Below are 121,896 nucleotides of genomic sequence, written 5' to 3'. Positions count from 1 at the left end.
GACTTCAATATTAGTAAAAACAATCACAAATGGAAATTAGAAAGTAATTGGGAAAAAAAACCCATCTTATTTCTGCTGAACTATCTGAAAAAAAAAAAAAAAAAAAGTTGACGGTGAACAACCCCTTTAATGAAACTCAGGGATTGTGCTCAGCAGGGACAAACAAGAAATCTATCAATTTAGTAGTTTACAGGGTCGGCGACCCCCACAGCCAGAGCTGCTTTAGAAGGTGAAAAATGACACTTTAGACTTCTATATTAGTAAAATGGTCACACACATCGAAAATAGTTGGAAAAAGTATTTCTTTTGAACTGTATACAGTCAAGAGCTACTTACCAGGAAATTAAAATATAGGTGTATGTGCCTTTAAAACATTTGATGCTCATTCAGTAAAAACTTCCCCAAAACCTTGATAGCTCGAGTCATCCATTCAACTCTTCACACTGCGGGTCTGACCCCTTTAGTTGGCCTGAAGGAAGAGACACTAAAGGGGGAATCATTTGTTGCCCCACATATTCTCTGAACTAACAGTTGAATGACTGATACAACAGTTCAAGTATAAAATGCTCCAAATAATGAACATGTTACTTCTGGGTTCCACACAAGTCTCACACAAAGACCAATTGCAACACACACTTAGCTACGTTGGAGAGGGAACCCAGTTACACAGCAACAGCAAAAAAATTAATCTTAAAAAAGCAGGGGGTGAAATAAAAATTTATTGCTGGCAAAAACATATCCCTACAGTATATAAAAGAAGAAGTCACATGACAAGCTAAGAACAAAAAACAGCAACTTGGTGGCATTTGGTCCAGAAAGACCCAATATGTTGTGCCCCGGGGGCGACAGAGGGACAATCCAGAACAAGTGAAATCTGAAAGAGAGAACAAAGTGGTGAGTAGCTGCAATTTAAAGGAAGACAGACCCTCAGGTGACTCTACACAACTGTAATATTCAGTGTATACAGTGAGAGGGTGGGGGGTAGTAATCCACATTATAGCTGTTTGGTGGCTACAGGGTGGAGCACGATCACAAAACACTAGAAACTGCAGCAGCTTCTTGTCCTGTTAAAAACAGCACAGGCAATTGGCTTCCCAATTATTAGTGCAGGCTCTGCCGTCAAGTCTCACGTTCATGTGTGGGCCATTCTTATTCCCTGGGCACCTTCCATCCAGTGACATATGCTTTTAGTATGTTATAGAATGGCCAATTCTAAGATACTTTTCAATTGGTCTTCATTATTTATTTAGTTTTTGAATTATTTGCCTTCTTTTAAATCTTTCCTGCTTTCAAATGGGGGTCACCGACCCCATCTAAAAACAAATGCTCTGTAAGGCTACAAATGTATTGTTATTGCTACTTTCTATCCCCCATTTTTGCATTCAGTCTCTCTCCTATTCATATTTCAGTTTCTTATTCAAATCAATGCATGGATGTTGGGGTAATTTGGATCCTAGCAACCAGACTGATGACATTGCAAACTGGAGAGCTGCTGAATAAAAAGCTAAATAAACCACAAATAATGAAAAATGAAATCCAATTGCAAATAGTCTCAGAATATCACTCTACATCATACTAACAGTACATTTGAAGATGAACAAGATCTTTAAAGGGGTTCACCTTTGAGAACACACACTAGGCTTCTATCTTTAACTTTGTATCACTCTTGTGTCTCCATACTCTCCTCCTCTTCTGCCCCCTCAGCAATTTCCTGGTTATCATCCTCCTCTCCTTCTTTCCTTTCAGGGGGCTTCTCATAGGCCTTCTCTGAAGGGGTCACAATGACACCATCCCAGGTGGACATTTCTGTGGCAAGAGCTGAAGGGAACAAAGAGATTGGTCACCAACAAGGATCATAATCATTCAGGAAGCCAATTACACCAACAGAGTCACATGTGTCCTTACCACTGGCATCTCCCTCCAGGCCCAAAATCTTCCTGTAGCCTCCGTGTGAGAGAATTCGGACCAACGTCTGGGCAGTGTAACAAACCATGTCCTGTGAAGTGAAAGGAATTGGTTTAGAAATATTTCTCAAACATGGACGTTCACTTGCTGGGAGTTCTTCCCAATGACTTTACTTGTCTCTTCTACTGCAATGTAATAGCTTGGAACAAAGGTTTTGATTTTAAAAATAAAAGCTGGGTAAATAGATAGAAACATTTTTAATTTTTCACAGCCTAACAGTTAGTTAGGCAAAAATGTAATGTATAAAGGCTGGAGTGAGTGGATGTGTAACATAATAGCCAGAACACTACTTCCTGCTTTTCAGCTCTCTAACTCTGAGTTAGTCAGTGACTATAAGGGGAGCCACATGGTACATATCTGTTCAGTGAGTTTGTAATTGATCCTCAGCATTCAGCTCAGACTCAAAAGCAACAGATATGATCCATGTGGTAGAGTCCTGCAGCAGGTTGGTTACTGCCTGGTAAACAATCAGTGGAAAGCAACAGAGCTGAAAAGCAGGAAGTAGTGTTCTGGCTATTATGTTACACATCCACTCACTCCAGCCTTTATACATTACATTTTTGCCTAACTAACTATATTAGATACATTATTTATTTTGCACAGACTATTTACCCAGCTTTACACTATTCAATTCAACAATTAAAGCGGGTGCTACAAGAGATGTGATTGCATTCTGTCTGGGCATGATTTTTTAACGATGTTACCCTAAATATCACCCATGTTTCAGAAGGGGGTTAGGACAAAACTCATTAGGATTACACCTGTGTGTAGAGGACAGAGTCAAGGTGTTATTCCTAGAACACTGGATTATCTGTAGGCCCCCCCCCCCCCCAAAAAAAAAAAAAAAAAACACAAACATTCATAAGAGTCAATGAAAAGGGCAAGACCGTGAATGAAACACTAAACTTGAGCTCAGTGATCAGACCTCGTAATCTGAAATGCACATATAGGAATTAAGAATAGAGGTCTGGCCCTTTACCTGCTGCTCCAGAGTCATGACAGTGTGAACCCTGAAATTTCCACTTTCACAGGGGTCTGTAATGCCAACTGAGCCAGGGAGGAAGAGGCCGGCAGCGAGAATCTGTAGGCAGCGTCTGAAGAAATTTTTTTTAAAAATTAATAAAGACTAAAATTTAGCAAGCATAGCATTTGGATATGATGTGCTACGGGAGAGCACTTACTTGTAGGCCACATTAAGTGCCAGTGGCTGCCTGGTTGGGTTGTTCATCACTGCATAGTGACCCTACAGAAGAAAACATGGAATTTACTTAGAAAAACGAACAAGAACAACCCCTAAATCAAATCTTGAGCCAGCGACTTACCAAGAGGTCCAGGATCCAGGGAGTTAGAGGTTCGAATCCAGGAAACCGACTCCTCAAGTCTTTCAACAACCGGATTAAAACCTTCACTCTATATATAAAAAAAATCCCAACATCAGCACAGGCAAAGTACAGGCTCTAAAAACATAATGAGATGAGGCTTAGGAAATCCTTACGTAGAATGGGAGGCATTCTCCTCAAACCAGCGTGCGTGCCTGATGGCTGCCAGTGCGCTCTGTAGAACTTTGATGTCCACTGTAACGAGGAAGAGGTTTGTACTGAGCATGGGGACAGTAATAGGGATACAAAGCAACAGAGGATGGTGTAGGGGCACTTACAGTGTAATTCTGGGTCCAGCTTGCGGAGATTTGGTGGTACAGTTGTGATAAGGATCTTAATGGTGGCGTCTGCTGAGCTGATTTCAAAGCCAGTCTCATTTGTCAGCATCGTGAGAACTAGAAGAGAGAGAAAGCATTCAGTATGGCTATATAGCTATGACTCGACAGTCCATATGAAATTCAGATCAGGTTTTGGTACTCCATGACAGAACCGCCCCCCCCCCCCAACAAGACTGCTGCAATCACAGCACTGGGTGTAGCATCACATTAGTTGTGTGCGATACATCACTGCCTGTGAAAGAATGCACTCTTAGGGAGTTATTCAAATTTGATTTGAGTTTTTCAAAAACAGTCTAATTCGATTTTGAGATTTATCATACACTGGCCCTTTAAGAACTCAAATTAGACTATTCCCATCTAAAACCTGCCGAATTGCTGTTTAAATCAACAGGGGGACGTCCAGGAACCAATTTGGAGTTGTTTGCAGCATTCCTGAAATTCAAGTTTTTCTTCGGAGAAAAATTGAGATTTTAAAATTCTTATCAAATTCTATTAGAGTTTTCGGTTGGTCGATCCTATTCACCAGAGTTTAAAGTTATAGATATTGTATGTTTTTTTTTTAGATTGGTTGAATTTCAAGTTCATGGAAGTTTGGAGAGTTAAAAAAAACCAAAAAAAAAAACCACCTCACATGTTTTCGAAATGCGACCATTAATTAATGTTAGGGATTTACCGAATCCACTATTTTGGAATGGGCTGAACCCCCGAACCCTTCGTGAAATAATAGAGGAGTAAGAAGACATTTACTTCCTTGTTTTGTGACAAAAAGTCACGCGATTTCCCTCTCCGACTATATGCAAATTAGGGTTCAGTCAGGCAGAAGGATTCGGCAGAATCCCAAACCGAATCCTGGATTTGGAGCATCCCTTATAAAATGTGCCTCTTAATCTCTATACTCACTGCTTATATACACTATGCTTAATCTTGGGAGTACAGACTGGACCACAAAAACTATACTATATTACTTGATAACAAGAGAAGTTAGCAACAAAGAATCTGCTACAACTGGATGCCTAGGAGTCCAGGTGCTTACTTCTCCCACCTCCAAAAAAAAAAAAAAAAAAAAAAAAAAAAAAAAAAGCATTCTGCTTGCAAATGACCCGATAAGAGAACATTAAAAAAAAAAAATGCCTTGGGTGGTGGTAGGTTTATTATATATATGGTGCTTTGTATTGTTTATACCATAAGATAGTAGTACTGCAATAACAATCACACAGTAAAGATTATGGGGCATGTGAGACGAATGAAAGAGGAGGCCCATGTCCTGCAGAGCTTACAGTTCAAATCCATGTTTAAAGGAGAAGGAAAGGCTAAAACCAAGTAAGCTTTATCAGAAAGGTCTATATACACCAGTAATCTCAAAGTAATGCTGCTCTGAGTCCTCTGTCAAAAGAAACAGCACATTTCTTTCCTTCTATTGTGTACTCATGGGCTTCTGTATCAGACTAACTGTTTTCATCTTAAACCTCCAGGGCTAGGGCTTGAGCATGCTCAGTTTGCTCCTCTCTCCCTACCTGCTGTAATCTGAGCCCAGAGCTATGAGTGAGCAGGGAGAGAATCAGGCAGGAAGTGATGTCATAACAAGCTAATATGGCAGCTGCTATCCTAAACAAACAGCTTCTAGAGCTTTTTACTCAGGTATGGGAAAGCATTCTACAGAATAAATAGTGTTATAGCTTGCATTATTATGGCTAATCTATTGGCAATAAACTGCTTCAGTAGCTCTCCTTTAAGTGGACGTTGCACGTGCACTTATAAACAGGTTCTCACCTTCTGCGGGTTCTTGTGTCCTCAGGGTCTCCACTACCTTATTGCCCAAAGCAGAAACGGCTTCCACTGGAAAAGAAGGAACAGCCGATAAGTAACAGCAAAAGGGAAGTGATCAGTGACAACACAGCAAGAGGAAAACAAACTCACAAGTGGGAAGGATCTTTAGGATGACAACCAAGTCTGCAACATTATGGCCACTGGTCATGGTCCCTTTCTTGTAGGAGCCCACCTGTCGCACCTCTTCAATTTGCTAGAAAAGCCAGAGAAATAGTTACTGCATATTTACAATGCACCAGCACTGTACAACAAGAGGGTGTATATACAAATAGTAATGGTTATGTAAGGAACAGGTGACCCTGTGCAACAGAGCGGATGATCTACAAATGGCTAAATGCAGACGTCTATCCAAATAAACAGAGTTCAGGCCTTGTGCAAAGCTAGCTCCAGTTTGCTGTATCATGGATATGCAAGACATTATCTGTACAACTAGCAGTACTACAATCCTCTAAAACTACAGAAATCATAACTTAAAAGGCGGACTAGCACAGGCCCCAAGTCTTTCAGTATTAGTATAAAGTGCTGCATAGTCTGCTGGACTCACTATAAAGAATGAGGACGCGATTAACTAAATGTACCAAAGACACAAGAACTTACCACTTCAAAGGTTCCAGGGGCTACAATCAAATTGTCAATAACGTTGTTGATTTTGGTTACCAAAGAAAGGATTGAGGCCTAGGAGAGAGAGAGCGAGAGAAGGATTAATGAATAGGGATTGGGTAGAGGTAACAATGATAGGTGGCGGGAAGCGTATTATTACCTGCTCAGTTGTTGTAGGGGCCAGATCTTGGTTTCGTTTGAGCAGCGCCTCGCTCAGTGTGCCATCATCTGGGGCCGGTTTCACTCGAGGGAAGGCCATTTCACACTGTAAAAGGATGAAGACTCCGTGAGTAAGCACAAATAATATACGTTTCTATACACAACCACGCTGCAAGGAAGAGCCACTTACCACGTGGAAGTCAAAGGGAATGTGAGGGACGAAGGGTCTGAAACTGGAAAGAAAATAAATGTGTTACATTTGCTGCAGCACATTTCCATTCTGTGTATAGAACAGGTTTATGTGCTGTACGATGAGAGAGAGCGAGAAGAAAAAAAAAAAAAAAAGAGCAGCCTAGGGGGTGCCCCTTATGGTGGTGCATCAATAGGAGAAGTATAGAGCAGATACAAGGGCATTATTAGAGTTGACCAGGTATAGTAGTGCGTCTTCAACATTCATCTATATGGGCCAAGGAACAGACCCTAGACAGCCTGGGAGGATTGGAGTCTGCATGATATAAGCTTCATTGCCCGTCTAGTTCTCCTGGTTGTAGGGAAGATATTGATTCTTACTACTGGGCAACTGTATAGTTCCTCAACCCACAGATATGCCCAAATATCTGAAAACCTTATATAGTGCTGCCACAACTCTACTCATTTGGTTAATAGCGGTAAAGGAAACATTAGTATAACGTCTATAAAGTTTTTGTATTGGTCGATCTGCCGAGTATGAAGCCGATTTGACCAGTGGAAATTATGTGCAAGAGGCGACTCTGCATCAGTGTTGAGGTTTCTATAGAAAGCATTCCATAGCGTATTTACCTGGCTTGGGGATCAGGACTATTAATGTCTCCCTCATGGATTATGGTAATCCAACACCCCATTAAAAAGTTTGGTTAGTATGTCTGCTCCCCCCCCCTCGTGATTTGGGGGATCACAATTTTTTGTGGGTGGATAGTGGCCCCCAAAGTCACACCATTATTCCAGTCACATCTCTTGAGCAATGAGCAAATGTTGGGCAATATTAGTTACATTAGGCAACTCACCCTGCGTTAGGTCCCATTCTGGAGCCAAAGCGGCCACGGCCACGTCCTCGTTCACCCCTAAAAAAAAAAAAAGGAATTAGAATATTGCAAATTGGTGCACGTGAGGGGGCCCTTCATGAAAAGTGGCAGGGTTCACCTTATGTTCATGTTTAGTATGTTATAGAAGGGACAGACCTTTGATTTATTTGCCTATTTCGGACTCTTTCCAGCTTTCAAATGGGGGTCAGACCCCATCTAAAAAACAAATGCTCTGCAAGGCTACAAGTTAATGGTTATTGCTACGTTGTATTACTCATTTTTATATCCAGTCCTTTTTGATTCCTATTGCAGTCTCTTATTCAAATCAATGCATGGTTGCTAGGGTAACTTGGAACCTAGAAACCAAATTGCAGACATTGCAACTGGAGAGCTGCTGAATAACAACCCACAAATAAATAAAAACATACAAATTGCATCAGAATATGCCCCTCTACATCATACTAAAGGTGGCCATAGACGCCAAACGAGCGGATCTTTTCCCGATATGCCATTAACGAGCATGGCTATATCGGGGGTAATCTGATTGTTTACATCCGATTACGATGTGCAATGGGCTCCGGCGGGATCGGTCAGGTCAAAATCAACCCCGACCGATCTCCACCGGACAAAAGATGTCGGCACACACCACCCAAAAATCGTATGAATCCTTGATTCATACAATAGGATGAGTGTGTCTATGGCCACCTTAAGAGTTAACTGAAAGGTGAACAGTCCCTTTAATGATAAAGCTTTAAACAAGGGATGTGTTGAAAATGAGTGAGGTGCATTGTATCGATCATGATCAGCCCATGTACTAATATTTGCCTTTGATCCTCCTGTACTTCTACTTATTGGGATAAAGTCCGACATTCCTAGCATTGTCCTAGGGTTCCCATTACTGAAGTCACTGGATATTATATGGAAGCTGTAGAAAAGCCCAAAATTGTGATGAGATTTTCATGTGTTGCCCAACAGCTGCCCTCGCCCTTATTAATCCAGTGGAATACAGTGCAGAATCTCATAGGATACATTGTGTTGGGCATATCCCAGCATGCTTAGCAATCTTGCCTACAAACCAGCGCTGATCCAAAACAAACAAAACGATATGTATGGAGAATAACCTTGTCTGTAATGTAACCAGTACCTGTCCCAATTCTACATCACTCACACACAGAACCTCATGGCCAGGCTAATGTGAGGAGCCTTGTGTGTGGGGTACAGTATAATCTGGGAGCCCACCCATGTAATCACTAGATCCCTATATCTTACACTATCTTACAGGGCCCCAACTCTTCCATATGTATAACTACAGCATCTTATACAGCCCTGACCCACACCTATATGTTGGGCACAGAAACCCAGCCTTTCCTCATCCCTATATGTGGGGTACAGTATCCCAGATGGGCCCTAAGCCTTCCCTATATGTGCGGTACAGTAAGTTACAGGGCCCCTAAGCCTTCCCTATATGTGGGGTAGAGTAAGTTAAAGGGAAACAAAAGCCTATGAGTGTATATTAGTCCCAGAGTATGTGTAGGCCCAAGAGCTGCCCCTCTATTTTTGTCCCACACAAATCCCTCAGTCAGGCCGTACAGAAGCCCCAGTAGAAATGATTCCACCCATGGCTCACACACTCCCCACAGAACAATGGAATTCTCTATCCTGTCACCCCCATCTCCCAATCACCCCGCACCTCCCAATCAGCCCCATCTCCCAATCAGCCCCATCTCCCAATCAGCCCCATCTCCCAATCAGCCCGCACCTCATGTTTCGGATCTTCGTTCCTCACACTCCCGCACAATGGACAACCTCTCGGCCCTCGAGACGAGCACACTAGAACAACAATCCCTCTTACTATTGGCTATAAACGCAGGTCCCCGAGCCAATCAGCGTGACGAACAGTCAACTCCCGCCCGCTTTGGCGTCTAACGACCTATCCGATCCAGATTAGCAAACGCATCACTGTGAGGGACAGGAAATGCACCAATCGCGGAAAGCAGAGTAAACCCGCCTACACATAACGCTGCTTTTTATAATGGCGGCAGATTTCCCCCTTTTTCAAGCTTTATTTATAAACAAACACACACAGCCAGAACAAAATGGCCGCGTCATTCTCACTTTTAGCGACAGATTTTGATGTTCCGTTTGATGATTTAGCGATATAAGTGGCTGCTAAAAACCCTCACACGTGTCTTTATTAAATGTCTCCAGTTTGGGTCGGTTTATTGTAGAGATAGTGGCACAGGCCCCTCACACACAGCCTCATTGTATTTACCTCATGATAATCAGGAGAATGGCTCCTACTGTTGTTCAACTACAGACCCTACAGTGTTACAGCTACTAGAGGAGTGTGTGACTGTTATAGTTCAGCAAATAAATGTCTGTATGTTGGACATGGAATATTATATTGTATGGGGGGCACTTTGCTCTTATATAAAGGCCCAGTCATTGATATGTAATCAGCTCCAAAGGCCCAGTCACTGTTATATTCCAGTTCCAGCTCCAATATAAAGGCCCAGTCATTGTTATATAACCACTAGGGTTGCCACCTTTTCTGGAAAAAAACCACTGGCTTTCCTATATATTTATGTATTTTCCCTATTAATAACATTGGGCTCAACTATCATTTTTACCAGCCAGGCCTGTAAAATACCAGCCAGATGGCAACCAAATAACCAGCTCCAATATAAAGGCCCAGGCATTGTTATATAACCAGTTCCAATGTCCTCTCAGAATGGGTGTAAATAGGGTTACCACCTTTTCTGGAAAAAAATACAGGCTTTCCTATATATTTTTTCCCTATTAATAACATTGGGATCAACCATCATTTTTCCCGGCCAGGCCTGTAAAATACCGGCTAGGTTGCAACCCTAGGTGTAAATGAAGGCTGTGTTTCTCTTGTGTTGGTGCATCATATGCCCCAGGCTAAAATCACAAGATCAATGGCTTGACCAAACACTGGGACTGGCCATAAAGAGCTCACAATGTGGTGGAACAAATGGGCCAGTGAGTTGCTGGAGAGATGAGAGCACGGGGGGGGGGGGGGGTAGATAATTCACTAGGGACTGCCATATGGTACCACTCAGCCTCTGGGGGGAAATAGGAGATATACAGGGATTTTTCGTCCAACGGAGATCATTCGTTTGGTCGATTAGACAGGTTTGATTTTGTCCCAACCGTCCTGCCGGAGCCCATTGCGCTCTCATTGTGATCCGATCGTTTGGCCATAGGGCTGAACGTTCAGATTACCCCCGATATAGCCATGGCCGTTATTGGGATATTGGTGAAAGATCAGCTTGTTTGGCAATGTCGCCAAACGAGCGGATCTTTGCATCTATGGCCACCTTTATTCTGACTCTTGAAACAGCGCAGCCAAAGTCAGCTTCTCCTCCTGCTCTTTGAATCAGCTGGCTACTGCTACATTCTTTCAGGAGCCACAACAGCTGGCTTTCACTTGCAGTTACAGGGGAATACTGTATATTCCAGTGATACCCAAAGAAAGGAATGGAAACACATCACTAGCTATTGTCAGTGTTTCTACTACAGGTATGGGACCTGTTATCCAGAAAGCTCGGGACCTGGGGTTTCCCAGATAACAGCTATTTCGTTAATTTGGAGCTTCATATCTAAAAGGGGTTGTTCACCTTTACGTTTTTAAATTCAGGTAAGTTTTATTTATTAATACATTTTTTTTTGTTATTTAGCTTTTTATTCAGCAGCTCTCCAGTTTGCAATTTCAGCAATCTGGTTGCTAGGGCCCAAATCACCCTAGCAACCATGCATTGATTTGAATAAGAGACTGGAATATGAATAGGAGAGGCCTGAATAGAAAGATGAGGAATAAAAAGTAGCAATAACAATACATCTGTAGCCTTACAGAGCATTATTTTTTTTATTTTTTTTTAGAAGGCTTCATTTGAAAGCTGGAAAAAGGCAATTAAAAAAAACAATAAAAAAAATTATGAAGACCAATTAAAAAGTTGCTTAGAATTGGCCATTCTATAACACACTAAAATCTCACTTAAAGGGATTGTTCACCTTCAAACACTTTTTTCAGTTCAGTTAGTTTCAGACACTTCACCAGAAATAAAGACTTTTTCCACTTCATTTCTATTTGTGACCGTTTTTATTATATTAAAGTGTAAAGTTTAATTTTTCCTTCTAAAGCAGCTCTCGGAAGGGGGGGAGGTCGCCGACTCTTTAACTGTTCTAAATTGATACATTTAGTTGATACATTAGTTATCTTTGTCCCTGCTGAGCAGAATATCTGCATTTCATTACAGGCAGCTGTTAGACTTGATACAATAGTTGCACTTACTGTATATTCCCAATAGATCCTACTGAGAAATGTAGCAACTATTTGTATCAACTAATTAAAGCAAATTGTAACAGTTCAGGTACTTCTGGATCACTGATCTGCCCGACTGAAACCCCAGGGACACAAACATTAAAATTTAAACTTCAGTATTGGGAAAATGGTAAAAAATAAAAGATGGATAGTAATTGAAAATAGTCTTTGTTTATCTGAAACCAACTCAACTGGAAAAAGTATTTGGAAGGGGTTGTTCACCTTCCAAACACCTTTTTTCAGTTCTGTTGTTTACACTTCAATATTAGAAAAAATGGTGACACATAGAAAATAGAAAGTACTTGGAAAAATCATTATTTCTGGTGATCTATCTGAAACAAACTAGTTGTTTGAAGGTGGACAACCCCTTTAAGTCTACTAGAAAATCATATAAACATGAAATAAACCCAATAGGCTGGTTTTGCCTCCAATAAGGATTAATTGTATCTTAGTTGGGATCAAGTACAAGCTACTGTTTTATTATTACACAGAAAAAGGAAATCATTTACAAAATGTGGATTGTTTGGATAAAATGGAGTCTATGGGAGACGGCCTTTCTGTAATTTGGAGCTTTCTGGATAAAGGATCCCATGCCTGTACTTTAGACCTTTCCTGTGAAATGATGCTCCTTATGTGCCAGAAGCCTTTACGGCAAGACTTACTAAATGAAGAGGGCATGTAGTACAGTGTGAAGGAATAAATGGCTTTCCTCTCGGGGCAGAGACTGGGATACTTTCAGTTTGGGCTGATACCTGTGACTGCTCCTCCAGGTGAAGCAATCTGTATATTAACCACCATATATTTATATTGAAACCTGCCCAAACACAACTCCTGCTTGTGTTATTGTAATGCACAGACACCTATGACAGGTACACACACTAGCACAGCAGGTGAGGCATGGCAGCTCCCGCCCCAAGTTCTATTGATATTTAGTGAGAGGCAGGATTGCCCCGGGCAGCAACATCCAGGAGAAATGAGCTGATGCCCATGAAATACACAGAGAATATTGAGGGCTTCTCACTGCTGAGACCCTGCACCCCTATCCTGACATAATGTAGAGATGAATAAGAAGCTAAGAAGAGTTATTATCTCTGCTGGGTATATATAGCCAAACCCCAATGTGTGCATTTGAGCTCAGCAGTGTAATCAGCGGCATACAGACCAATATAAAGAATGGAACTTTTATGAATATTAAGCAGTGACATTGACGTAGGCACAAGAGCAGTCTGTAGGGAGGCAGCCGTGTGGAACGGACATTCATTTGCACAGAATAAGGAAAGTCTTCAACCGAATGGGACCGGCGCCGAGCCCAGCGTCACTGATAATTGTGTGTCTGACAATAGAGGGGCCTCGCACAGACTGGGGATAGATCAGGCCATGAGGCGAGGGAATCAAAATGGGTTCAGCTAAAGAATAAAAACCTCCGTTTAATTCCTGGGACTTATAGACAGATATAATATTATAATAATAATGAAGTGGAAGACAAGCTGAACGGTTTCCAATGCTCATCTGAATACTCAAGTGTCTGCCAAATAATTCCACTTAAGTGTCTTCCCCTAACATTAAAGAGCTCAATTAGGTTTAACATAACTCCATTCCCTTTATCAGCTTAGTTGCTCTTCTCTGTACTTTCTCTATTTCATTACTGTCCCCCTTATATATTTATATATAGTGATCATATCCCCCTTATATATTTATATATAGTGATCATATCCCCCTTATATATTTATATATAGTGATCATATCCCCCTTATATATTTATATATAGTGATCATATCCCCTTATATATTTATATATAGTGATCATATCCCCTTATATATTTATATATAGTGATCATATCCCCTTATATATTTATATATAGTGATCATATCCCCCTTATATATTTATATATAGTGATCATATCCCCCTTATATATTTATATATAGTGATCATATCCCCCTTATATATTTATATATAGTGATCATATCCCCCTTATATATTTATATATAGTGATCATATCCCCCCTTATATATTTATATATAGTGATCATATCCCCCCTTATATATTTATATATAGTGATCATATCCCCTTATATATTTATATATAGTGATCATATCCCCTTATATATTTATATATAGTGATCATATCCCCCTTATATATTTATATATAGTGATCATATCCCCCCTTATATATTTATATATAGTGATCATATCCCCCCTTATATATTTATATATAGTGATCATATTCCCCTTATATATTTATATATAGTGATCATATCCCCCTTATATATTTATATATAGTGATCATATCCCCCCTTATATATTTATATATAGTGATCATATCCCCTTATATATTTATATATAGTGATCATATCCCCCTTATATATTTATATATACTGATCATATCCCCTTATATATTTATATATAGTGATCATATCCCCTTATATATTTATATATATAGTGATCATATCCCCCTTATATATTTATATATACTGATCATATCCCCTTATATATTTATATATAGTGATCATATCCCCTTATATATTTATATATAGTGATCATATCCCCCTTAACTGTCTCTTCTCCAGTGTAACCAATCCCAACTTGCCTTCCCCCATAACTGATCCCTTCCATTCCCTTTATCAGCTTAGTCGCTCTTCTCTGTACTTTCCGCTGTGTGAGTAAAGTCCCATTTGTGACCTGGGTTTTATTAATGCTTCTCAATGTTACATGTTGATGTGTGAATGATACCAATGACTCCTTTTCAATAAATTATGTGCACTATACTTTACATTTAAAGCAATGTTACTGAGTGCCCAATACATTGCCAGTGAAGTTACTGTTCTGCTGATATTTATTGAATACATTCGTAGAGGAGCATAAGGAAACAGAAAAGGCTACTGATATAAAAGGCAGTGCATACAAATGGTACTGGAAAATAGCAGTTATTTCACAATGCAACAGATGAAGCTCACGCTGATAATCTCATCATTCTGAGGGTCAGTCCCAAACCATAGGGGCCCATGAAGACACTAGAGGTAACATTCCAGTTTAGTGCAAACAAGCCGCCATTAACAACATAACGATATCCTTGCAAAATAAATATTGAGGGGACACAGCAGGGTGACATCGATCAAGTCAATACAAAGTTATCACTGTAGCACCAAACCTGCTCCAGAACACGGCCGGTTCCATTACTGCGGAAGCTCTACAACACATTTAGGGATCACATGACTGAACCAGGCCAGCGACCAGCAGAAAGGAATGCTGGGAAAGTAATGCATCTCCACTGGTAGAGCTGGAGGGAATGGCTTTATAGAGGAATGCTTAGTGCAGTGCATGAAACATTCCCAGTGCAGTTAAACGGGTTGAATATTGGCACTAAAGTTCCTGCACAGGGGGGCTTAGTTTTGCCTCTGGGCCCCAGAAAATATGATGTTGGGAGAGGCCAGAGCCCCATGACTGTCCCAACATCTCATTTGCCATGGGGAAGACAACCAAAACCCCCAAGCTTCAGGAAACCTAATCTCCTGTACCTCTCATTTGTTGGGAGAAGCAGGAGGGTGGTGGCTACCAGAATCCAACATGGCTCTCCTACGAGCGGTCTCCTTGGCAACGCTGTGATTGAGACGCCTCAGCCGTTCCTGGAAGAGCAAATGGGTGGCAGTTAGTGGATGCTCCGGATTCCTGCTGCTTACAATGGGGATCAGATAGGATCTGTGCAGCCACTGGGACAGAATGTTCTGTTATACAGATAGCTAGAATCTCAGCTGCCATAAAGCAGGACAGGACTGCTGCTTACAATGGGGATCAGATAGGATCTGTGCAGCCACTGGGACAGAATGTTCTGTTATACAGATAGCTAGAATCTCAGCTGCCATAAAGCAGGACAGGACTGCTGCTTTCAATGGGGATCAGATAGGATCTATGCAGCGACTGGGACAGAATGTTCTGTTATACAGATAGCTAGAATCTCAGCTGCCATAAAGCAGGACAGGACTGCTGCTTACAATGGGGATCAGATAGGATCTGTGCAGCCACTGGGACAGAATGTTTTGTTATACAGATAGCTAGAATCTCAGCTGCCATAAAGCAGGACAGGACTGCTGCTTACAATGGGGATCAGATAGGATCTGTGCAGCCACTGGGACAGAATGCTCTGTTATACAGATAACTAGAATCTCAGCTGCCATAAAGCAGGACAGGACTGCTGCTTACAATGGGGATCAGATAGGATCTGTGCAGCCACTGGGACAGAATGTTCTGTTATACAGATAGCTAGAATCTCAGCTGCCATAAAGCAGGACAGGACTGCTGCTTACAATGGGGATCAGATAGGATCTGTGCAGCCACTGGGACAGAATGCTCTGTTATACAGATAGCTAGAATCTCAGCTGCCATAAAGCAGGCCAGAAATACAGTGCTCCATGTGTTTTCATGGGAGCTCAGATGGGAAGTGCACATATGAGGGTTACCTGTGCATTCTGCAGAATGTTGTTTACAAGGACAACCCTCCGGCGAGCATTCAGCAGCTTCTTCACATATGGATCCAGGTCAAGCGCCACCTTCTGATCCTCATTTATTTTGCAGAGCTCTGGAGATTAAAGGAGACATATTATGTAAAAAAAAAAAAATGTACCAGTGCATTTAGATATAGAAGGGATGTGCTTTAAAATGTTTTGCTTCTGATTACTTTAATGAAAATTTCTGCCAAAACCAACAACCCCTGCCAATCTGTTCCACTTGCTGCTGCCTCCTTTCCCAGGCTGTGCAGGAGAGCAGGTGGTTCTCAGCTCACTGCACTGTAGGACAGGAACCAATTAGCAGCTAGCAGGACCTGATAGGGAACTGAAGCCTGTCTTTACTTGTGTGACTGCAGGGCTGTGATTGGCTGTCCCCCTCCTACTGTGCTTCTGGCCGGACACGCCCACCCCTCATTTGAAACACAGACAGGGACTAGTGAACACCTATAGGGAGCTCCAGTAAAGGGATTGTTCACCTTCTAACACTTCAGTTCTGTTCACCAGAAATAAAGACTTTTTCAAATTAGTTTCTATTTTCTGTTTGAGTGTTTTTCTGATATTGACGTGTAAAGCATAATTTTTCAACTCCCGGAAGGGGGAGGTCGCTGACCCTGTAAACTGTTCTAAATTGATACATTTAGTTGATACATTTGTTATCTTTGTCCCTGCTGAGCTGAATCCCTGAGTTGCAGCTGTTAGACTTGATAAAATAATTGCAGATATTCCAGAGATGCTGCTGAGAACTATATCAACTACATGTGTCAACTACATGTGTCAACTACATGTGTCAACTACATGTGTCAGAATTGTACCTAGCAGCAAGTAGCATTGAGGCGATGGAGAACACTGTAGGCACAAGAGATTCAGCTGTAGAACATTCATATGATTCAGGTACAAGCAGAAGGATGCCTACATGAACATATTATGGGTTTCCCTGACTGTAGTACACTGTAATATACTGACTGGGGCTGCTATTAAAACTATACCAGCAATTAAAAGGGGTTGTTCACCTTCAAATGAACTGTTATTGTGATGCAGAGAGGGATAATCTGAGACAATTTGTTATTGGTTTTCATTTTTTATTATTTGTGGTTTTTTAGTTATTTAGCTTTCTATTCAGCAGCTCTCCAGTTTCAGCAATCTGGTTGCTAGGGTCCAAATTCCCCTAGCGACCATGCACTGATTTGAATGAGAGACTGGAATATGAATAGGAGAGGCCTGGATAGAAAGATGAGGAATAAAAAATAACAATAACAATACATTTGTAGCCTTTACAGAGCATTTGTTTTTTAGATGGGGTCAGTAAACCCCATTTGAAAGCTGGAAAGAAGAAGAAGAAGAAGAAGGCAAATAACTCAAAAACTATAAAATATATATAATGAAGGCTGATGAAAAAATTGCTTAGAATTAGCCATTCTATAATATACTAAACATTAACTTAAAGGTGAACCCCCTCTTTAAATATAGTTTAAAGGTTAATACTCCCACAGCCTGCCCAGCTTTATCCCAAACTGCCAACTTATACCCCCCTGACAACATACCTACATCATATCTGTCTGTTAGTCCCCATATGTCCAGTCCATCCTCTCTAATTATGTTACTTTTATGTTCTAATGGAACAGTCGCCAGTGTCACAGGCATAATCTCCAGCAGTCAAAGGGGAAACGGGTTGGGTCAAAGGGGCAACGGGTGGGAGTAGAAGGGCAACGGGTGCATACCTCCCAACTGTCCCTTTTTCGGAGGGACAGTCCCTCTTTTTACAGCTCAACCCGCTGTCCCTCATTTGTACTGGATAGTCCCTCTTTTCTCTGCACTGAACAGCCAGAAAAAGAAACAAAGTTTCTCACTTAATTGGCTTTTAGCAGAGAGCCCAGAACAGCTAACAGGTGCAAATAAGATACTTTGTAACAATTTTGAGACACAAAAACACAGTTTAGATAAGGAGAAATATTTTCAAACTTTCATAACCTGCCAAATTTTGTAAAACAAACATGGTAATTAGGGGGTGTGGCCACAGAAAGGGGTGTGGTCAAAAAAATTGCTGCGCTACGTGCGGGAAAAAAATTTTTGTCCCTCTTTTTAATTCCAAAATGTTGGGAGGTATGCGGGTGGGGGACAGGATACACACACGCTGGGAATAGCGACATTGGCCCCTGGGGGGAGGGAGGAGTGGGGACAATGGGGAGAGAGGATTAAGAGCTCACCTGACGCAAGGTTGTCAATGTGCTCCCGAAGGTCCACTTGGCTCTCCCTAAAAGAAAACAAACAATAAAAGCCAATGACTGAATGCAGGGGATAGAGAGAGAGTTCTATTTAGTCATGTGACCTGAATGTAACCAGTGGTTGGACAAGGCCCCACTCATTCTCAATACAGCCACGCCCACACGGAGCTTGTAATTATGACATTCTGGGGACTCCTCCCTCCACAAGTGAAACTGGACATAACCCACAAGTCTGCACTGAGAGGAGGGGCCACTAGAGTAATAATAATATTCTGGGACATACCAAATCAGGGGGGACTCACTGCTGCTTTCCTGGCGTTTAGTCCCCCCCCCCCCACATAATATTGCCCAAAACTGCACAGGGGCTGTATAAGAGCTTGAGAGGGGGGCCCTTAGCTCCTGATAGTAATGTCTGAGGGCCCCTAGTGCTCCCACTGTTATACAAGACTGGGGTCCTTATAGTGAGGCGCTGAGCCGTGTGAGGGCCCCGTATTCTCACACAACACTGCTGGGGGTCCCTCTCCTCAGACAGTCACACAGGGGCCGCTAATGTGAGGGAAGAGGGAGGCCAGACCTGACGGCATGTACGTGGGAGTCGAGCTGTTGCACCGCAGGCTTTAGCAGCTCCAGCAGCCCCTCAGCAAACACGTCCCGCCCGGGAGACACCGCCATCCTATAATAACCGGCACCGCAAGCAGTCTGTCACACGGGAGAGAAACAGCAGCGGATGACGTAGACTCGCGGGGCACTGTGGGAAATGTAGTTCCGGCGGAGTGACGCGCAATAGCCAGCAGACACTGATTGGCTGACATAGAGCACGTGCGGAAAACCCAGCGTTGGGCAGGGCTATGGGAATAGGCGGGGCTGTGTGAGAGTTTCGCTTGTAAGGACTGGACCAAAGTGTCTCTAGTGCTGGCCAATCCCTTATAGGGGCCCCAGTACGGCACGCATTGTAGGACATGTTTAGGAGAATGCACGCTCTTGCGTTAGCTCGGCGCTTTCATAAGAAAATAGACGTATGCTGGCTGAAGAGCGCGCGTCTTACTAAAAATGTCCTACAAAGCGTGCCGTATCCCAGACAACTCTCTCTCCAGCAAATACAGGTATTACAGTTCAGTGAGACTAAGATGTGAGTGTGGAGTTGTGTTCTGCTTCTGTTTAACTTTCACTATACACAGTCACACTCTAGCTTTTCTTTTAGCTTTTTATTCAGCAGCTCTCCAGTTTCAGCCTTTTGGTTGCTAGGGTCCAAATTCCCCTAGCAACCATGCACTGATGTGAACAAGAGACTGGAATATGAATAGGAGAGGTCTGAATAGAAAGATGAGGAATAAAAAGTAACAATAACAATACATTTGTAACCTTACAGAGCATTTGTTTTTTAGATGGGGTCAGTGACCCCTCCACTTGAAAGCTGGAAAGAGACTAAAAAAAAATGCAAATAAAAATAAATAAATAAATACTGAAGACCAATTAAATGTTGCGTAGAATTATCTACTATATTACATACGAAGAGTTAACTTAAAGGTGAAGTCCCCCTTTTTAATGGTATTTTTTTATTTTTTCTTTATGAATTTGGGGCAGAATATTCTGACTAGTGTTTCACTGCTGCCGCCACAAGGTGGTGCTAGAGGAACACTACAATATTAGGGCACGGGATCTATTATCCACAATCCTATCCATGAATGTCCAAAATACAGCAAATCCACTACCCACAACTTCCTGGTTAATGATCTCATTTAAATTAACTTTGTAATGGTTTTAAGGAAGCCTCGCTTTTACTATGTTATATAATGAGCAATTCTTAGCAACTATTCAGTTGGTCAGCTCTTCTTTCAACCCTTCAAAAGGGAGGCAGATGACAAAACAAATAACTGCTCTGTGAGGCTACAATTTCATCGTCGCTACATTTTATGTTTATATTCAGTCTCTCACCACTGCTTGGTTGCTAGGGTAATTAGGACCCTAGCAATCAGACATCTGCTGAAATTGCAAATAAGACCCGCCGTACAAAAATCTAAATAATTCAAAGACCACTTAAAGACTAATTTCAAATTGCAAAAAATACCTCTTAGCTTGGGAAAATCCTTTTTTATAAAAGAGAGACAAGTAAAGTTTTAGGAGAGACATGTGAGGATTAGGGAGCTCTGTGCCCATGAAGGAGAGACCTGTGAGGGTTGAGGAACTCTGTGCCCATGAAGGAGAGACATATGAGGGTTGGGGAGCTCTGTGTCCATGAAGGAGAGACCTGTGAGGGTTGAGGAACTCTGTGCCCATGAAGGAGAGACATATGAGGGTTGGGGAGCTCTGTGTCCATGAAGGAGAGACCTGTGAGGGTTGAGGAACTCTGTGCCCATGAAGGAGAGACCTGTGAGGGTTGAGGAGCTCTGTGTCCACGAAGGAGAGACATGTGAGGGTTGGGGAGCTCTGTGTCCATGAAGGAGAGACCTGTGAGGGTTGGGGAGCTCTGTGCCCATGATGGAGAGACATGTGAGGGTTGAGGAGTTCTGTGCCCATGAAGGAGAGACCTGTGAGGGTTGGGGAGCTCTGTGTCCACGAAGGAGAGACCTGTGAGGGTTGGGGAGCTCTGTGCCCATGAAGGAGAGACATGTGAGGGTTGAGGAGTTCTGTGCCCATGAAGGAGAGACCTGTGAGGGTTGGGGAGCTCTGTGTCCATGAAGGAGAGACCTGTGAGGGTTGGGGAGCTCTGTGCCCATGAAGGAGAGACATGTGAGGGTTGAGGAGTTCTGTGCCCATGAAGGAGAGACCTGTGAGGGTTGGGGAGCTCTGTGTCCATGAAGGAGAGACCTGTGAGGGGTGGGGAGCTCTGTGTCCATGAAGGAGAGACCTGTGAGGGTTGGGGAGCTCTGTGTCCATGAAGGAGAGACATGTGAGGGTTGGCGAGCTCTGTGCCCATGAAGGAGAGACCTGTGAGTATAGAGAGCTCTGTACTCATGAAGGAGAGACATGTGAGGATTAGGGAGCTCTGTGTCCATGCAGGAGAGACCTGTGAGGGTTGGGGAGCTCTGTGCCCATGAAGGAGAGACCTGTGAGTATGAGGAGCTCTGTACCCATGAAGGAGAGACATGTGAGGATTGGGGAGCTCTGTACCCATGAAGGAGAGACATGTGAGGGTTGGGGGTCTCTGTGCCCATGAAGGAGAGACCTGTGAGTATAGAGAGCTCTGTACTCATGAAGGAGAGACATTTGAGGGTTGACGAGCTCTGTACCCATGAAGGAGAGACATGTGACAGTTGAGTAGCTCTGTACCCTTGAAGGAGAGACCTGTGAGTATGGGGAGCTATGTACCCATGAATGAGAGACATGTGAGGGTTGAGGAGTTCTGTACCCATGAAGGAGAGACATGTGAGGATTAGGGAGCTCTGTGTCCATGAAGGAGAGACATGTGAGTGTTGGGGAGCTCTGTGCCCATGAAGGAGAGACATGTGAGGGTTGGGGAGCTCTGTGCCCATGAAGGAGAGACATGTGAGTGTTGGGGAGCTCTGTACCCATGAAGGAGAGACATGTGAGTGTTGGGGAGCTCTGTGCCCATGAAGGAGAGACATGTGAGGGTTGGGGAGCTCTGTGTCCATGAAGTAGAGACATGTGAGGGTTGGGGAGCTCTGTGCCCATGAAGTAGAGACGTGTGAGGGTTGGGGATCTCTGTGCCCATGAAGTAGAGACATGCGAGGGTTGGCGATCTCTGTACCCATGAAGGAGAGACGTGTGAGTGTTGGGGAGATTAAAACCCTAATGAACAGAGGACATATAGTGAGTAAGTGAAGACACAAAGGAAAGTGTTTGTATTATCAGTAGGTATACGACTGCAGAGTTATAGGCAACAGTACATAAATATTTTATTTAGAATACATCAGAAGCCATTTGACAGGTTCTTAATATGTGAAAAGAAACCTTTGCACACACGGCTGTGGTTTTTGGTTTTATCTGTACACATTTGGCCTAGAAGTGATACCACAACAAAAAATAAAAATGCGCTCGCCGAAAACAGACATCAAAATACACCAAATATCTCCCCAGGCTTTGGAAAGCAGCGTAGAACATGTGTGTGCCGTGTAAACCAGCAGATCCTGCTTGTCTGTTAGACGTGTTAGTACCAATGGAGGGGGAAGGGAGGGGGAATGGGGGGCTAAAGGAACTGAGGTAGCCACATCATTTTAACTGGCACATACAAAAAGCATTTATATATCTGCATTTATTTAGCCTTTGAACGTCAGGGAAATGTTGGGAGTCCATCCCGGCACTAAAAAGCCAAATATCAGACCAAAAATAATCTTCTGACCAAAAAAATAAGGAACATTTAATGCATTTCAGCTATAAAAACACAGTTCATCTACTTCACCCAAAGTCACATGTCCTGTGTAGCTCCACTCGGGGGAGTTCTGTGCCTCCATCCTACTGGTTCCACCAATCAGCAGGAAGATCCAAGGGGGCGTCAGGTATCCGTGTGCCCAATGTATTGGCCGGGTCTCCAAAGGACTGGAAGGTCTATGGCAAACATTTGTCTTTGCTTAACATATGATTGGATGAATCCTGATTGGCTCACTTTGGACTGGATGAGTCTTAATTAGGAGTCTTGTCTCATCCTGGCTTTGGTAGTTGACAGTTAGTCTGCCACTGGCAATCTGACAGACCTCGGGGTCTTGGTTAGTTGACAGAACTGGGGTCTGCCATTGGCAAAGTATGGAGAACTTCATCAAGAAGCTGCAGCGCACGGTGAAGATGGACCTCGATCCAGCAGGGAGTCTGCTTGATGCTCTGCCGAGGGTAATCAGGGCCCCAGCCCTTCACAAAACTAAGGCGCAAGATACAGAGGCGCCGTAGGTCGTCCACCCCGATACCGGCCGCAGCAGAAAGACCTAGGGGAGGAGTCAATCATGGAGACTGCTCAGGGTAGGTAGATATAGGCAGGAATGCAGAGATAAGGGCAGAAGACCCTCAGGCTGCAGGGGGACTACAAATATAGAGGACCCAGAAGTTTCGGGCCCCAAAAGTAAACCGAGAATGACTATCTAGCCCCTCCTCAGAGGCAGAAATAAATAAAGCATGGTACTCTCTCGTCGTAACCCCGCAATTTTATCCCAGCTCACCAGCCCCATAATTTGGGAACCTCTCCCTGCTGTGTCTAAGTCAATGGGAAGCAATACTGCTGCAGAAATTGCCTTGGTGATGTCAGTCTTAAAGGAACAGTTCAGTATAAAAATAAAAACTGGGTAAATAAATAGGCTGTGCAAAATAAATAATGTATCTAATATAGTTAGTTAGGCAAAAATGTAATGTATAAAGGCTGGAGTGACTGGATGTGTAACATAATAGCCAGAACACTACTTCCTGCTTTTCAGCTCTCTTGGCTTCCACTGATTGGTTACCAGGCAGTAACCAGAGACTTGAGGGGCCACATGGGACATATCTGTTGCTTTTGAATCTGAGCTGAATGCTGAGGATCAATTACAAACTCACTGAACAGTTATGTCCCATGTGGCCCCCCTTAGAGTCACTGACTAACTCAGAGTTAGAGCGCTGAAAAGCAGGAAGTAGTGTTCTGGCTATTATGTTACACATCCACTCACTCCAGCCTTTATACATTACATTTTTGCCTAACTAACTATATTAAAAACATGTTTTATTTTGCACAGCCTGTCTATTTACCCAGTTTTTATTTTTATACTGAACTGTTCCTTTAAAGCTCATTGGTAGAAATGAGTTGTGGCTCCATGCGGAGCAAGAGTCTGCTATGATGCTGGCCAGTTTAGGAAAGAATAGTTTGAAGCTAGAGCTATCACCATGGAGCAGTGGGATAACCATAGTGAGAAGCTGGGAGAGTAGGGAGGCTGGAGCCATGCAAATAAATGGTTCTCCCCATACAATCAGTTCTCCTGTGGCTCATTACTTACTGACAGCAGGAGCGATGCCCCCCACCGACCCGGGACCAGGGATTGCGCCGGCCACAGCCGCTGCTTGGGCTGCAGCCGCTGCTTGAGCCGTAGCCGCCTGCTGCTGCATCTGCCGGTGACACTGTCGCAAGTCAAACACCTGCACAAATAAAATGATATAGTGAATATGTAACTCTTGTAAAATACACCGGAACCTTCATTTTCTATCCCCTGATTTTAAGTTTCCCCTCATTTTACATTGTTGTTTTGTGCTCCCACCTATATAACACATTTCCCTGATTTTACATTTTCCTGGATTTTACAACATTTGTTCTGGTCCCCTGAAAAACATGAAATGGGGGTTCTACTGTATAAGGATATTAGAAGTCACCGAGGAGTTCCATGACCATATAAAAGTACGAGGCCAAAGGATGTGTTTTTCTACAGCTCATGGAACTTCAAGGTGACTTCTAATATTCCCATATTTTGCACCAGGGGGTACTTTATTATAATACACAAGTGTGAGTCATGTGACAGAAATCACTAAGCTCCAATTAGAACTGATGACATCACTAAGCACTTAAGGATATAATATATATATAAGGATATCATGTACAGGATATTCATGGCTCTTGTGTATTATATATGTATACAGGATTTACATATATATATATGTATATAAAATAGGGATTCACTGAATCCAGGATTCGGTTCGGGACTCAGCAGGATTCGGAATCAGCCGAATCCTTCTGCCCGGCCGAATCCGAATTTGCATATGCGAATTAGGGGCAGGGAGGGAAATTGCATGACTTTCTGTCACACAACAAGGAAGTAAAACCATTTCCTCCCTTCCACCCCTAATTTGCATATGCAAATTAGGATTTGGTTCGGTATTCGGACATTCAGGGGTTCGGCCGAATCCAAAATAGTGTATTTGTGCATCCCTAATATAAAAGGAGATCTTCTGAATCCAGTTATCATGGGCAAATATCCCACAAGGCTTTGAATCTTCTTTCTTCACTTAAAGGAAAACTATAGCCCCAAAATGAATACTTAAGCAACAGATAGTTTATATCAAATTACGTGGCATACTAAAAAATCTTACCAAACTGGAATATATATTTAAGAAACTATTGCCCTTTTACATCTCTTGCCTTGAACCCCCATTTTGTGCTGGTCTGTGTGCTGCCTCAGAGATCACCTGACCAGAAATACTGCAGCTCTAACTGTAACAGGGAGAGATCACCTGACCAGAAATACTGCAGCTAACAGGAAGAGATCACCTGACCAGAAATACTACAGCTCTAACTGTAACAGGCAGAGATCACCTGACCAGAAATACTGCAGCTCTAACTGTAACAGGAAGAGATCACCTGACCAGAAATACTGAAGCTCTAACTGTAACAGGAAGAGATCACCTGACCAGAAATACTGCAGCTCTAACTGTAACAGGAAGAGATCAGCTGACCAGAAATACTACAACTCTAACTGTAACAGGAAGAGATCACCTGACCAGAAATACTGCAGCTCTAACTGTAACAGGCAGAGATCACCTGACCAGAAATACTGCAGCTCTAACAGGAAGAGATCACCTGACCAGAAATACTACAGCTCTAACTGTAACAGGCAGAGATCACCTGACCAGAAATACTGCAGCTCTAACTGTAACAGGCAGAGATCACCTGACCAGAAATACTGCAGCTCTAACTGTAACAGGAAGAGATCACCTGACCAGAAATACTGCAGCTCTAACAGGAAGAGATCACCTGACCAGAAATACTACAGCTCTAACTGTAACAGGCAGAGATCACCTGACCAGAAATACTGCAGCTCTAACTGTAACAGGCAGAGATCACCTGACCAGAAATACTACAGCTCTAACTGTAACAGGCAGAGATCACCTGACCAGAAATACTGCAGCTCTAACTGTAACAAGCAGAGATCACCTGACCAGAAATACTGCAGCTCTAACTGTAACAGGAAGAGATCACCTGACCAGAAATACTGCAGCTCTAACTAACAGGAAGAGATCACCTGACCAGAAATACTGCAGCTCTAACTGTAACAGGAAGAGATCACCTGACCAGAAATACTGCAGCTCTAACTGTAACAGGAAGAGATCACCTGACCAGAAATACTACAGCTCTAACTGTAACAGGAAGAGATCACCTGACCAGAAATACTGCAGCTCCAACTGTAACAGGAAGAGGCGTGGAAGCAAAAGACAAAAGTCTGTCTGTTAATTGGCTCATGTGACCTAACATGTATGGTTTGTTTGTGTGCACAGTGAATCGTACGATCCCAGGGGGCGGCCCTTATTTTTTAAAATGTCAATTTTCTATTTATGATTACCCAATGGCACATACTAATAGAAAAGTATATTATTATGAAAATGATTTACATGAAGCAGCGTTTTAAATATGAACGGTTTTATGCAATATCTTTTAATAGAGACCTACATTGTTCAGGGGTTATAGTTTTCCATTAAGACAAGATATAACCCCCCCACAATAAAATGGACATGCAGTTCTTTCACACTTCCTGTAAAGGGAGCGTCAGCTCTTTACCTTAATGTAGGCGCCCGGATAAATCTTGTGGACTGCATCTCCCGGCGCTCGCCCTGCTTCCCTGTCCAAGTAATAACTCTGAACAAACACGGCGTGATCACTGAGGCACCTCATCCATACGTCTCCCTCGCCCCGACACTCAAGCTGCACTCCCTTCCCGATGTGAAGCCTGAAAGATGCCACTAGTATTAAGCCTGCCTGTGTCCTTACATCAACCAACGGAATCCAAATCCCAGTACCAGCAGACTGGATTCTGGAACACTATTCTGGATCACTTACCTTGCACGCTCACTAGTGTCTGTGCGATGCACGTTAGAAAGCTGACCAAGGCAAAACCGATCCCCACCAGAGGGGTCCACATATCCATCCACCGTGACCACGGGACAGTTAGATGGGACTTTAAATATCTCCCCAACCTGAACATCCATCTCGAAATAGGCAACGGAGCACCAGAACTCTGGGCCTGATAGAGATAGTAATGGGTTAGAGAGAAGGTTCCTATATAGTTTCAGACAATCACTTAAAGGAGAACTAAACCCTTAATTAAAATAACCCCTACATAGACCCCTCCTCCCCCCAGCCTAGCTGTTACCCCTGGTAAATGCCCCTAAGTCTTTACTTATCCCTTGGTGCAGATTCAGGGCATCAGAGTTCACGGGCGCCATCTTCTTCTCTTTGGCAATCTTCAAGTCTTCTTCCGGTGCTTCAGCAATTTCCGTAAATTTTGGCAAATGCGCAATTGTAAAAAAAAACCCAAAAGATCGAAGAGAAGAAGATGGCGCCCGTGAATTCCGATTCCCTGAATATGCACCGAAGGGTAAATAAAGAGTTAGGGGCATTTACCAGGAGTAACAGCTGGGCAGGGGAGCAGGGTTTGTAGGGTAGGGGGGTAGGGTTTTTTAATTAAGAGGTTTAGTTCTCTTTTAAGGGGATTCTGTAATGATTTTTATGGTGTAGTTTTTATTACTAAATTACACTGCAAATAATTGACTGTACAATATAAAATGTCATTCCTGAACCAGCAAGTGTATTTAGTTGTAATATTGGTGTGTAGGTGCATCTCAGCTCATTTTGCCTGGTCATGTGATTTCAGAAAGAGCCAGCACTTTAGGATGGAACTGCTTTCTGGCAGCCTGTTGTTTCTCCTACTTAATGTAACTGAATGTGTCTCAGTGGGACCTGGATTTTACTATTGAGTGTTGTTCTTAGATCTACCAGGCAGCTGTTATCTTGTGTTAAGCTCCCCATAGACGCGACGATTCTTCTTGCCGAACGACCGATTTTAGGGAAGCCCGACCAATCCTTCGAAATTATCGTGCGGTTAGTGGTATTCAAACGATCGTACATCTTACGATTTTTCGGCCGACATCTGTCGGGAAATTGATCGGCCAGGTCAAAAAATCTTTGTCGGTCCCAGTACAATCTATCTATGCTTGCAGGGCCAAGCAGGCAGCTCCCCTTTGTTTTCCTGGTAAATTGCTCTTTTAAGTTGATGGTAAATTCGTACGATCGTTCTGAGAAGATCGTGGTCTCACGATCAGGATCTGATCTTTTAAAAATCTCAACATCTATGGCCAGCTTTAGGGAGCTGCTATCTGGTTACCTTCCCATTGTTCTGTTCTTAGGCTGCTGGGGGGGAAAAGGGAGGGGGTGACATCACTCCAACTTGCAGTACAACAGTAAAGAGTGACTGATGTTTATCAGAGCACAAGTCACATGACTGGGGGCAACTGGGAAACTGACAATATGTCTAGCCCCATGTCAGATTTCAAAATTAAATATAAAAAAATCTGTTTGCTCTTTTGAGAAACGTATTCAGTGTAGAATTCTGCTGGAACAGCACTATTAACTGATGTCTTTTGAAAAATTTTTTTTTCCCATGACAGTATCGCTTTAAACAGTCCTCACCTGGGTGGTTTGACACGGGGTGCTGATACTGAGGGGAGCTCTGGTGAAGGGGCCCTGCAGGAAGGAAAGATGATATTTAAAGACACATGGTAGGCAGATGGAGCAGTAGACAAAACAGAAGGAGAAGTCGTACAGTAGTTGTTTGGGTGGTGAAGTGGAGGTTGCTGGTTTCCTCTTCCGTTCTGCTGTACCCCAGGGTTCGGGGTATATACAGCTGTGCTGCTCCCTGTCCAAGAAGCTAAGAAAGAATAGGGATTGAGAGTATAATATATGGAATAAACACCTGTAACACTGCAACTAGGCAAGATTACTAAACATCACAAATGTACTAGTTACTGCAATGCATATACTCACCATGGAAAGGCTGCTTTGGGGGGGAAGAATAACCATTCTGCTGGGAGTTCTGGCTCGGTGTGGAAGGCGGAGATATGGACAACATTTGCTGGGGATGGGATGGAGCTATCTGTAGTAACCCCTCACCATGCATAGGTATGAGAGGGCAACCAGGAGCCACTGTAAGAGTGAAAATTAGGTCATCTATAAAGGGGTATCACTGTCTCTCTCTGTCCCCTGGGGATCGGGTCTGTAGAACTGAACCCAGAGCTCTAGGTGAGACCTTACCAGGGATCTATAAAGTGGTATCACTGTCTCTCTGTCCCCTGGGGATCGGGTCTGTAGTACTGAACCCAGAGCTATAGGTGAGACCTTACCAGGGATCTATAAAGTGGTATCACTGTCTCTCTCTGTCCCCTGGGGATCGGGTCTGTAGAACTGAACCCAGAGCTCTAGGTGAGACCTTACCAGGGATCTATAAAGTGGTATCACTGTCTCTCTCTGTCCCTTTAGGGGATCGGGTCTGTAGAACTTAACCCAGAGCTCTAGGTGAGACCTTACCAGGGATCTATAAAGTGGTATCACTGTCTCTCTCTGTCCCCTGGGGATCGGGTCTGTAGAACTGAACCCAGCGCTCTAGGTGAGACCTTACCAGGGATCTATAAAGTGGTATCACTGTCTCTCTCTGTCCCCTGGGGATCGGGTCTCTAGAACTGAACCCAGAGCTCTAGGTGCGACCTTACCAGGGATCTATAAAGTGGTATCACTGTCTCTGTCTGTCCCCTGGGGATCGGGTCTGTAGAACTGAACCCAGAGCTCTAGGTGAGACCTTACCAGGGATCTATAAAGTGGTATCACTGTCTCTGTCTGTCCCCTGGGGATCGGGTCTGTAGAACTGAACCCAGAGCTCTAGGTGAGACCTTACCAGGGATCTATAAAGTGGTATCACTGTCTCTCTCTGTCCCCTGGGGATCGGGTCTGTAGAACTGAACCCAGAGCTCTAGGTGAGACCTTACCAGGGATCTATAAAGTGGTATCACTGTCTCTCTCTGTCCCTTTAGGGGATCGGGTCTGTAGAACTTAACCCAGAGCTCTAGGTGAGACCTTACCAGGGATCTATAAAGTGGTATCACTGTCTCTCTCTGTCCCCTGGGGATCGGGTCTGTAGAACTGAACCCAGAGCTCTAGGTGAGACCTTACCAGGGATCTATAAAGTGGTATCACTGTCTCTCTCTGTCCCCTGGGGATCGGGTCTGTAGAACTGAACCCAGAGCTCTAGGTGAGACCTTACCAGGGATCTATAAAGTGGTATCACTGTCTCTCTCTATCCCCTGGGGATCGGGTCTGTAGAACTGAACCCAGAGCTCTAGGTGAGACCTTACCAGGGATCTATAAAGTGGTATCACTGTCTCTCTCTGTCCCTTTAGGGCAGGGGTCCCCAACCTTTTTTACTCGTGAGCCACATTTAAATGTAAAAAAGACTTGGAGAGCAACACAAGCATGAAAAAGTCCATGGGTATGCCAAATAAGGCCTGTGATTGGCTATGTGGTCACCCCTAGGTGTACTGGCAGCCTAAAGGAGGGTCCGTTTGGCAGTACACCTGGTTTTTATACAACCAAAACTTGCCTCCAAGACAGAAATTCAAAAATAAGCAACTGCATTGAGGCCACTGGGAGCAACATCCAAGGGGTTGGTGAGCAACATGTTGCTCGCGAGCTACTGGTTGGGGATCACTGCTTTAGGGGATCGGGTCTGTAGAACTTAACCCAGAGCCTTACCCTCCTAGCTGCAATACCTCTAATGGTTTATATTGTACAGAGAAACATTGTACGTACCAGAGGGAGAGAGGGGCATGTTGGGATACATGCTGATAGCAGTCTGGGGGCTCTTGGGTAGGGTGAGTGGGGGCAGTGGCTGCCTGTAGGACTCTGTAGGTGGCATTGGTGGAAGGGAGGCATGTTTGATGGCTGGCGGAAGTTCCTGGGATGCTGGGAGACATGAAGATGCATCCATTTCACACTCATGGACATACTCCTCTTTTACTGACCGGCATGGGGTGGTCACTAAACACAAGCAAAAAAAAAAACAAAAAAAAAAAAACATACTAGAGTCAATGAGAATAAACAGAATGAAAATGTGAGCAAGAGTGAGAGGTCTTGGGTATCAGAGAAATACTGTACGGTGTAATGTACGGTGTAATGTACGGTGTAATGTACGGTGTAATGCAGGAACTCACCAGTGCTAGGGATACTCAGACCTGTAACATAAAGAAAACCAATTTTAATATGAAATGAGGGGAATCCAATTCTTCCTGCTCTTGTAGGTACAAAGGGAACCTTTACAATTGGAATTTACAATTACTGACCCTAAACTATTGCAGTGCAATTGAAGAAATTGGCAAGAACTCATTTTTATTAAGGTAAAAGGTCATCAACGAAAAAGATACACGTCAAGTGAAATACCCATTTTTATAACATCGTATAGTAGGCAATATCGGAAGGTGAGACAACACATACCTCCCGCTTTTATATGGTGGCGATAGTCTACAAAACATTCTGAAGGATGGGTGTCAATTTGTTACACGTCAATACCTTGGATAATCTAACAGCACAGAGTGTGTATAACCTGTGAAAGGATCTTGGTGTCTACTGAATTTGTGAGTAGTAGCACAGGAGGATCTTTTAAAATGAAAAGTTTTTGTAAATTGCAATACCCAATTTGTGGTCTATTTGCTCACTTGTTCGAAGTGCAATATACAGTATGTCGGGTGTACTTCAAGGAACCTAAAATGCAGCATGAGGGAGCATATGAATTTTATTTTATGAAAAATAACTAGCAACCCTAGTTATGTCCCTTCAAGTCACTGATTGGTTACTGCATGGTAACCAATCAGTGGAAAGCAAAAGAGCTGAAAAGCAGGAAGTAGTGTTCTGGCTATTATGTTACACATCCACTCACTCCAGCCTTTATACATTACATTTTTGCCTAACTAACTATATTAGATACATTTTTTATTTTGCACAACCTATTTGCCGAGTTTTTGTTTTTAAACTGAACTGTTCCTTTAAGATACAATGTCTGGAAAGAATTGAGCCCTTGCACAGAGGTGGAAATCTGATGGCTCGGCTTCTTCATAGAGAGGCATATTGTATTTTTACCTTGGGGACACGTCAGCCAACAGGTTTGAATTTGAGGTGTGATATAGCCTGTTGCGTTTTGGACACACATAATGAGAGACTTGTTCCGGGTTTCATTCATAATACAAATGTACATATAGTTAATTCACAACATTTTTGTTTTTGTATATACATGTTAGATAATCATTTGATAATTCATTTGTTCGGAAATTATAAATGGGGGTTATGCCTGTAAAATGAATTGCTTCGTTATAAATTTCGTTAAGATTATAAAAGAATAATCTCTGCTTGTTTAGGATAGCAGCTGCCATATTAGCTTGGTGTGACATCACTTCCTGCCTGAGTCTCCCCCTGCTCACTCATAGCTCTGGGCTCAGATTACAGCAGGGAGGGGAGAGAGGAGCAAACTGAGCATGCTCAAGCCCTAGCCCTGGAGGTTTAAGCTGAAAACAGGAAGTCTGATACAGAAGCCCATGAGTACACAATAGAAGGAAAGAAATGTGCTGTTTCTTTTGACAGGGGACTCAGAGCAGCATTACTTTGAGGGATTACTGATGTATTTATATAGACCTTTCTGATAAAGCTTACTTACTTTTAGCCTTTCCTTCTCCTTTAAGGAGTTTGCAAACCCAGGAGCGTGGGGTATATACACCCAGGTGAGAGAATTTCTAGGGTGAGCGCTTTAAGTTTAGGTGGTTCATCGCTACTTAAGTTTAGAGATAAAAAAGTAAACGTTTGAGTTTAGTATTGATTATAAGTAGCGACCCATTTTTCATGAATATATTTATGCACTGAGCTGCACTGATCGATATACAGTTGCTGCAGATAAAGTGTTGGGGCCACAGTCTGGACACCCCTTCTCCCGGCAGATCAGCCCATCACTCACCAATGCCGGGAGAAACCACCCGCTCGTAGTGATAGGGGTTCACGCACACGCTGTCGTACTTCAGGTCGAAGGCGAACTGGCAGAACTTAACGTGTTTCAGCTCATTCTTGTGCAGGTCCGGCCAGCGCCACAAACGAGCGTAGATCACATGTGGGAAACCTTTACGGCCGGCTACCTGCGAGCAAAGGCAACAGTGAGGTCACAGAAAGACTTGCCTAAAGGAACATTATGGGGATCATAATAGTAATGGGGAAAAAAAACAAAATTGTAATCATTCAAAAAAAAAAAAAAACCCCAAAATTGTAATCATTCAAAAAAACCTTTGTGTAACGGCAGTATCATTATTCTTTACATTTTATCAATATATTTCCCATCATACCCTGCCCTAGTGGAGTCCATTACATGGCTGACAGGGAATGCTGGGAAACCGCCAGGAGGGACAAACATCTAGGTAAAAAGGATTAATAGGAGCCAAACTGAGGCCAAGTCCTGGGACCCTTGCTGAAAATTATAGCACTGTACAGTAGAGTCCTGCAGGGGGTCGGGTACCCACAAAAACCTGCAGTACCCTGTGGGTTACAGGTATAAGTTTCGGGAGTGGGTATAGATGTGGGTCCGCAGTTCTCCCGGTCGTGGATCTTCTCAATAGCGAGTTTTACCCCTTTTTTTCTGATCACGCCTAATTCGAATGATGTCACTTCCGGGTTTACAATGACACCACTTCCTGTTTCTTGATGGTCAGCAGGTCAGGTTGCAGATAAGGTACTTGTGGTTTGGGTTGTGGGTCCAAGCAGGCAGGTTGGGTTTAACAAATTGGTTCCACGCAGGACTCTACTGTACAGCCCATGGGGCATATTTACTAAAGAGCGAAGTGGGCTTTTCTAGCGAAAATGCGCCCAAATGATAATTTGCAGGGACATCTCCAATTTACTAAAAGGCGAAGAGGAGAATTCGCTAGCGAAAAATCTCAGCACTAGAGAAGTTTCACGCTGTTTCACCAGGCGAAATTTGTGAAGACGAATGATCATCTATCAAAGTGCGAACTTTCCAATAAGTTACCCTTTTTGTCCAGAGTCTGTTCCGCCAGCCTATACCTGGCAAATTGATATCCTCAAAATGATGACATCATATCCTGTATGCCAAAAAAGTCATAAAAAAGACAAAACACTGGCGTTTTTTCATATTTTAATGTGGGATTATGTTTACAGGTTGTAACTGTTAAATTTATGTAAAAAAGTATTGTTTTTTTAACCATTTGAGGGGCATGTCACATTTGTTTTAGGGTGGGCTCATGTCTAGGACATTAGAGTATTTCTTTTGTCTTTATTCAGCTTCCTTGGACATGTGTAATAATAAGTGGCCACTTCCTGCATTTACACCAAGATCTCTAATAAAGACGTATATATATATATATATATATATATATATATATATATATATATATATATATATATATATATATATATATATATATATATATATATATATATGTGACCTATATGTGCCCATCCAATTAAACTTGACGTAAGTTTTGTTTGGAAGAATGTAACACAAGCCAAAATTCGCTTAGAAATGTTCCCGCTGACGAAGTTCATCTGCCGAGACAAAACGTCGCATTTTGATTAATACGCGTATTCGAATGTTCGCCCTTTAGTAAATTTGCCCCCAAGTGTAAGAGGATGCTGGGAGATGTAGTTGTATAAATTGAGAATCCACACCCCCTGCTGCTCCCCCCAGTTCTGCAGTTATGTAAGAATACAGGCAGTGTTGGTGGGAGAGACTCACAGAGAGATGTATGAGCTGCACCTCCTCCCTCTTGTTTATATTAAGCATCTCGTCCCCTCTCACACTCCTTCCCCTGGAGGCTTCGGAGCAGACAAAACAACACCCCCCCCCGCCCCAGTACTTGCCAGACACTGACTCATCAGTACAGGCAGCGGGCCGGCTACTAATTGCTCAGGAGAGAGAAGCTCAGGGTGAGAGCTCTGATAATAACAGGGAGACGGCCCAACCTGCAGCTCTTGTTAAAGTGCCTGGGAGTTATAGTTTAATAACAGCAGGATATTGCAAGTCAGATGTTCCAGTTGCAGGGAATAAAGCTAATATATATATATATATATATATATATATATATATATATATATATATATATATATATATATATACATATATACACATATACACACACACATACACAGGGGTTAGTATAGGGAGTTCCTATCCTGCCTGTTAAATACGCAGCTTTGTCTCATAACATTATAAAGCAGTGCTCTAATGCGGCAGGGTCTGTGCTGCTAGAGTGCACCTAACATTGGGGTAACAGTCACCCTGCTATAGTTCCAGGGGTACCCAGGGTAAAAATAAGCACTCACCCCAAATCTCCCCCTAACTGGCCTTCAGACTGGGCCCCCTTAGCTCATAACAAGGTTACAGATATATAGAAACATTGGGGTGTCACCCTGCTATAGTACCAGGGGTACCCAGGGCACAAATAAACACTCACCCCAAATCTCCCCCTAACTGACCTTCAGACTGGGCCCCCTTAGCTCATAACAAGGTTACAGATATATAGAAACATTGGGGTGTCACCCTGCTATAGTTCCAGGGGTACCCAGGGCACAAATAACTAGTCACCCCAAATCTTCCCCTAACTGACCTTCAGGCTGGGCCCCCCTTAGCTCATAACAAGGTTACAGATATATAGATACATTGGGGTGTCACCCTGCTATAGTTCCAGGGGTACCCAGGGTACAAATAATCACTCACCCCAAATCTCCCCCTAACCGGCCTTCAGGCTGGGCCCCCTTAGCTCATAACAAGGTTACAGATATATAGAAACATTGGGGTGTCACCCTGCTATAGTTCCAGGGGTACCCAGGGTACAAATAAGCACTCACCCCAAATCTCCCCCTAACTGACCTTCAGACTGGGCCCCCTTAGCTCATAACAAGGTTACAGATATATAGAAACATTGGGGTAACAGTCTGTAGTTCCAGGGGTACCCAGGGCGGGTGCCTCTCCCTGGTGGACTGTGTGACCATGATGTTGGGGTACATGAGTGCTTGTTGTGTAGATTTGGGGGTGTGGGTGGGGTGGAATAAATGAAGGGTGGGAGCAGAGAATGAATCAGCAAAGACATGTAGAAGTGTAGCAAAGAAATAAAGGGATAGAGGGTCAGACAGTAAAGGGAACAGAGGAAGGTGGGTGGGGTGGGTGTCAAACACAAGCACATTCCTTTAATACCTGTAATGTGACAAAACCCTTGGCCTGGTGCCTGGCACAGACAGACAGACACACACACAGACAGACACACACAGTCAGACAGACACACACATACCTGAAGCCTCCCGTCCAAGGTTCGCTGGATGGTAACGCACTTGCTGGGGTGCACTCCATTAGTAGTAATGGCAGTGATGAGGGAGTCCAGCTCGTCTTTCTTCTCCTTCAGTTTCTTGACGAGACTCTCAATGGCTCTCTTGGCAAAGCCCTCGTTCTCCCCCCCCTGCCGGTGGCACATGAGACTGTGTACGATGCTGAGACAGGCATCACTGCTGTTAGGAGGGGTCAGAGACATGGCCGGGATCTCCTGCAGTGACAACATGGGAAAGAGTGGGGTGAAACATGACAGTCACTACACACATGACTCCATATTAACTGATGGCACCAAGTCACTCACTAGGGTTTGTCCAATCACTTCCCATTCACTCACACTGTCTCATTACATTCAAACACAAGAGCTAGCAATCTACAACATATATGAAGAGGAAAAAAAGTGCCTCTTAAGAGGGACCTCACCCCCAACTTGAGAGAGAGAAGAGACAGGACACGGAGAGTGAGCAGCGGAAAAGCATGGGAGGGAGGGGAGACAGACTGACTCAGGCTGCAACAAAATAACCAGCGGGCAGACATAACAAACTGATCCTGTACTCGTCTCATTGGGGGGAACCAGCTGTGCAGCACTGGGGAGAAGCCTCGGTCTATAGAGGGGCAGCAGCTTCCACTCACTGGGGAGAAACAAGAGCACTTAATAGCAACATACCAGCTGCAGGACAGGAACAGGTTAATAGACAGGCGAATCATATGGGGGAGGGGAGAATGTATTTAAAGGCAAACTATACCTAAACTGCAAACTATTACTACAGGGAAGTATTTACTAAAAACTGAGTGAGACCAAAAGGCACCTATAGTAACCGTGGGATAATAGTCTCTGGGAAGGGAGTGTGACTGTGGGATAGCAGGTATAGTAGGGAGAGATGGTGTCTATAGTAACAGTGGATAATAGTCTCTGGGAAGGGAGTGTGACTGTGGGATAGCAGGTATAGTAGGGAGAGATGGTGCCTATAGTAACAGTGGATAATAGTCTCTGGGAAGGGAGTGTGACTGTGGGATAGCAGGTATAGTAGGGAGAGATGGAGCCTATAGTAACAGTGGATAATAGTCTCTGGGAAGGGAGTGTGACTGTGGGATAGCAGGTATAGTAGGGAGAGATGGTGTCTATAGTAACAGTGGGATAATAGTCTCTGGGAAGGGAGTGTGACTGTGGGATAGCAGGTATAGTAGGGAGAGATGGTGTCTATAGTAACAGTGGATAATAGTCTCTGGGAAGGGAGTGTGACTGTGGGATAGCAGGTATAGTAGGGAGAGATGGTGTCTATAGTAACAGTGGATAATAGTCTCTGGGAAGGGAGTGTGACTGTGGGATAGCAGGTATAGTAGGGAGAGATGGTGTCTATAGTAACAGTGGATAATAGTCTCTGGGAAGGGAGTGTGACTGTGGGATAGCAGGTATAGTAGGGAGAGATGGTGTCTATAGTAACAGTGGGTAATAGTCTCTGGGAAGGGAGTGTGACTGTGGGATAGCAGGTATAGTAGGGAGAGATGGTGCCTATAGTAACAGTGGGATAATAGTCTCTGGGAAGGGAGTGTGACTGTGGGATAGCAGGTATAGTAGGGAGAGATGGTGCCTATAGTAACAGTCCCCAAGTGACTTACAATCTAGCAGTAACAGTTCAGTGATATAAAGGGAATCCCTGTCCCAGCAGTATAAATGGAAACTGTGCACCAAGGAGCTTACAATCTAGTAACATAATGTGCTAGTGGGGGAATATGATGTAACAAGCACTCATGCCCAATAAAAGGGTGATAAGGTTCCTGCTAGTCAGGGGGGTGGGGAGAAGGAATTTTGTGTTGGTAAAAAAAAGGAGGGGGTGTCACAGACCACTGAGATAGGCAGCACAAGCTCTGCACTGAGTGAGAGGCACATATGTAGGTACATGAGTACCCCCCATATATTGCCTGCATTAAAGGATACAATGGCACTGCAGGGGTTAAGTGCATGTAGGCATTAACAAAGCAACATGAGCAGATCTGTTCCATATTTGGCTTTACTTGCCCTTTGTCTATTTCTTTTTGTAGTTTAGCATCTCCTGCGCTACAGAAGGGGGGACGCAAATGGGGGTGCGTGGTCGGCCCAAACCCAACCGACCTGCGGGTATCGGCCCAACCCGCACATCACTAATATACACCACTATACCTATTTACCACTATATCTATATATCATTACATCTATATACCACTACACTTATATACACTACTATACCTATTTACCACTATATCATTATACCTATATACCACTACACTTATATACACTACTATACCTATATACCACTATACCTATATACACTACTATATCTATATATCATTATACCTATATACCACTATACCTATACACCACTATACCTATATACCCTACTATACCTATATACTCAACTATACCTATATACTCAACTATACCTATATACTCAACTATACCTATATACTCAACTATACCTATATACTCAACTATACCTATATACTCAACTATACCTATATACCACACTATACCTATATACCACACTATACCTATATACCACTATACCTATATACCCTACTATACCTATATACTCAACTATACCTATATACTCAACTATACCTATATACTCAACTATACCTATATACTCAACTATACCTATATACCACACTATACCTATATACCACACTATACCTATATACCACACTATACCTATATACCACACTATACCTATATACCACACTATACCTATATACCACACTATACCTATATACCACACTATACCTATATACCACACTATACCTATATACCACTATACCTATATACCACTATACCTATATACTCAACTATACCTATATACCACACTATACCTATATACCACACTATACCTATATACCACACTATACCTATATACCACACTATACCTATATACCACTATACCTATATACCCTACTATACCTATATACCCTACTATACCTATATACCCTACTATACCTATATACTCAACTATACCTATATACTCAACTATACCTATATACTCAACTATACCTATATACTCAACTATACCTATATACCACACTATACCTATATACCACTATACCTATATACCACTATACCTATATACCCTACTATACCTATATACCCAACTATACCTATATACTCAACTATACCTATATACTCAACTATACCTATATACCACACTATACCTATATACCACACTATACCTATATACCACACTATACCTATATACCACACTATACCTATATACCACTATACCTATATACCACACTATACCTATATACCACTATACCTATATACCACTATACCTATATACCACTATACATCTATATACTCTACTATACCTATATACTCTACTATACCTATATACCACACTATACCTATATACCGCTGTCATGATACAGGCCTGTAATAGTTAATAACACAGGCCAAGGTATCATGAGAAATATTTCTACCAGTATCTAAATCAGACACATAACAGGCCTCTTCTCACTATGGTCAGAGGGGTCAGAGCTGTAATGCCCTCCTGTAAGTCCTGGCTGATAAGAGCCATTCCATGGGGAGGGGAAGCCCAAGGAGGGAGAACTCACAGGTGAAGTGAAGGTCACATATAAGGTATACTCAAATATATTTATCCTCACAGAACCCAGACCTGTTGTACCAACAGTATAAACAACTGCTGATGGGTTCAAGGCAATTTCATCTTTCAGATGAGTCCAAACATGACTGGGTTTGTTACTCTGTGTATTAGATGTGAATATCTGGGCAGGGGCAGGTCACACAGTATTGATGTTTAGTATCTATGGAATCCCTGAGAGAATTAATAACCAATGAATATAAAATCATCTCTCTCCTATGTTCCTATAAGGAGTTATGGTCATTATATTCTTGGTCCAGTTCCTACTCACAGGAGCTCATACTCACTCAATCTGTGTCCTGCTAGGCCACACCCCTTACATTCCTGAGGGAGGGGGAGTGTGCAGTTACCTGATGCCCTGAAATCACTAATAAATAGTCAGCTCTTCTGACTAAACTTTGGATTTACTTTGGAGGACCAATTGCGATTGGAAGTTATCCCGTTTGTTTCCCCATGCCTCCAGGACTTATCTTTGGAGTTAAGTTTAGGTTTTCCATGTTTTCCCTTTTATTTTACAACTGTTTGTAATTGTATTATTGAATGTCTGTCTCTTTTTGTAACATCTTTTTGTATATTGCACTGTTATACCTTTTATAATATTAAAGAGAATTTAATAAGATTGTCTTTGGTGCTCTAAACGAGCCTAGCCTGAAAGAGTTAACTGTGAGCCTTAACCCTCTGCATGCTGAAGTACTGGTTGAATCAGTAGGAACTAACTGACTATAGTGAGTGTTTAATGCATTGGTGTATTGTGAGTTATTATCTGTTAGAGAGAACAGGGGAATAGTCCCATTAGGTTTCTATCGCCTGTGAATGATAGATGGTGGCAGCCAATGAGTTTTGTGGGTGTTGGTTGGTGTTTGGGGGGCTTTTGTGTTAGTCTAACCTGTGTACAAGGTGGGTGAGAGACTGAGGGACCCCTGATAGTCCCACCTAAAGTCACGTCTGGTTGGAAGTACCGTGTTCATGACAACCACTATACATATAAACACTACTATATCTATATACACTACTATACCTATACACACTACTATACCAATGTACTATAGTATACCACTATACCTATATACTCTACTATACCTATATACTATTATACATAACTATACATATATACTACTATACATATACTAATATATAATATACTATATATAACTATACATAAATACTACTATACATAAACATAACTATACATAAATACTACTATACATATACATAACGATACATAAATACTACTATACATATACATAACGATACATAAATACTACTATACATAACGATACATAAATACTACTATAGCATGTCAACTGACGGCCTTTGCTGCACTCAGTAGGACAGTTATTTGTTAGTACATTACAGTGATGGTCCTCTGCACAGAGCATTGGCTGATTGGGGGAATAGCTGCTAAACTAGAACTCCCAGCATGCCCTTCAGCCAGCACAGCTAGAGCCTCTGAGAGGATGCTGGGAAGTGTAGTACAAGAGCCAGACATCCCTTTCAGAGTGTGAGCTCTTGTGAGCAAGGGCTGCTCCTTACCCCCTCAGACAAGCCTTCCCCGTAGACCTCCTCATCTCCACACCGGGCGGGGGGCACTCGGTGCAGGGCGAGCTCTAGGCTGGCAAACGCCATCTTTTGCCCTTGTTGTTACACCTCCATGGGGTTTATTGGACTGAACCAATTAGTGGTACAAAAAGCCAGAGCATGCTCAGTGGCACAGCTCAATTCTCAGCGTGGATCCAGGTGCAGCCCATCTCCCCTCCCCCACCAGACTAACATTACTAATAGGAGTAATTCATGCTAATTTAGATCCAGCTACATTACAACTTTAGCCCTTCCTTCTGTTAAACAATGATATGCTGCTAAGTGATTCATTTAAATGCATGCTGCCTGGCTGCCCAGTAATCCATGTAGTCTGCAGCATGTATATGAAGCAACTGCTAATTGGCCATGCAGGCGGGTCTGACTGTCTCTAAGTCCAGCTGGAAATTTGTGCTCAAGCTCCGCCCCATAGGAATGAGAGGGCCCAAGCTCCACCCCCTGCTTAACCATGAGAATGAGAGGGCCCAAGCTCCACCCCCTGCTTAACCATGGGAGTGAGAGCAGCTCAGAAGGGAGAAAGTAAAAAGAATCTGAGCTCAGGGATAAACTCCCCCACACACATCATATCTAAAGCAAAAGAGAAATTGTACGGTAGCCCCTAGATGTCATTATGTTGATCTTAACCAACAGTCTCATAAGCTCATAGACCTGGCCACTGACAGAGCACAGAGATGACAGGGAGGGTCAGAGAGAGATGACAGTGAGGGTCAAAGAGCAGAGAGAGATGACAGGGAGGGTCAGAGAGCACAGAGATGACAGGGAGGGTCAGAGAGATGGCAGGGAGGGTCAGAGAGCAGAGAGATGACAGGGAGGGTCAGAGAGGAGAGAGAGATGACAGGGAGGGTCAGAGAGCACAGAGATGATAGGGAGGGTCAGAGAGATGACAGTGAGGGTCAGAGAGCAGAGTGATGACAGGGAGGGTCAGAGAGCAGAGAGATGACAGGGAGGGTCAGAGAGAGATGACAGGGAGGGTCAGAGAGAGATGACAGTGAGGGTCAGAGAGCAGAGAGATGACAGGGAGGGTCAGAGAGGAGAGAGAGATGACAGGGAGGGTCAGAGAGCACAGAGATGACAGGGAGGGTCAGAGAGATGACAGTGAGGATCAGAGAGCAGAGAGATGACAGGGAGGGTCAGAGAGGAGAGAGAGATGACAGGGAGGGTCAGAGAGCACAGAGATGACAGGGAGGGTCAGAGAGATGACAGTGAGGGTCAGAGAGCAGAGAGATGACAGGGAGGGTCAGAGAGCAGAGAGAGATGACAGGGAGGGTCAGAGAGAGATGACAGTGAGGGTCAGAGAGCAGAGAGATGACAGGGAGGGTCAGAGAGCAGAGAGAGATGACAGTGAGGGTCAGAGAGCAGAGAGATGACAGGGAGGGTCAGAGAGCAGAGAGAGATGACAGGGAGGGTCAGAGAGCAGAGAGATGACAGTGAGGGTCAGAGAGCAGAGAGAGATGACAGGGAGGGTCAGAGAGCAGAGAGAGATGACAGTGAGGGTCAGAGAGCAGAGAGATGACAGGGAGGGTCAGAGAGCAGAGAGAAATGACAGGGAGGGTCAGAGAGCAGAGAGATGACAGGGAGGGTCAGAGAGCAGAGAGATGACAGGGAGGGTCAGAGAGCAGAGAGAGATGACAGGGAGGGTCAGAGAGCAGAGAGAGATGACAGGGAGGGTCAGAGAGCACAGAGATGACAGGGAGGGTCAGAGAGCACAGAGATGACAGGGAGGGTCAGAGAGCAGAGAGATGACAGGGAGGGTCAGAGAGCAGAGAGAGATGACAGGGAGGGTCAGAGAGAGATGACAGGGGAGGGTCAGAGAGAGATGACAGGGGAGGGTCAGAGAGAGATGACAGGGAGGGTCAGAGAGATGACAGTGAGGATCAGAGAGCAGAGAGATGACAGGGAGGGTCAGAGAGGAGAGAGAGATGACAGGGAGGGTCAGAGAGCACAGAGATGACAGGGAGGGTCAGAGAGATGACAGTGAGGGTCAGAGAGCAGAGAGATGACAGGGAGGGTCAGAGAGCAGAGAGAGATGACAGGGAGGGTCAGAGAGAGATGACAGTGAGGGTCAGAGAGCAGAGAGATGACAGGGAGGGTCAGAGAGCAGAGAGAGATGACAGTGAGGGTCAGAGAGCAGAGAGATGACAGGGAGGGTCAGAGAGCAGAGAGAGATGACAGGGAGGGTCAGAGAGCAGAGAGATGACAGTGAGGGTCAGAGAGCAGAGAGAGATGACAGGGAGGGTCAGAGAGCAGAGAGAGATGACAGTGAGGGTCAGAGAGCAGAGAGATGACAGGGAGGGTCAGAGAGCAGAGAGAAATGACAGGGAGGGTCAGAGAGCAGAGAGATGACAGGGAGGGTCAGAGAGCAGAGAGATGACAGGGAGGGTCAGAGAGCAGAGAGAGATGACAGGGAGGGTCAGAGAGCAGAGAGAGATGACAGGGAGGGTCAGAGAGCACAGAGATGACAGGGAGGGTCAGAGAGCACAGAGATGACAGGGAGGGTCAGAGAGCAGAGAGATGACAGGGAGGGTCAGAGAGCAGAGAGAGATGACAGGGAGGGTCAGAGAGAGATGACAGGGAGGGTCAGGAGAGAGATGACAGGGAGGGTCAGAGAGAGATGACAGGGAGGGGTCAGAGAGAGATGACAGGGAGGGTCAGAGAGAGATGACAGTGAGGGTCAGAGAGCAGAGAGATGACAGGGAGGGTCAGCGAGCAGAGAGAGATTACAGGGAGGGTCAGAGAGCAGAGAGAGATGACAGTGAGGGTCAGAGAGCAGAGAGAGATGACAGGGAGGGTCAGAGAGCAGAGAGATGACAGGGAGGGGTCAGAGAGCAGAGAGAGATGACAGGGAGGGTCAGAGAGCAGAGAGATGACAGGGAGGGTCAGAGAGCAGAGAGAGATGACAGTGAGGGTCAGAGAGCAGAGAAGAGATGACAGGGAAGGTCAGAGAGAGATGACAGGGAGGGTCAGAGAGCAGAGAGAGATGACAGTGAGGGTCCAGAGAGCAGAGAAGAGATGACAGGGAGGGTCAGAGAGCAGAGAGAGATGAAGGGAGGGTCAGAGAGCAGAGAGATATGACAGGGAGGGTCAGAGAGCAGAGAGATGACAGGGAGGGTCAGAGAGCAGAGAGATGACAGGGAGGGTCAGACAGTAGAGAGATGACAGGGAGGGTCAGAGAGAGATGACAGGGAGGGTCAGAGAGCAGAGAGATGACAGGGAGGGTCAGAGAGGAGAGAGAGATGACAGGGAGGGTCAGAGAGCACAGAGATGATAGGGAGGGTCAGAGAGATGACAGTGAGGGTCAGAGAGCAGAGAGATGACAGGGAGGGTCAGAGAGCAGAGAGATGACAGGGAGGGTCAGAGAGAGATGACAGGGAGGGTCAGAGAGAGATGACAGTGAGGGTCAGAGAGCAGAGAGATGACAGGGAGGGTCAGAGAGCAGAGAGAGATGACAGTGAGGGTCAGAGAGCAGAGAGAGATGTCAGTGAGGGTCAGAGAGCAGAGAGATGACAGGGAGGGTCAGAGAGCAGAGAGATGACAGGGAGGGTCAGAGAGCAGAGAGATGACAGGGAGGGTCAGAGAGCAGAGAGAGATGACAGTGAGGGTCAGAGAGCAGAGAGAGATGTCAGGGAAGGTCAGAGAGCAGAGAGAGATCACAGGGAGGGTCAGAGAGCAGAGAGAGATGACAGTGAGGGTCAGAGAGCAGAGAGAGATGACAGGGAGGGTCAGAGAGCAGAGAGAGATGACAGGGAGGGTCAGAGAGCAGAGAGAGATGACAGGGAGGGTCAGAGAGCAGAGAGATGACAGGGAGGGTCAGAGAGCAGAGAGATGACAGGGAGGGTCAGACAGTAGAGAGATGACAGGGAGGGTCAGAGAGAGATGACAGGGAGGGTCAGAGAGCAGAGAGATAACAGGGAGGGTCAGAGAGGAGAGAGAGATGACAGGGAGGGTCAGAGAGCACAGAGATGATAGGGAGGGTCAGAGAGATGACAGTGAGGGTCAGAGAGCAGAGAGATGACAGGGAGGGTCAGAGAGCAGAGAGATGGGTCAGAGAGAGATGACAGGGAGGGTCAGAGAGAGATGACAGGGAGGGTCAGAGAGAGATGACAGGGAGGGTCAGAGAGAGTCAGAGAGCAGAGAGAGATGACAGTGAGGGTCAGAGAGCAGAGAGAGATGACAGTGAGGGTCAGAGAGCAGAGAGATGACAGGGAGGGTCAGAGAGCAGAGAGACGACAGGGAGGGTCAGAGAGCAGAGAGAGATGACAGGGAGGGTCAGAGAGCAGAGAGATGACAGGGAGGGTCAGAGAGCAGAGAGAGATGACAGGGAGGGTCAGAGAGCAGAGAGAGATGACAGGGAGGGTCAGAGAGCAGAGAGAGATGACAGGGAGGGTCAGAGAGCACAGAGATGACAGGGAGGGTCAGAGAGCACAGAGATGACAGGGAGGGTCAGAGAGCACAGAGATGACAGGGAGGGTCCAGAGAGCACAGAGATGACAGGGAGGGTCAGAGAGCACAGAGATGACAGGGAGGGTCAGAGAGCACAGAGATGACAGGGAGGGTCAGAGAGATAACAGTGAGGGTCAGAGAGCCGAGAGCAGAGAGAGATGACAGTGAGGGTCAGAGAGCAGAGAGAGATGTCAGGGAAGGTCAGAGAGCAGAGAGAGATCACAGGGAGGGTCAGAGAGCAGAGAGAGATGACAGTGAGGGTCAGAGAGCAGAGAGAGATGACAGTGAGGGTCAGAGAGCAGAGAGAGATGACAGGGAGGGTCAGAGAGCAGAGAGATGACAGGGAGGGTCAGAGAGGAGAGAGAGATGACAGGGAGGGTCAGAGAGCACAGAGATGACAGGGAGGGTCAGAGAGATGACAGTGAGGATCAGAGAGCAGAGAGATGACAGGGAGGGTCAGAGAGGAGAGAGAGATGACAGGGAGGGTCAGAGAGCACAGAGATGACAGGGAGGGTCAGAGAGATGACAGTGAGGGTCAGAGAGCAGAGAGATGACAGGGAGGGTCAGAGAGCAGAGAGAGATGACAGGGAGGGTCAGAGAGAGATGACAGTGAGGGTCAGAAGAGCAGAGAGATGACAGGGAGGGTCCAGAGAGCAGAGAGAGATGACAGTGAGGGTCAGAGAGCAGAGAGATGACAGGGAGGGTCAGAGAGCAGAGAGAGATGACAGGGAGGGTCAGAGAGCAGAGAGATGACAGTGAGGGTCAGAGAGCAGAGAGAGATGACAGGGAGGGTCAGAGAGCAGAGAGAGATGACAGTGAGGGTCAGAGAGCAGAGAGATGACAGGGAGGGTCAGAGAGCAGAGAGAAATGACAGGGAGGGTCAGAGAGCAGAGAGATGACAGGGAGGGTCAGAGAGCAGAGAGATGACAGGGAGGGTCAGAGAGCAGAGAGAGATGACAGGGAGGGTCAGAGAGCAGAGAGAGATGACAGGGAGGGTCAGAGAGCACAGAGATGACAGGGAGGGTCAGAGAGCACAGAGATGACAGGGAGGGTCAGAGAGCAGAGAGATGACAGGGAGGGTCAGAGAGCAGAGAGAGATGACAGGGAGGGTCAGAGAGAGATGACAGGGAGGGTCAGAGAGAGATGACAGGGAGGGTCAGAGAGAGATGACAGGGAGGGTCAGAGAGATGACAGTGAGGATCAGAGAGCAGAGAGATGACAGGGAGGGTCAGAGAGGAGAGAGAGATGACAGGGAGGGTCAGAGAGCACAGAGATGACAGGGAGGGTCAGAGAGATGACAGTGAGGGTCAGAGAGCAGAGAGATGACAGGGAGGGTCAGAGAGCAGAGAGAGATGACAGGAGGGTCAGAGAGAGATGACAGTGAGGGTCAGAGAGCAGAGAGATGACAGGGAGGGTCAGAGAGCAGAGAGAGATGACAGTGAGGGTCAGAGAGGCAGAGAGATGACAGGGAGGGTCAGAGAGCAGAGAGAGATGACAGGGAGGGTCAGAGAGCAGAGAGATGACAGGGAGGGTCAGAGAGCAGAGAGATGACAGTGAGGGTCAGAGAGCAGAGAGAGATGACAGGGAGGGTCAGAGAGCAGAGAGAGATGACAGTGAGGGTCAGAGAGCAGAGAGATGACAGGGAGGGTCAGAGAGCAGAGAGAAATGACAGGGAGGGTCAGAGAGCAGAGAGATGACAGGGAGGGTCAGAGAGCAGAGAGATGACAGGGAGGGTCAGAGAGCAGAGAGAGATGACAGGGAGGGTCAGAGAGCAGAGAGAGATGACAGGGAGGGTCAGAGAGCACAGAGATGACAGGGAGGGTCAGAGAGCACAGAGATGACAGGGAGGGTCAGAGAGCAGAGAGATGACAGGGAGGGTCAGAGAGCAGAGAGAGATGACAGGGAGGGTCAGAGAGAGATGACAGGGAGGGTCAGAGAGAGATGACAGGGAGGGTCAGAGAGAGATGACAGGGAGGGTCAGAGAGAGATGACAGGGAGGGTCAGAGAGAGATGACAGTGAGGGTCAGAGAGCAGAGAGATGACAGGGAGGGTCAGCGAGCAGAGAGAGATTACAGGGAGGGTCAGAGAGCAGAGAGAGATGACAGTGAGGGTCAGAGAGCAGAGAGAGATGACAGGGAGGGTCAGAGAGCAGAGAGATGACAGGGAGGGTCAGAGAGCAGAGAGAGATGACAGGGAGGGTCAGAGAGCAGAGAGATGACAGGGAGGGTCAGAGAGCAGAGAGAGATGACAGTGAGGGTCAGAGAGCAGAGAGAGATGACAGGGAAGGTCAGAGAGAGATGACAGGGAGGGTCAGAGAGCAGAGAGAGATGACAGTGAGGGTCAGAGAGCAGAGAGAGATGACAGGGAGGGTCAGAGAGCAGAGAGAGATGACAGGGAGGGTCAGAGAGCAGAGAGATATGACAGGGAGGGTCAGAGAGCAGAGAGATGACAGGGAGGGTCAGAGAGCAGAGAGATGACAGGGAGGGTCAGACAGTAGAGAGATGACAGGGAGGGTCAGAGAGAGATGACAGGGAGGGTCAGAGAGCAGAGAGATGACAGGGAGGGTCAGAGAGGAGAGAGAGATGACAGGGAGGGTCAGAGAGCACAGAGATGATAGGGAGGGTCAGAGAGATGACAGTGAGGGTCAGAGAGCAGAGAGATGACAGGGAGGGTCAGAGAGCAGAGAGATGACAGGGAGGGTCAGAGAGAGATGACAGGGAGGGTCAGAGAGAGATGACAGTGAGGGTCAGAGAGCAGAGAGATGACAGGGAGGGTCAGAGAGCAGAGAGAGATGACAGTGAGGGTCAGAGAGCAGAGAGAGATGTCAGTGAGGGTCAGAGAGCAGAGAGATGACAGGGAGGGTCAGAGAGCAGAGAGATGACAGGGAGGGTCAGAGAGCAGAGAGATGACAGGGAGGGTCAGAGAGCAGAGAGAGATGACAGTGAGGGTCAGAGAGCAGAGAGAGATGTCAGGGAAGGTCAGAGAGCAGAGAGAGATCACAGGGAGGGTCAGAGAGCAGAGAGAGATGACAGTGAGGGTCAGAGAGCAGAGAGAGATGACAGGGAGGGTCAGAGAGCAGAGAGAGATGACAGGGAGGGTCAGAGAGCAGAGAGAGATGACAGGGAGGGTCAGAGAGCAGAGAGATGACAGGGAGGGTCAGAGAGCAGAGAGATGACAGGGAGGGTCAGACAGTAGAGAGATGACAGGGAGGGTCAGAGAGAGATGACAGGGAGGGTCAGAGAGCAGAGAGATAACAGGGAGGGTCAGAGAGGAGAGAGAGATGACAGGGAGGGTCAGAGAGCACAGAGATGATAGGGAGGGTCAGAGAGATGACAGTGAGGGTCAGAGAGCAGAGAGATGACAGGGAGGGTCAGAGAGCAGAGAGATGACAGGGAGGGTCAGAGAGAGATGACAGGGAGGGTCAGAGAGAGATGACAGGGAGGGTCAGAGAGAGATGACAGGGAGGGTCAGAGAGAGTCAGAGAGCAGAGAGAGATGACAGTGAGGGTCAGAGAGCAGAGAGAGATGACAGTGAGGGTCAGAGAGCAGAGAGATGACAGGGAGGGTCAGAGAGCAGAGAGACGACAGGGAGGGTCAGAGAGCAGAGAGAGATGACAGGGAGGGTCAGAGAGCAGAGAGATGACAGGGAGGGTCAGAGAGCAGAGAGAGATGACAGGGAGGGTCAGAGAGCAGAGAGAGATGACAGGGAGGGTCAGAGAGCAGAGAGAGATGACAGGGAGGGTCAGAGAGCACAGAGATGACAGGGAGGGTCAGAGAGCACAGAGATGACAGGGAGGGTCAGAGAGCACAGAGATGACAGGGAGGGTCAGAGAGCACAGAGATGACAGGGAGGGTCAGAGAGCACAGAGATGACAGGGAGGGTCAGAGAGCACAGAGATGACAGGGAGGGTCAGAGAGATAACAGTGAGGGTCAGAGAGCCGAGAGCAGAGAGAGATGACAGTGAGGGTCAGAGAGCAGAGAGAGATGTCAGGGAAGGTCAGAGAGCAGAGAGAGATCACAGGGAGGGTCAGAGAGCAGAGAGAGATGACAGTGAGGGTCAGGAGAGGCAGAGAGAGATGACAGGGAGGGTCAGAGAGCAGAGAGAGATGACAGGGAGGGTCAGAGAGCAGAGAGAGATGACAGGGAGGGTCAGAGAGCAGAGAGATGACAGGGAGGGTCAGAGAGCAGAGAGATGACAGGGAGGGTCAGACAGTAGAGAGATGACAGGGAGGGTCAGAGAGAGATGACAGGGAGGGTCAGAGAGCAGAGAGATAACAGGGAGGGTCAGAGAGGAGAGAGAGATGACAGGGAGGGTCAGAGAGCACAGAGATGATAGGGAGGGTCAGAGAGATGACAGTGAGGGTCAGAGAGCAGAGAGATGACAGGGAGGGTCAGAGAGCAGAGAGATGACAGGGAGGGTCAGAGAGAGATGACAGGGAGGGTCAGAGAGAGATGACAGGGAGGGTCAGAGAGCAGAGAGAGATGACAGGGAGGGTCAGAGAGAGATGACAGGGAGGGTCAGAGAGCAGAGAGAGATGACAGTGAGGGTCAGAGAGCAGAGAGAGATGACAGTGAGGGTCAGAGAGCAGAGAGATGACAGGGAGGGTCAGAGAGCAGAGAGACGACATGGAGGGTCAGAGAGCAGAGAGAGATGACAGGGAGGGTCAGAGAGCAGAGAGATGACAGGGAGGGTCAGAGAGCAGAGAGAGATTACAGGGAGGGTCAGAGAGCAGAGAGAGATGACAGGGAGGGTCAGAGAGCAGAGAGAGATGACAGGGAGGGTCAGAGAGCAGAGAGAGATGACAGGGAGGGTCAGAGAGCAGAGAGAGATGACAGGGAGGGTCAGAGAGCACAGAGATGACAGGGAGGGTCAGAGAGCACAGAGATGACAGGGAGGGTCAGAGAGCACAGAGATGACAGGGAGGGTCAGAGAGCACAGAGATGACAGGGAGGGTCAGAGAGCACAGAGATGACAGGGAGGGTCAGAGAGATAACAGTGAGGGTCAGAGAGCAGAGAGCAGAGAGAGATGACAGTGAGGGTCAGAGAGCACAGAGATGACAGTGAGGGTCAGAGAGCACAGAGATGACAGGGAGGGTCAGAGAGGAGAGAGAGATGACAGGGAGGGTCAGAGAGCACAGAGATGATAGGGAGGGTCAGAGAGAGATGACAGGGAGGGTCAGAGAGAGATGACAGTGAGGGTCAGAGAGCAGAGAGATGACAGGGAGGGTCAGAGAGCAGAGAGATGACAGGGAGGGTCAGAGAGCAGAGAGAGATGACAGGGAGGGTCAGAGAGCAGAGAGATGACAGGGAGGGTCAGAGAGCAGAGAGATGACAGGGAGGGTCAGAGAGAGATGACAGGGAGGGTCAGAGAGAGATGACAGTGAGGGTCAGAGAGCAGAGAGATGACAGGGAGGGTCAGAGAGCAGAGAGAGATGTCAGGGAAGGTCAGAGAGCAGAGAGAGATCACAGGGAGGGTCAGAGAGCAGAGAGAGATGACAGTGAGGGTCAGAGAGCAGAGAGAGATGACAGGGAGGGTCAGAGAGCAGAGAGAGATGACAGGGAGGGTCAGAGAGCAGAGAGAGATGACAGGGAGGGTCAGAGAGCAGAGAGATGACAGGGAGGGTCAGAGAGCAGAGAGATGACAGGGAGGGTCAGACAGTAGAGAGATGACAGGGAGGGTCAGAGAGAGATGACAGGGAGGGTCAGAGAGCAGAGAGATAACAGGGAGGGTCAGAGAGGAGAGAGAGATGACAGGGAGGGTCAGAGAGCACAGAGATGATAGGGAGGGTCAGAGAGATGACAGTGAGGGTCAGAGAGCAGAGAGATGACAGGGAGGGTCAGAGAGCAGAGAGATGACAGGGAGGGTCAGAGAGAGATGACAGGGAGGGTCAGAGAGAGATGACAGGGAGGGTCAGAGAGCAGAGAGAGATGACAGGGAGGGTCAGAGAGAGATGACAGGGAGGGTCAGAGAGCAGAGAGAGATGACAGTGAGGGTCAGAGAGCAGAGAGAGATGACAGTGAGGGTCAGAGAGCAGAGAGATGACAGGGAGGGTCAGAGAGCAGAGAGACGACATGGAGGGTCAGAGAGCAGAGAGAGATGACAGGGAGGGTCAGAGAGCAGAGAGATGACAGGGAGGGTCAGAGAGCAGAGAGAGATTACAGGGAGGGTCAGAGAGCAGAGAGAGATGACAGGGAGGGTCAGAGAGCAGAGAGAGATGACAGGGAGGGTCAGAGAGCAGAGAGAGATGACAGGGAGGGTCAGAGAGCAGAGAGAGATGACAGGGAGGGTCAGAGAGCACAGAGATGACAGGGAGGGTCAGAGAGCACAGAGATGACAGGGAGGGTCAGAGAGCACAGAGATGACAGGGAGGGTCAGAGAGCACAGAGATGACAGGGAGGGTCAGAGAGCAGAGAGATGACAGGGAGGGTCAGAGAGATAACAGTGAGGGTCAGAGAGCAGAGAGCAGAGAGAGATGACAGTGAGGGTCAGAGAGCACAGAGATGACAGTGAGGGTCAGAGAGCACAGAGATGACAGGGAGGGTCAGAGAGGAGAGAGAGATGACAGGGAGGGTCAGAGAGCACAGAGATGATAGGGAGGGTCAGAGAGAGATGACAGGGAGGGTCAGAGAGAGATGACAGTGAGGGTCAGAGAGCAGAGAGATGACAGGGAGGGTCAGAGAGCAGAGAGATGACAGGGAGGGTCAGAGAGCAGAGAGAGATGACAGGGAGGGTCAGAGAGCAGAGAGATGACAGGGAGGGTCAGAGAGCAGAGAGATGACAGGGAGGGTCAGAGAGAGATGACAGGGAGGGTCAGAGAGAGATGACAGTGAGGGTCAGAGAGCAGAGAGATGACAGGGAGGGTCAGAGAGCAGAGAGAGATGACAGTGAGGGTAAGAGAGCAGAGAGATGACAGGGAGGGTCAGAGAGCAGAGAGAGATGACAGGGAGGGTCAGAGAGCAGAGAGATGACAGGGAGGGTCAGAGAGAGATGACAGGGAGGGTCAGAGAGAGATGACAGGGAGGGTCAGAGAGAGATGACAGTGAGGGTCAGAGAGCAGAGAGATGACAGGGAGGGTCAGAGAGCAGAGAGAGATGACAGTGAGGGTCAGAGAGCAGAGAGATGACAGGGAGGGTCAGAGAGCAGAGAGATGACAGGGAGGGTCAGAGAGCACAGAGATGACAGGGAGGGTCAGAGAGCAGAGAGATGACAGGGAGGGTCAGAGAGCAGAGAGAGATGACAGTGAGGGTCAGAGAGCAGAGAGAGATGACAGGGAGGGTCAGAGAGCAGAGAGAGATGACAGGGAGGGTCAGAGAGCAGAGAGAGATGACAGTGAGGGTCAGAGAGCAGAGAGAGATGACAGGGAGGGTCAGAGAGCAGAGAGAGATGACAGGGAGGGTCAGAGAGCAGAGAGAGATGACAGGGAGGGTCAGAGAGCAGAGAGATGACAGGGAGGGTCAGAGAGCAGAGAGATGACAGGGAGGGTCAGACAGTAGAGAGATGACAGGGAGGGTCAGAGAGAGATGACAGGGAGGGTCAGAGAGCAGAGAGATGACAGGGAGGGTCAGAGAGAGATGACAGGGAGGGTCAGAGAGAGATGACAGGGAGGGTCAGAGAGAGATGACAGTGAGGGTCAGAGAGCAGAGAGATGACAGGGAGGGTCAGAGAGCAGAGAGAGATGACAGTGAGGGTCAGAGAGCAGAGAGAGATGACAGTGAGGGTCAGAGAGCAGAGAGATGACAGGGAGGGTCAGAGAGCAGAGAGATGACAGGGAGGGTCAGAGAGCACAGAGATGACAGGGAGGGTCAGAGAGCAGAGAGATGACAGGGAGGGTCAGAGAGCAGAGAGAGATGACAGTGAGGGTCAGAGAGCAGAGAGAGATGACAGGGAGGGTCAGAGAGCAGAGAGAGATGACAGGGAGGGTCAGAGAGCAGAGAGATGACAGGGAGGGTCAGAGAGAGATGACAGGGAGGGTCAGAGAGAGATGACAGGGAGGGTCAGAGAGAGATGACAGGGAGGGTCAGAGAGAGATGACAGGGAGGGTCAGAGAGCAGAGAGATGACAGGGAGGGTCAGAGAGCAGAGAGAGATGACAGTGAGGGTCAGAGAGCAGAGAGAGATGACAGTGAGGGTCAGAGAGCAGAGAGATGACAGGGAGGGTCAGAGAGCAGAGAGATGACAGGGAGGGTCAGAGAGCAGAGAGATGACAGGGAGGGTCAGACAGTAGAGAGATGACAGGGAGGGTCAGAGAGAGATGACAGGGAGGGTCAGAGAGCAGAGAGATGACAGGGAGGGTCAGAGAGGAGAGAGAGATGACAGGGAGGGTCAGAGAGCACAGAGATGATAGGGAGGGTCAGAGAGATGACAGTGAGGGTCAGAGAGCAGAGAGATGACAGGGAGGGTCAGAGAGCAGAGAGAGATGACAGGGAGGGTCAGAGAGCAGAGAGATGACAGGGAGGGTCAGAGAGAGATGACAGGGAGGGTCAGAGAGAGATGACAGTGAGGGTCAGAGAGCAGAGAGAGATGACAGGGAGGGTCAGAGAGCAGAGAGAGATGACAGTCAGGGTCAGAGAGATGACAGGGAGGGTCAGAGAGCAGAGAGAGATGACAGTGAGGGTCAGAGAGATGACAGGGAGGGTCAGAGAGCAGAGAGAGATGACAGGGAGGGTCAGAGAGCAGAGAGATGACAGGGAGGGTCAGAGAGATGACAGGGAGGTCAGAGAGAGATGACAGTGAGGTCAGAGAGATGACAGGGAGGGTCAGAGAGCAGAGAGAGATGACAGTGAGGGTCAGAGAGATGACAGGGAGGGTCAGAGAGCAGAGAGAGATGACAGTGAGGGTCAGAGAGCAGAGAGAGATGACAGGGAGGGTCAGAGAGCAGAGAGAGATGACAGGGAGGGTCAGAGAGCAGAGAGATGACAGGGAGGGTCAGAGAGAGATGACAGGGAGGGTCAGAGAGAGATGACAGGGAGGGTCAGAGAGAGATGACAGGGAGGGTCAGAGAGAGATGACAGTGAGGTCAGAGAGCAGAGAGATGACAGGGAAGGGTCAGAGAGCAGAGAGAGATGACAGTGAGGGTCAGAGAGCAGAGAGAGGATGACAGTGAGGGTCAGAGAGCAGAGAGATGACAGGGAGGGTCAGAGAGCAGAGAGATGACAGGGAGGGTCAGAGAGCAGAGAGATGACAGGGAGGGTCAGACAGTAGAGAGATGACAGGGAGGGTCAGAGAGAGATGACAGGGAGGGTCAGAGAGCAGAGAGATGACAGGGAGGGTCAGAGAGGAGAGAGAGATGACAGGGAGGGTCAGAGAGCACAGAGATGATAGGGAGGGTCAGAGAGATGACAGTGAGGGTCAGAGAGCAGAGAGATGACAGGGAGGGTCAGAGAGCAGAGAGAGATGACAGGGAGGGTCAGAGAGCAGAGAGATGACAGGGAGGGTCAGAGAGAGATGACAGGGAGGGTCAGAGAGAGATGACAGTGAGGGTCAGAGAGCAGAGAGAGATGACAGGGAGGGTCAGAGAGCAGAGAGAGATGACAGGGAGGGTCAGAGAGCAGAGAGAGATGACAGGGAGGGTCAGAGAGCAGAGAGATGACAGGGAGGGTCAGAGAGATGACAGGGAGGGTCAGAGAGAGATGACAGTGAGGGTCAGAGAGATGACAGGGAGGGTCAGAGAGCAGAGAGAGATGACAGTGAGGGTCAGAGAGATGACAGGGAGGGTCAGAGAGCAGAGAGAGATGACAGGGAGGGTCAGAGAGAGATGACAGGGAGGGTCAGAGAGATGACAGGGAGGGTCAGAGAGAGATGACAGGGAGGGTCAGAGAGAGATGACAGGGAGGGTCAGAGAGATGACAGGGAGGGTCAGAGAGAGATGACAGGGAGGGTCAGAGAGATGACAGGGAGGGTCAGAGAGCAGAGAGAGATGACAGGGAGGGTCAGAGAGAGATGACAGGGAGGGTCAGAGAGATGACAGGGAGGGTCAGAGAGAGATGACAGGGAGGGTCAGAGAGATGACAGGGAGGGTCAGAGAGAGATGACAGGGAGGGTCAGAGAGAGATGACAGGGAGGGTCAGAGAGTTATGAGAGGAGGAGTAATGAGACAGTAGATGGAGCAGTAGGTAAGTGGTACCAGAGTGTATCAGTTACTCACGTGTTTGGCAGCTCCTCTCACTCAGTCTCTATCAGGAGGAGCCATTACTGCTCAGTCAGAACTGTCCCTACCAACCTACAAGTACAGGAAGTGTCTCCTATTCCCCCAGTGCTCTCCCTCATTCCTATTATGTCTCTATGGGCCCCACTGTCTCCATCTCACTCTCCTCTCACTCTCCTCTCACTCTATCCCACTCCCTGATATCCTACTCCCTCATTCTCTCACTGCCCAAGTCTCTTCTCCCTCATACACAATCCCTGACTGTCTCCCTCTCACTCTATCCCAGTCCCCTGACTGTCTCTTCTCTCTCTCTTTCCCTCACACTCTCTCCCCGCCCCTGACTCCTCCCACACCAGTTGCCTGTGCTGCTTTATAACAATAAGTGAAACCGGGCCTCGATTTAGGCGCTTTCCTGGAGTCGTCAGCCAATCAGGGCATGACTTCCTTAGTTGTCTCCGCCCTCAGCCAATGGCAAAGCTCGTAGCTTGTGGCGAAGTTTGTGTGTGACGCGCGGTGATTTGTTTACTTTGGCTGCGCTGTGAGGAGACATTACTGACTCGCTCCTCGCCCTGACACAAGCGGGGCCCGTTACTGCCTCATATTCCCATAGCGGCGGGTGGAGCGAAAGCGATTCGTTCCTATCCAGGCACAGCCGGTGTGACCCTCATACACACACAGCGCTGTATATTCTCACACTTCTAATTAACTATTCACCTCACTACGTTTTGGAAATAGAAAGTTGTCGTGTGGCGAATTGTTTGACCACGCCTCTTTCTGTGGCCACACCCCCTAATTACCATATTCCTGTTCCAACATTTGGCGGCTTCTGAAAGTTTTGCTAATGAAGGTGAGTTGCCCTTTAAGCTGTGAGTCTAAGTTCTCCCAAGAGACCTCCTTATCTTAAATTGTTACAATTACTTATTTGCTTCTCTCTAAAATTATCTTAGGGCAGAGATGGACGAGAAGATTCTGGGAGATTTAGTTGCCCGGCAACAAACCGCCTCTTCTTCGGTCGACTAATCTCCCCACACAACGTAAATCGCCGAGCGCTTCGTTCTCCAAAGTGGCCAGAAGTTTCCTCGTCAGGTGTCTTTGGAAAACAAAGCGATCCAAGTCCAGATTTAGATTCTAGACGGCGAAGAAACGGCGATTTGTCACCGGAGACTAAATCTTCCCGAATCTGAGCGAGTGTCTCTGCCCTTAGTTGCACCTGCTGTGGCCGTTCTGAGCTCTCTGCCAAAAGCCAATTAAGTTAGAAACTTTGTATCTTTTTCTGGCTGTTCAGTGCAGACAAAGTCGGGACTTTTCAGTACAAACAAGGGACTGTCCCTATGAAAGTGGGACAGTTGGGGGGGTAAGGATTTACTGTATATGTACTCACTTTTGCTTGACGGTTCAGGGAAATGTAAACAACCAAAATGATTTAGAAAAAAAAAAAAGAGTAGCAGTAAAACCCTTGTTTAATGATGAGATTTAATTAGAGCTAAATATAAAGTGCTTAGTACTAATCTATGATCACTTGCAACAACTTCCAATCAATTCTGTGCCTGCGCGCCATTCATTAATAATGGGTCCGAAAATGAATTGTATCGGTGTATACTCAATGAATTAAGCACTTTATATTTATCTCTAATCAAGTCTGATAATAAAGGAAGAGTGCGGTTTTTACTGCTACTCTTTTTTTTCTAAATAATATTGGTATGGCGTGTCACCTAAGCTCCCAATACATGCTGGCACATTCTGAGCAACTTTTCAGTTGGTCTTGATTCTTTATTTTATTTTTTTGAAAGTTTTTGAATTATTTGCCTTCTTCTTCTGACTCTTTTTGGCTTTCAAACGGGGGTCACTGACCTCATCTTAAAGCTCTGTAAGGCTACAAATGTATTGTTATTGCTACTTTGTATTCCTCATCTTTTGATTCAGGCCTCTCCTATTCATATTCCAGTCTCTTGTTCACATCAGTGCATGGTTGCTAGGGGAATTTGGTTCCTAGCAACCGGATTGCTGAAGCCAACTGGAGAGCTGTACCCCCAGTGGGAATGAGGAATGGATATTACCCAGAATTGCATTCATTGGATTTTTGGGTGGTGTTCTCCTATTACTCTGCCCCCTTGTGGTGAAGCCGAGTGCTACAATCTGCTACTAAACTAATGCCGGTCTATTCCCTTGTCTTTCATGCTGAGACTATGCAGCAGCAGCAACTTGATGATCGATGCTGAATGAGCATGCAAAGGATTGTGGGAATGAAAGAGCCGATTTCTGCTACATTATTTCCAAACTCAGAACCGCCAGTGACTAGAGAGGGGCAGATATTGTTCTCAATAGCAACTATCTCCAACTAAAGAAATCTGGCACGGCTCAAATGTATATCCATATACCTCCCGTTTAATAACTTCTGTCTATAGGAAAAGCATCTGGGACCAAATCCCTTACAGTCAGTGTATCTCTATTCTATACTGACAACTGTGAAACCAGTTCAATGGCCACACTGGCCCCAAGCTTAGAGACTTTCTTGCAGTTGGAGCAGGCAAATCACTTCCATAAAGAAAACAACCTTACATTAGCTTTTTAAGGATATTTTAGAAGTCTACCTACAATTATTTCACAATTAGCCTATTTTCAGCCCACAACTGACCATATCATTTGGGGTCACTGACCCTCTGCTAGCAAAGACCACACCAACAGTCAATTTTATTTCTATTGCTTGTCTTTCTTTTCAGGCTCTCTAACACTGTAACCTCCAAACAGCTGCCTGTGTAATTAAAGGGATACTGTCATGGGAATAAAACATTTTTTCAAAATGAATCAGTTAATAGTGCTGATCCAGCAGAATTCTGCACTGAAATCCATTTCTCAAAAAAGCAAACAGATTTTTTTATATTCAATTTTGAAATCTGACATGGGGCTAGACATATTGTCAATTTCCCAGCTGCCCCAAGTCATGTGACTTGTGCTCTAATAAACATCAATCACTCTTTACTGCAAGTTGGAGCAGCACTATTAACTGATGCGTTTTGAAAAAAAACGTTTTCCAATGACAGGATCCATTTAAGCCCTAGCAAACACATTGTAGATGAAATTCCAAGAGTTAAAAATATAATTACAAAATAAGTAATTGCAAACGGTCTTAGAATAGTGCCGTCTTCATCATCCCATGTGTTAATTGTAAAATAAACTTTCCCTTTAATACACAGCATAGTGTTTTCTGTCTCACCACCGGAGGGCACTGTTTTATTTTGTCAATGTTAGGGTTCTTCCTTCTCCTTTGGAGGCAGGACAGAAGATTGTTGGTCCCGCCCCTTGTATATAGGCCTGGCTCCACCTCCTCACCTCCATTCTTTTGTCCTGCCTCGGAGGTGAAGGAAAGTTTCAGTAATTCTTCAGGCACTTGTTCTTTATTTTATAGGGCGAACGTCTGACACTCCTAATCCAGATAACCGGCCATACTGTGGCAATGGTCTATCCTGCCTTAAGGAGGCCATAGACGTAACAATTACAATCTTTCTTGGAAAAGATGTTTCTAATTAAGATCATTTGTTTCATTACACACGTATAGAAACAATAGAATTCTACCTGTATCTGTATTCAGCACTAACAATGGCCGACGTTTGGGTGCTTTCAAGGCCACCCGATCAAGAAAGGTGAAAGCTTAACCACTGACCTTTTTGTAAAAGCTACAGCTAAAAATACTATATTACACTAGGACTCTTTTCACCCATTACAGACACGTAAATCTTTGCCTAAATCCGTCTGGGACGACTCAAGACTGTCTGAACAGTTAGATAGCATGGAGGATAAAGTCATCCAGAGAGGGTATCAAAGACCCCTTCTTAAGAAACAACGGGCTGAAATAGAACAGAAAAGAGAGGATTCTCAATTTCCAGTTAGGGAAAAGTCAAAACGTATCCCCTTTGTCTCACAGTATACTACTCTCAGCCAAGATGTGGCAAAAATAATATGGAGACCCTGGCGATTATTGAAAGATGGGTTATCAGAAATACAATGTCTTATAAAAAGAACAAAACTATAGGTTCTATACTGGTAAGATCTGATGTGGGAGGACAGGATAAGAAGCAACATCTGTTACCTCCGAGGAAAAACAGATTATTCCCGTGTTTATCAGGTAACAGCTGTTGAAACTGCTCAAAAGGAGATACCATCTACCAACCACATAAAGGTAACCCCATCAAAATCAAAGGATATTACACCTGTATGTCTACGTTTGTAGTCTATCCTATTAAATGCCCCTGTGGCCTCATATATGTGGGACAGACCACTAGGATGCCTAAAGCTGGCCATAGATGTTGAGATTTTTAAAAGATCTGATAGTCATCGTGAGACCACGATCTTCTCAGAACGATCGTACGAATTGTCCATCAACTAAAAATATCAATTTGGCAGGAAAGCAAAGGGGAGCTGCCTGCTTGGCCCTGCAAACAGATACATTGTACTGGGACCGACAAAGGTTTTTTGACCTGGCCGATCAATTTCCGGACAGATGAAAAATCCGAAAAATTGTAAGATGATCGTTCGAATCCCACTAACCGCACAATAATTTCGAAGGATTGGTCAGACTTCCCTAAAATCGGTCGTTCGGCAAGAAGAATCGTCGCGTCTATGGGGAGCTTTAGGAGAGAATCAGGGAACACAAGTCAGCCATTAAGCGTAAAAAATTAGGCCATTTCGGCACATTATACCGAGAAAGGCCATGGGGTGCAATTGAAACTTCAAGTAATTGACCATGTCCCTTTATTTCGCAGAGGAGGCGATAGAACTAAAGATCTTATTTTAAAAAAAAAAAAAAAAAAAAAAGCTAGGTGGATTCATACCTTAGAAACATTGGAACCCCATGGCCTAAATCGAGAATATGATTTACACCCGATTTTTACATATATCTAGGTGAAAATACCAGGTTGTTTTTAATTTTTGTATATTCTATTTTATCTTCTTCAGATTGATCTGTGGGATTATCATAACATACCAGATTCAACAAGATTTAGTGACCGAGTGAATAATAGGACTTTAAATGCAGCTAAAGAAAGATAAGCGATACATTTTGTTTTATCTATTGTGGAACTGTTGGGAGAATTTATACAATGTAGCCATTAACCAGGATATTACATTACCGTCCTTTTGCCGCACCTGAGTGAGGGAACCTCTTACACACACTAGATGGTGTCTATTTAAAAAGATCATCAGTGCACCAATGCTCCAACAGCTGGTTTGTCTCCTACGCTGTTACACATAAAGGGCAAGCCATATCAAAAAGAACAATTGCCCCCTGGTTGGTAGAGAGTATAAACATTGCCCATGACTACCAACAAAAGCCCAGATCATTTTCAGTAAAGGCAGAGAGCACAACCTGAGCAATCCAGAATATGGCAATGGCAGAGCAGATCGGCAGAGCAGCCACCTGGGCCTCAGCAAATACTTTCATAAAGTTTTACAAGTTAAACGTTTTTGCTTCACAACCAGCTGTGTTTGGCCAGAAAGTTCTTCAGGCTGCCATAGAAAAGCATGCACACTATGCTACGCATCCTAGGGTCATACACACCCTGATAGGACAGCTTTTGGACATCCCCAACTTCTGCACTGCCAAGAGGACAACGAGAGAATTGGAGATTTTGGACTCACTGGAAAATCCTTCTCATAGGCCCAAACTGTCAGTACAGCATGTCCCACAAGGGAAGGGACCAGGATACAATCTTCTGTTCTGCATCCAGAGCTGAAGGATGACAAAACCCCAACATCTGCACCGACAGTTGTGGCCTACGAGAAAAGATTTTCCGGCGAGTCCAAAATCCCCTTATTGTGTCACCCAGTCACAATACCCCCTCAGTGCATTTCACCCATTGGCCTTGACCATCATGCCACTTTGTATATAGAGAAGTCATCGTTAAAGGGGACCTGTCACCCAGACATAAAAATCTGTATAAGAAGTCCTTTTAAATTAAACATTATATCCAAATTCTTTATTTATTAAAGCATTCAAAGCTGTTGTAAATGCATTTAAAATCTCTGCCGTTAATCAAATATTGTCTGTCCCTCCTCTATGCCTTAGGCAATTACTTTCACTTTCCATTCAGCACTTACTAGCTGTCACTGCTCTCCCCACATTCTCTTCACCATTTAGTAGCCAGGACATGGGGATGGACATCAGGTCCCCCATTCTGGTGCACAAACAAGATTCTGAGATGATACAAGACTTGTCTTAATAACAGTGTCCACAAAATGGCTCCTGCCTGCTTGTTATAATTATGAATTCCCAGACTGAAGGAAACAAGATTCAAATAAATTATACAGTGTAAATAAAGTTCATTTTGCATGATGCACATGATAAAATAGGATTTGGAACACTTTTGGGTGACTGGTCCCCTTACAATTATTTCTAGTATAATTTAGAGTGATATGACAATTTGCAATTGGTTTTCATTTATTATTTGTGGTTTGAGCTATTTAGCTTTTTATTCAGCAGCTCTCGAGTTTGTTATACCAGCCATCTGGTGGCCAGGGTCCAAATTCCCCTAGCAACCATGCACTGATTTGAATAAGAGACTGGAATGAATAGGAGAGGCCAGAATAGAAAGCAGCAATAACAAGACATTTGTAGCCTTACAGACCATGCATTTTTTTTTAGATGGGGTCAGTGAAAATAGTTCAAAAACTTAAGAATTTAACATATCTAGAATATAAAAGAATAAAAACTAAACCCAACTGAAAAGTTGGCCATTCTAGAACATGCTAAAAAAAAAAAAAGGGGATGGTTCATCTTCAAGTTCACTTGGAATAACTTTCTCTGCAGTTCACTTGTAATTAGGGATGCACCGAATCCACTATTTTGGATCGGCCGAACCCTTTGCAAAAAATTTGTCCGAAAACATTTTTAAATTCCTTGTTTTGTGACAAATAGTCACGCGGTTTCCCTCCCCGCCTCTAATTTGCAAGTTAGGATGCAGATTCGGTTTGGCTGGGCAGAAGGATTCGTTTGAATCCTGCCGAAAAAGGCCGAATCCCGGATTCGGTGCATCCCTACTTGTAATAACATTCTCTGCTTATGAGAAGGTTCCCACCCCGAGGGGCACAAGTTCAGTGAACGGTGCATGGGCTCTCAGAAAGGAAGCTAGCGTCTAGATATTTCTGTACAACACCCCAAATGGAAAGCCGATTTGGGAGTTGCCATCTAGCCTGCCCTCCTGACATACAAGGTTATAGCTCATGCCACCATGTAAACTGGGCTGGACTTTTAATGGACCCTAAAAAGGGTCTGAATATACACTGAACATAAAACCCACAGAAAAGACTTTTACAAACGCACAAAACTTTATAAGTGGTATACAAGTGCAGCAGCAGCATACCAAGGGGCAACGTAAACTTTGCACAAAATGACGGCAAATAGAACCTAAGGACTGGGCACAGAGCTGTGAGAACCTTTAGTGTGCCAGCTGTTGAAAGCTGACCTGTTGCTCGCCTCTGTACATTCAATGGTTAATAAAATTGAGAAAAAAAAAAAAAGTATGAAAATGTAACAGGAACAATAAAACCAGGGGGCGGTACCAAAAGGAGACGTGGCACAGGCGTGTGCATGCTGGTAACAGTCTATTCCTTATAAAAACATTCAGTCGTTGGACTCGGGGTCTGCCTGGGCCATGTAGGCGTCCAGCTCGGCATCCAGGTGCCCCTTAGTTTTAGACATGTAGGCATCAAGTTGGTTATCCAGCTGCTCCTTTGTTATAACTGGGCGGGTCAAACCCCTTCCTCTCCCTCGTCCTCTGCCTCTTCCAAAGCCTCTTCCTCTGGTCATTCCCCCGCGACCTGCACAGGGACAGGAGTGAGGGTCACAAATGTGCCACAGTAATCAATGCCAGGCAGCAGTTGTAAAGGTTAATAAGAATGGGAAGATTAAAAGGTGCAAGCAGTCCTACTTATGCACCAATCACTGTCAATATAGGCAATGGGGTATCCAGTATATAGTAAGGAGTATCACAAGGTCCACGTACTGCATAGGTTCAGAATCACATTCTAGTACTTACCTCTTGCACCCATTCCTCCTCTTCCACCCATTCCTCCTCGGCCCATGGCCCCTCTCATCATTCCCCTGCCAGGACCCCCTCGGCCCCTCATCCCTCTCCTCAGTCCCATTCTGGCTACTCCACCTCGACCTCGGAGGTTCTGCCCTGAGGGAGAAGACACAAGTCAGGATAAAATGTTCAGTAAGCAGACAATGTGTTAGGGTGCAGGGAAGCCAGCACTAACCCCTCATCGCCATGGATCCCCTGGCCATTCCTCTACCCCCACGACCAATGCGCATCATCCCTCTCTGTGCTCCGCGTAGTCCCATTCCGGCTCCTCTCATTCCTATGGCTCCACGCATAAAGCCTCCCATCGGCCTTCCTAGCCTGGCCTGGATATTGCTCTTACCGAGACGCTGCTTTAGGCTCTAGCGAGAGAAAAGGGTCAGTGTTAGGCACTAAAATTCATTGATACATGCTGTATCCACAGGGTCAGTGTATCTAAAGAGGCAAGTGAATGGCATGGAGCTTTCCCGTCAATAATACAGTGGCATTATACGGACATGCAATTACAAGGATAACTAAGCCCTAAAAATGAATGTGGCTAAAAATGGCCTATTTTATACAGTGAACTTATTGCAGGAGGCTAAAGTTTGAGCTTGTCAATAGCAGCAATGATCCAGGACTTCAAACTTGTCACAGGGGGTCACCATCTTGGAAAGTGTCTGTGACACTCACATGCTCAGTGGGCTCTGATTGGCTGTTGAGAAGCTAAGCTTAGGGCTCGTCACTAATTATCCAGCAGAAAATGAGTTTCCCTGGCTGTAATATAAGCTGATGCTACAGGTTTGCTGATTATTCAATTCTGATGCTAATTGCACTGGTTTCTGTGCTGCCATGTAGTAATTATGTGTATTAATTACTAATCAGCCTTATATTGTGACATTTCTATTCTGTGTACTGTATATTGTGAGTGGCTCCCTAAGCTCAGTAAGTGACAGCAGCACAGAGCATGTGAATCAGTGAATCAGCAGAAAAGAAGATGGGGAGCTACTGGGGCATCTTTGGAGACACATCTACTGCTAAAGGGCTGTGGTTGTCTTGGGCTGGTACAGAAGCACAAAACAAGGAGCAATTTATAGAATTAAACACCTCACTGGCTGAGTATGTAGGTCCAGCCTCACTCACCATTAAACAGATAATCACATTACACACATGCCATTAGATACTGGTACATACTATACAAGCCCTGTATACTGGCACTGCTGAAATGCAATCAATTCAACCTTCATGGCCAAATATATTTACATATCTCCTTCAGGCTTCAGGTTACAGATATATAGAAACATTGGGGTGTCACCCTGCTATAGTTCCAGGGGTACCCAGGGTACAAATAAGCACTCACCCCAAATCTCCCCCTAACTGACCTTCAGACTGGGCCCCCTTAGCGCATAACAAGGTTACAGATGTATAGAAACATTGGGGTGACGCCCTGCTATAGTTCCAGGGGTACCCAGGGTACAAATAAGCACTCACCCCAAATCTCCCCCTAACTGACCTTCAGACTGGGCCCCCTTAGCTCATAACAAGGTTACAGATGTATAGAAACATTGGGGTGTCACCCTGCTATAGTTCCAGGGGTACCCAGGGTACAAATAAGCACTCACCCCAAATCTCCCCCTAACTGACCTTCAGAGTGGGCCCCCTTAGCTCATAACAAGGTTACAGATATATAGAAACATTGGGGTGTCACCCTGCTATAGTTCCTGGGGTACCCAGGGTACAAATAAACACTCACCCCAAATCTCCCCCTAACTGACCTTCAGAGTGGGCCCCCTTAGCTCATAACAAGGTTACAGATATATAAAAACATTGGGGTGTCACCCTGCTATAGTTCCAGGGGTACCCAGGGCACAAATAAACACTCGCCCATTCCACTTAAAAATGTGAGCTGAATTTTAACGTTCTATTCTTTGCCACTTATTTAATTAGTCAGCACTATCTTTGGATGTGGAGTTTGGAAACAGGGCAGGTATAACATGTGAGTAATGAGTATGACAAGCTGTGTGAGTAGGTTTATGAATGTTTGGGCTAGTACCACAAGCAGAGACCTAATCACCCATCTCCATAAGGAGAGTACTAGTAAGTAGAGGCAATACAAAGCCTTGAATAGCACAGGCTTTAGGACAAACCTCGCTATAGAGATCAGCCTCTTACACTTATACCAGGAGTCTCACGATACAGGTCAAAGCATTTAAAGGTGGAACGATTTTATATTCACTTCAGCATACTGAAATGAGAAACTTTCTAAACACAATCAATTAAATATTCTGTAATGTTTTTGAAATAATCAAGTTTATCTTCACTATTCCTCTCTCAGCATCTGTTTCTCTTCATTCTCTCTTCATGCAGCAGTTGGGTGTCAGATATTCACTGACAGTTAGATCCAATATATCTTATAGGGGGGCTCCTTTTGCCTAGCAGATGTATTAGAGGTCACTCTATTAAACTCACCAGACATCATGTCTCTCTACATGCAGGATTTGTGCAAAAGGCAGTTATTTTGTTTGTACTGGAATCAGTTATTTGAGTGACCTCTAATACATCTGCTAGGAAAGGAGCCCCCCTATAAGATATATTGGATCTAACTGTCAGTGAATATCTGACACCCAACTGCTGCATGAAGACAGAATGAAGAGAAACAGATGCTGAGAGAGGAATAGTGAACATAAACTTGATTTAGAAACAATGCAGAATATTTTGATTGTATATAGAATGTTTCTTACTTCAGTATGAGGAAGCTTATATTAAATGTTAATTTTCTCGATAGTTCCCCTTTAAGCAGGATACCCCCCAAATGAAAATGCAACCATAGAAGTGAGGAGCCTATCCCCCAGGTGCAGCAGCCATAAAGAAAGGATTTGCCATATACAATAGGAAACAGACATTTGTCTTTGTTCTTCCCATTGGGATACAATTAAGCCTTGCCTGGATTCCACTGCTTTAAAGGAGAAGGAAAGTCTTTTTGCACTTGGGGAGTCCTGCAGCGGTTCAGGTTTTCCACAATATAAACGGGCACCCTGCGGAATGAGGGGAGGATTTTCAGGTGCAGGTAATATACGCGGGTCTATGGGTCGGATTGCGGGTCTCATCTAAATTTCTTATCTTATGTGTTATTGTCTATATTTTACTCCTTTTCCAAAAGTGGTTTGTCCCGCCCACTTTTGAGGTCACTTCCGGTTTGCAGCACCATCACTTCCTGTTTGATGGAGGTTGGCGGGTTGCGGATAAGCCAGTTGCGGCTCTGGTCTTAGAATTTGGTTCTGCGCAGAACTCTACTTGGGGGTGCCAAATGTAAGGCACCCCAAGTGATTGCAATTACTTACCTGAAACCCCGGGGTAGATGCTCCCATCAGCAGAAAACTGCAGCGGCTCGGGGTTATACCAGTCAGCACCACAGAGTCATCCTCTTCCGTCTTCCTCATTCTTCAAAATTGCGCAGTAGAACAAAATAGCGACTTTTTAGTTAAAGTTCAGCTTTACACTCTAATGTGCAGCCACAAGAAGAAAAAAAAAACACAGAATAGGACCGCTTCGTGCTCCTCACTGGTATAACCCCGGGGTTTCAGGTAAGTAAATACAATCACTTGGGGGTGCCTAACATTTGGCAACCCTAAGTGCAAAAACACTTTCCTTCTCTTTTAAGTCACCAGATAATACAAGACCCCCTCAGAAAGTTATTGGCCATTAACAGCTAGTCAACCCCCCACAGCTTGTTGTCAGGCCCCAGCATAAGGTTGAGACCATTATATGTTGGTTAGCAAGGTGGGCTTGTTGGAGTATCTAGGGGAGCACCCAGGCATTCTCCACAGTTAACTTCCTTCATGCTGGACCCCCTAATACAGTCTCAGGTCACCCGGGTAGGCAGAGGCCATATGCAGCAACTGATATAAGCCAACTTGCCATGGCTGTTTCTTTTATAAGCCAATAGCAGCACAAGCCCAGAGCCGGGGGCTAGCTTACTGTAAGTGCACACGTAATTAATAAGTGTGAGGAAGAGGATACCTCAAACAATATCATGTGTAACACAACGAGTGGGTGGATTCACTATGGGCATCTGAAAGGAGGGATTAAGCCATCTCATGTGATGAGTAGCTAAATAATTAACGCAGTTGCTTAAAGGGATACTGTCATGGGAAAAATGGTTGTTTTCAATACGCATCAGTTAATAGTTCTGCTCCAGCAGAATTGTGCAATGAAATCCATTTCTCAAAAGAGCAAAAACAGATTTTTTTAGATTTCATTTTATCTGACATGGGGCTACATATGGTCAGTTTCCCAGCTGCCACCAGTCATGTGACTTGTGCTCTGATAAACTTCAGTCACTCTTTACTGCTGTACTGCAAGTTGGAGTGATATTTACCCCCTCCCTTTCCCCCCAGCAGCCTAACAACAGAACAATGGGAAGGTAACCAGATAGCAGCTCCCTAACAAGATAACAGCTGCCTGGTAGATCTAAGAACAGCACTCAATAGTAAAATCCAAGTCCCACTGAGACACATTCAGTCACATTGAGAAGGAGAAACAGTAGCCTGCCAGAAAGCAGTTCCATCCTAAAGATGCACCTACACACCAATATTACAACTAAATACACTTGCTGGTTCAGGAATGACATTTTATATTGTACAGGGAATTATTTGCAGTTTAAACAGTGTCATTTAGAAATAAAAACCACATCATAACAGAATCCCTTTAAAGTGGTCCTGTCAACTTCACATAAAAAGCTGCAAATTAAACAAGGAACACATTTTTCTTTAAAAATTTCAAACCTGTTATAAAGTTGTTTAAACATCTGAGCTGTCAATCAAATATCTGCCTCAGGCATAGAGGTGGGGCAGTCAATTGCTTTCACTTTCCATTCAGCAATTCCCACATGTCACTGCTCTCGTCACCTTTCCCCTTCCCTCCTCACACTCTATTATTGTGTAGGGCACTGCACATGGGCATTAGGTCCCCCTTTCTGGTGCATATACAAGATTTTGGGGCGATACACAACTTGTCTTAATAACAGTGTCCACAAAATGGCCCCTGCAGGCTTGCTGTGATTGTGTAATTCTCACTGAAGCAAACATTTAAATAATAAATTTAGTGTAAGTAAAGTTAATTTTGCGCAACATGATAGAAAAGAATTTGTATTTATTAGGGTGACAGGTCCCCTTAAAGCTGGACACGAGAGACAGGCCTATGTAATATATGTGTTTAGCCCACATCCCATGATGCACAGCTCCCAGCATGGAGACTCTCACCTGTTTGAGCTTGAGGGCCGCCTGCACAGACGGTCTGTTCTCCATCTGCTGAGCAAGTCTTCTGTTCCTAGCACTGGCCGTGTGCTGCTGCTGCAAGCTGGCGCGGATATTCACCGGCATCGGCTGTTTATTCTTCAGCATGTTAGTAAAGCTTCAAGGTCGAACAGAAATTGGGGGGAGGATTTAATACGTTTTCAAAAGACACTAATCCGTACCTCAATGCCCCACCACAGGGGGATCTAGATGCCACCAACTTTGGGGGGGTTATTTGTTGGTACATATGCCTCCACCATTTCCACAGTACAAATAGAAACCCTAATAATCAGGGGCAGGGAGAGAAGTGCAGAGAAGCAGAGGGGGAAAGAGATCAGAGAAAGGAGTAGGTGGGTGTTAGCAACAGAAGACATGGAAGAGCATGGTATACAATATGTATATACAGTAGAGCCCCTATGGTATACATTATGTATATACAGTAGAGCCCCCATTTTATGTTTTTCAGGGGACCAGGGAAAAAAATTATGTAAAATCCAGGGAAATGTGTTAAAGGGGTTGTTCACCTTCCAAACACTTATTTTCAGTTCAGTTTTACGATTGTTCCCCAGAAATAAAGACTTTATTTCAATCACTTTCCATTTTTTTTTTTTTACAGTTTTTCCCAAAATCGAATGTCGGGGTCTCTGGTGCAGAATCTGAACAGTTACAATTTTGCAACATTTAATTGATCCATTTCTCAGCAGCATCTCTGGAGTATTAGTAACTATTGTATCAAGTCTAACAGCTGCCTGTAATGAAACCCAGAGATTCTGCTCAGCAGGGACAAACATAACAAATGTATCAACTAAATGTATCAATTTAGATCAGTTTACAGGGTCGGCGACCCCCACCCCTCCCAGAGCTGCTTTAGAAGTTGAAAAATGACACTTTACACTTCCAAAATTAGAAAAACTGACATGTAGAAAATAATTGGATTAAGTCTTTATTTCTGGTGAACTGTCTGAAACCAACTGAAGGTGTGAAGGTGAACAACCCCTTTAAAGTAACTTTTTCTTCAAGTACTGAAAGGATATAAGCACAGGACTAAGTTTTACTTTGAGATACAATATTTACTGTGTTAATAACAAGCAAGGGTAAGGTCACACTGGGCGATTTGGGGAGATTGCATGGTATTCCGAAGTCGCCTCGCGAGGAAACTTTGGAATACGAAGCGACACGTGTCCCATGCCGCAGGTGGTTTTTTCATATTAGCCGGCGCAAGACAGCAGTAAGGCATTTGGGGAGATTGGCCGCCACAAAGACAAGGCGATTAGTCAACTAAATCTCCCCAAATCGCCCAGTGTGCCCTTACCCGTAATGTTACACTATGGGGGGCATGTGTCAGTCACATACACAACATAAAGCTGATTGGTGCAGGACTGTAGAAGGGGCAGACTCATTGCAATTGACCATTTATAGGCAAAATATACATCTGGTCGGTATTTTACCTTTATTTCACAAATAAAAATGTTCATAGAGGGGAAGAAAAAAAAAAAGCAGTTTTTGGAACATCAGGACCAAATTTTGATGTAAAATCCGGGAAAACGTTACTTAGAATTAGGGAAATGCACCCATTGGAATTATAAACTGGTGGGACCACAAATAAAAAATGTAAAATGCGGGAAAACTTAAAATAAGGGGACTTAGAAATCGAGGGTTCACTATATAAACGGGATGCATCTGGGAACCAAGCACTGGCTCCCTAGAACTGAATGTGCAGCTTCACTAGGACACCCCAATATCTACACTGGTACAATGGGCAGCTGAAAAGCAAAGGTTCCAGCGAGATTCCTACCAGGCATAATGGGCAGTGATTTTATTAGCAACTGCGCCAGCTCATACATTATTGATAAAAAAGCGGAAAGGAAAATAAATGGGACTGCGGCAAGATGGGAGCAGTAGAGGAAGAACAGAAAGCCACGTGAAGTCGGGTGAATAATCCCCCACACAAGAACTCAGAGAGAGAAGAAACAGAGGGGTGGAATGAGCAAAGCATTGCCTCTTACAAGACCCTGGAACAAGAGCCTTGGGGCAGGGAAGAGAGACCCCCGCATCATGTCTCTTACAGGAGTGACCACACGCAGGCGTCACCCTCGGACACGGCAGCGGGCGTTAATGCAGCACAGGTAACATGCTACCAGGCTGCGGCGGGAATTGGGATTCATGTAATACGAGTGGAAGAGAAGGGAGTGAGGCCTCTATTGCTGGTGTATCACATTGCCTGTTTATACTTTACCAACTGCTACGGACAATCTCCTCTCACACAAGCCCTTGTTCTACAGTTGCCATGGCAACAGGCGCCCACTTTGTATGGGGGGGGTTGGGCACAGGGCAAATAATGCCCTTGTGAGAGTTACATTTCATATGATACCAGCTCAGGCTGTAGGGGGGGGCTTCCTCACCGCTCATTCAGGGAAAACTTTGTGGTACTCTTTAGCACAACTTTAGATGCAGACGGGGCGGCCATCTTGAAGTCTGGCGAACCTGCAAGGGACACGGCAAAGGATTAGTCACTTTATTTTTATTCCAGAAAGGGAAAGTATCACCAGAGGTAATGACCCAACCAACAGCTTGGCACCAGCCTCAAAATATACCTCATACAGAGACAAACCAGCATTATAGTCCTCACTATTATCATCAGCCTCCTGACCCCTCACTATATCAGCCCATCAGCCTCCTGACCCCTCACTATATCAGCCCATCAGCCTCCTGACCCCTCACTATATCACCCTCCTGACCCCTCACTATATCAGCCTCCTGACCCCTCACTATATCACCCCATCAGCCTCCTGACCCCTCACTATATCAGCCCATCAGCCTCCTGACCCCTCACTATATCACCCTCCTGACCCCTCACTATATCAGCCTCCTGACCCCTCACTATATCACCCCATCAGCCTCCTGACCCCTCACTATATCAGCCCATCAGCCTCCTGACCCCTCACTATATCAGCCTCCTGACCCCTCACTATATCAGCCTCCTGACCCCTCACTATATCAGCCCATCAGCCTCCTGACCCCTCACTATATCACCCCATCAGCCTCCTGACCCCTCACTATATCACCCCATCAGCCTCCTGACCCCTCACTATATCAGCCTCCTGACCCCTCACTATATCAGCCCATCAGCCTCCTGACCCCTCACTATATCACCCTCCTGACCCCTCACTATATCACCCTCCTGACCCCTCACTATATCAGCCCATCAGCCTCCTGACCCCTCACTCTAACACTTGTAGAAAGAGAACAACACCCCTCAACCCTCACACAAGGCCTTTAGTTTCCTTCCCCCAGTCACATCCCCTCAGGCCCATAAACCCCACCCCCAGACAAATCCTCCTCACACATTCCTACACCACCGAGCGCCCCACAAACATTCTATTTGTGCCCCTCACAAACGCTCAGTCCCCTCATTCACTTACCGAGCGACTCTGGAGTCTTGAACGCGTTTGGGCTTCCCCCGATAAAAGCAGGACGGCTGCGGTACCGTGAACTGTCCTCTTCCCCGCCTATCTCACTACACCCGAGTCTCAGCATAAAATGGCGACTATTCCTGACCCTACGCCGGCAAAATGGAAGCGGCTTTAATGCGTCAAGCCACGTATCTCGGTTTCCACGCCCCTTCCAGTGGATGGTTACTATGGATACCTGCCCGGGGCGGGTTGCCATCTTGGGAAGGGAAATGAGCTAGAAATCAATGCAAAGCTCGCCGCCATCTTGGTTTAGGCAGAGACCCACAATCTTATAAATATAACATTCATGTTTAGCGGTAACTCGGCTTGTTGTTAGTGTATTTGTACAACAGTCTCACATTCTGACAGACAATGGTGTGAATAAAGCCAGACACTGACAGGGGCACATCCAGGTAGAGCTTAGTTTTACCTCAGGAACCAACAATACTGAGCTTTAAGCCCTGGCCTAGGGCCTGCCTCAATGACTACTTATTACATCAGGTCAGCTCTGCATTGACTATCAAAAGAGGCCCTGGCAGTTCAGTTACACTGAGTCCCACACTCCACCAGCCAATTAAACGACTCAGTCTCTATGGAGCTTTCCCAGCAATGACAACAGAAGAGATGTGGGAGGAGAAGAGCTCAGCACAAGACTAGAACTTACACAGTTTGGTAAATACACAATGGAGATCTCATCCCACCAAAGACAGACACACAGATCTGCAGGGGTGATGGGTTTGCAGGGAAGCAAGTAAGGAGTAATGAATCCCTCTCCAGTTTCCCATTATGCAGCTCAATGTACAAGAATATAGTCAGCAATGATCTATTATAAGGGATAATGTACCCCCTACTGTAAATGATAAGGATATTAGAAGTCACTGAGGGGTTGTGACCATATAAAGGCACAAGGCTGCAGGCTGAGTTATACAGGGAACTCTGAGTATCACTCATGTATTATAAGGGATAATGTACCCCCTACTGTAAATGATAAGGATATTAGAAGTCACTGAGGGGTTGTTCTGTGACCATATAAAGACACAAGGCTGCAGGCTGAGTTATACAGGGAACTCTGAGTATCACTCATGTATTATAAGGGATAATGTACCCCCTACTGTAAATGATAAGGATATTAGAAGTCACTGAGGGGTTGTTCTGTGACCATATAAAGACACAAGGCTGCAGGCTGAGTTATACAGGGAACTCTGAGTATCACTCATGTATTATAAGGTATAATGTACCCCCTACTGTAAATGATAAGGATATTAGAAGTCACTGAGGGGTTGTTCTGTGACCATATAAAGGCACAAGGCTGCAGGCTGAGTTATACAGGGAACTCTGAGTATCACTCATGTATTATAAGGGATAATGTACCCCCTACTGTAAATGATAAGGATATTAGAAGTCACTGAGGGGTTATATGACCATATAAAGACACAAGGCTGCAGGCTGAGTTATACAGGGAACTCTGAGTATCACTCATGTATTATAAGGGATAATGTACCCCCTACTGTAAATGATAAGGATATTAGAAGTCACTGAGGGGTTGTTCTGTGACCATATAAAGGCACAAGGCTGCAGGCTGAGTTATACAGGGAACTCTGAGTATCACTCATGTATTATAAGGGATAATATACCCCCTACTGTAAATGATAAGGATATTAGAAGTCACTGAGGGGTTCTGTGATCCCCTACTGTAATCAAAAATATGTCAGCAAAATGTCAGGAATGAAACTGAAACAGGTATGGGATCTATTATATGAAAACCTGATATCCAGAAAGCTGTAAAATACATTCCCTAATAAAGCTTGGCTTCCATCTACCTGCCCCCTTGTGGGGGTAATTTCTACAACTGTGTCAGGGGTTTCCATTGTCTTTGGGGGCTATGAAGGCCGACTGTCTTGGGCCCTTGGTTCACTGGGGAATATTTAAGGCCCATCAGTCTTGTAGGGTTTGAGCTTGGGGGGAGTGAACTGTCCCACTATGGGTGGAGTTACATAAATGGTTTAATGGGCAGGGTTTTAGGCCATTCAACAGCTAGAGATTCTCACAGACAAGTGAATTTGACTAAATCTAATGATGCCATTGGCATAGATCGGCACATTGGTTTCCTGGAGTGCAGTAGTTGGCCTATCCATAGCAACTGTTGCCTAGGGCCATGCTGAGAACAACAGTGTGACTGCTGGGCTCCTGCTCCATTCTACAGACCGCACATTTCACAGAAGAAAAGAAGCCTGAGCCAACAACTTGCATTTTTTATGTTTATTTCGACACAACGGTTCTGTGGTATCCCAGCATGCATCACGTCCTGGCAGAGAGCCCCCACCCCTGAACAGGGTCAGTCTTCCTGGTTGAAGAAAGAATTACAGGCCACTGTCAGGGACGCCACAAGGATCACAAATTCTTGGAAGTCCACCTCACCATCTCCGTTCTCGTCTAACTCACTCATGATCTTGTCTACGGACATGGCATCTTTCTGGGTCTTGAGAGAAGCATCAGGAGAACCTTAGTTTTCTGACAATTTGCATTTTTTACCCTATCCCCAGACTCAAAAACTCACATACATCTTCTCCATCTCCACAAGTGCCCCCCACTTTGGCAGTCCCTGATTTGATTAACTGTAATACACAGAATTCTTCTAGAGAATTACAAAAGAACCTTCTCTCAGCACATGACCTCCTCCTCCTTTGTCATCGCCTATTACTTCTTCACATTCCCACATCCCCAACTTCTTATGTGCTCCATCTATCCTCTGAAACACCCACCCCTGTCCCATTAGATACTCCCAGCAGCTCCAGTTCTTTAAAGATTTACCTAAAACCCAACTTTTCATCCAACCCAAAAACTTGACCACTATCATAATCCCATTACTCTTCTCCTTCAACTATTCTAAACCAACTATTGGTTCACCAATGTTCACTATAAACTTGCCACTGGTACAATATCTTAACTTTCAGGTCCTTCCCAACCACACGTGCTACCTCAACATCAAGTCCTGCAATTTCCCTTGGAGCTTGATGGGACTGACCCATAAACATGTAGACATTCTTACCTCGAGATACTCTGCCAGCTCGTTCTGTATCAGGTCCCTCATTTCCCTTTTGCTCAGTTTGCACTTGTCTCCTTCCCGTCCTGAGTAGGTGTGGAAGACCGAGATGAGCGAGTCTATAGCCTGGACCAGTTTAGAACTCATGGCTGAATGGGTCGCTCAAGGCTGGTGGGCAGAGTGCCAGTAGGAGAGATCCAGGGGCTGAAAATGAATGGGAAAGCTTAGCTCTGGTTCCATGATGTATGACATAGACTTGAATGAAAAGGAAATGTAGAAAGAGTAAAAATATAATGGATAGGTAGCACACATCTAGTCAGATAACTAGAGTAAGGCAACCAGGATTAGAACTGGAATTCAGCCTTGGACATGTGTTGAATTCAACATTCCCAAGACCCCAACACACCAAATCTCTTAGAGTTGCCCTCTTCCAACGACAGCTCTTGGGGGACTCGGCATAAATACTCTCGTCTGACCATTGCTCCCTACTAGACAGCCGAGTTCTCCTCCCCATAGGGGTATCTATTACCTACAACACAAAGAGACAAGGGACTCTCCAATATCAATGCTCTATTTCCATCTCCCATTGTGGACCTCCAGATCATCGCCATGGAGATGGCCGAAACCAGACTCCTAAGTGGAAGCTTGTTAAAGAACTTTCCAGGATGTATAGGGGAGAGGCGTTGACTGTAATTTATCTAATTCCTACATCATATATGAGGGCACTTATCTCCCAGGTAATGCCCTAGGGGGAAACAAACCCTACAGATGGGGAACGGAGCTAATAATCAAAAATATATAACCTCAGCGATAGTGTTGCTCCTGTCACTAATGACTTTTCTTACACAATGAAATCTCTCTTTGGCTGTGATCCAACTGGTGTCATAACACTACAGCGTCTAGGCAAAGACACTATAATTATCCACTAGAGTGTAAGCTCCCTGGGGCAGCCTCTCCCATTATACCACTAGAGCATAAGCCCTTTGGGACAGCTTCTCCCATTATACCACTAGAGTATAAGTCTTGGGGCAGAATCTGATTACACTACTAGTGTGTAAGCTCCTTGGAACAGGGTCTCTCATAATACAACTAAAGTGCAAGCTCTGTGGGGAAGGGTCTCCCATTATACCACTAGAGTGTAAGCTCATTGGAAGAGGGTCTCTCATTATACCACTACAGTGTAAGCTCGTTGGGAAAGGGTCTCCCATTATACCACTAGAGTGTAAGCTCCTTAGTACAGAGCCTCTCATAATACCACTACAGTGTAAGCTCCTTGGGGAAGGGTCTCCCATTATACCATTAGAGTGTAAGTTCCTTGGGACAGGGTCTCCCATCATACCACTACAGCATAAGCTCCTTGGAACAGGGTCTCTCATAATACCACTACAGTGTAAGCTCCTTGGGACAGGGTCTCCCATTATACCACTAGAGTGTAAGCTCCTTGGTACAGGGTCTCTCATAATACCACTACAGTGTAAGTTCCTTGGGGAAGGGTCTCCCATTATACCACTAGAGTGTAAGTTCCTTGGGACAGGGTCTCCCATTATACCACTACAGCATAAGCTCTTTGGAACAGGGCCTCTCATAATACCACTAGAGTGTAAATTCCTTGGGGAAGGGTCTCCCATTATACCACTAGAGTGTAAGCTCCTTGGTACAGGGTCTCTCATAATACCACTGTAGTGTAAGCTCCTTGGTACAGAGTCTCTCATAATACCACTGCAGTGTAAGTTCCTTGGGGAAGGGTCTCCCATTATACCACTAGAGTGTAAGCTCCTTGGTACAGGGTCTCTCATAATACCACTGTAGTGTAAGTTCCTTGGGGAAGGGTCTCCCATTATACCACTAGAGTTTAAGCTTCTTGGGACAGGGTCTCCCATTATACCACTACAGCATAAGCTCTTTGGAACAGGGCCTCTCATAATACCACTACAGTGTAAGTTCCTTGGGGAAGGGCCTCTCATCATACAACAAGAGTGTAAGCTCCTTGAGGGAGGGTCTCCCAATATACCACTAGTTTGTAAGCACTTTGGGCTAGGATTTCTCCTAGATTATAGAGTATCTGTGGATCTTTCTGTATAACCCTGACGTAATGCAAGATACATCATATAAGATAATAATGCCTATTTAATAGTGAATTGTGAGTTGCTTAGACAAAGTCCTCCCCTTATAACACTAGCTCCTTCCTTTTAGCAGAAATTAATAGATTGTAAGCTCCTAGAACAAGGGCAAATTCTGATTGGGCACCTTTGAAGGCACCCGAATATTGTCCATCGTTAGTGCTGAATCATCAGATACAGGTAGAATTCTATTGTTTCTATCGGTACATGTGACGATTCAGCTCTACACGTGTGTATTGAAATGAAAACATTATAAATGTAACACCTATGACCACCTTAAGCCTGTCCTGGGCATTCAGACAGCAAACACTATGAGTGCCCCCCTACATATTATATATATGATATTTACTACTGATCGAAATATCAGCTGCACAACCTACTACAGACCTCAGTGATCCTGCAGTGTCTCAGGGATTAGTTACAGATATGGTGCACTGCTGCCCCCTGCTGCTCAGATTGGGGGTACCACCAATTCATGATCCCACTTCCTGGAAACTCCCAGCAATCACACCCCTCAACTCCCTGACACCACCCTCCAGCACCAAGATCCCAAACAAACGTGCCAGCAGTGCAGGGAAGATACTGGCCTCCTGGAGGATAAGGCCTCATTGATCCAGTCCAAGATCTGCAGCCCCTAAGCATTTACTATCCCTTCCTGCAAGCACAGACCTGCCTCCCAGCACTGGTGGTAAATGAGCTACTGTGTATTGGTTGGGAATGAGTATGTAATGAAGTTTGGGGGTGAATGTCTGTGGAACACACCCAGCCCTAAAGGAATCTGTATGGTTTATCTGTCCAGCCTCCTGGATAATATCACAAAATAATGGCAGCCTCCTTCCTCCAATGAGAGGCCATGCTGAAATCAGAGAGCCAGTGACATCATCAGCCCCACTGAGGGGCCACGTGAGTCTGTAAGGAACAGGGTCAGTTCTGTTTTCTCCCTTCCCAGAATGCACAGCTGGTAGGTGGGTGGCACAGGGCTTCAGAGGGCGGGGTGGGGTGGGTGAATAGGGCGAGGAATGCTGGAAATGTTCCCATAGCTTGTTACAGTAAGTACCATTGTATTCACTTACTGGCTCATTCACTGCCTCCTGACCCAGGGGAACCTATATTCCGGGCACCTCTCCCTTCCTGGTACAAATGTCCAACCTATGACGGCTGAATTATATTACACGGCTATCTGGGGATGATGGGTGTTGTAGTTCACGACAAGGGGGGACACAGAAGTACAAAGATCTTGCGAGAAAATGGGGTGCGCGACATAAAACCCGTCCCCAATTCATGTTCACTTGAATGTAGAACTGAGCTTGTAACCTAAAGTTAGTGGGCCCCCCTGCAAACTCATATTATACCCTACTGAAAGTATATTTTTCATAAACGTATAATGAAAGTCACTGACACCCCTCTATCACCTGAGCCCCCCAGCACTTGCAGTATCTGCTTGCTCTCTAGTTACACCACTTACTATTCATTTGGGGCACCTCCTAAACTTATATGATCATTTTCTGTCTAATGTAAAGGGGGGCACGGCCCCTGACCAGTGTATGTAGGAGATTTGGGGGTTCATTTTGGGGAGGGGTGCAGTCTCAGCAGTGGGAGGGAATGGGGACATGTTGCCAGGTGCTCAGGTCTCTGCTGGTGGAGACAAAAGGGGGTTCCCAAATAAAGGAGGCAGTTTGGGTTTTGGGGAAGGGGCCAGAAAAGCAGCACTGTGAGTGGTGGGCAGGAATTAGGGAGGGTCACACAGAGAACACAGAGGTGCTGTTCTACAGCCAGGCCCAAGGGGAGGGTCCCATACTCTGCTCACTATGTAAGTAGGGAGTGAGTAGTAAGGGGTCACTGCTTTCCTGGGACTCCTAACTGACAGTCATCTCCACCGAGCTGGTAAGTTACCCACCTACATTACTGAAGACTGATTCCCTAACCTGTATTGCCTCCCTCCTCTCCCTGACTTACACTACACTAACTGCCCCTCTACTTACTGCCCCTCTCCCCTCCACTTACTGCCTCTCCCCCAACCTACTGCCCCTCTACCCTTCACTTACTGCCCCTCTCCCCTCCACTTACTGCCTCTCCCCCAACCTACTGCCCCTTTACCCTCCACTTACTGCCCCTCTCCCCTGACCTACTGCCCCTCTCCCATCCACTTACTGCCCCTCTAACCTCCACTTACTGCCTCTCCCCCGACATACTGCCCCTCTACCCTCCACTAACTGCCCCTCTACCCTCCACTTACTACCCCTCTACCCTCCACTAACTGCCCCTCTACCCTCCACTTACTGCCTCCCCCCGACCTACTGCCTCTCTACCCTCCACTTACTGGCTCTCCCCAGACCTACTGCCCCTCTACCCTCCACTTACTGCCCCTCTACCCTCCACTAACTGCCCCTCTACCCTCCACTAACTGCCCCTCTACCCTCCACTAACTGCCCCTCTACCCTCCACTTACTGCCTCCCCCCGACCTACTGCCTCTCTACCCTCCACTTACTGGCTCTCCCCAGACCTACTGCCCCTCTACCCTCCACTTAATGCCTCTCCCCCGACCTACTACCTTTCTACCCTCCACCCTCCACTTACTGCCTCTCCCCAGACCTACAGCCCCTTTACCCTCCACTTACTGCCCCTCTACACTCCACTTACTGCCTCTCCCCCAACCTACTGCCCCTCTACACTCCACTTACTGCCTCTCCCCCAACCTACTGCCCCTCTACCCTCCACTTACTGCCTCTACCCCAACCTACTGTCCCTCTACCCTCCACCTACTGCCTCTCTACCCTCCACTTACTGCCTTTCCACCTGACTTACTGCCCCTCTCCCCTCCACTTACTGTCTCTCTCTCTGACTTGATGCCCCTCTCCCCTCCACTTTTGCCTCTCCCCCCTAACTTACTTTCTCTCCCATTTAACTTACTGCCTCTCCTGCAGGGAGGTCTTATTCCCCTCTTCCCCTGAGCCAATTTCTTGCCTGTAAATTTCCTAACCTGTTCTTTGCATCCTCTCCCCCTGACTTACTGCCTTTCCCATCTCCTCACTTACTGCTTCTTATGCAGGCAGGTTCCTCTCCCCTGACCCATCTCCCCAGGGCTGGTCCTATCACATGTGGGGCCCAATTGGGACCATGTTGGCGGGGCCCCTAGACAAAGTGTTGCTGGCTACTGACACACCAAGTATTTAGGAAAATAAGGGCATACAGGCACAAAATAGAAAGGAAAGGGGCAGACAAGGTAACATAATAGGGGCACACAGGGTAAGAGAGAGAGGGAGGAAATAGGAGAGTGGACTGGGCCAATTAGTCAATCAGCTTGGGAGCAGGCTTGGTTGGATTGGGGGCAGGCAGGGCCTATCAAGGTTGGAGGAAAGCTGGGCCTATGAGAGTTGGGGGCAGGCTAGACCTATGGATTTGGGGATGGGCTGGACTCTCAAAGTTGGGGGCAGGCCAGGCAGCATCATGTGCTGAGGGAAATATTATCTGTGCTGCCCTGTGGTGCGGGGCCCCCCAGGGGTACGGGGCCCAATTGGTCCAATTGGCCTAAGGCCGGCCCTGCCTCTCCCCACCCATTCCCTCACTTGTAGGCACATTCCCAAACCTTGGCCTTCTTCTTCTTCTTCTTCACTCACTCCCTCTCGTGTGATTTTCTCTTCTGTCCCTATTCTCTCTCCCATGTCTTCCCTCACTCTCTCCTGCAGGCAGGTCTCCCCCCCCCTAACCCAACTCTCTCTCGCAGTTTCTTCTGACTCACTCTTTCATATGAATTCTCTATTTCTGATCCATGTCCCCCTGTCACTTTTCTCCCCTTCATTTCTTTATCTCTCTCTTCATCTCTTTCCCCTTCTATTCTCCTCCTCGGTGGTCTGACTGATTTCCATCTGAACCCCAGGCCTAATATTGGTTTCTCTCTCTATTGCATATAAGAAATGGCCTAATATTGGTTTCTCTCTCTATTACAGATAAGAAATGGCCTAATATTGGTTTCTCTCTCTATTACAGATAAGAAATGGCCTAATATTGGTTTCTCTCTCTATTACAGATAAGAAATGGCTGAGGGACAGAGCGAGGTGGAACAGGCCATTGTGACGTTAGTTTCGTGCTTCTATAAACACGCGGGGGAAGAGGGACAACGAGAGACACTTACCTCTGAGGAGTTTAACAAACTGCTAAACGAGGAGCTTCCTCAACTCACTCAGGTAAGTGACCACAGCAGCGTAATACCCTCACACTGCCACATGGGGTGCCATAAGCACTGGCCTAATCATATATTTGTTGGTGTAGGGGACAAGCTCCCTGCAGGGGTGGTGATAATAAAGTCATGGGTGAAACAAAAAAAGTCTTTCTTTTAAAGTATTTTGGATGATACATGAACTATCAATATATTTTCAGATTCTGCAATATCACTAGGCTGGGGCCAGGGCCACATCAGTGGGGTATAGGGGGTACTGGGTCATGTGGTAGAAGGGGGGCTCTCAGACTGAAAAGTATGATTTGCAGGTCTTGAAAGGACAGGGCTTGCAGGGGATTGGGTCAGAGTTTTGGCACATTTGGGAAGTGTAGCAGGGGCCCAGTTTTAAAATCAGGACCCACCACCAAATGAGCCCCAGTGATCAGTGGACTAATCAGAGCCTCTGCTAAATTAGAGGTATGGAGTTGATTTCTGACATGAGCGCTAGGTGAGGAAGGTAAGATGACAGCAAGAGAGGTTAAATGTAAGGATTTGGGGGGCATTTCTTACTGAAGACTGAGAGGAGCCCAAAGCTTCCCAAATAAGCGCCAATTAATACCCTAGAACACAAAGCACAGTTATATACAAAAAACTGGCACTGCATGTATCCTACAATGTGTTATTATATAGTGAATAAAGTAGCCCCTCTTGTAAAATATAAGGATATTATTAGTTACCGAGGAGTTTCATGACCATATAAAAACACGAGGCCGAAGGCCGAGTGTTTTTATACAGGTCATGGAACTCCGAGGTAACTTCTAATATCCTCATATTTTACAACTGGGGGTACTTTATTTATTATAATACACAAATTTTAGTAAGTCATGTGACAGAAATTACATCACTACTCACCGTTTATAACTGATGACATCACTACTCACCGTTTATAAGGATATAATTTACAGGATATTCATGGCTTTTGTGTATTATATAGTGAATAAAGTACCCCCTCTTGTAAAATATAAGGATATTATAAGTTACCGAGGAGTTTCATGACCATATAAAAGTACGAGGCTGAATGCCGAGTGTTTTTATACAGGTCGTGGAACTCCAAGGTAACTTCTAATATCCTCATATTTTGCAACTGGGGGTACTTTATTTATTATAATACACAAATTTCTGCGAGTCATGTGACAGAAATGACATCATAACTCACCGTTTATAACTGATGACATCAGAACTCACCGTTTATAAGGATATAATTTACAGGATATTCATGGCTTTTGTGTATTATATATGGAATATTTATCCTGCTGTGGGTTCTGGGGTATTATACAAAAATAGGCCCTGTATTTATCCTGCTGTGTGTTCTGGGGTATTATACATGGAATTGGCCCTGTATTTATCTGCTGTGGGTTCTGGGGTATTATACATGGAATTGGCCCTGTATTTATCTGCTGTGTGTTCTGGTTTATTATACATGGAATTGGCTCTGTATTTATCTGCTGTGAGTTCTGGGGTATTATACATGGAATTGGCCCTGTATTTATCTGCTGTGGGTTCTGGGATATTATACATGGAATTGGCCCTGTATTTATGCTGCTGTGGGTTCTGGGTATTATACATGGAATTGGCCCTGTATTTATCCTGCTGTGGGTTCTGGGATATTATACATGGAATTGGCCCTGTATTTATCTGCTGTGGGTTCTGGGTATTATACATGGAATTGGCACTGTATTTATCCTGCTGTGGCTTCTGGGGTATATTACACATGGAATTGGCCCTGTATTTATCCTGCTGTGGGTTCTGGGGTATTATACATGGAATTGGCCCTGTATTTATCCTGCTGTGGGTTCTGGGGTATTATACATGGAATTGGCTCTGTATTTATCCTGCTGTGGGTTCTGGGGTATTATACATGGAATTGGCTCTGTATTTATCCTGCTGTGGGTTCTGGGGTATTATACATGGAATTGGCTCTGTATTTATCCTGCTGTGGGTTCTGGGGTATTATACATGGAATTGGCACTGTATTTATCTGCTGTGGGTTCTGGGGTATTATACATGGAATTGGCCCTGTATTTATCCTGCTGTGGGTTCTGGGGTATTATACATGGAATTGGCTCTGTATTTATCTGCTGTGGGTTCTGGGTATTATACATGGAATTGGCCCTGTATTTCTCTGCTGTGGGTTCTGGGTATTATACATGGAATTGGCCCTGTATTTATCTGCTGTGGGTTCTGGGGTATTATACATGGAATTGACCCTGTATTTATCCTGCTGTGGGTTCTGGGGTATTATACATGGAATTGGCACTGTATTTATCCTGCTGTGGGTTCTGGGGTATTATATATGGAATTGGTCCTGTATTTATCCTGCTGTGGATTCTGGGGTAGTATATATAGAATTGGGCCTGTATTTATCCTGCTGTGGGTTCTGGCCTATTATACATGGAATTTACCATATACGGTATTTATCCTGTTGTGTTTTCTGGAGTGTTATACATAAAGTTGGCCCTGTATTTATCTGCTGTGGGTTCTGGGGTATTATATATGTAATTGGCCCTGTATTTATCCTGCCGTGGGTTCTGGGGTATTATGGAAGTGGCCTGGGACATTGTGAAGCCTATACTATATTAGCCTCTCCATAAACAAATATCCCCTGTGCCTATGTGCTGGAGAAAAGCCCAACATTATACAGACAGATATAAAACTGTACTGTATGCTGGTTGGGGGCTGACTGGCCCTGAGAGCTATATATTGGTGCAGGGAGATGCTGAGCTGTTTGCTGGACGTGTGTATATGTATATATATATATTATATAAGTTCTTATTTTGGGTATTGTATCCCTCAGGATGTGCCTCTAGAGGACAGGCTGAAGGAGCTGGACCTGAACAAGGACAGCGAGCTGAACTTTAAGGAATACTGGAGGCTGATTGGAGAACTGGCCAAGGCAAAGCAGAAAGATCTGAAGGACAAGAAGAAGAAATGAGCTGGTTCTGGAGAGGAGACTGGGTTGGGGGTGGATGTAGGGTTGCCACCTTTTCTGGAAAAAAATACTGGCCTTCCTATATATTTTTCTTTTTTCCCTTTTAATGAAATTGGGATCAGCCATCATTTTTACCGGCCAGGGCAGTAAAATACCGGCCAGGTGGTAACCCTAGGTGGATGGGGCAAGTGACTGTTCTGTTGAATAAAAACAAAGCAAAATGACACATGGATCTTTCTTTTGGGGTGTGGATTGGCTAGAGAATCTGTAGCCTGGCACCAATATAAATACAGCGGGGGTAAGGTCTATTTATAAAGGGCTGATTACATTTGCATAGGGTAAAATACAACATGGAGTAAGTGTGTGTGAAACTGATTAAGGGATATGATTGATATTATACAATGTACAGTCCTCTGCTGCTCACATTGGGGTATGACAGTTGTTTTTGGTTTACTGGAAATTCCATGGAATCAGGGAAATATTCCATCCCTTCCCACCAACTGCCTCCATCCAGCACAAAAGTCTCCATTACACCCAGTCCTGTCTCCTTGTACCAAAGGGAGAAACGCTGGCAGCCTGCGCCTCTGTATCGACTCTGTATCGACTACACTGGTTTTTAAACAGCCATGTCCCCCTTGGTGGCCTCATGTCCCACTTATTAGCGATGCAGCATAGACATTGACTCTTATACTTTAACATTTTATTTTGCACTGACTTCCTCTTAACATTCTCCCCCCCCAGGCTAAACACATACAGAAGCCTGTGCCGTGCCCATAATTATCACTACAATGTGGTGAATGCAGGTGTGGCCCCGATATTGTCACCCAATCTGCTCAACACTTTCCAACCTGCCGGGATTGTGTAACTTCCTGGATCAGGTCCGGACTGAGAATTAAAATAGGCCCTGGCATTTCAGGTACACAGAGGCCCAAACAGCCCCCACCAGCCCACTAAATACTGACTTTCTATGGGACCTTATAGCAGCCCCTCTGGCATTTGCCAGAACCCACAGATTGCCAGTCCGGGCCTGCCCTGGATTTATGGGATTGTGTAACTCATTGCAGGGATTTATGGGACTGTGTAATGCTCGGCTCTCGCACTGCTATATTTATTTATAAAGGAGTCAGGAGTGCTGGGTGTGTCTCCTAGTAACATAGAGTGTAGTCTCACCCCTGAGAGAATCACGTTCAACCTTCCCTCACATTCCTCCTGTTCTATAGCGCTATAGATCCCCCATTGTCTCATAAAGGGGAGCAATTCATTTCTGACTTCAGTATATATAGTGATCAAATCTCCATTGACTCTCTTCTCCAGTGTAACCAATCCCAACTTGTCTTTCCCCATAACTGATCCCTTCCATTCCCTTTATCAGCTTAGTCGCTCTTCTCTGTACTTTATTTCATTACTGTCCCTTATATTTATATATAGTGATCATATCCCCCTTATATATTTATATATAGTGATCATATCCCCCTTATATATTTATATATAGTGATCATATCCCCTTATATATTTATATATAGTGATCATATCCCCCTTATATATTTATATATAGTGATCATATCCCCTTATATATTTATATATAGTCATCATATTCCCCTTATATATTTATATATAGTGATCATATCACCCTTAACTGTCTCTTCTCCAGTGTAACCAATCCAAAATAGTCTTTCCCCATAACCGATCCCTTCCATTCCCTTTATCAGCTTAGTTGCTCTTCTCTGTACTTTCTCTATTTCATTACTGTCCCTTATATATTTATATATAGTCATCATATTCCCCTTATATATTTATATATAGTGATCATATCACCCTTAACTGTCTCTTCTCCAGTGTAACCAATCCCAACTTGTCTTTCCCCATAACTGATCCCTTCCATTCCCTTTATCAGCTTAGTTGCTCTTCTCTGTACTTTCTCTATTTCATTACTGTCCCTTATATATATATTTAACTCTTTCCCTATAACTGAGCCCTTGTGAAGTGGATCAGGGTGGGGGAAGACGTTTGTGTTGCACATGTCTGTAGCCCTATGGGAAGGGGTGGGTTAGTAGGGGGGCTGGCCTATTGCGGGGGGGGGGGGGGTGACTATACAATGAGGTTGTTGATGAAGCCGTGTCACTAGGTCAGTAGGTGTTGGGGAGGGACGAATACACAGGGCTTCTGTATGTCTGGTCTGAAGTTTGTCTATGGCAGGGCAGAAATTAATATTGGGGGGTCAGGTAACTTCAATTGAATAACACCCCTACCCCCATCACACGTCCACAGCAAGTCCACTTAATTAACCCCTTCCCTACCATACACCTATGAGGACGTAGCTTGTATTTCTGAGCCATTTACACAAAGGTTACCCTCCTATTACAGTGGCACTAAACATAACTAGCTAGGTGCCCATGTCTCCCTGTAGCTAGGTGCCCATGTCTCCCTATTGCTAGGTGCCCATGTCTCCCTGTAGCTAGGTGCCCATGTCTCCCTGTAGCTAGATGCCCATGTCTCTCTGTAGCTAGGTGCCCATGTCTCCCTGTAGCTAGGTGCCCATGTCTCCCTATTGCTAGGTGCCCATGTCTCCCTGTAGCTAGGTGCCCATGTCTCCCTGTAGCTAGATGCCCATGTCTCTCTGTAGCTAGGTGCCCATGTCTCTCTGTAGCTAGGTGCCCATGTCTCCCTGTAGCTAGGTGCCCATGTCTCTCTGTAGCTAGGTGCCCATGTCTCTCTGTAGCTAGGTGCCCATGTCTCTCTGTAGCTAGGTGCCCATGTCTCCCTGTAGCTAGATGCCCATGTCTCCCTGTAGCTAGATGCCCATGTCTCCCTGTAGCTAGGTGCCCATGTCTCCCTGTAGCTAGGTGCCCATGTCTCCCTGTAGCTAGGTGCCCATGTCTCCCTGTAGCTAGGTGCCCATGTCTCTCTGTAGCTAGGTGCCCATGTCTCTCTGTAGCTAGGTGCCCATGTCTCCCTGTAGCTAGGTGCCCATGTCTCCCTGTAGCTAGATGCCCATGTCTCTCTGTAGCTAGGTGCCCATGTCTCTCTGTAGCTAGGTGCCCATGTCTCCAGTGGGCTAGGTGTACCCATTTCTCTGTGTGTAGGTGCCTATGTGTTGGTTAGTTGCCCATGTCTCCGCTGGGGCCAGCAAAGGGTTAACAGCCCGGCTCAGCAGGACAGCCCTGTGACTGGTGAATGTGGACAAGCGAGTTTGACAGAACACAGAGGAGCTGTTCTAGTGCCAGACCCAGTGGGTGGGACAGTCACACCCATGTCTATATGACTATATGACTGGGGGGCATCATGTTCAGATATCTCAGTGTGTGCCAGTCTGCTGATACTGACTGATCTGCTCTCCCGGGACTGCAAACTGGTAATAGCACTTCTGGGCAACTGTCTGGTACTGCCCCTCTTCTTTCTTACTTTCTAACCTGCCCCTCAGTGCCCCAATGGGGAGAAATTGGATTAATTCTCCTCACTAAAACTCTGTTTTTTTTTCTTTTGCATTTGCACCTCCCCAATATGTCCCCCTCCTCAGTCTACTATTATCCCTCTCATTTATTCTTCTTTCTGGTGCCCCTCTCCCTGTCTCACTTGCTCCAGCATCCTCTTTCTCCCACCTGCCCCATTATACTCCTTCTCTCTCTCCATCTCATCCTCACAACCCCTCTCCTAATATTTCACTATCTCTCACCTTCACCCCAATTCTAACCTATTGCCCCTCATTCCCCTTCCCACAAATTATATTACCCCATCACTCACCTTCCCACCAATGATTCTCGTCTATTGCCCCTCACTCACCTTCCCCCAATGCTCATCTATTACCCCTCACTCACCTTCCCCCAATGATTATGATCTATTTCCCCCCACTCATCCCCCCAATTCTCATCTATTACCTCTCACTCACCTTCCCCCAATTCTTATCTATTACCCTATCACTCACCTCCCCACTTTAGTCTCATCTATTTATCTTTACCCCTGACTCTCATTTGGGGAGGAGGGTGGGAAATGTGTTTTGGAGGTTACCATTAGATGGATTTCCATGGGAGAGCGTATGAATGTCTATTTTTGGTATATGGTAGATGGTCTGTCTTTGGGGAGTGTAAATCCCCCTAAACCATCACAATTCCCTAAATTTGCATCCAATCCCGTCTCTTTATCCCCTGTCTCCCACCCACTGCTCTAGCCCCATACCGTCTCAGTGTAAATCTTCGTGCCCTAGTTTGGAAATGGCTGGTGAAAAGACAGACGTGAAACTGACCCACGCAGAGCAATGCATCAAGGACTTAGTGGCGACGTTCTATGATTGTTCCAGAAAAGATAAAGATCAGGAGAACCTGTCGCTGGAGGAATTTAGGGAACTGGTGAAGAAGAACTTCCCAAACTACCTGAAGGTGAGACACTGCTAGTATTGGCCTTGATACAGGGAGCTACAGGTTCTTGTACATTGATATATACTATACAATAATATGGGGTCATTATTATTATTATTATGTGTTTATTCAGTGGCAACATATTCTGCAGCACTGTACAAGACATGTAATAGATACTGATCTATACAGTAGTGAGAGAGGGCCCTGCTCAGCAGAGCTTACAATCTAAGGGTGCGGTCAGTGAATATTTAGAAGGCATGACTAACGAGACTGTATCTCTCAGGGGGTGAATCTGGAGGAGAAGATCAAGGAGTTGGACACCAACAATGACAAACAAATGAAGTTCAGTGAATTCTTGAAGCTGATTGGAGAATTGGTCAAAACCGTGAAGAGATGTGAGAAGGCAAAACATACATGTTAGGGGGGTCGCTGAGCGCGTTCAACTGGCCGTGGGGCAAATATCATTATGTCTTGTGTGAAATGAGAATAAAAGATAAAGTTTAAGCCCAGTCTCTGTGATGTTCTTATGATTTGGGCAGAGGATCGTCAGCCTGGAGATAATGTGTCATTGTCTTTTCTCCCCATTCACTCACTGACTCATGTGCTCCCTCCACCCAAAGGTGGAACCTACTGACTCATAGCGTTATTATACAACGGGTGCTTCACCTTCAACTTAACTCTTAGTCTAAGTCTTAGCAACTTTCCAATTGGCCTTCATTATTTTTATAGTTCTTAAATGATTTGCCTTCTTCTTCTTATTTCTCTTTCCAGCTTTAAATTGGGGGTACAAATGTATTGTTATTATTACTTTTTATTACTCCCCTTTCTATTCAGGCCTCTCCTATTCATATTCCAGTCACGTGTTCAAATCAGTGCATGGTTGCTAGGGGAATTTGAACCCTAGCAACCAGATGGCTGAAATTACAAACTGGAGAGCTGCTGAATAAAATAACCCAAAAAAACACAAATAATAAAAAATGATAACCAATTGCAATCTAAATCATACTAACAGTTAACTCAAAGGTAAACAACCTCTTTAACTAATTATGAGAACAAACCTGGTTTCTTAAAGGGTTTGTTCACATTTTAAAGATTTAGGGGCCCATTTACTTAGTTCGAGTGAAGGAATAGAGGAAAAAAAGTTCGAGTTTCGAATGGTCGAATATGGCTACTTCAACCATCGAATGGGCTACTTCGACCTTCGACTACGAACTTTGAATCGAACAATTCGAACTAAAAATCGTTCGACTGTTCGATAGTCGAAGTACTGTCTCTTTAAAAAATTCTTTGACCCTAAAACCTTCGCCACCTAAAACCTACCGAGGCCAATGTTAGCCTATGGGGAAGGTCCATAGGCTTCCTAACAATTTCCTGCTCGAAGGAATATCCTTCGATCGATGGATTAAAATCCTTTGAATCGTTCGATTCAAAGGATTTAATCGTTCGATAGAACGATTATTCCTTCGATCGTAGGAATATCGGTAAATCCTTCGTCTTCGATATATGAAGTCAAAGGATTTTACTTCGACGGTCAAATATCAAGGGTTAATTAATCAGCATTATTATTATCAAGTATTTATAGAGCGCCAACATATTGTACAGCGCTGGTGCCAACATACAGTATACCATCCCAGAACATGATACTACTAGATCTATGGCAGGATACACACAATACATTCAGAGAATCAGCTGCCATATAGCCACGGGCAGTGTCGGACTGGCCCACAGGGATGCCAGAAAAACTCCCGGTGGGCCCAAGTGTCAGTGGGCCCTTCTGCTCACCAAACTATTTGCCTTGTATGCCTACATACCTCCCAACTGTCCTGTTTTTAGAGGGACAAAACCTGCAGTCCCTCATTTGTACTATCCCGTTTTTCTCTGCGCTTAACAGCCAGAAAAAGAAACAAAGTTTCTAACTTAATTGGCTTTTGGCAGAGAGCCCAGAACAGCCACAACAGAATATTAGATACATTTGTAACAATTCAAATGTATCTAGATAAGCAAATAAGTAATTGTAACAATATAAGATAACAGGTCCCTTGGGAAAAGTTAGACTCACATCTAAAAGGGCAATTTACCTTCATTAGCAAAACTGTAATAACTGAAAAAAAAACCACAGAAATATGTTCAAACTTTTATAACCTGCCAAATTTTGCCACGCTACGAGCGGCAACTTTTTTGTCCCTCTTTTTGTTTAGTAGGGACGCACCGAATCCACTTTTTTGGCCAAATACCGAACCGAATCCAAATTTGCATATTAAAATTAGGGGTGGGAAAGGGAAAACATTTTTTACGCGATTTACCTCCCTGCACCCAATTTGCGTATGCAAATAAGGAATCCTGGATTCGGTGCATCCCTAGTTGGGAGGTTTGTGCCTATACAACAGCAGTTGCCCCATTTCTATATAAGAATAAAGAGAAGAAATTGAGGAGGAGACTGATGATAATATTTGAGGAGAAGTGATTAAAAGAATAAAGAAAGTTATTGACAAAAAAAGGAAAAATAGTTTGGAGAGTGGGCCTGTGGCCATAGGTTTTCTGGTGGGCCCCAGGCATCCCAGTCCAACACTGGCCATGAGGGCAGCCATTCCTGCTGAAATTGGGCTATAGGGCACACCTTATACATAGCAGCTATCAGATCAGCTCTGTAGAATACAATGGGTTCAGGAAGAGAAACAGGGGCCCAACAGCAGCCATGGCTCTACACGATTATAGAGTGAATTGCCAAGTAACAGTGAATGTGAAGGCACCGGCTCCCCAAACACAAATGTTACATACAAACAAATATTTACTTTAAAGTTTTACCGGGGCCTTAGGGCCACTCTAGCGATGCCGGCGGATGATTATGAAGATCAGACTTTTCTGGATTTGTTCAGGGTCATTGGGATGTTTGTGTCCAGATAAATTAATGCTGCTCCTAAAAATACAACTTCCTGACAGGAATCTTATTCCTCATATCAATACAATAGGGAGGAAGGAAAGAGAGCGGGCAGGAAAGATAAAGGACAAATGGGAAGGGACAAGGACTGACAGGGAATGAGAAGGGACATGGGCTGACTGGGCAACAGCCATAACAACTGAGCTGAACCCGCAGACCTCGACTGGCAATTGTGGGTTCTGGCAAATGCCAGAGGGGCTGCTGTAAGATGCCATAGAAAGTGACTACTAAATGGGCTAAAGGGGCTTTTTGGGACTCTGTGTACTACAAATGCCAAAGCCTATTTGGAACCCCAGTCCAGTCCTGAACTATCGCCACTGACAGGAATGGGAAGGGACAAGGGCTGACAGGGAATAGGCAACAGCCATAAGGATTAAGCTGAAGCCACTGACAGGAATGGGAGGGACAATGTCTGACAGGATTGGGAGGGACAATGTCTGACAGGATTGGGAAAGGACAGGAGCTGACAGGGAATAGGAAGGGAGGAAGTCTGACAGGGAATGCGCAGCAGCCATAATAACTGACTTGAAGGGATATTAACAAGCAGGAAAAACGCGCCCATTGGATATTGTCAGGGAGCGGGGGTGGGGCATAAAGGTGGAGTCGGTGTGAGGGCGGGAACTGAAAGTGAGGCGAACACTGTGAGTAGGCGCGGCGAGAGGAGGGATCGGTCGGGAAGAGTTTGGAAAGTGAAAAGGAGAAGGCGGAGCCTGGCGCTGAGGGGATGGACTTTGTACGGGGAGAACGAGCCCGGGGCGTGTCCGTAGGGTGAGAATGAGAAGAGCGGCCGGGGGAGAACAGGTAGTTACGGGGGCACAAACACAACCGGGGAATGAGGTGGGGGCGGAGCATTGACATAACCGGGAATTGGGAGGGGTCGGGGCTCGGACAGAGAATGTAATGGCGTGGGGCCCAGCTGTGCTCGTTGTCTCCTAATGGCTCCTCAGTCCTGACTCACTGACAGCTGCTCCTCATATGCGGGACACACGGAGGGGCGGGGTCTGTGGCCTCAGCGGCTGCTCATTAGTCGCACATGTCCCAGCATGCACCTGTCCTCAGCTCTGGTCCTTCTTTCTTTCTTTATTCCTCCTTTATTCGTTATTCCTTCCTTATTCCTTTATTCCTCCTTTATTGTTTATTTATTCCTTCCTTATTCCTCCTTTATTCCTTCTTTATTCCTCATTTATTCCTCATTTATTCCTTCTTTATTCCCCGGGATTAGTGCAGGGAAGAGGGACCCCCAATGAAATATAAACTCAGGTCCAGCTGTATAACTGTCACTTCTTTATTCCCATTGTCTCTTTATACAGATTAAAGGAGCAGAAGCCACTGGATCCCCAGGAGATTCCCAATAACAGATCAGAACAATCACTTCTTGTTACTCCCAGACACTTACAGGTTTGTTACTGTTCTGTGTCACGCGGGGGGTTACTGGGAGTCACACGGGGGTTACTGATAGGGTTGCCACCTTTTCTGGAATAAAATACTGACCTTCCTATATATTTATCTTTATTCCCTATTAATAACATTGGGATCACTGACCTTCCTATATATTTATCTTTATTCCCTATTAATAACATTGGGATCATATCACTGGCCTTCCTATATATTTATCTTTATTCCCTATTAATAACATTGGGATCACTGACCTTCCTATATATTTATCTTTATTCCCTATTAATAACATTGGGATCACTGACCTTCCTATATATTTATCTTTATTCCCTATTAATAACATTGGGATCACTGACCTTCCTATATATTTATCTTTATTCCCTATTAATAACATTGGGATCACTGACCTTCCTATATATTTATCTTTATTCCCTATTAATAACATTGGGATCACTGACCTTCCTATATATTTATCTTTATTCCCTATTAATAACATTGGGATCACTGACCTTCCTATATATTTATCTTTATTCCCTATTAATAACATTGGGATCAGGGTTGCCAGGTTGGTGGTTTTCCAGCCAAATTGGGCTACTAATTTAAAGCCAGGTGGGTTCTAAACATACCGTGACATGCCAGTGGCCTGCACATGCACATTTAAGGGGGAATTAGCATTTGGTAGGCAGGTAGCGTAGGATTTTGGAGCTTAGAGACAGGGACACCAAGGCTTCCGACAAAAACACAGCTTTATTAAGCAATGGAAATTCCCAACAAAAAGGCAACAGAAAAATGTTCAGGTCACAGTTCAACTTCACTGTAGAACATGCAGGGTACAGTTCAGTAAATACACTGCCAAACATTCAGGGTTTCCCCCCCCTCTGGTCGATCACCATCAAGGGAAACTCTCACCCTCTTGCACCTTGAAGTATTTGGGCTTCACACTCAGCCCTGCTGGCTTCCCCTCCTGGGACTCAGACTCACCAGCCTCTGCCAGTCCTTTTCTCTTTCTTTCCCCACAAGGGATTTAGGCTCCAAGCTCTGGAACTCTCTTGCTGGCAGAAAAGCTCCTTCTGCCCAGCTCTGTCTCTCACAGCCCCTCACTTCCCTGGAGAGCCCTGAGTTGTACTCACACAGCCCTTTTACATTGCCAGGTAGATCCTCTCTCAGCTGCCACTTAATTACCTGGCTGAGAGGGAATATTAACCCTACCTGAGCCAAATATTCCTTTGCAGCACATACAATGCAGTTTAAATGCACTCTTTTGTGTGTCTTTTGCTCTAAGACAGTGGTGTTTCCCAAACACCCTGTCACAGTACAAACTAGCCAAGGTACAGATTTGGGCTACTTTTTGGGCCTTTGGCTGGTTTGTACTTTGCAAAACAGCCAATTTTTTTTTCTTGCCCTAATGTGCCAAGCCTGTGTCTCCCAATGTATGTTGGGTAATGTCGTTTTTGTTTAACAATTTTCCAAGTTGAATGTAAGACTACAATACCCAGCATGCAATGGGACTGACTTGTGTAGAAGTCGGGAGTTACCAGATTTTGGGCTCTGTACCCCAGTCTCCCATCACTCTTAAGCATTCTCACATTTTCCTGGTGACTTTCCTCAATTTCAGACAATTTGGGAGCAATAATCTGCTGCCCACCAAAATGTTTAGAGGTTGTACTGTTTTACCAATATTTATTGAAATTAGTATGAATTAGGGCCTCATGAGGCCCCTATACCTCCTGGGCTCCCCTGCAGCCGCAGGGTCTCCTTCCTCTGTAGTTACGCCCCTGCTGGCAACCCTGATTGGGATCAACCATCATTTTTATCAGCCAGGCCTGTAAAATGGCAGCCAGGTGGCAACCCTACATTGGGGTTATTGTGCTCACAGCAAAGAAAGGCTCAGATCAGATCCAACATGGGGACGTCTGACCCAGTTAGCAGCTCATTTGTAACACAAAGGCCTCTAGTACTGATATGTGAGAGGCCTCAGTCAGATACGGATCAGGGCAAATGGAAAATCTAGCGGGGAGGGGGGGGTCATAGTGAAGGTTTGTTACAGGGAGAGCTGGAAATTTGGGGGGGGTTCTTCTCCTGAAGCAGCTGTACTGGCAGATACATTAGATATCTTAGGTAGTGAAGTCACAGCACCATCCAATTTTTTTAATTATAAAAAGCCTTTATTGGAATCCTGGCTCAGCTTCTCAGACAAAAAAAACAAAGTTTCAGGCCTGCGTGGCCTTTTTTTCTTGAAAAAACAAAGTTTCAGGCCTGCATGGCCTTTTTTCAAGAAAAAAAGGCCATGCAGGCCTGAAACTTTGTTTTTCAAGAAAAAAAGCCATGCAGGCCTGAAACTTTGTTTTTTCAAGAAAAAAAGCCATGCAGGCCTGAAACTTTGTTTTTTCAAGAAAAAAAGCCATGCAGGCCTGAAACTTTGTTTTTTCAAGAAAAAAAAGCCATGCAGGCCTGAAACTTTGTTTTTTCAAGAAAAAAGGCCATGCAGGCCTGAAATTTGGATTTTTCAAGAAAAAAAGCCATGCAGGCCTGAAACTTTGTTTTTCAAGAAAAAAAGGCCATGCAGGCCGTAAACTTTGTTTTTCAAGAAAAAAAGCCATGCAGGCCTGAAATTTTGTTTTTTCAAGAAAAAAGGCCATGCAGGCCTGAAATTTTGATTTTTCAAGAAAAAAAGCCATGCAGGCCTGAAACTTTGTTTTTCAAGAAAAAAGGCCATGCAGGCCTGAAATTTGGATTTTTCAAGAAAAAAAGCCATGCAGGCCTGAAACTTTGTTTTTCAAGAAAAAAAGGCCATGCAGTCCATAAACTTTATTTTTTCAAGAATTAAAGGCCATGCAGGCCTGAAACTTTGTTTTTTCAAGAAAAAAAAGTCCACGCAGGCCTGAAACGTTGTTTTTTTGTCTGAGAAGCTTAGTCAGGATTCCAATAAAGACTTTTTATAATCAACTTTGCACGTGAACCTGCTATTTGAGAGATCCAAAGGTCTGGGTGAGTGGTGATCAATTGCACGATACATTAGATAGCTACAAGGAAGGGTCGGATGCCTTTTTAGCAAGTGAGATAATACAAGGTGATTGGCTAAGTGCTGATCCAGGGACTGGTCCGACTGACTTTTAGGGTAGTGGCAGACGGGGAAATTAGTCGCCCAGTGAAAACTCTTCTCTACTTCTCCCCGAAATAGCTTCCTGATGACAAGAATATGAATCACCAGCGGGATGGCATACATTTTCAAAGTCGCCTGAAGTTGCCGCATGAGAAAACTTCGGAAATCCGAAGCGATTTATATGCCATCCCGCTGACGATTAGTATTCTTGGGAAGGCATTTTGGGGAGATTAGTCGCCGAAAGTAGAGAAACGTTCTTGCTGGGTGACTAATCTCCCTGTCTGCCACCACCCTTAGGAATCAGGAAGGAATATTTTTACCCCTCAGGAAAATTTAAAGGGGACCTGTCACCCAGACATAAAAAGCTGTAGAATTAAAACTCCATTTCAAATTAAATATCAAAGCCAATTTTTTTTATTTTTTATTAAAACACCCATAATTGGTATAAACTTGTTTAAAAGTCTCAGCTGTCAATCATATATTGCTTGCTCCTCCTCTGTGCCTTAGGCATAGGGGCGGGGCAGGGAATTACTTTCACTTTCCATTCTGCACTTCCCAGAAGTCACTGCGCTCCCCATATTCCCCCCGCCCTCCTCACCAGATAATTGTGCAGCCACTGCTACTTGTGATGGACTTGTGACTTTTTCAACCTCATCTACTATTTTATTGTGACTTTAGTGCCCTGTACCTGTGGCCCAAGGGACTTTCCTATGAGGGGCCCATCACCAAAATACAATGTGGAAATATTCACTATTTATATAAAATATAATGCACCTTTCTTTTAGCAGTTGGGCAAATGCCGCTCTAAATAAATCTTTGCAGGAAGAATTTGGGCCATGACTGCACTGGGACGGGATCTGACAGCTTTCCTCAACTCTGTTAATATTTAACCTTTATTCTTTGGAAAACCTCTCTGGTTCTGATATGAATCTTCAGAAAAGCTGATCTCTACCAGTTTAATAATTCTATAACGCAGTGTAAACAAGAGCTGTAAAAAGCCTATAACATATTTCCTCATAAACAGTGACTAGTTATGTCATCAGTGGTTATTAAAGTCATTATGTTGTCTACTGTTATAGAAGTATTAGGGTATTAAAAGTAACCTTGGTCTTTCATTACCTATATAAAAGCACCTGCCTGTAACCTCATGCTATATTGTCATGGAGCTCTTCAGTGACTTCTAATATCCTTATCATTTACAGTAGGGGGTACATTATCCCTTATAATACATGAGTGATACTCAGAGTTTCCTGTATAACTCAGCCTGCAGCCTTGTGCCTTTATATGGTCACAGAACAACCCCTCAGTGACTTCTAATATCCTTATCATTTACAGTAGGGGGTACATTATCCCTTATAATACATGAGTGATACTCAGAGTTTCCTGTATAACTCAGCCTGTAGCCTTGTGCCTTTATATGGTCACAGAACAACCCCTCAGTGACTTCTAATATCCTTATCATTTACAGTAGGGGGTACATTATCCCTTATAATACACGAGTGATACTCAGAGTTTCCTGTATAACTCAGCCTGCAGCCTTGTGCCTTTATATGGTCACAGAACAACCCCTCAGTGACTTCTAATATCCTTATCATTTACAGTAGGGGGTACATAATCCCTTATAATACATGAGTGATACTCAGAGTTCCCTGTATAACTCAGCCTGTAGCCTTGTGCCTTTATATGGTCACAGAACAACCCCTCAGTGACTTCTAATATCCTTATCATTTACAGTAGGGGGTACATTATCCCTTATAATACATGAGTGATACTCAGAGTTCCCTGTATAACTCAGCCTGCAGCCTTGTGCCTTTATATGGTCACAGAATAACCCCTCAGTGACGTCTAATATCCTTATCATTAACAGTAGGGGGTACATTATCCCTTATAATACATGAGTGATACTCAGAGTTCCCTGTATAACTCAGCCTGCAGCCTTGTGCCTTTATATGGTCACAGAACAACCCCTCAGTGACGTCTAATATCCTTATCATTAACAGTAGGGGGTACATTATCCCTTATAATACATGAGTGATACTCAGAGTTCCCTGTATAACTCAGCCTGCAGCCTTGTGCCTTTATATGGTCACATACCAACCCCTCAGTGACTTCTAATATCCTTATCATTTACAGTAGGGGGTACATTATCCCTTATAATACATGAGTGATACTCAGAGTTCCCTGTATAACTCAGCCTGCAGCCTTGTGCCTTTATATGGTCACAGAACAACCCCTCAGTGACTTCTAATATCCTTATCATTTACAGTAGGGGGTACATTATCCCTTACAATACATGAGAGAGAGGCATATAAAGGTGTGGGATGAGAAATAGGCTCCCAGCATTGAATCCCGCCCCAGTCCCAGCAGAGGGCAGGTGTATATAATGATATCAGTGGCTCAGTACTAATAGGAATATTAGAAATAGTAAAGAGGTTCTGCAGGAAGAGGCAAGTTTAAGGGTGCGTGGGAGGAATCCAGTCTTTCTTGCTCCCTGCGGTGCAGTGAAACACTTTCATTCTGTCTCAGGACTCTCTCTCACATTCTTCTTCTTGTCACTGGGGGTGCTGCTACATTTGCTCATTGGTGGGTTGTTGCAGTGCACAAGGAAACATGCAGTTTGTCAGGTCCATACAATGTCTCTCTGGCAGCACCCAGGTCCCAACCCGGAGTCACATGGCGTCTGGGTGCAGCGAGCTGGAATCGGCCATCGAGGTGCTGGTGCGTAATTTCTACGTGTATGCGGAGAAGAAGGGCAAGCAGGACAAGATGAACAAGAAGGAATTCCGCAAGATGGTGACACAGGAGCTGCAGCACGTCCTGACGGTGAGACTAGTGACAGCAGTGCAGCCTCTCTATCTGTCTCTGAGTATCTCTATGGTTCTGCTATGTACCATGGCAACCCTAGCCTGGCCCCTATATTGTATGTATGGTTTCCCCATGTGTTCTGTGCTATTAGTGGCCTGGCACCATGTTGGTGTTTGGGGGGTGTAACCCCTAATATTATTTGCAAAGCCCCTCAGAAGTGACTTTGCTCATATTGTTTTTTGGTTCCCTGTTTCCATCAATGTGTCCCCTCTCATTCACTTTCTATCAGTCACCCTGCCTTTCTTACATTTCTTTGTCATTTTAGTATCTGCTCTCTGTTCAACCTATTATTTTGCTTTTGTTCTCTCGGCTTCCTGTTTCAGTGTTCTCTCACTCTCTGCTTCCTGTTTCAGTGTTCTCTCATTCTCTGCTTCCTGTTTCACTGATTATTTTGTTCTCTCTGCTTCCTATTTCAGTATTCTCTCTCTGCTTCCTGTTCCACTGATCATTTTGTTCTCTCGGCTTCCTGTTTCAGTGTTCTCTCACTCTCTGCTTCCTGTTTCAGTGTTCTCTCATTCTCTGCTTCCTGTTTCACTGATTATTTTGTTCTCTCTGCTTCCTATTTCAGTATTCTCTCTCTGCTTCCTGTGCCACTGATCATTTTGTTCTCTCAGCTTCCTGTTTCAGTGGTCTCTCTCTCTGCTTCCTGTTCCACTGATCATTTTGCTCTCAGATTCCTGTTTGTGTTTTCTCTCTCTCTCTCTGCTTCCTGTTTCACTGGTTATTTTGTTCTCTCGGCTTCCTATTTCAGTTTTCTCTCTCTGCTTCCTGTTACACTGATAATTTTGCTCTCTCAGCCTCCTGTTTCAGTGTTTGCTCTCTCTGCTTTCTGTTTCACTGATCATTTTGTTCTTTCTGTATAAGTGTTCTCTCTTTCTGCTTCCTGTTCCACTGATCATTTTGCTCTCTCAGCTTCCTGTTTCAGTGTTCTCTCTCTCTCTGCTTCCTGTTCCTCTGATCATTTTGCTCTCTCAGCTTCCTGTTTCAGTGTTCTCTCTCTCTCTGCTTCCTGTTCCTCTGATCATTTTGCTCTCAGTGTCCTGTTTCAGTGTTTTCACTCTCTCTGCTTCCTGTTTCACTGATTATTTTGTTATTTCAGCTTCCTGTTTCAGTACTCTCTCTCTACTTCCTGTTACACTGATAATTTTGCTCTCTCAGCTTCCTGTTTCAGTGTTCACTCTCTCTGCTTTCTGTTTCACTGATCATTTTTCTCTCTCAGTTTCCTGTTTCAGTGTTTTCACTCTCTCTGCCTCCTGTTCCACTGATCATTTTGTTCTCTCGGCTTCCTGTTTGTGTTCTCTCTCTGCTTCCTGTTCAACTGATAATTTTGCTCTCTCTGCTTCCTGTTTGTGTTTTCTCTCTCTCTCTGCTTCCTGTTTCACTGATTATTTTGTTCTCTCAGCTTCCTATTTCAGTTTTCTCTGTCTGCTTCCTGTTCCGCTGATCATTTTGCTCTCTCAGCTTCCTGTTTCAGTGTTTGCTCTCTCTGCTTTCTGTTTCACTGATCATTTTGTTCTTTCTGTATGTGTTCTCTCTTTCTGCTTCCTGTTCCACTGATCATTTTGCTCTCTCAGCTTCCTGTTTCAGTGTTCTCTCTTTCTAATTCCTGTTCCACTGACCATTTCGCTGTCTCAGCTTCCTGTTTCAGAGTTCTCTCTCTCTGCTTCCTTTTCCTCTGATCATTTAGCTCTGTGTCCTGTTTCAGTGTTTTCACTCTCTCTGCTTCCTGTTTCACTGATTATTTTGTTATTTCAGCCTCCTGTTTCAGTACTCTCTCTCTGCTTTCTGTTACACTGATAATTTTGCTCTCTCAGCTTCCTGTTTCAGTGTTCACTCTCTCTGCTTTCTGTTTCACTGATCATTTTTCTCTCTCAGTTTCCTGTTTCAGTGTTTTCACTCTCTCTGCTTCCTGTTCCACTGATCATTTTGTTCTCTTGGCTTCCTGTTTGTGTTCTCTTTCTCTGCTTCCTGTTCAACTGATCATTTTGCTCTCTCTGCTTCCTGTTTGTGTTCTCTTTCTCTGCTTCCTGTTCCACTGATAGATTTGCTCTCTCAGCTTCCTGTTTCCGTGTTCTCTCTCTCTGCTTCCTGTTCCACTGATCATTATGCTCTCTCTACTTCCTGTTTCAGTGTTCTCTCTTTCTGCTTCCTGTTCCACCAATCATTTTGTTCTCTCAGCTTTCTGTTTCAGTGCTCTCTCTCTCTCTCTCTGCTTCCTGTTTCACTGATTATTTTGTTCTCTCAGCTTACTATTTCAGTGTTCTCTCTCTCTCTGCTTCCTGTTCCACTGATCATTTTGTTCTCTCGGCTTCCTGTTTCAGTGTTCTCTCTCTCTCTGCTTCCTGTTCCGCTGATCATTTTGTTCTCCCAGCTTCCTGTTTCAGTGTTCTCTCTCTCTCTGCTTCCTGTTCCACTGATCATTTTGTTCTCTCGGCTTCCTGTTTCAGTGTTCTCTTTCTCTGCTTCCTGTTACACTGATAATTTTGCTCTCTCAGCTTCCTGTTTCAGTGTTCGCTCTCTCTGCTTCCTGTTCCACTGATAATTTTGCTCTCTCTGCTTCCTGTTTCAGTGTTCTCTCTCTGCTTCCTGTTCCACTGATCATTTTGCTCTCTCTGCTTCCTGTTTCAGTGTTCTCTCTCTGCTTCCTGTTCCACTGATCATTTTTCTCTCTCAGTTTCCTGTTTCAGTGTTTTGACTCTCTCTGCTTCCTGTTTCACTGATTATTTTGTTCTTTCAGCTTCCTGTTTCAGTGTTCTCTCTCTCTGCTTCCTGTTACACTGATAATTTTGCTCTCTCAGCCTCCTGTTTCAGTGTTCGCTCTCTCTCTGCTTTCTGTTTCACTGATCATTTTTCTCTCTCAGTTTCCTGTTTCAGTGTTTTCACTCTCTCTGCTTCCTGTTCCACTGATAATTTTGCTCTCTCTGCTTCCTGTTTCAGTGTTCTCTTTCTCTGCTTCCTGTTCCACTGATAATTTTGTTCTCTCGGCTTCCTGTTTCAGTGTTCTCTCTCTCTGCTTCCTGTTACACTGATCATTTTTCTCTCTCTCAGTTTCCTGTTTCAGTGTTTTGACTCTCTCTGCTTCCTGTTTCACTGATTATTTTGTTCTTTCAACTTCCTGTTTCAGTGTTCTCTCTCTCTCTGCTTCCTGTTCCACTGATCATTTTGCTCTCTCGGCTTCCTGTTTGTGTTCTCTCTCTGCTTCCTGTTCCACTGATTATTTTGTTCTCTCAGCTTCCTATTTCAGTTTTCTCTGTCTGCTTCCTGTTCCACTGATCATTTTGCTCTCTCAGCTTCCTGTTTCAGTGTTTGCTCTCTCTGCTTTCTGTTTCACTGATCATTTTGTTCTTTCTGTATGTGTTCTCTCTTTCTGCTTCCTGTTCCACTGATCATTTTGCTCTCTCAGCTTCCTGTTTCAGAGTTCTCTCTCTCTGCTTCCTTTTCCTCTGATCATTTAGCTCTGTGTCCTGTTTCAGTGTTTTCACTCTCTCTGCTTCCTGTTTCACTGATTATTTTGTTATTTCAGCCTCCTGTTTCAGTACTCTCTCTCTGCTTTCTGTTACACTGATAATTTTGCTCTCTCAGCTTCCTGTTTCAGTGTTCACTCTCTCTGCTTTCTGTTTCACTGATCATTTTTCTCTCTCAGTTTCCTGTTTCAGTGTTTTCACTCTCTCTGCTTCCTGTTCCACTGATCATTTTGTTCTCTTGGCTTCCTGTTTGTGTTCTCTTTCTCTGCTTCCTGTTCAACTGATCATTTTGCTCTCTCTGCTTCCTGTTTGTGTTCTCTTTCTCTGCTTCCTGTTCCACTGATAATTTTGCTCTCTCAGCTTCCTGTTTCCGTGTTCTCTCTCTCTGCTTCCTGTTCCACTGATCATTTTGCTCTCTCTACTTCCTGTTTCAGTGTTCTCTCTTTCTGCTTCCTGTTCCACCAATCATTTTGTTCTCTCAGCTTTCTGTTTCAGTGCTCTCTCTCTCTCTCTCTCTCTGCTTCCTGTTTCACTGATTATTTTGTTCTCTCAGCTTACTATTTCAGTTTTCTCTGTCTCTGTTTCCTGTTCCGCTGATCATTTTGTTCTCTCAGCTTCCTGTTTCAGTGTTCTCTCTCTCTCTGCTTCCTGTTCCACTGATAATTTTGCTCTCTCAGCTTCCTGTTTCAGTGTTCGCTCTCTCTGCTTCCTGTTCCACTGATAATTTTGCTCTCTCTGCTTCCTGTTTCAGTGTTCTCTCTCTGCTTCCTGTTCCACTGATCATTTTGCTCTCTCTGCTTCCTGTTTCAGTGTTCTCTCTCTCTCTCTGCTTCCTGTTCCACTGATCATTTTGCTCTCTCAGTTTCCTGTTTCAGTGTTTTGACTCTCTCTGCTTCCTGTTTCACTGATTATTTTGTTCTTTCAGCTTCCTGTTTCAGTGTTCTCTCTCTCTCTCTGCTTCCTGTTACACTGATAATTTTGCTCTCTCAGCCTCCTGTTTCAGTGTTCTCTCTCTCTCTGCTTTCTGTTTCACTGATCATTTTTCTTTCTCAGTTTCCTGTTTCAGTGTTTTCACTCTCTCTGCTTCCTGTTCCACTGATCATTTTGCTCTCTCTGCTTCCTGTTTCAGTGTTCTCTTTCTCTGCTTCCTGTTCCACTGATAATTTTGTTCTCTCGGCTTCCTGTTTCAGGGTTTTCTCTCTCTGCTTCCTGTTACACTGATCATTTTTCTCTCTCTCAGTTTCCTGTTTCAGTGTTTTGACTCTCTCTGCTTCCTGTTTCACTGATTATTTTGTTCTTTCAACTTCCTGTTTCAGTGTTCTCTCTCTCTCTGCTTCCTGTTCCACTGATCATTTTGCTCTCTCGGCTTCCTGTTTCAGTGTTCTCTTTCTCTGCTTCCTTTTCCACTAATCATTTTGCTCTCTCGGCTTCCTGTTTCAGTGTTCTCTCTCTCTGCTTCCTGTTCCACTGATCATTTTGCTCTCTCAGCTTCCTGTTTCAGTGTTCACTCTCTCTGCTTCCTGTTCCATGATCCTGATCATTTTGCTGTCTCTGCTTCCTGTTTCAGTGTTCTCCCTCTCTCTCTCTCTCTCTCTCTCTCTGCTTCCGGTTCCGCTGATCATTTTTCTCTCTCAGTTTCCTGTTTCACTGATTATTTTGTTCTTTCAGCTTCCTGTTTCAGTGTTCTCACTCTCTCTGTTTCCTGTTCCACTGATCATTTTGCTCTCTCAGCTTCCTGTTTCAGTGTTCTCTTTCTCTGCTTCCTGTTCCACTGATCATTTTGCTCTCTTAGCTTCCTGTTTCAGGGTTTTCTCTCTCATCTTCCTGTATTACTCCCCCTTCCTTTCTCTTAAGTAAAAGTGACTAATTAAAGGGACTGTGCTGCAGTCTAACAACTCCCTGCACCTCTGCCCCCCACAGAACACACAGAACAAGGAGGCGGCTAACAAACTCATCCAATCCCTGGATACAGATGAAGATGGGAAGATCAGTTTTGATGAGTACTGGACTCTGATTGGAGAGATTGCTAAGAAGCTGAGCATGCAGATGGCCATGCAGTGCCAGGAGAGGCCCTAGAGACTGGGTGCATCTTAATCACCCTCACTGGCACCCATGGGTGGCATTACACTATATAGCCTCTAGGCACTGAGATAGGTGAGTTATCAGCTGTGAGTGGCACCACCTATGGGTGCCAACTTAGGAACAAAGACTTGTGTTCTTCTGAGAACCCCTCAATCCCTTCTTGTATGAACCCACCCATATTATCTGAGCCAAGGAACAAATGCGAGTAACTACCTCTCTCTCCATCAGCCCCACCTACAACTGAGGGTCACATCTCAATCACCTCTTGTCATTGGCCTTGGGGTTACTCTGCACCCCCAGAGGGCACGGGATTTTATACCCAACAATCTGCTGGAAATGCATCAACAACTCTCTGCCCAACAGCCGCTTCACAATGTGTGTATCTGTGTGTCATTTGTGTTCCTGAGCAGTAAATTGTGCTGATCAAAGTCATGCCAGTCACATGTTTGTGGGTCAGACCCCTCTCCCTGGTGCAAAGTCTACAAGTAGTTCTGGGCACTGTAGCAACAGTAGAGGGTCATCAGTAGAGGGTCAATCATTAGAGGGTCATCAAGAAAACATTGCAAGCTTTCTTCTATTTGTCTGGGATGTTTCCTTTATCTGCAGCTTCCAAAAGTGACCCTTCTTATCCAATAATGGGAGCCCCTAAGGAGCTTACACTCTAGTGGAATAATGGGTGACCCTGCCCCAAGGAGCTTACACTCTAGTGGTATAATGGAAAACCCTGCCCCAAGGAGCTTACACTCTAGTGGTATAATGGGAGACCCTGCCCCAAGGAGCTTACTCTCTAGTGGTATAATGGAAGACCCTGCCCCAAGGAGCTTACACTCTAGTGGTATAATTGGAGACTATGCCCCAAAGAACTTACACTTAGCGGTATAATAGGAGACCCTGCCCCAAGGAGCTTACACTCTAGTGGTATAATGGAAGACCCTGCCCCAAGGAGCTTACACTCTAGGGGTATAATGGGAGACCCTGCCCCAAGGAACTTACACTGGATTGGACTGGAGAAGTGACAGTCTCTGGAGGGGGAGGCCAATTAAAAGAGAGTTACAGTAGTCTAGACGCGATATGATGAGAGAGTGAATAAGAATTTTGGCAGCGTCTTGGGTGATAAATGATGGTATATTGGATGTTCCTTAGGTGGAAGTGACATGATTTAATAAGTGACTGGATATGAGGAGTGAATGACAGTGCAGAATCTAGGATAACCTAGAGACTGTCTCTACAGAACTGATACTCTCTGGAGTGTATCTGTCTCCTCCTAGGGATCTTGTCTGTTTGATGAAGCTCCAGCCTCTCTTCTTTGCCAAGCACAACAGGACTGCTGCCCCCCAACCCCGCTCTCCTGGGCAGTCCCAGTGGCTGGGCTTTGTTCAGGGGATACATCATAGCCTGTGGTGGCCCTCCTTCTGTTTTGGGGGCCACAAACATGCCCCTTGCAAGTCCTTCTATTCCCAATTTCCCCCATGGTGCTTCCATAATCCTTCAGGCCCTTGTCCAGCCCTCTGGCATTCAGAAGGCTCTTCTACTAGAGGCGCCACATACTGTATATATAGGTAAGAATATTCATCATCTGAATTACTGGTGGTTTTGCAGCAGTTGCAATCTTTTTACTTCCCACTGTGTGGCGCCCTTCCTCTATGATAAACCAATGCTACTGCTTTTCAATTCTCTCCACAACAGAGTTGTTCATTCTACTCTCACACCACCAGGTGATTCCAGTATCAGATTCCATGTCCAAACCATACATTTCATCCCCTACCATCTTCTGATCTAGTTACACAGCCCAGTGTCCTGGAGAACTAAAGGATTAATGCACGACTTACACACGTCTATACTAGTATTGCATGCAGATACACAGTTATGGGGAAGCCTATAGTGTAGCTGTATAATGTATATCCTGTCCCAATGAGCTTATATATGGTGGAAGAACCCAAGGATCTTACTGTCTAGTAAAAAAAATATTTATAAAAACATTGGAGCTACTTCCCCTTAAGAATGGGGGTTACTAAATGGCTTACCAGGCCTATGAGGACTTAATCTGTGCCAGACACTGTAACTTTTATAGTGCAACAGACATGGTTAGCTAGTAAGGGAATCCATGTGCTCCACTGAGTAGCGTTGGGCGCTTCTACGGGTGATACCTGCCAGACTGTAGAGACTTCCCTGGTGAGGGTCCAGGGTAACATGAAATCCCTTAGACATTATCTACTACAATAACTGCTTCTGTGACTCCTCAATGTGATGAGCAGGAGATACCCCCAGTCTTCAAGTTATGACTGAAAGGACCATAGCTTTGCCTATTTAACCTTAACCCAAATTTTAGAGGGTTCAGGCAGACGTACAGTAGCAGGTTGGCAAGTAGCATCAAGTATCGGGAGAATTTTCTTGACTCATCTTCTCATGTCTTTTCCATAACATTGGAACATCAACTTAAGGAGGAGCCATCAGGTTCTCTATCTGGTCCTTCTGGGATACATTTTTACTAAAGTGCTGGACTATTTTATCATTATGGTTCCTCCTCTACCCCTTCTTAGGGGAAAAAATCATTGCTCTCAGTTGATTTAGCTGATAGATTGTCCATCTTTGAGGTTGTCTTCTGAGGAGCCACAAGTTCTTGTGTTTTTGACATAGAGTCGACCAATGGAGCTGCTAATTCCAGATCTCAGTTAGATTGGTGTGGGTTGTTAGGCTCTACATGAGACTCTTCCAAGGTCTCAATCAAGGTCTCCTTCAGAAATGTCTATTAATGAGGAATATTTTGTCTCAGGGTCTCTTCCACAACTGCTATTTACTATATACTATAGCCTTGAAATTGCCATATTGCCAGGAAGATGTGGCATAATCTTCTGCCCCATGTAGCAGGGTTATCACTGGTTTTTTGGACCTTTTACAAGGTACGTCATCCTAATTGATAAGAAAAGTTAGTATATTTCCTCCAAATATAAATTGTTCCTTGCTGACTTTTAAGATAATTGACTCACTTCTCCGAGACAAGATTGTGATTTGCACATATGCAAATGAGCAAACATACACTGACCAATCATATTCAGTAACCAGCAGCCACATCGTGAGCTTAGGTGGCCCCCAGAACTGAGGTGCAACCAATGAGCCCACAGGCTTTACAGACACGTACCATGTAGCTACAAATGCATAATGAACACAAATATTATTTTAAGCCACATTCCAGAATATAAATGTGTGAGAGAAAGATACAGCGCAGGAGATAATTTATTATAAATATGTCGAAGTGCAGCGATAAAACAGACACATTACACCCCAAGCACTTTCACCTTTAGACCCAGCACAGGAGCATGCACTTCTATCTGCGAGACCCATCCAACATATCCAGATATGATGTGCAGTGTTTGGCTGTAGTACAGAGAAGAGCATTTAAGATAATAAAGGGAAAGAAAGGGATCAGTTATGGGGAAAGACAAGTTGGGATTGGTTACACTGGAGAAGAGACAGTTAAGGGGGATATGATCACTATATATAAATATATAAGGGGGATATGATCACTATATATAAATATATAAGGGGATATGATCACTATATATAAATATATAAGGGGATATGATCACTATATATAAATATATAAGGGGATATGATCACTATATATAAATATATAAGGGGATATGATCACTATATATAAATATATAAGGTGATATGATCACTATATATAAATATATAAGGGGATATGATCACTATATATAAATATAAGGGGATATGATCACTATATATAAATATATAAGGGGATATGATCACTATATATAATATATAAGGGGGATATGATCACTATATATAAATATATAAGGGGGATATGATCATTATATATAAATATATAAGGGGGATATGATCACTATATATCAATGTATAAGGGGGATTTGATCACTATATATTAATATATAAGAGACAGTAATGAAATAGAGTAAAATGATACAGAGAAAAGTACAGAGAAGAGCGACTAAGCTGATAAAGGGAATGGAAGGGATCAGTTATGGGGAAAGACAAGTTGGGATTGTAGTGAATAAAGCAGCAGCACTCCGGTATTTGTGAAAATTTGCAAACCTTTAAAGGTTTGCAAATTTTCACAAATACCGGAGTGCTGCTGCTTTATTCACTACATGTATGTGTTGCCCTGGCAGGGGGTACGGCGTGCACCCGGAGCGGCAAAGAGCTTAATCCGCTTTTGAAGCACACCTTATCTACATTTACTGGACAAGTTGGGATTGGTTACACTGGAGAAGAGACAGATAATGGAGATTTGATCACTATATATAAATATATAAGGGGATATGATCACTATATATAAATATATAAGGGGGATATGATCACTATATATAAATATATAAGGGGATATGATCACTATATATAAATATATAAGGGAGATATGATCACCATATATAAATATATAAGGGACCAATACAAAAAAAAGGCGCACTCCTAGGTCTTATCAAATAAAAATTTTTTCAAGTGTTTGTTTTTTTGAATAAACAAACACTTGAAAATTTTTTTATTTGATAAGACCTAGGAGTGCGCCTTTTTTTTGTATTGGTTACATGTTCGTTTGACCTGCACCCAGGCTGTTGGCCTTTGGGTCATGAGTGCACCGGAGTGGGTTGTTGTAAATATATAAGGGGATATGATCACTATACAGTATATAAATATAAGGGGATATGATCACTATATAAATATATAAGGGGATATGATCACTATATATAAATATATAAGGGGGATATGATCACTATATATAAATATATAAGGGGGATATGATCACTATATATAAATATATAAGGGGATATGATCACTATATATAAATATATAAGGGGGATATAATCACTATATATAAATATATAAGGGGGATATGATCACTATATATAAATATATAAGGGGGATATGATCACTATATATAAATATATATGGGGATATGATCACTATATATAAATATATAAGGGGATATGATCACTATATATAAATATATAAGGGGATATGATCACTATATATAAATATATAAGGGGATATGATCACTATATATAAATATATAAGGGACCATATAATAAATTTGCTGGTGCTTTATCAATAGATTCTTCCAAAGACTCGGGTTGGAGGGCGGAGGGCATGTATTTGGATTAGAAGAAATTAGGTTTCATTTTAAAGTTTGTTGCAGTAATAGTGAAGTTACAGTCAGTTTGAGCTGCTGGGGTTTGTTTATGTCAGGACCTGAAAAACAAGTAGTGTTGGATCCTAATCTTAAGCTTTGCTCTAATTGGAGGTTTATGATATTTCAGCTGCCTTCATTCCCATCATGATTTAAGGATTAACAGCCCATTACAAGATAATACTTGTGCTTTCCTGCACCTTTAGAACGATAAAACCTAAAGCCTGAGAGCCTCCTATAAAGAGTTAACATGGCCTTCAGAGATACTGATCAGATTCTTCTCTCTTGGAGACATACAGTCATTATGAAAAGGTGGAACAAGCAATAGTCACAAAATTCTTGAACAGATACCCCAAAAGTACTCACTGCTTGTAATCTTTAGAGAAATTCCTCTTAATCCGATGATAATATGACTCTTGGAATGTTTCTAAATCTCTTCTAGTTTTCCTTGATGAAGTCAATAAGCACTACGTAACTTGACAGCGATATATAAATAAATGATGATGATCATGATAACAATAACTGGGCTTAGGTTCTCCATCATTTTCATTTACCCAGGGTACAAATAATCACTCACCCCAAATCTCCCCCTAACTGACCTTCAGACTGGGCCCCCTTAGCTCATAACAAGGTTACAGATATATAGAAACATTGGGGTGTCACCCTGCTATAGTTCCAGGGGTACCCAGGGTACAAATAAACACTCACCCCAAATCTCCCCCTAACTGGCCTTCAGAGTGGGCCCCCTTAGCTCATAACAAGGTTACAGATATATAGAAACATTGGGGTGTCACCCTGCTATAGTTCCAGGGGTACCGAGGGTACAAATAATCACTCACCCCAAATCTCCCCCTAACTGGCCTTCAGACTGGGCCCCCTTAGCTCATAACAAGGTTACAGATATATAGAAACATTGGGGTGTCACCCTGCTATAGTTCCAGTTGTACCCAGGGTACAAATAAACATTCACCCCAAATCTCCCCCTAACTGACCTTCAGGCTGGGCCCCCTTAGCTCATAACAAGGTTACAGATATATAGAAACATTGGGGTAACAGTCACCCTGCTATAGTTCCAGGGGTACCCAGTGCACAAATAAGCACTCACCCCAAATCTCCCCCTAACTGGCCTTCAGACTGGGCCCCCTTAGCTCATAACAAGGTTACAGATATATAGAAACATTGGGGTAACAGTCACCCTGCTATAGTTCCAGGGGTACCCAGGGTACAAATAAGCACTCACCCCAAATCTCCCCCTAACTGACCTTCAGACTGGGCCCCCTTAGCTCATAACAAGGTTACAGATGTATAGAAACATTGGGGTAACAGTCACCCTGCTATAGTTCCAGGGGTACCCAGGGTACAAATAAGCAATCACCCCAAATCTCCCCCTAACTGACCTTCAGACTGGGCCCCCTTAGCTCATAACAAGGTTACAGATATATAGAAACATTGGGGTATCACCCTGCTATAGTTCCAGGGGTACCCAGGGTACAAATAAACACTCACCCCAAATCTCCCCCTAACTGACCTTCAGGCTGGGCCCCTACAACCACTGCTGCAGGTCCACCTCAGAATGGTCTATAGCTACTGAACTACTGAACATGTTGGGGAAATAGTAGCCATCAACAAACACTTACAGGACAAGAAGAGGAGCTTATTGGGGCATTTTAGTCACTATGTGTAATTAAGGAAGGGGACAATTTAATAATTGTAGTAAATATTTCCAGAGGACACCTGAGCATTAGAAGAAAGGTTAAAGAAGGTTCCAACTGAAAACAGTATTTTAACGTTTCTGGTTTTACAACAAAAGCTTCCTGACGCTAATCTAACGTGTTTACCCACTCCTGTCAATTACCAACATCTTCTCATATGTCAACTCTAGCTAATTAGTACCTACGTGTTTGTTTTAGAAGAAGATTTCTTTTTAAAAAATCATGGCCAATGCCCAATCATCGGAGCTCCAGATCTTTCTAAGTTGCACCCCAACAAGCAGTCCTCAGTATTATGCCATTTATACTATTGTCTACTAATATTCTTCTCTTTCAATGCCCCCTGAGATGCTAGAGCCTCATATCTGCTGTGCCCCAACCTAAAACCAGAAGGAAAATCCCCAGAATGTAAAATTATTATAATAGATTGATGACTGATCCAAGATGCCCTTTTTGGAGTTGGCCTTCAAGCTGAGGCGCCCCTTGTTTTCCAAACAAGATGATTATAAGACAAAGAAGAAAGCACCTGCACTTCAGAACTTGCTCTACTGGTGCTCATAGTCCTGTCAGACAAAGCAATTAGCCCCACGGCTGCTAAATAATGGCTCATTGCAGGTGTTGATTTACTAAACTGTGCTAAAATCAACTTTGGTATGGTCTGATGTTGTGTAATAGCCTCTATAACTAGTAGACACCCCAGACAGTACCAAGCAGTAGGTGATTATTAATGCAGGGCTACCTTGGGTCAAACTGGTCTTGAGGGTGCCGTATCTAAGACTGTAATAGACAGGGCGAAGTTAATGAAGCAGAAGGAATGGTCGGGTCTGCCCATTCATCTTGCTCCAGTAAGACTTCAGTATCCTATCTCAGGATTGAACCCTTACCATTGGTAGTGACTAGTAGATGTCGCCTTAACTTTCAAAAAAGCTTCTTAAAAGCCCATTGGCTGTTTTTATTTTTCTAATATAAACTGTGCTAACATCACTCCCCCTGCTCACAAGAAAAGTTCATCCACAAACACAACAATACAAAAGTACAACAGTACCCAAATTATTATATTTATATAATAAAAATGCAGAAGGCTCTGTTGGCTCTATGAAGTTCATAGTACCCTCATAATGTTCCTTTAACCAACAACCATCTATTGAAGCCCGACCCTAAAACTGACATTTACAAAATAGTTTTTTGAATTTTCAAAATACTTCTAAACATGTTCTGCTTTCTAATTGCCACTCAATGACTCATTATAAGCTTATGAACCTTCAGAGCTGCACTACAAAGCTTCAGTAGGATTTGCTCATGAATCATGGACATATGTTTGTGTAATGACTATTTTATGGCCAGTGCATGTGACTTGTTATTGTATCAGAAAGCAGAAGAACACACACCCGAGAGGCAATATCGATTACCTCTTTGTCCTGTTGTCTATCAACCACAGATTTGGCCAAGCCCAATTTACCAAATGCTCCAATCATTGAGATGCTAATCCTCCAGGGCTTGTTCTCTAGTGGACGATTTGGGTTCAAACCCAATTTTATAGTCCAACATGTGGTCATGACCAGATTGCAGATATATGAAAAATTACCACCCCAACCATTCTTACATAAATCCATTATTATCTTCAACAGATTGTTGTTAACTTCAAATGACACTATAACAAGTCATCAAAATCTCCTCATAGGTGGACTCTCATCCACTGCTTTGGAACCCCGTAGGATTAGCAGCAAAGCCAGCCAATGAGGAAAGATACCCAAGGCATGGCCCCTAGTGTCCTCTGTTTCCCTGTTATGTAGACTGCTCAGAAAGTCTATCTAACCTCTCCAACTGACACTATAACTAGTCATCAATATCTCCTCATAGGTGGACCCTCATCCACTGCTTTGGAACCCCGTAGGATTAGTAGCAGAGCCAGCCAATGAGGAAGGACACCCGAGGCAAGAACCCTAGTGTCACCCATCCCCCTGTTATGTAGACTGCTCAGAAAGTCTATCTAACTTCTCCAACTCTCTCCACCCCTCTCTCAGCAACTCTCACTCAACTCTCCTCAAAACCCTAGGCATTTGCCCTTTCTGTCTTCCACTAATATGGCTCTGATGAGCAGTCCCACACCAGGACAGACTGGGCTGGCAAAAACCTGGTGAGCCCCACCTATCCCAGACCGATACCCTTCTGATCTCCCCCCAGGCCCAGATTGAGTCCACAACTATAGAACAGGTATGATGGGGGGGGGTGTTGGGTTGCCGCTTGGGCAGGGCCCATTACAGAGGGGCCTGGTGGTTGTTTTGGGCCCCTGTGGCAGATGTCCGAGTGGGCCTCAGACCCTCCAGTCCGACACTGGTCCCACATTCCCCTAAACTCATGGTGTGAATAAAATACTATCTTCAACTTGTGGCTGCAGGCCAGCAAGCCTGACATTGCAGCAAGGGAGCAGCCAGGATCTTAAAACTAATACCACAGGAAATTAACCCTATTTTAATTCTATGAATGTGTAGGCTGTGAAGAAAAGGCTGCTCCTTTAAAGGTTGGGCATTTGTTTCTTTTAGGTCTCTTTCATAAGGAACCCCAAATAGTACAGAGATACACTTGTCTACACATGAGCCCATCTGGCCTTTGGAGGCTTCTGTTTATTCCCTTTTTCTTTTGCAGCTGATTTGACCGGCTGAACTGGTTCTATGCTATGAAAGGATTTACACAGGCAGAAAAGCAAACATAGAAAACCAATATACCAGTGAATCCATCCTTCTCCTTTATTCTTAGTAATCCTGCTATTGTAATGCAGTCTCCATTGTGGCCTCTATTTGCTCTGGTCTCCAGATGACCCTTCCAATGAATTATTATCTCCTAACCTTCCCTGTATCGTTGTTGCATCTGCTGGATATGCTGAGATATAACAGGTGTTTGGAGTCTGTGAGCCCCATGGAAAGGCACTTAGTCCTGTTCCCAAATGAGAAGGGTAATAAGGCCGATATGGCAAAGTTTACAAAAAGGACAGTGAAGTTTTTGCCTTGAAGTCAGAAAGACAATGTAGTTTGCAGAAAGCATACAGGACCCTGACAGGCAGACTCTGTATCCATATTAATATACAAGGAGGTATGTATGTGTGTATATGTATATATAATACTATATAAAGGGGGATGTTGGGGGGATACATCTAATGTGATGTGCAGAGTTAGTGTACCTTTAAACAGGGGATTCTGGGTAAGCAGTAAAATGAAGCCTCTCTTGGATATGCAAAGAGACATATGAAAATGATAGCTATTTATATGTAGTTGGGGTGGGGTTAAATCATAAAGAATCTCCCCCGGGCAGTAGGCTTATTGCTTTTTGCCGTTAGGGAGGGAGTAGATCCCGGCACCTGTCAGTTGGTGATTCATGCGGCTCAGAAATATCTGCTCAAGGCTACCTTCATGTAGGTGTGACCCTATGGCATTTGGTTTACTTTTGGTTAATTTGTTGCACCATAATGTTGACTTGGTCATCACCCACTGTAATCCACCTCATTGGGCATGTCCTTCCCTTTGTGTAGGTCAGGAGGGACCCATTCTCCTCTACTACTATTCTGACACATGTTCCTCCCTGCCCCCTTCATTCAGGCACAATGGGACGACACCTTAGGGTGAGTCACCAAGCCCAGACAAAATTTTCTGCTGATCACTGGGTGGGGTCTTCTACTTCCTCTAAACTGTGAGACTTGTTCATTCCTCATTGGTTCTTAACCTTGACATGGACAAAGGAGAAATAAAAACTATCTGCCGCATGAGGGGTGGAACTCACAGAAGAGTAGCCTAATGGCTATTGCAAGCAATAAGTCTTCTGCTCCAACTGAGCAGTCACCAAGCAAGAGGATCATTGCTCAAGTTGGACACCAACTAGATGACTCCTGGTTCCTGTAAGCCCATTGGAGAGGACCTCATCCACAGCCACATGCCCACCTTGGCTGACTAAAACCAGATATCAATTGAGAAATGTATACTTTTGGCCCCAGACATGGACGAATAAACTGCCACCCTAAGGTCCCTGAGATACATGGCCGCAGAAACTGGCTGCAAACAATGTTATTATGGGTAAAGCTTGGAGCTCTACAAAATTGTGCACTACCCCCAATAATAACTGGTGTTGCACCCTGATGAACTGTAAGCCCCCAAATATTATTTAGAATTACCCATAAGCACTCAGTACTCAGTCCCCACCCAAATGTCTTTCCTGATCCACTCACTTCTGCATCTCCGTTGATTGGATCCCAGGCCAACAGCCTTATTGGTTGAACTCCACTGCCCTGCCCCCAAGGGGCCTGCGACTTTTTAAATTTCAAACAGTCATCAGCTGCCCCATCCAAAGCCAATCCATTGGGCCACCCGAGGCAAGACACGCCTTAATTACAACTGCCACCTTCAGCCCTGCCAATGCTAAACTGCCAGAGGTTACAAGAATTAATGACAAGTAATTCATCAATTGTGATTGGCACAAATCTGACACCCGCCATTGGCACAAATCTTACACCCACCATTAGCATATGAGTAATGCCCACTTCTGCCGTCACCATACAAACACCCCATGGATCTGATTGATCGGTACAGTAAAATGGATAATACTCCCCTATTAATTATTCATGATTAAAGGGTAACTGCAGCCCTATTCCATTTGTATTTAAGGGTATCCAAACCTCTAGAATCTGTATATTTCTCATTGGCTGGAGAGAAATGGATGTTACAAATAAAAATGAGATATTTGAGATATTCTACTGGTTGCGACTCCAGCCTCATGATAAGGACCCCCAACCCGTAAATGTCAGAAACGCCAAACAATTCGCTGCACTGCATCTCGGTCACATTTTCTCCTGACTTGGATATTCTGCCCTGGAGTTAACTTGGCCCAGAACCAGATGTGGGAGATGTTCTGATTCCCTGCGGCTGATTTACTTGTTTTCATCAGCCCACGGACGGGAAGAGGAACAATATGTTTCTGATTTCTGCCTTCTGCGTGCTACTGGGACAGGCGGCGGGCCCAGCACAAAGCAGTATTTGTATGTCCTATTCTGCATTGCTGCTTCTGACTCCAGAAACAATAAAGCAAAAGCCAGCTCTACTCCAGCCAGCTGTGATATTCCCACGATGCCTTGCATGTGTCTTGCTTCTGCTACATTGTTTCAATAGTCAGAACCGGCAGTGCACAGACTATAAGCAGCTAGACAGATACTAGCGATTGCATTTACGCATTCTTTTAATGCACATGTATGGGAATTACAGAGCAAAGAGTTAAGGTTTGATGTGCGGAGCAATACACACCCCTGGGAGAGGAGCAGGAGGGGTACGAGCTCTGTTTAGGGTAAAGCACCGGATGGTTATTTGGTGACTCATTGGGCGTTGGCTCCAGCCTGTAAGAAGCAGAGCTGTGTTCCCCCTGCCAGAAGCTCAGATCAGTGGAATAGAGGGGGGACCGAGCAATGTGGGAGTTCTCTTTTGGGGGGCAATAAAGGCCTTATACAAATTATTCCACCTGACCCATCCCCATACGCCATAAGCTCTTACTATAAACACTATCCTACAGTTGCAGTCTCTCCTGGATAAGGGGGTTCTACAAAGAACTGGGTTTCACCCCTTAATGTATTGTATACGACTAATATGGTTGGCATAGCACCAGCGAGCTTTTAATTGGAGCATCACTTTGCATATGTAATTAAGTGTGTGCGCCCTTGCCCTGTTCTTTGGCACACGCAATAGTAGAGATGGGGTATGTCCCCTTTAAACACACACTGCTCTGCTTGTCCACATACTGTATACACAGATACACACACACTGATATACACAGATACACATCTCTGTAATGTAAAGTGAGCTGATTCCAGGGAGTGGCCCTTCTGCACTGATATGGAAAGGGTTAAGCCCACCAGAGCTCAGACAGGGTGCTGTATGTCAGGGATTGGGCCATTACCCCACGCCCTGTAGCAGTTAATGATTAGGGGTGAGGCCTGACGCCCACTTACCTATCCCAACCCTTTATTCATAGGAGGGGCAGATCCCTTTGCTCTGTATATAAACGGTGCTTCTCCCTCTCACAGAACTGCTGTTTATTTCTCCATCACTTACCTGTGTGCTCTCATAATCTAGGTAAGTGGCTTTTACTTCTGCCTCTCCTTACTGGTACCTTCTCTATAGCTTCTGTCTCAGCCTGGCATCTTACTCTGGGCCTGGCACCTTCTTCTATAGTTAGGGGAGAACAAGGTGCTCCAGAATTAACGGAATATCTCTAGTTCTGTGGATCCGTTTGAGTGCCAGTTCTGCTTCCTTATTACCTTCTTCTATAGCTCATCCCTAGGTGTGGCACCACCGAAACATTTATTGTAGTACTAATATATAGAGACAGAGACAAGAGGAAAGTGTTGGAAGGGTTACTGTCTGCTCTCTCTCATTTCCCTACAGAAATAGGGATTGGTAACACTAGATAGGTACCTAATATATAGAGACAAGAGGAAAGTGTTGGAAGGGTTACTGTCTGCTCTCTCTCATTTCCCTACAGAAATAGGGATTGGTAGCACTAGATAGGCACCTAATATATAGAGACAAGAGGAAAGTGTTGGAAGGGTTACTGTCTGCTCTAGATAGGTAGCTAATATATAGGCACCTATGTGTATTTTTTGTTGGCTTTTCCTTGGCCCTCTGTGCTGCTGTAGGGCCCTAAGTACTAGGCTTTGACAGAATATTGCCATGGGAATGACAGACTCCTTTTTCTTTTAAAAAGAAACCATGGCTGGAAATCTAGAACAACTGATCATCCATCTGATTGCCACTTTCAAGAAGTACGCCGGCAAGGACGGAGACTGCTCCAGCCTGAACCAGAATGAACTTACGGATTTGGCCGTGAAGGAATTCCCCTCTCTGTGTGTAAGTAAAACTGACTGTCTGAGACATGCGGCATCCTCTTCTCTTTATCCTGCATGTGCACTGAGCATCTGAGCTTTATTCTTAGTGATTTTATTAATGCCTGTAGGATATTGACCCCCCTCTCCTCACCCCACACGGGTATTTCCTTCTACAAACCCAACTTTAGATCATAAGCCCCCTTTCCAGTAACATAATTAACAGCCTGTGTAGAGAAGGAATGTTCTGGGCACACAATAAGCTATACCCTCATACTGTACTGTCTAAGGGAATCAATATGGCACCTCCTCCTCCCATATGTATAAATACAAATATACAGAGAAGGAATGTTCTGGGCACACAATAAGCTATACCCTCATACTGTACTGTCTAAAGGAATCAATATGGCACCTCCCTCCTCCCATATGTATAAATACAAATATACAGAGAAGGAATGTTCTGGGCACACAATAAGCTATACCCTCATACTGTACTGTCTAAGGGAATCAATATGGCACCTCCTCCTCCCATATGTATAAATACAAATATACAGAGAAGGAATGTTCTGGGCACACAATAAGCTATACCCTCATACTGTACTGTCTAAGGGAATCAATATGGCACCTCCTCCTCCCATATGTATAAATACAAATATACAGAGAAGGAATGTTCTGGGCACACAATAAGCTATACCCTCATACTGTACTGTCTAAAGGAATCAATATGGCACCTCCCTCCTCCCATATGTATAAATACAAATATACAGAGAAGGAATGTTCTGGGCACACAATAAGCTATACCCTCATACTGTACTGTCTAAGGGAATCAATATGGCACCTCCTCCTCCCATATGTATAAATACAAATATACAGAGAAGGAATGTTCTGGGCACACAATAAGCTATACCCTCATACTGTACTGTCTAAAGGAATCAATATGGCACCTCCCTCCTCCCATATGTATAAATACAAATATACAGAGAAGGAATGTTCTGGGCACACAATAAGCTATACCCTCATACTGTACTGTCTAAGGGAATCAATATGGCACCTCCTCCTCCCATATGTATAAATACAAATATACAGAGAAGGAATGTTCTGGGCACACAATAAGCTATACCCTCATACTGTACTGTCTAAGGGAATCAATATGGCACCTCCTCCTCCCATATGTATAAATACAAATATACAGAGAAGGAATGTTCTGGGCACACATGATTGGCTGCCATTGGTTCCTACACTGGGGCATACGATACTCATGTTAGTTGACTGATTGGAGTGAGTGAATAATGCAGAGTCTTTTTGGCCAACAGAACAACGCAAAGAAAGATGAAATTCTGAAGGGAGTGATGGGCAAGATGGACATGGATGGAGACAAGAAAGTCACTTATGAGGAATTCGCAATGTTCTTCTGTTTCATCTCCATCGCCCTAGAGGAGAGTTTGAGCAAGTGAGCGCGGCACTGCCGGATTTTGCTGTAAATTTGCTGTATGGTTCATGGCTGTGTCAATAAAACTCTCTGTCAGTTCGTATTCTGCCGTCACTTTGTTTTTCTTGCACCCGCACTGTTATACATAAATTGTATCTGGTTCGGCCACATGTGTTAATGTGCATTTTGGTGCAAGTTCAGCCCACCATGTAGGGGCAGTAGAGTGGTGGGACATGGCAACCTGGGAGGGTCAGTAGAAGCAATTCAGAGTGCCTTGTGGGTAATGGGTGTAGCTGTAGCAAAGCAATGCCAGTCAGCAGGGGGCTCTCCTTGAATTTACCAATGGAACCTTCCAGGGGCCCCAATGCATGCCTTGCGTTTAGAAAAAAGGAGGTTTCATCACAAAGAAAGTGAGACCAGTGATGTAGTGGAATTGTCACTCAAATAGTTCTTGGCTAGGGAAGGCCACAGTGGCAACTGGTGGGACAAGTTGGCAAGTCCTCTAAACTTAGCCCACACTCTAGTTCCCTTGATGTCATAGAGGGTTTGAAGATGTAGGGGCTGCTCCATATTACAGGGTCCTTGGTGTGATATTTGCTGTAATGGCCTCAGCTATGAAAGCCAGGAGGTTCTCAATCAAAGGAGCTTAATATCAGTGTGCCTCCTGAACCACATGAAAGTCCTCCAAGGCCTCTCTAGAAGGAACTCATGACTTGTTCTACTGAGCAGTATGTTTTAGCTCCTGTAACCCACAGAACCAGTAGGAAACAAAAACACAGAACAACAAACATTGTGTGAGTCACAGCCCTGGAGTGTGCCAGATTGTGGTGGCCTGATCTTGTATGATGTTCCTGCTCCAGGCTCCGTTGGTCGCATGCTAACACATGAATTGGATCTTGTCATGTTTGGTAAATGGCGTGATAAGTCTGAGGAACATCCTCTACTCAACAACCCTCATTATCATTTATTATAATGACCACATGAAGAGATGGGTCTCCTTTAAGTTTGATTGGTGCTTTTGCCTATTTGTAAGGAACCCTGAGGTTGGGTTTCATAATCTCCAGGTGGAGCTGGGAATGTTCTAGAATCCTGCTGGATTTAAGATTATTTTATTTTTTGGGTCTG

At 44.9% G+C, this 121,896-nt stretch overlaps 9 protein-coding genes across 21 annotated transcripts; 4 read left to right on the top strand and 5 right to left on the bottom strand.

The window, feature by feature from the left end:
* Nucleotides 1–699: 699 nt before the first annotated feature.
* On the bottom strand, nucleotides 700–9,312 carry ilf2.L (interleukin enhancer binding factor 2 L homeolog). Of its 3 annotated transcripts, none has more exons than XM_018228656.1 (15): nucleotides 9,089–9,312; nucleotides 7,312–7,368; nucleotides 6,459–6,501; nucleotides 6,270–6,374; nucleotides 6,107–6,184; nucleotides 5,600–5,702; nucleotides 5,453–5,518; nucleotides 3,623–3,739; nucleotides 3,461–3,539; nucleotides 3,288–3,375; nucleotides 3,147–3,208; nucleotides 2,945–3,059; nucleotides 1,906–1,996; nucleotides 1,621–1,818; nucleotides 700–874 (listed from the first exon to the last, which is right to left on the bottom strand). In XM_018228656.1, the coding sequence occupies exons 1-14, from the start codon at nucleotides 9,091–9,093 to the stop codon at nucleotides 1,661–1,663; spliced, it is 1,167 nt and encodes a 388-aa protein (XP_018084145.1). In that variant the 5' UTR covers nucleotides 9,094–9,312; the 3' UTR covers nucleotides 700–874; nucleotides 1,621–1,660.
* A 5,180-nt stretch (nucleotides 9,313–14,492) lies between these two features.
* Nucleotides 14,493–19,132, bottom strand: snapin.L (SNAP-associated protein L homeolog). The gene is made up of 4 exons (NM_001095307.1): nucleotides 18,972–19,132; nucleotides 18,380–18,426; nucleotides 16,128–16,246; nucleotides 14,493–15,296 (listed from the first exon to the last, which is right to left on the bottom strand). Exons 1-4 carry the CDS (start codon nucleotides 19,067–19,069, stop codon nucleotides 15,192–15,194), a joined length of 369 nt encoding a protein of 122 aa, NP_001088776.1. The 5' UTR covers nucleotides 19,070–19,132; the 3' UTR covers nucleotides 14,493–15,191.
* A 3,097-nt stretch (nucleotides 19,133–22,229) lies between these two features.
* On the bottom strand, nucleotides 22,230–56,647 carry smad4.2.L (SMAD family member 4, gene 2 L homeolog). Of its 3 annotated transcripts, none has more exon segments than NM_001090989.1 (12): nucleotides 22,230–23,274; nucleotides 24,310–24,448; nucleotides 26,856–27,024; nucleotides 27,135–27,318; nucleotides 28,764–28,817; nucleotides 28,897–29,001; nucleotides 29,118–29,276; nucleotides 30,933–31,160; nucleotides 31,334–31,354; nucleotides 33,121–33,295; nucleotides 36,458–36,706; nucleotides 41,658–42,006. In NM_001090989.1, coding segments are annotated over 12 exon segments (1,788 nt in total). In that variant the 5' UTR covers nucleotides 41,751–42,006; the 3' UTR covers nucleotides 22,230–23,062.
* A 6,959-nt stretch (nucleotides 56,648–63,606) lies between these two features.
* chtop.L (chromatin target of PRMT1 L homeolog) lies at nucleotides 63,607–73,337 on the bottom strand. The gene is made up of 6 exons (XM_018231732.2): nucleotides 73,076–73,337; nucleotides 72,056–72,137; nucleotides 69,621–69,771; nucleotides 64,559–64,742; nucleotides 64,336–64,479; nucleotides 63,607–64,117 (listed from the first exon to the last, which is right to left on the bottom strand). The coding sequence occupies exons 1-6, from the start codon at nucleotides 73,320–73,322 to the stop codon at nucleotides 63,921–63,923; spliced, it is 1,005 nt and encodes a 334-aa protein (XP_018087221.1). The 5' UTR covers nucleotides 73,323–73,337; the 3' UTR covers nucleotides 63,607–63,920.
* A 1,995-nt stretch (nucleotides 73,338–75,332) lies between these two features.
* Nucleotides 75,333–93,227, bottom strand: s100a1.L (S100 calcium binding protein A1 L homeolog). 4 transcript variants are annotated; one of them, XM_041573815.1, is made up of 3 exons: nucleotides 81,856–82,039; nucleotides 76,155–76,352; nucleotides 75,333–75,584 (listed from the first exon to the last, which is right to left on the bottom strand). In XM_041573815.1, the coding sequence occupies exons 2-3, from the start codon at nucleotides 76,293–76,295 to the stop codon at nucleotides 75,441–75,443; spliced, it is 285 nt and encodes a 94-aa protein (XP_041429749.1). In that variant the 5' UTR covers nucleotides 76,296–76,352; nucleotides 81,856–82,039; the 3' UTR covers nucleotides 75,333–75,440. The 4 variants fall into 4 exon arrangements, with proteins under 4 accessions (XP_041429749.1, XP_018087242.1, XP_041429748.1 ...); XM_018231753.2 differs by lacking the exon at nucleotides 81,856–82,039 and adding an exon at nucleotides 92,572–93,227 and having other exon boundaries at nucleotides 75,334–75,584; XM_041573814.1 differs by lacking the exon at nucleotides 81,856–82,039 and adding an exon at nucleotides 92,559–93,226 and having other exon boundaries at nucleotides 75,334–75,584.
* Nucleotides 78,785–85,638, top strand: LOC108699645 (protein S100-A13). Of its 4 annotated transcripts, none has more exons than XM_018231747.2 (3): nucleotides 78,785–79,191; nucleotides 82,297–82,453; nucleotides 85,280–85,638. In XM_018231747.2, the coding sequence occupies exons 2-3, from the start codon at nucleotides 82,304–82,306 to the stop codon at nucleotides 85,415–85,417; spliced, it is 288 nt and encodes a 95-aa protein (XP_018087236.1). In that variant the 5' UTR covers nucleotides 78,785–79,191; nucleotides 82,297–82,303; the 3' UTR covers nucleotides 85,418–85,638. The 4 variants fall into 4 exon arrangements, with proteins under 4 accessions (XP_018087236.1, XP_018087235.1, XP_018087237.1 ...); XM_018231746.2 differs by having other exon boundaries at nucleotides 78,786–78,956; XM_018231748.2 differs by having other exon boundaries at nucleotides 79,028–79,179.
* LOC108699644 (protein S100-A13) lies at nucleotides 88,617–90,270 on the top strand. Of its 2 annotated transcripts, none has more exons than XM_018231744.2 (3): nucleotides 88,617–88,766; nucleotides 89,616–89,787; nucleotides 90,050–90,270. In XM_018231744.2, exons 2-3 carry the CDS (start codon nucleotides 89,623–89,625, stop codon nucleotides 90,185–90,187), a joined length of 303 nt encoding a protein of 100 aa, XP_018087233.1. In that variant the 5' UTR covers nucleotides 88,617–88,766; nucleotides 89,616–89,622; the 3' UTR covers nucleotides 90,188–90,270. The 2 variants fall into 2 exon arrangements, with proteins under 2 accessions (XP_018087233.1, XP_018087231.1); XM_018231742.2 differs by having other exon boundaries at nucleotides 88,636–88,766; nucleotides 89,580–89,787.
* Nucleotides 93,228–93,314: 87 nt separating the features above from the next.
* Nucleotides 93,315–106,045, top strand: LOC100127300 (uncharacterized). 2 transcript variants are annotated; one of them, NM_001112869.1, is given in 4 exon segments: nucleotides 93,315–93,345; nucleotides 94,015–94,102; nucleotides 99,851–100,025; nucleotides 105,452–106,041. In NM_001112869.1, coding segments are annotated over 2 exon segments (306 nt in total). In that variant the 5' UTR covers nucleotides 93,315–93,345; nucleotides 94,015–94,102; nucleotides 99,851–99,875; the 3' UTR covers nucleotides 105,608–106,041.
* Nucleotides 106,046–118,451: 12,406 nt separating this feature from the next.
* Nucleotides 118,452–120,874, top strand: LOC108699649 (protein S100-A2). Its single transcript, XM_018231754.2, has 3 exons — nucleotides 118,452–118,593; nucleotides 119,225–119,367; nucleotides 120,656–120,874. Exons 2-3 carry the CDS (start codon nucleotides 119,230–119,232, stop codon nucleotides 120,794–120,796), a joined length of 279 nt encoding a protein of 92 aa, XP_018087243.1. The 5' UTR covers nucleotides 118,452–118,593; nucleotides 119,225–119,229; the 3' UTR covers nucleotides 120,797–120,874.
* Nucleotides 120,875–121,896: the final 1,022 nt, after the last annotated feature.

Source organism: Xenopus laevis, chromosome 8L (genome assembly GCF_017654675.1).
Source record: "Xenopus laevis strain J_2021 chromosome 8L, Xenopus_laevis_v10.1, whole genome shotgun sequence".
Lineage (NCBI taxonomy): Eukaryota > Metazoa > Chordata > Amphibia > Anura > Pipidae > Xenopus > Xenopus laevis.
This window is presented reverse-complemented; position numbering and strand designations above follow the sequence as displayed.

What these genes read in the sequence shown, in the direction of transcription:
- LOC108699644 (XM_018231744.2), top strand. Translation starts at nt 89,623, where the DNA reads ATGGCTGGTGAAAAGACAGACGTGAAACTGACCCACGCAGAGCAATGC. An exon ending in ACTTCCCAAACTACCTGAAG is followed by an intron (nt 89,788 to 90,049) that starts GTGAGACACTGC and finishes TGTATCTCTCAG; the next exon opens with GGGGTGAATCTGGAGGAGAA.
- chtop.L (XM_018231732.2), bottom strand. Translation starts at nt 73,322, where the DNA reads ATGGCAACCCGCCCCGGGCAGGTATCCATAGTAACCATCCACTGGAAG. An exon ending in CAAGACTCCAGAGTCGCTCG is followed by an intron (nt 72,138 to 73,075) that starts GTAAGTGAATGA and finishes TGTCCCTTGCAG; the next exon opens with GTTCGCCAGACTTCAAGATG. An exon ending in GGGATCCATGGCGATGAGGG is followed by an intron (nt 64,480 to 64,558) that starts GTTAGTGCTGGC and finishes CTTCTCCCTCAG; the next exon opens with GGCAGAACCTCCGAGGTCGA.
- snapin.L (NM_001095307.1), bottom strand. Translation starts at nt 19,069, where the DNA reads ATGGCGGTGTCTCCCGGGCGGGACGTGTTTGCTGAGGGGCTGCTGGAG. An exon ending in TCCCACGTACATGCCGTCAG is followed by an intron (nt 18,427 to 18,971) that starts GTCTGGCCTCCC and finishes GTTTTCTTTTAG; the next exon opens with GGAGAGCCAAGTGGACCTTC. An exon ending in ACATTCTGCAGAATGCACAG is followed by an intron (nt 15,297 to 16,127) that starts GTAACCCTCATA and finishes TTGCTCTTCCAG; the next exon opens with GAACGGCTGAGGCGTCTCAA.
- LOC108699649 (XM_018231754.2), top strand. Translation starts at nt 119,230, where the DNA reads ATGGCTGGAAATCTAGAACAACTGATCATCCATCTGATTGCCACTTTC. An exon ending in AGGAATTCCCCTCTCTGTGT is followed by an intron (nt 119,368 to 120,655) that starts GTAAGTAAAACT and finishes TTTGGCCAACAG; the next exon opens with AACAACGCAAAGAAAGATGA.
- LOC108699645 (XM_018231747.2), top strand. Translation starts at nt 82,304, where the DNA reads ATGGCTGAGGGACAGAGCGAGGTGGAACAGGCCATTGTGACGTTAGTT. An exon ending in AGCTTCCTCAACTCACTCAG is followed by an intron (nt 82,454 to 85,279) that starts GTAAGTGACCAC and finishes TGTATCCCTCAG; the next exon opens with GATGTGCCTCTAGAGGACAG.
- s100a1.L (XM_018231753.2), bottom strand. Translation starts at nt 76,295, where the DNA reads ATGAGTTCTAAACTGGTCCAGGCTATAGACTCGCTCATCTCGGTCTTC. An exon ending in AGCTGGCAGAGTATCTCGAG is followed by an intron (nt 75,585 to 76,154) that starts GTAAGAATGTCT and finishes GCTTCTCTCAAG; the next exon opens with ACCCAGAAAGATGCCATGTC.
- smad4.2.L (XM_041571986.1), bottom strand. Translation starts at nt 37,200, where the DNA reads ATGATTCGCCTGTCTATTAACCTGTTCCTGTCCTGCAGCTGGTATGTT. An exon ending in CCCAAAGCAGCCTTTCCATG is followed by an intron (nt 29,002 to 29,117) that starts GTGAGTATATGC and finishes ATTCTTTCTTAG; the next exon opens with CTTCTTGGACAGGGAGCAGC. An exon ending in GGGCATCGCTCCTGCTGTCA is followed by an intron (nt 23,275 to 24,309) that starts GTAAGTAATGAG and finishes CTCCTCCCCTAG; the next exon opens with GTCTTTCTGCTGCGGCCGGT.
- LOC100127300 (XM_018228501.2), top strand. Translation starts at nt 99,876, where the DNA reads ATGGCGTCTGGGTGCAGCGAGCTGGAATCGGCCATCGAGGTGCTGGTG. An exon ending in AGCTGCAGCACGTCCTGACG is followed by an intron (nt 100,026 to 105,451) that starts GTGAGACTAGTG and finishes TGCCCCCCACAG; the next exon opens with AACACACAGAACAAGGAGGC.
- ilf2.L (XM_018228656.1), bottom strand. An exon ending in GACACAAGAACCCGCAGAAG is followed by an intron (nt 3,740 to 5,452) that starts GTGAGAACCTGT and finishes TCTCTCTTCTAG; the next exon opens with TTCTCACGATGCTGACAAAT. An exon ending in GCACTTAATGTGGCCTACAA is followed by an intron (nt 3,060 to 3,146) that starts GTAAGTGCTCTC and finishes AAATTTCTTCAG; the next exon opens with ACGCTGCCTACAGATTCTCG.